This window comes from Paramisgurnus dabryanus, chromosome 19, assembly GCF_030506205.2.
Source record: "Paramisgurnus dabryanus chromosome 19, PD_genome_1.1, whole genome shotgun sequence".
NCBI lineage: Eukaryota > Metazoa > Chordata > Actinopteri > Cypriniformes > Cobitidae > Paramisgurnus > Paramisgurnus dabryanus.
Window position 1 is genome coordinate 2021638 of NC_133355.1, and position 121896 is coordinate 2143533.

The following is a 121896-nucleotide window of genomic DNA, read 5'->3' on the forward strand; positions in this document are numbered from 1 at the left end:
GGGGGGACTCCTGGTGTAGCCTATCACAGTAGGAGTACTGAGGAGGATGAGCGCCGCGTGAGAAGTGTAGCAGGAGAAAACACTAGTTGAGACGAGAGTTGGAGAAAAATATGGATTTACTAGAGGCTGTTTACACTTGTCATTAACATGCGTTTTTATCGATCGGATCACAATGTTTTACGTCTTTTCTGACTTTTCTGACACAAGGTGAACAGTGCTATTTTTAGCCTTTCATTGAAAAACTAAAGCGGGTGATCTCCGCAGTTTCATTTTGCAAGCGTGTGAAAGTTGCGCGATCTTATTTCATCAATTGCGCTGAAAATTCAGAGAAAGCTCTAACATATACATGTAGAAAATACTGTGCAGCATGTTTACTTGCTTAACAAGCAGTGGACATAATATTAGTTTGCGTCCATATAAACTCATAATTACTCCCGCTGGCGTTCAAATGACAGCGGAGAGACTCGCCCACCGTCTTGACAGACCACCCCTCACAGTATTCAGCACAGAAGCGGTCGAAAGTGGACAAAAGAGACGGATTTAAATACCAGGTGTAAACGTGATATGTCTCTCTCGTCCACTTGTGATCTGATCAAAAACACATCTTAATACCAAGTGTAAACAGCCAAGTTTCAAAACCAAACGCTACAGCTGCAGTGTGGGAGTACTTTGGATTTAAACCTAATGACCGAGGTGAACCACTAAACCTGAACGAGCCGTTATGTCGCATTTGTGGTAAAAACGTAGCAGTTTGTAGTGGCAACACGACAAACATGCATATGCACCTAAAACGCAATCATCCTGTTATTTTGTTCATTTCTTGTGGATATTTAAAATGTCTTCCAGTTCCAGTATTACTTATTGTTTAGAAATAAAAGTTTATAGATCTTTGAAAAGGTGTATCTGCATTATTATAATGGCCCCGGAGCATCAATGTTATCGTCTATCGCGATAAATTCTGAGGCAATTTATCGTCTAGCAAAATTTGTTATCGCGACAGGCCTAAGTACCTCAAACAAAAATACTAGCAGATAAATCCAACCCAAATGTTTAATGTCATGATTATTACCATGGAGGTGCATTACTTTATATCCAGCTGTGATTTATCCATATTTTAAGTTAATAACGAGAGAAAGCAAACAATATGCAGCTTTCGGCTACCTTAACATATCCAACAAATCAAAATCTAAATTCAGTTTTTTTTGTTGTCATCACTGCAATATCTTTGTTATTTTGATTTGATAATCATTAAATGTTTCAACGGAAGCAAAAAAAATACAAGACTACACATATAAAATACATTTATGTAATAAATCTGAGTATTTCACAGAAGTATTTACTTAAATACTAATATATTTTTATTTATACATTTATTACATATGTACAGTCATTTTTTTATGGTTCAGTATTGTTGTTTTCTTATTTTTGTAATGCATTTCAGCACTGTTTCACTTTGAGTGTTATGTTTGTTTTTATCCAGTATCCATTTTAAAAACTATTGATCGATTAATCGGTTATTGGCAAGTAGGGATCAACTTAGTAGGTAAAATCCACTATCGGTCGAACTCTAGTGAAAACCTCTCCTGAAACTCTGTTTCTTATTTTTTCTTGCCATGTAAGATTGATTTCTTTCGCTATTATTTGTATACTTGGGTTTTGTTTACCTAGAAAGGCTGTATCTGTATGTCTTTGTAGATTATTTGTTGATGTTTACCTTTAGACAAACAGCTGTTTAAACATTGTTGTAGATAATGTATCCTTCTGATATCAGTAATAAAAACCATATTTTCATGCAGTAAAGCCGATGGCAATAATTACCACTTTTGATAGATGATGATAATAATACATTATAAATATGATTCTGTGCTGATGCGACACACTGAGTTGCACACCTGTGACAGCACATCACTTAAATGTTGCTTGGCAACCATAAACGACCCACAGTCACATCATGTTTACACCGGATGTGTGTGCACACGTCCAAAATAAATCAGTCCCATTTATAAGCCATGTATCTGTTTTATATGGAAGATCAAACTGTTTTCTGTCTGGTGTTAAATTTTGGTAAAAAAAATAGCAGAAGCTTGACTCGTTTATATTCCTACTTTTCAGATTTTATACATTGTGAGATTCCTTAAATGTTTCCTGCTTTCCTTTGGTCTGATGTGTGTTGTGTTTGTCTTTCAGGTTAAAATCTCCTCATACCAGATGAAGGAAGATGTTGGCCATGGATCAGGGTGTAGTGGAGGAGTGGCTGTCTGAGTTTAAGGTGTGTTGTCTTATTCATTGTCTTCATTGAATCCTTTTCATCATAAATTGTTTCACAAGCGTTTTTTCTGCTGTAGACTCTTCCAGAATCATCGATCTCCAATTATGCCACCACTCTAAAGGACAAAGCCTCTTTGGTTCCTGCGCTCTACAAAGTTATTCGGGAAAATTACAGTGATGTGAGTTGGTTTGTCTTCATGTGTTAATCTTTAAATTTACTCCAAAAATAGACAAAAACACCACAGCGTTATAATAAACTTTTTCATGTTCCAAGCTTTTCAACACCACACATCTGGGAAAACTATTCAATAAACATTATTCATCATTAATACCCACCTGGAATACATCTGGAATTTTTTTTTTGTATAGTTATATAGACTTGACTTGTATTTCCCATCTGTTCATATAAAATGATTTTTTTTTTTACATCAGTATTACTGAGGTCTTTTCATCTGTGTCACAGCTCAAGATGTATGTTTAGTGATGCACCAGTGTATTTGTGAGATATTTACAGCGCTGTGGTCTTTCAACATAATACAATACCGGTGAATGTTGTCATGACAGCCTCAGCATTACAATGAATGACGAAGGTGTTTTTCAGAAGACTGGGTGTGTTTGCTTCAGGCAAAACTGTCAGATTTTACAGCATTAATGTCAGTCATGTTTTACTAGAAAGAGCCTTGATGATGACATCATCGCAAGGAAATCACTTCATGAATGCAAACACAGCACAGATCAATAAAATGACTTTTTCATAAGCGTTCACATGAAGATGAATGTGTGTCATATAAAGCTGAATTTAAAGTTTCATGATTTTGTGTGTTGAAAGGTGCATTATGGGTTTAAATTTCTCAACAATCACATACCGTCACACACCTGTCTCACGAAATCTTAAAAGCTTTGTCTTTCTCATGGCCATAAGGTGAGAAAGATTTAAAAGAATAGCCATGCTGGTTTTATCTCCAAGCTCTTAGACGACATGAAATCCACCCTTTATACTTTCTTAAATGTATACATACATCCATGCATAAATACATACATACATACATGCATTCATACATACATTCATACATACTGGTTATTTATTTATATATATCTAACTCCAGCTTGCATCTTTGTCACTTTTTTCATCCTTGATGATTCAGTGTGCATCATTCTGAGGAAAACAAAAGGTTTGTAATATTTCATCAAAATGTAATAACCTTCAACCGAAACAACTTTTCTGTTCTGCTGATGTAATCGGGTCTGGAAGAAATATTAGCTAATAATAAGCTGTATACGCTTGTGCTCAGAAATATGGCACATAACAAAAAAACATAAATTTTTCCCAGCGGGCATACAGTATGAGATGATATCTGATAATACCTGACATAATGGTCTAATATAACCCCTTTCTTTGTATGTAACACTGAGGTCAGATGTAAACTTTTCCAAAGAAAGGGAAAGCATATCTTTAAGTTTTAATAAAGGTGTTTTTGACATCTCACATCAGGCTTTGACTTGCACTGTGATATTTATTTCACATCATCATCATCATCAATCCCAAAATGACAGATTTTTTGGTCAATAACGCCATGCCATACCTGCCTGATTTGTTTTGTCCTTTAATGCATAACTGCTTTATTTTATTGAATATTATTACAAATAATAAATTGAGGAATAAACATGTCTGTATGTTTGTTTTATTTTTCTCTTAGCTTTTGGAGCCCGTGTGTCATCAGTTGTTTGAGTTTTACCGAAGCGGTGAGCCGCGTCTTCAGCGTTTTACACTGCAGTTTCTCCCTGAGCTGGTGTGGAGTTACCTGTCGGTCACTGCCGCACGAGACCCTCACTGTAGCGGGTGTATAGAGGCTCTTCTGCTCGGCATCTATAACCTGGTTAGTGTCCTACAATTTGCACTTTTGAGAGAGAGTTTGTAAGGTTTGATGTACATGTGACAAGAATTATATTAAGTTTCATTCACTGTACAGATACCAAGCATTCAGAGCGATCCATTTAATAATTCAAACGATAGCGCTAAAGTTTAAACGTTTGGCTGTTAAGTATCTAGCACCAGTTTAGAGGTGCATTCAAGAAATATGCAACAGGTCATTTTCTCAACTACATTATACACTCACCTAAAGGATTATTAGGAACACCTGTTCAATTTCTCATTAATGCAATTATCTAATCAACCAATCACATGGCAGTTGCTTCAATGCATTTAGGGGTGTGGTCCTGGTCAAGACAATCTCCTGAACTCCAAACTGAATGTCAGAATGGGAAAGAAAGATGATTTAAGCAATTTTGAGCGTTGCATGGTTGTTGGTGCCAAAGGGTCTGAGTATTTCACAATCTGCTCAGTTACTTGGTTTTTCACGCACAACCATTTCTAGGGTTTACAAAGAATGATGTGAAAAGAGAAAAACATCCAGTATGCGGCAGTCCTGTGGGCGAAAATGCCTTGTTGATGCTAGAGGTCAGAGGAGAATGGGCCGACCGATTCAAGCTGATAGAAGAGCAACTTTGACTGAAAAAAACACTCGTTACAACCAAGGTATGCAGCAAAGCATTTGTGAAGCCACAACACACAACCTTGAAGCAGATGGGCTACAACAGCAGAAGACCCCACTGGGTACCACTCATCTCCACTACAAATAGGAAAAAGAGGCTACAATTTGCACAAGCTCACCAAAATTGGACAGTTGAAGACTGGAAAAATGTTGCCTGGTCTGATGAGTCTCGATTTCTGTTGAGACATTCAGATGGTAGAGTCAGAATTTGGTATAAACAGAATGAGAACATGGATCCATCATGCCTTGTTACCACTGTGCAGGTGGTGTAATGGTGTGGTGGATGTTTTCTTGGCACAATTTAGGCCCCTTAGTGCCAATTTGGCATTGCTTAAATGCCACTGCCTACCTGAGCATTGTTTCTGACCATGTCCATCCCTTTATGACCACCATCCTCTGATGGCTACATCCAGCAGGATAATTCACCATGTCACAAAGCTCGAATCATTTCTAATTGGTTTCTTGAAAATGACAATGAGTTCACTGTACTAAAATGGCCCCCACAGTCACCAGATCTCAACCCAATTGAGCATCTTTGGGATGTGGTGGAACGGGAAATTCGTGCCATGAATGTGCACCCCAAAAATCTCTTTAACTGCAAGATGCTATCCTATCAATATGGGCCAACATTTCTAAAGAATGCTTTCAGCACTTTGTTGAATCAATGCCACGTAGAATTAAGGCAGTTCTCAAACACCGTATTAGTATGGTGTTCCTAATAATCCTTTAGGTGAGTGTATTTCTGTGTAATTTTAACAAAATGCAGAGTTTTATCTCTCTGCATGGATCCATCAGAAATGAATTTTAATTTCTCAAGCAGGATATAAAATGGGATGCCCGGGGTGGCTGTACGTGTCGGAGGTCTTTCATGATTTACACCCCTTGGACCTGCCACCCCTCCCCACAATCACCATGAATAACAGAATAGGTCATCTGTCAGTCGGATACCATTTAGGTGTCAGAGGGCGTTTAAACGTCCCGACATTATCGACTGCGGGCCTTTGTATGGCCTGTGCATATTGATGTTTATCATTGTGAACTGTATCACCCGCTTGTTTGACATTACACCTGAAAAATATTGTTTTACCAGAACAGTTTCACGATTCTACTACAGTATATAAATTATGCTTCACACATGCACTTGAATACACGCAATGTTCACAGCTCATGAATAAAGGCGAGGATTAAAGCGTTGCAGCTCCACACATTTTGTACTTATTAACTACAACTTTGCAGTGTTAACAGTAGCTCAAGTTTGTTAAATGTAGGGTTGTCACGATTTTAGATTTTAATCACATGGTTATTGTGCCGTCAAGAGCTTGCAATCGATTGTATGTTAAACCGTCTCTGGATCATTTTTGCACTTAATTAAGTCACAAACCTTCTATGTAGATATCAGAGAACACTTAAACAGATGATTTTAATGCATTCTTTGGCACCTTTAACACAATATTGATATCGATGATCATTGTCAATCATGTTTTTAAATCTCTCTCTCTTTCAGGAAATAGTTGATAAAGATGGACAGAGTAAAGTGTTGTCATTTACCATCCCCTCGTTATCCAAACCGTCATTGTACCATGAGGTCAGTCCATCGATCACGCTGATTTTTTTGTGTCCGTATCTCACTGCGGCCGTTCATATAAACACAATCTCTCTCTCATCCCTCCATCAGCCTTCTTCTATTGGCTCTTTGGCCTTGACTGAAGGAGCCTTAGCCAATCACGGCTTGAGTCGAGTGGTTTATAGCGGTCCCCACCTCCAGCGAGAGACGTTTACAGCACAGAACAGGTGTGCAAGACATCAAATATTCATTCTGCTTTCTGTGCTGTACTTCAGGCATCAATTATTAATCAGAAAATTGCGCTTAAACAAGTTAAATTTTTGTGGCTATAGGAAGTCTGTACTGTATTATGTGTGTGTGTGTGTTGCAGGTTCGAGGTCCTGACGTTTCTGCTGTTGTGTTATAACGCTGCACTGAGTTACATGAGTACTTCATCTCTTCAGTCTCTCTGTCAGCTCAGCTCCAGGTTTGCAAAGACACACACTGAAACACAAACACTACGATGTTGCCATATATTCATGCACGGTGTCCTTTCAAATAAACTTTTCTCAAAAAATGTTAAAGCATGTCAGAATTATTGTGCATTACATAATAAATAAATAAATCTCTGAAGAGTGCACATAACGATGCTTCAAGTCCCTAAAACTGCCATATATAATAAATAAATAAAAACACTGTCATGAATAGAAAGAAAAGAGTCTGTAGTGTTTGTTTAATAATAAAAATCACTGAACGCAATCCGCCCAATCTTTCTCCTTGGACTCTGTTGTGATGTACACAGTTGAGATCTGGTTTCGTCGGGTCAGGTGTTTGTGTAGATAATGCTTCGCTTAATCTCAAATCCTCTCCGCTTCCAATCACCCTGATCCTCTTATACACTGAACCTGAAAGAGCCTCAGACCTGTGATTGGTCTTTTACCACAACCATTTAAGCTGCATGGTCCAACGAATGATGATTACATGACTGATGATCAGCTGATGTTTACAAACGAGCGAGCAAAGATCGCTTCCCTCAGCAGCCGGCAGCAGATTGAGCCGGTCAAAGGTCCGATCACAGAAACATGCAGCGACTTAAGGATGGGCATTATTATATTCAAATATTTGAGCAAATATTTAATATTATGAATATTTTAATTACTTTTTACGTATTATAATTAGGAAATATCCTCAGCACGCTTAACTTATATTCTGTCTTTTTGTTTCCTGTTTCAGGGTCTCCATCTGTGGGTATCCACGGCAACAGATGCGGCGGTATAAAGGCATCAGTACTCGTCTGATGGTCACGTCTGAGTTCCTCGTGCAGCTGATTACAGGGATTCATTTTGCTTTGTGAGTGATTTTGCTTTTGTGTTTACCTTTGTTTACACCAATCCAAGCGATCTTATCTTATTATCATATTTACAGAATTACTGCAGGGGGGCGTGGCCTCAACGCACCCCTTTTTTCTGTGAGATTTGTAGACATGACTGTGCTGAAATGAAACCGGTTAAAGCAGTTCTGTTTGCTAAAGGAGTTAATTTATTATGCCATTATTTACTCACCGTCATGTGTTTTCAAGTCTGCATGCTTTTATTTTGTCTTAAAGCTGGAAAATTTTCATATTAACAATTTGTGTCTGACAATTATAGTAGCAGCAATCATAGCTGTTCATAACAGACTGACGTTTAAGTGAAAAATCCTCCCATCTTCCATCATTTTTGAGTAGCGTGGAGCAGATTCAATCCAGTGGCATTTGGACCTGCGAGAACTTATAAGATTTAATGTCAAATCTGTCTGTCATCTGTCTGTCAGGTGTACTGGAGAAGCAGACCTGGCCTCCAAAGCTCTTGATGATGTTCTGTATCGAGCAAAGCTGGATCTCTTCCCAGAAGCTCTGCTGGTGGGTTTCAGATCCTTCAGGCTTGAGAAAGATTACAGAAATCCTGCTAAAGCTTTGCCGATTACAAACATTCCTAAATTGTTTCTCTAATCCCATTACAATAGCATTGTGTTACAGGAACACTTGGCTTCATTTGCATGTTAGCATTTCTTTTTTTCTTTTCTATTTTTAGGTGGGAAACGCCATCAAATCGTCTCTTCACGGTGCTTCTTTGAAGTCTAATAAGGAAGGTTCTCGATCCATCCAGGTGGAAATCACACCCACGGCCTCTCGGATCTCACGGAACGCCGTCACCAGTCTGTCTATCCGAGGACATCGCTGGAAACGTCACGGTGAGCGTCCACAGCTGTGGAAGATAAACGGTTGTGCTCGATTTGGAGGCGTAGATTGTTGCCGTGGTGACGCGCACTTCCTAAACCATCAGATTGTGACGGGCTTTTCCCAGGAAGTGATTCCATTCTGGAATGTTATTCAATGACATTTCAGTCAGCTAATTATAGTAATAACACATTGGGCTCTCGGGGTTTCTCTTTTGCTGACGTGGATCAGGTTGTCGTTCACTGCTGTGTGACACTTAATAGTCGATATCTCGCAGCATCTGACTAATTACTGCTCATGGTTTCAGCTGCAGCACTAATGAAGGGTTTTCTGTTACTGAGCTACAATTAAGCAGTAAACACAGTGATTAGCGTTAGTCGGGGCAGACAGTAGGGTTTCTATCGCTCTTTAGTCTTTTAACCATAAATGTATTAAATTGAAAATGGAGATGGAGTCATGCACACTGGTTGAGGAAAGCTGTGCTGTTAAATTATCTCCCAACAAGGAATAAAACTTTGCTGCAGTGCATTTCAAGACAGATGTGAGACATATCTACAGAGCCAAATATATTGGATGTATGACCAATAAACCAGAGTGGCTCATAGCAACTTCCTGGTAACCACTAGCAACCACATATTAAAGTCCTGGAAACTACCAAGAACACCCTGCCAGCTGCATAGCAACATCATAGCAACCACCTAGAACATGCTAACTACCACATAGCAATCCTAGTAATTGCATAGCTACTTCCAGGCATCCACCCAGAACCTTTCAATTATCACATAGCAACGCCCTATCAACATCTCAGCATTGTAAAGGTATCCACTCTAAATCCCTAGAAACCACATAGCAACACCCTAGCCACTGCATAGCAATGTCCAGGCATTTACTCTGAACCTCTAGCACCCACATAGTAACACCTTAGCAACTGTAAAGTGATGTCCATGGATCCACCCTGAACTCCTAGCAACAACACAGCAACGCCCTAGCAACTGTATAGCGATGTCCAGGCATCCACCTTGAATCCATAGCAACACCTTTGCAACTGCAAAGCAATGTCCAGAAACCCTAGAAAATGCATAGCAACTGCACAGCAATGTCCAGGCATCCACCTTGACCCCCTAGAACCCACATAGTAATGCCCTAGCAACTGTACAGTGATGTCTATAGATCCATCTTGTACCCCTAGCAACCACATAGCAACAGCCTAGCAACTGCACAGCGATGTCCAGGCATTTACCCTGAACCTCTAGCACCCACATAGTAACCCCTTAGCAACTGTACAGTGATGTCCATGGATCCACCCTGAACTCCTAGCAACAACACAGCAACGCCCTAGCAACTGCATAGCGATGTCCAGGCATCCACCTTGAATCCATAGCAACACCCTAGCAACTGCACAGCAATGTCCAGAAACCCTAGAAAATGCATAGCAACTGCACAGCAATGTCCAGGCATCCACCCTGACCCCTTAGCACCCACATAGTAATGCCCTAGCAACTGTACTGTGATGTCTATAGATCCATCTCGAACCCCTAGCAACCACATAGCAATGCCCTAGCAACTGCACAGTGATGTCCAGGCATCCACCCTGAACCCATAGCGACACCCTAGGAACTGCACAGCAATGTCCAGAACCTCTAGCAAACACATAGCAACGCTCTAGCAACTGCACAGGGATGTCCCGGTATGCACCCCGAACTCCTAGAAACCACTTAGCAACACCCTAGTAACTGTACAGTGATGTCCATAGATCCATCCCGAATCCCTAGCAACCACATAGCAACACACAAGCAACTGCATAGCGATGATCAGGTATACACCCTGAACTCAGAGCAATGCCCTAGCAACTTCACAGTGATGTCCAGGCATCCACCCCTAGCAACTAGCAATCGCACAGTGATGTCCATAGATCTACCCCGAACCCCTAGCAACCACATAGCAACACCCTAGTGACTGCACAGCAATGTCCAGAACCCTTTAGCAAACACACAGCAATGCCCTAGCAACTACACAGTGATGTCCAGGCATCCACCTCAAACCCCTAGCAACTGCACAGCGATGTCCATAGGTCCACCCCAAACCCCTAGCAACCACATGGCAACGCCCTAGCAACTGCATAGCGATGTCCAGAACCCTTTAGCAAACACACAGCAATGCCCTAGCAACTGCACAGGGATGTCCCGGCATGCACCCCGAACTCCTAGAAACCACATAGCAACATTCTGGCAACCTCCCAGAGCACTCCAGCAGCATCACAGTGTGATGTTTTTGTGTATGTACAGTATGAAATCCAAATGTATGTTTTTGCAAGGCAAGCGTCATTTACATTTGAAACATGATAATACCCGTTTTAGGGTTTGTTATCGTTTCAACATCTGTGTCCATTTTCATCTGCTGTTTTTTATCATTTTGTATTATTATTATTAGTAGTAGTATTGTTACGTATTGATTTTAGTTGTGAAATGTTTCATATGTTTTATTTTGTGTGTTTCATCAAGCATCATGCATGTATCATTGTGTTTGTGTGCGTGTCTCTCGTATGTGTGTGTGTAGAGTCACTGGAGGAGAGTGTAGACTCCCCTGACTCCTGCCCGACGGGTCCCATCCCTGAGATTAGTGTAACGGGGGTCAGCGGGGAGCGTTTGGTCAACGGAGAGGCCCTTCGCAGCAGGATGGAGGGGGAGGGCTCCACTGAATTAGGGGCCGACCCTAGAGGTCAAGAGGTCAGGAGGCAGAAGTCTGTGCGGAGGCATCTTGAAGACGGGACGCCCTCCGCGGGGCGGGTTCACTTCTAGAACCCCTCCCACCCTCCTCTCGCACGCCCCTCCCTCTCCCTTTGGGCCCAGAGGTATTTTGTGTGGGGCGGAGCTGTGCAGGTTTTAAATAAACATTAATTATTAATTAATTTGATTTTCAGGCAATGAAACCAAGCCGTTAACAATTAAACTGACCCCTTTTCCAACGAAATGATGCTGGTGATCGGCCAGGAAGGATCTGCAAAGCATTTTGAGAGTTTGCATAGCTAACCAGTACTAGATTTGGCTTAAACACCAGCAACATTGTGATGGGAAAGGGGTTTGACAATAAAGCACATAACATTTAGCCTTTTTAAGGCTCTTCAAAGAATCATGCTCATTTATTTATCTCTCCTTCTGTCTTTCATTCCTGCCTGCATCTTTTTTCATCCAATCAAAGCATTTAAACTCTCTCTAAAACTAACCCGATTGGAAACACTCAAAATCCTTCTTTCAGAAAAGCGACTGTGAAACCTGTCTTTCCCAACACTTATCCACTGGGTTGCTAAGGGAAACCGCATCCTTGTACAGTATGAGCTTGTGTAATGAGACAGATTGGCAAGCAGTAACGAGTCTGATAATCAGAACACACAAGAATATTCAGTCCTTCCAGAAAAACGCAGTGTTTTTTTGTGCTTAATGCAGGCAAAATTTTTGATCTTGCGGCTCGTTTTCTTAAAGGATTAGTCCATTTTCTTAAAAAAATCCAGATAATTTACTCACCACCATGTCATCCAAAATGTTGATGTCTTTCTTTGTTCAGTCGAGAAGAAATGATGTGTTTTGAGGAAAACATTCCAGGATTTTTCCTTTAATGGACCCCAACACTTAACAGTTTTAATGTAGTTTAAAATCGCAGTTTCAAAGGACACTAAACGATCTCAAACGAGGCATAAGGGTCTTATCTAGTGAAAGGATTGTCATTTTTGACAAGAAAAATAAAAAATATGCACTTTTAAACCACAACTTCTCGTCTTCCTCCGGTCCTGTGACTCGCCAGCGCGACCTTACATAATTGCGTAAGGACGTAGGAAGGTCACTTGTTACATATATGAAACGCACATTTGCGGACCATTTTAAACAATAAACTGACACAAAGACATTAATTAGTATCATTCGACATACAACAACATTGGACTGGTCCTCTTTCTTCACACTTGTAAACACTGGGGCGTAGTTTCGCATACGTCATCCGTGACCTCTTGATGTGATGACGTATTGCGTGAGGTCGCACTGGCGCGTCACAGGACCAGAGATAGACAAGAAGTTGTGGTTTAAAAGGGCATATTTTTTATTTTTCTTGTCAAAAATGACAATCGTTTGGCTAGATAAGACCCTTAAGCCTCATTTGGGATCATTTAGAGTCCTTTGAAACTGCAATTTTAAACTGCATTAAAACTGTTAAGTGTTGGGGTCCATTGAAATGAGAAAAATCCTGGAATGTTTTCCTCAAAAAACATAATTTCTTCTTGACTGAACACAGAAAGACATCAACATTTTGGATGACATGGTGGTGAGTAAATTATCTGGATTTTTTTTTAAAGAAAATGGACTAATCCTTTAAAAAATGCGATGGAATATGCGGGATATTTATGCAATTTTATGCGATAAAATTGCGTGAACTTGCAAAAACTGTTTGCAGCTTTTCAATGATGTTCACGTCACATAATCACATCACTTCAAAACGTTCCCATGAAAACAGGGGACATGGCTGCACTTGCGTGAAGTAAATGCGATCGCATAATCGCGTTTTTCTGTAGCGACTGAATAATAATCCAAATAATCCTGATAATTATGACAGATAAAAAGCCTTGATATCTCCTTCAAATGTATAACCTAAAATGAAATGAATTCATAAAAATGAATAATACGATTTGACGATCTGATCTGCTTGCCAGTCTCTTGTCTGATCTTCAGTCTGTTCTTGGTTTTAGTCTTTATTTTGTGATGATGCACAATTTCCTCCTCACTATCAACAAGCTAACAGCTTCTTCCCCTAAACCTCTTGAACAACTGCTGTCCTTAAAGAGATCCTTTTCAAGACCACTGCACTGTTGTGTTTTCTTTCTGTTCTGTTATTTTTTTTGCTTTTTTTATTGTAAAAATATTTGATCAGATGAAGATTAGTTATAGTTTAAGATTTGAATCACTTCACATGTAAAAAGTCATGCTTATCAACAAATCTTTCTTTTACAGACGCTGTGGATTTGGGTTCCCCGGATGAGCTGACTGAAATCGCTGAGGTGGACGAGGGCATTTGTACTCAGGCGTCCGGCGGGCAGAGCAGCCCACCTGCAATAGTTGTCAGCCACATTGCCGTAACGGCGGCGGCGAGTAGCGGCGGAGCCGGAAAACTGGCAGGAGGGCTGCGTCGTCTGACGGGCCGATCCAGCAAGGACAAAGAGAAAGACAAGGATAACGCCACAGGCCTGGATCAGCTCTCTCAAAAGCAGGCCGCTGTACGAGCAATGAGCGAAAACTTAGACCTCCTGTCGCTCAAACGACTGACGTTGACGGCTAGCCAATCGGTGCCCAAGAGCGGCTCGCTCAGCCTGTCGCGCACCGCCAGCGCCGTCTTCTCGCGCTCTTTCGAGCAGGTCAGCAACGCTCTTGGCGTCGCTACGGGGTCGTCCAGTCGCGCTCAGAGCCCCACCTCAAATCACGTTTCTGAGGGTCTCCTTCAAGAGGAAGGCGTGACCTATCCGGAACACCTAAGCCCCGCCCATCAGTATCGGCAGCGTTCGCCCACTATTAGTATCCATGTGACCTCTGACCTGTGATCTCCGAACCTTTTCCCATAAGCTGTGTTTTACCACACAAAGGACGGATCACGTTTGTTTCTACACTAGATTTTTCAAATCGTCCCAAATTTGAGGCAAATACAGACCTGGCACTTCTGCCCCTTTGTGGCACAAAACTACAGCACCTTAAATGAAGTTTCTCCTGTGGTTTGTCAGTTGTGTATAAGTACCAAAGTAATGTATTTCTGTTTTTTTAATCTTTCTCCCAAATTAGTTTTTCAAGGTGTCCATGAAGTTAACATGGTGTTTCTGTTGGTACTAAAGTTTACATGTGTGTGAGTCTGAATATGAGCTGTACTGTATATTTTTAATGCTGTATCTGTGTGTGTTTGGGAATAAGATTTACAGACGATGATCAAATGATAATTTTCAAACATGTTAAATGTGGTAATACGATAATCTGTGTGTATGGGATTTGTGTGTGTTTGCACTTAAGATCTTCTCAAATTGTGAAATGGATAATGTGACCCCCCCCATTTCCCAGCATGCACTGGGTTTGAACTGAAGCCATCACTTCACACTGTTTTGGAAATCTGGGTACCCGCAAAACTCGAACAGAAAGTCTGGTGAAATTAAATTGCAAATAAAAGTAGTTACTGTTTACATCATCATTTATGTGGTATTTCAACAGCAATATTATACAACGAGCAGTATGTGAGCATTTATTAAAGCCATACTAAAAGATTTAATGACACATGAGAAAGTTGAGTAACTGTGTGGTGATTTAATGGGTATTAAACTCAAAGTTCACCCACAAAATCTAATTTCTGCCATAATTTATTCCCCTTTATGTCATTCAAAACCTCTATATGACTCTTTCTGCCGTGAAACACAAAATATATATTTTGTGCTCTCTGGAGTAAATAAAAAGTGTAGAATGACATGAAGGTGGGTAAATAAAATATTTTTTATTTATGGGTGAACTCGTGTGTCATAATGATGTCATGCTTTGAAAATGCACAGTACAGATGATAGAGAGACCCATTAAACAGTGTGATATGACAGAAATCATTCCTTAACATAAAGTGAGATACAGCTTTGTTTAGTACCAGCATAATTTGTAATGGATTTATCTTGGAAAATTGTATTAGTACAGTGTTCTAATACAGCACTGTCTATCCGGTTTTATTCCTTGTTTAAAAAAAATGTAAAATGTGCTTTTATTTGAAGTAAAACAACAATTGTGGTTGTGTCTGTATTCATACTATTTTCGCAATGTGAACATTTTATGATAAATTGTAAATATTATTGTACTAAAGTCATCAGAAAAATAACATGGTTACAGAAAATAAAGATTTCTATTTCAAGATGCCCGTAGCTTTTCTTGCATGACGATGCATTTAATAACATATTCTTGATATTGTTTAGATACAGAAAACTATCAATTTCAATGCATTTTAAAATTGCACACCAAATATACACAAAACAACTGTACATCATATTTTACAATCTTTAAGTATTTTTATAAAAGTCTTTGCATTAGATCAAACTAAACATTAAAGCGAGACCACATTATCTAATCTAATAAAGAATATATTAAAATATTTTGAAAATTGTTTACATATTTTAATATTAAAACGTATTAATTCTCCACACAACATCGTGATGTTCCCTCATATGTCCACTAGGTGCCGCTGTGGCACAATTTCGACATTGTCGCAAAACATCAACACTTTACGGCACTGTAGTACGGCATATCCTCTTTACGGCACACGAGTTTTTCCGTGTCCTTCACCGGCTGCACGTCTGATCCAGAGTAAATCTGTGGTTAAATCCGTATAAAATCATGTCGAAGCTGAGTAAAGAGACGAAGCAGCGGCTGCAGCAGGTGTTTCAGTGCGGTCAGTTCGTCATCCGCTGGGGTTTCATCCCGACAGTTCTGTATCTGGGTCAGTATTTACCTGCACGTGCTGATTCAAGCGCATTAACATTATTTATCACATATCACATTTATATTAGATGTGTTACTTGTGATTTACACATGAAACATATTTTGTGACATAACACTTGCTTGTACACAAGAGTCAAGGTTTTAGACACGCTAACGCACTTCATGTAGCAACTGCCAATCAAACATCAGCATCACTGATGACGGCTTTTGGGGGCGCGCAGTAATGGATAGTATCGTCTTGTCTGATATATTAATATATTATCATCTCCAGCATACACTGTTTTTTTTAAAAGTTATTGATATATTTTCCAACAACTTAATAGTAAACTCAATAAAATTATGAAAAAAGTTATGTTGTGATTTAACAAAATACATCGTTTTATCATCGTCGGTGACGTCACCCTTTGGCAAGAATTGTCAAAAATCATAATTTTTTTCAAGAAGCTTCTTAAAGTCTTATCTTTAGACGGTTTAAAAACAATATTGAAATAGTTTCCATCTATTCTGGACTTTATTTGGCTGCGGTTTCTTTATTATTCATCCATTTATTCATAACTTTTATATCAGATGCATTATATTGGCCACCATTAGTCATCCTGCACCACTTATGTTTATTGACATGAATTATGCAATCATCATTACGCGTGTGGATCTGTAAGGAAGTCTGGGATAAGTTATTACGGAAACTCCGTTTATGATGATTGAATGGGAGTGAATGTGAGGAACAAAACCACTTCCTGAAGCTGTGATTGTGACATTGAGATGACGTAATGAAGCATCTTTGATGGACATTCGTGCTAATGTTTTATTCTAGAGTTCATTGCGTTTGCATCACAAAGGTCATGGGTTTGATCACAGGAAAACACATACTGATGTATGCAGATTTCTTTGGATAAAAGCATCCGCCAAAATGTGAATAAGTGTCATCTCATTAAAGTCAGCAGATTTTTGGGAGATTAGGGACTCCTGATGTTTGACAGAAATTTGCCTGTCGTTTCATTTTCTTATCTAAGTGTTGAAGATGAATGAGATACAAAAAGTTGCAAAGTTGTAGGTTTCTTTGAGCTGATTCACAGTTCACAAAGGGTGAATGTGAGCGTTTCTGAAGGACCGATTAAACAATCAGTGAGTGCTTGCTGATCTATTAAACACCGTAGGTCTTGATGCCCAAGTCTGATGTGTTGAATGTTTTCACATCATTATCTCTTAAATTCCCTGTAAAGTGCAATGTGGAATAAATGTGTTCTGGATTTGTCACCCCACAGAAAAATTTGTATATTAACCACCCGGCCAAATTTGAATAATAAACAGGCAAATAAATAAAATAAGTTAGCAAAATCTTGGAAAAACACACAACATTCCCTGTGTAAGGGATCTCAGGTTTCGGAAGGAGAACAAAACTGCACTCGTTCCCGGGTTTCTGACACAATATGTCTGAGAGCGTTGCTAGAGTACGAATATATTGTATTGCAATATGGAGCGTTTAAGTATTAACACTAAATCAAAACTAAACAACAGATTTGTAAATGAAAAGGTTTAATTACAGTACTGACTTAAGGTTACAGTTGAAATGGTTACACTATTAATGCATGAAATGGTAAATAATACAAACAATTGACTGTTTCCAATGTATGTGAGATATTACCTGATAAGATAGAGAACAGAGAAAGAAAGTTTAGAAGAAAGAGATTCACACTTGAGAACTGAAATCTAGGCCTAATGGCCCGAACCCCAGAACTTAGGTGAAGAAAGAAAGGAAAGGGGAAAAGGCCAATGCAAAGGCAAAAGCTAAAATGCAAAGGCCCAGAGCTCATAAAACATTGACCTTTATCCCCTATTTCTTGACCATGTGACTAAACCTAACTTGATACATTCAAATTGACCAATCAGAAGATCACCTTTAACCCCCACTGTAACGGCTGTGACAATAGTCTTTGATCACTATCAGAACAGGAGGTTTTGGCAAGTTGAAACCAAGTATTAAATTCCTATATTTTTAATCTTACACCTGCTCTCAAGTGCTGGGGGCGTGTCCGCTGTCTGTGCTGAAACCACGCCCCCTCGTAGGAAATCTGCCATCTTTTTCAACTTTCAAATACAGCTACAACATTAATGGATGCTTGTGATTTTGTCAGGGGCGGAGCCATGCTCGGTGGCTCCAGTGTGTCATCGAGCCACCGTTTTAACTAGGGCTGGGCAAAAAAATCGATTTTCCGATTAATCGTTTTTTAAAACGTGGTCGATTCAGAATCGATTCTCAAAGAGCAGAATCGATTTTTTTTCCCCATATTTTTTTTGCAAACATTGAACGTAAGATTAACGTTAATCAAATGACTAGTCTTCTTCACTAGATGTCACCCTCTTTTTTGCCTTGCGCTATGTTTCCAAGGAGCCTGTCATTCTTTCATTCAGTGTTTAAAATTTTAGGGGGTTCATCGACGTTGATGCTACCTTCACATAAAAAGTAAGAGGTATGGAAGCATTTTAGATTTTGCAAGCAAGACGACAAGGTTAGTGTTGTGGCTTTTAATTTCTTTTTATTAAATACCAACTTGTAAACTTATGTTCACTGTTATTTTTTATTAATATAGTATTTGTATTAAATCTATATTCATTGAGTTAAATCAAGAATCGAGTATAAAAACCAACCCGAGAATCGGAATCGAAAATTGAATCGAGAATCGAAATCGAATCGATTTGATAGCTTGTGAATCGAAATTGAATTGATCTGGAACATCTGAATCGATACCCAGCCCTAGTTTTTACCCCGCCCAAATAATCTTGAACACAGAAATGTGGAAAAACTGATTAACGGTAAAACTCCACATTCAGTACTACATAGTTCACAGTGTTTGTAACATGATTCAGCAATACACTTCTAACATTTATAATGTGTGCAGAAACAAATAACTTAAAATATTCAGGGTTCCCTTGAAAGTTGGTGAATCTGGGGGGAAAAAATTCAAGGCCCTAGGAAGTTTTTGGAAAATATATATACATGGATACAGGTCATTAAAAGTGCTTGAATCTATTTTATGTTAGAAGTTTTATGGAAAAAAATCTAGACTTTAAGCACACATGCTAAACTGTTCACTTTAAATGCTTATATCTTCTGTATGTGAATGTTTGACACATGAAAACGTCTCGGGTTACGTATGTAACTGTTGTTCCCTGAGAAGGGAATGAGACGCTGCGTCTCCCTTGCCATACTTCCTGCGTCCCTGTAACGCCGTCTTTGGCAATATTTCAGATAGCGATATACTTCCTGGCTCCCACGTCCCCCTGTCTTTGTCATTAAGCCTCACCATTGGTTGAATTTGATATACACATTCAGACGCACTTACCCCTGGAGGCGTCCCCAAAGTGTCACCACAGTGACGCAGCGCGAGTTCCCTCGAAAGGGAACTGTAACAATGTATCTTAAAAGGTAATACGATGTAACCTTGCTCTCACTTGAAATGTGTCCACACATTTAGTCCTTGAATTTGAGGGTATTGGACCTGGAAAGGTCCTTGAATTTGGAGTTAACTAAGGTGGGGGAACCCTGAATATTTAATCGTAGAATGTTGCCATTCACAATCACAGTCAGGTTGTTCCGTAGGGAAAAGAAAACAAGTTAAGGGAAAAAGCAGGTGTAAGACAATTTCCTAAATAAGATAGCACCTCCCCAAAGGACACTGCATGGGGGCAAAGTGAGTGCGCGGGAAAAGCCACTCTCCACGATTCACAGTGGACTTCCCACTGAGAAACATTTGGGTTTCAAAGACACACCTTTAGGGTGTCATACATTTGTATTCTTTTCTCTAAAAGCAAACTGTATATGAAATGCTACATGCACAAAGAATCTAAAATTTGTATCTTATTTGTTTTCTATTGAAATGTCTCATCGCAAGTGGTTACAATGGTCTCATATAACAACAGAATTCAATGTTAAAGTATATGTGAAACTTCATTCAATGTTGATAGACACCTCCCATTCTAAGCATAAACCAATCACCCACTGTATAGAGATTAAGGACAGCCCTTAGTTCTACAACAACCAATCACCCACTGTATGTATATTAGGTAACACCCCTGGGCTTACAAGAACCAATCAGTATATCATATCACAATGCTTTGTTCTCTGGATATTTAAGGAAAATGTCAAAAGATTCAGGCGGGACTTTCAATATCGAGAAATGCACCCCCATGATGCTGTCCTGGCACAGCATCATGTATTTTATTTTACTTTGAGAAATCTGTAACCAGATATTCATCATTTGCCAGGTATGCATTATTCTCATTTGTTTCCTCGTATTTGAATTGGAATGTAAATTGGCTTCTGAATTATGTTTTTCCTACCTGGTTAATAAATTGTTATGTTTGATTTTATTCTGTGTTGCTCGGTAAATGTTGACACTGCAAGTAATATCGTTGTATCCGTAGTTACCGTAAGGACTGAAATCAGGCTAGGATCGGCCCAATCCCAGTTAGATAGTGAATAATACATCAGCTGAGGATTTGAGAGATACGACTAGCAATTGGCGTTAGTTTAAGTGTACTTAGAAGCGTGGAGGCTGTGTTTCCGTTTAGAGTAACATTTCTGATTACTCTAAATAGGGTCAGCCTCAACCTCTGTTTATTTCAATGTTATTCTATTCATTAATCTTGATTAGAAATAATAATTGTAATAATTAAGTGTCACCTCTAAGGGGACTAAATAAAGTATGTTTAAAGTTGAGCACGCAGAAAGCGGCCGCTTAAGCGTATAGTCCAACCTCTGGCAGCGACCAACACTGATTCGCTTACGACCGTTGACCAGTATATTAATTATGAGGCCCGTACTAGGATCATGTGCGACTGTGAGAACCGAATGAACGAGTGTAATACCAGAGCTTTATCAGAATAAATAAACAAACATACATCTAAATTTTGTAAGCTTTAAAAGTAATAATCAATCAAATTTGTAATATAATATAAACTAAATCTTTGTCTTTGGAGTCAGATTAGAGATAAATATACCTAAATTACGTAACGCCAAAACGTCATCTGCAAAGCGCCTGAAAAGACCGAACGCGCTATCAATCCTTCCCATGCGGTTTGGACTTCGCCATTGGGCCAAACGGATGGATGGGGGCACATAAATTTCACCCCCTTACACAGGATATTATTGACTCCTCAGCTTAAGATGTTTGTTCTTGTGTTGCGTAATAAATCTGCATGACTCAGCTATGACGTCCGATTTCCTCGACATCTCTCTTAGATGATGTTTTGATTAAATAAGTTCAGCCTTCAGTGAAAGGGGAAGAATTGCATCAGTTTGATCTCCGGTCTCTTTGAGGTTTGACCCGTCCCATCACGTGACTTCTGTTTGGAGTCACTTCCTGTGTGTCCTGCAACGCAGGACTTTTCTGTCTCTCGACTCTCATCTGGATCAGCGATACCCACAGAATGGCCAGGAAACGGATATGAGGAAAGAGGGTTTTATGATGCCAGTCTTATTATTGATGCTTTTCTCCGTCAGTTCTTGAGAATGAGGAATCAGGATTGTTCAGTGGGAAATAGAGGTGATGCTGTCCAAAACATGATGCAACAAGGCTTAAAATATGAATACTGTAAGATCTGATTCTGTTCTGTTGATCAGATGTATTGCACATTTTTTCGATGTGGTTTTTTCCAGTAACACACGAGTTGCTCGAGGTAATGCAGATAATATCTCAAATATTTTCAGATTAGTAAGCACGGCTGATATCTGGCTGTTTTAAGATCATTGGTCCTTGAATGATTCACGGAAGGTTTTTAAATATATTAAAATAATAAAGTTTTGACAGCCTTTCCCTTGCATAATGTATAGGGATGCACCCATGCCAAATTTCTGTGCCGATTCCGCTATTCATACTTAGAATGACGTTATTTTTCTTTTAAGTTCTTGTTTCAATTATGTTGTGAAATCCTAGAAGTGCTAGAAGTGTACAAACTACACAAAATGCAAAATGATCACACAGTTTGAGTTCTGATGTGTTTTTGGGTTGCCATGATATAACCTGTCCTGATCATTGGCCAATAGTTGGGTGGTGCTTTTATCTGCCGATACGATTATAGGCCGATATATATATATACCAATACGGTGTAGATATAGTGAGTGTTTGGGTCAATATGTTTTACTCTTACTGTATTTCATAATTATATCATCAATCATATCATAACTCATTATTATGCTTGCTTATTTATGGCAGGATTTAAACGAGGTGCTGATCCAGGAATGCCTGAACCCACGATTTTGAGGTAAATTAGTCAATTTTATACTTGTGATTTGTATTTTATCAAGTTAGACAAGATGTTAGTGATTTAAAGAGCTTCTTTTTCATCAGTTTGCTTTGGGGATGAAGACGCACCTGACAGCTAGACACCAAATCCAGAAAGCCCATCTTCAGTTTGAGGAGAAACAGTGGTTGATGTTTCATCGGTTTATCTCATCTGTGAACTCTAAACTTACCGGATGATCATTTTATGATGATGTAAATACTATACGGTCACTGGCACCGTTTCTTTGGAGTTTATTTTCTGGACTTTCATATGTCCAAAACATGTATCATCATGAGGAATTAATGAAATGTTGCTGAATCTACTTTTAGTTTCTGAAATTAAATAATTGTGAACAATGAATTGTGAACCATTGCACGTTCAGTTGTCTTGATAAAGAAAACATTACATACAATAATATTCAGGGTTCCCACGGGTCCTTCAAATCCTTAAAAGTTTGTGAACCTGGGGAAAATAATTCAAGGCGCTGGGAAGTTTTTGGAAAATATATATACATGGATACAGGTCATTAAAAGTGCTTGAATCTATTTTATGCAAGAAGTTTTCCGGAAAAAAATCCATATTATTCCCTGTGTAGTGTAGGATAATAACATAAAAATTCTAGACTTTTTAAGCACACGTGCTAAACTGTTTGCTTTAAATGTTTATATCTTCTGTATGTGAATGTTGATTCATACCAAAATGCTTTTTTGCATAGTTGTGTTTGACACATGAAAACCTCTCGGGTTACGTATGTAACTGTTGTTCCCTTGAGAAGGGAACGAGACGCTGTGTCTCCCTTGCCATACTTCCTGCGTCCCTGTAACGCCGTCTTTGGCAATATTTCAGATAGCGATATACTTCATGACTCCAGTGTCACCCTGTCTTTGTCGTTAAGCCTCACCATTGGTTGAATTTGATATACACATTCAGACGCACTTACCCCTGGAGGCGTCCCCAAAGTGTCACCGCAGTGACGCAGCGCGAGTTCCCTCGAAAGGGAACTGTAACAATGTATCTTAAAAGGTAACACGATGTAACCTTGCTCTCACTTGAAATGTGTCCCCACATTTAGTCATTGAATTTGAGGGTATTGGACCTGGAAAGTCCTTGAAAGGTCCTTGAATTTGAAGTTAACTAAGGTGTGGGAACCCTGAATATTTATTAGCACAGATTTTCAATTCTGTACAAATGAAATTTGCAGCAATGTGCAAATTATATGTTGACTTTTGGTCAGCTTTGTTCAGTTTACCCAGGTTACATTTACATGTCAAGATCAACAAACCAAGCCAAAGCTTTCTCTATCTTTTTTCTAGGGATGCACCGATAAATACGGATATACACTAATAATACATGGCCGATAACTACTATGAATCAAACAGCTGATATTATTTATGCTGGCTTTTGATCAGCAAGTCCTTATCAATCTTAAAATCACTGTTAGTTGGAGTTTTATTTAGATTTTTTTTCTCTCACACCTCTTTGTATAATTTCGTTTCGACAGCTTTCTAATATTTTCTTCTCTTTCTGTATCATGAAGACAACACTTTAAATGCAGCTCAGCTTTATTTGACACACAGTGTCATGAATGTCTTACAGTAGTAAATACTACATACATTCATACATTACCATCATTTAAAACCTGATACACAGTAAATAAAGATAAAAAACAAATATAAATATTTATAAATAGCATCAGATTTAGCATGATCAATACAAAAACATTACAATAAATATTAAGTTATCATCCCCTGATGTTCAGTAAATAACAAGCTCTCAAGTTTTATCAAAAGTTTGGAGTGAAATTACATCTGTTAGGATTCCGTCCACGTCTTTCAAGTTTTTTATCATTGACAAGTACAAATAAAAAAGATGATAATTGTACGTTTGATGAAAGATTCACCCAAATAAAATAAATAGATTAATTTAAAAATGCAAATGTTTCAAAAAATAAATCAAACACAATCAAATTGGACCCCTAAATAAATGGGTCTGTTTTTGTTAGTTTTTGTCTGAGATCCAATCAGTTTTAATTTTGTTCTTTGTCCGCTGACTGTGTCCAGCTTTAGATTTGCTAAGGTAAGGGATAGCTCTGCACGTATGGATCATCACATTTGTTAAGTTGAATAAGATCGAGTGTGTAACCGCCTTCTGTGTCCATGCAGACTTGGCATGCAGAGAACTTGAGATGTCTTCAACTTGCAAATCCTTTGACTGAAGCTAAAGAGAAATAGAAAGAAACGACTTATTGCACATTGCACGAAAATATCAAACCAGGAACATTTTCATAAACCTAAAATGTGATGATGTTACACATGCATGATAAGTTGGTAGTTATAGTTAGTCTTTTTAATGCACGACCATAACCATATGAATTCGGTTTTATCTTATCTAAACATCCATTACCTTAAACAAGAAAAAGTCTGATTAAATATTTAAGTACCAAAACATCTTACAATTCAAAAATGACAAAATTCATCACAGTACCCATTTGGATACGCAGCAGAGAGATGCATGATGTGTTTACCTGGCTATTTATGGACTCCAGCAATCGTTTCATCTCATGTTTGACATTATTCATCAGGGTTGGGGTCAGATTTTCCCTCTCGATGTAATTCAGATTCTCTTTGTACCACATCAGGATGTTGTAAATATGCCCCAGACACCTTTCCTAAAATACACAATAATTTAACAAGAGGTCTTCAGTAATGAAAAGTAGAAATGCACCGATATATCGGCCAATAATCGGTCGATATTTTTTCACATTATCGGCCGATAGTTTAAGACTGTATAAAAATGTCAAACATCACTAGTTTAATGGTCATTCATAAAGGAATAACATGCAGTCTGAAAATGATATTAGTCTGAATAATCGGTGGAAAAATGTAATATCGGTTCTTCTCTATAAATGAGAGTTCAAAAAACATGAAATGGACATAAACTTACCGTACTGAAGTTTTTGAGAAAACACCCATCAGATGCTTTAAAGACTGGAGTGTTGATTCTTTCATTCTCAAATAAACTCATATTCACCGTTTCTCCGAAATCTCGGATAAACTGGAATAACAATGCGAGTTAGTATAAGTCATTACAATATAATAACACATCAAATCGAACCTAAGGTTATCGGTACCTGTTCATCTCTCAGAGTTTTCACGTCATTTTGTAGTTGTTTGGCCATCCGGTGCCATCTCTCTGGTTCGGTCAGAGGAACAGGCACATTCACCTCCTGAACTTCATCTCCAGATATTTCAGGTAATTCACCCATACTGCTGAACAGAGGCACTGCATCCAGCTGACAGATCCACACTGACAGGACGGCAGAGAAATAAACATCTGCAGAGAGAAAGAGACACGGGTGTTTGCTCGTGAAGCTGTTGTGGAGAAGTTGTCCGTCTGCAGATGTAAGAGTAAAACCTCTTGCACTTACTCATAGCTGACGGCATCATCTCCTCTCCAACTTCCTGTGATGTCTTGAAGAAAACTGAACTCTACTGATCAGCTCGTCTCAAGTATTTGTGGTTTTTATACCGAGACTTCAGGAGTTTCCATTTCCCCCCTTTAAAGACGTTATTCGTCATTTAGGAAGAGGGAAAAAGCCTTGATTCGGATTTTCATACATGTTAATTTCCATTACATTGTCTTCCCCGCTATACTGGTACAACATCCTTTTAAAGTAGGGTAAATTCACCAAGTGTAAAGTACATTTAATCATATATCAACTAAATCAGTCATGTCTTTGCTGTTTTAATATTTTTCAGCAAGAGAAAAATGATATGCTTGATGAATAAAAAACAGTTTGACATTTGCATTCTGAAAACAAGAGGAAAAGTAAAAGTATGGAAGACTGGGGAAAATTATACGGTTGCGTTAATGACATTTCTGTATAGCAACTTATTAACTAACAAATGTAGTAGAAAAACAACAGATCCACACCACTACTTCTGCGTAATTGACTCAACTAATTGACAGAAAGTAGCATAATCAAAATAGTGCAAAGTTTAATTAGAAAACGAGTTAATTCTGTGAAAAAATAACTCCTTTTGGTCTTTTCTTTAGAAAGAGAGGAAGCAAATGATTGTTATAAAATATATTTGTTGCTTAATTTCTAAGTAAAATGGACCGTTCCAAACATAGCTCGGAGGAACAATGTCATTTGATTAAAAAGTTGATGACACACAAAGAAATGCAGCAAAACTTAGGATGCTTTGCTTAAATGCTTAAAATGGTAACAAAAACCCAAACCACATGAAACATAGATTCAGCCATTAGAAAGTTCAAAGATTATCTAAAATCATCTGCACCTTTGTTGAAATAAAGGCATCAGCACATAAACCAGCCCAAAGAAAATTGACATAACATTTTGTGCCTGATGAGAGTAAAATTGATATTTTGGGGTCTAATGGTTTTCGACAGAACCTCAGGAGACCCCCGGGTACCAAATCAAACCACAGTACACTGTAAAGACAGTTAAGCATGGTGGTGCTCATGGGATGCTTTCATACTACGATGTTGGGCATATTTATCGTATATAAGAGAACGTGTATACATCAGAATACTTGAAGAGATTAAGTTGCCCATGGCTTAAGAGGAAATGCCCCTGGTTGTGTTAACAACCCCAAACACATAAGCAAGAGGGCAAAATCTTGGTTCCAAAAAGGATTGAGGTTATGAGCTCAATGCCCTGATCTCAACCCCATTAAAAACTTGTGGGGTGACATTAAAAAAGTAGTTTTGGAAGCTAAAATTCTTTGCTGCCTTAAAATTGTTCAACTTTATTGGAAGAAGTCAACTTCATTTTAAGTTAAAACAATTCATCTCTTGTCAAAATAAAAAATAGTAAGTTGACATGACTTGTAAATCTGAGTTGATTCAACCAAAAATTTTAAGGCAGTAAAGAATTTTTTAAAGAAGTGTAATAATTGACATGAACTGTGGATCCTGAAGTCAATTGACTCGATGTGCCACACAGATGCACAGTTATGCTTATGCAATTAAATATTAGTAATTCAATAGTTTAAAGTCTTCAGTCTAAAGAGAAAAATGTTGACCCTGCTAATTTTTGAACAGATTAATATTTGTTTTCTTTGCTTACCTTTAAAAGAACAAGACAGATGTGATCAATTTTGTTCATGCTTAAGGAATTGAATGTTTTACTACATTTAAAAAAGGAAATAAAATCTATATATACAAGTTTTAATTTCTTTTAGTACCCTGCTATATTTAAACACAACTGTATTTCCTTCCTTATGAATCTCAACACTGTATATTTCGGTAAATTTGCATGTAATTCATCATCTAAAGGATTAAAAGACAACTGTGTGCTTTAAGAACCTTTATGTCAAAATGATGCGCTTTCCAAAATTTGACATTTCACCCTCGTGTACTTGAGATTTGATGTAGCACACACACACACACAGTTTCCTAATCTTAATAGTTTCTATTCAAATGAGATAAAAAGAATCAGATTTCACAAAGACGTAAAAAGGCGACTTCCTTCTTCTTTTCTAAATCATCCTTCCTGTAAATGTGCTCATTTTGCAATAAAAGCATTTAGTGGTGCTATGTTTTGTGAGGCTTCGAGTGGTCAGAAACCCCTCTCTAAAGACCAAAGATCAAAAGTCCAGATAATATGCATTTGGTTTGTAAAACAGAGGATTCCCCAACATAATTTAACTGTGGTGGTGTCAGATTGGTGCTATCTATATTATCTGAGGCGGTTAAGGAACTTTTGTAATTTGGCTTCAGCCACAGGGGAATAAAAATTAAGACCCTCACCTGATATGACAATTTTTTTTCAAGATGTTATATCTCAGGTGTCCCCAGAACATAGATCATATAACAATGTTGAAAGACCAGTTTTGGGGTGTGCAGGAAAAGTACTTTATTAGTTTTAAAAATATACACCGCTTTTAATAAAAATAAAGCACCTTACTACCAGTGTTGGGGGTAACGCATTACAAGTAACGTGCATTACGTAATAATATTACTTAGTAAAATAACGCATTACTTTTTAAATGTACACATTAATATTTAAGTTACATTTTTAAAAAAGCAATGCGAGTTACTTTTCGGTTTAATTAATTTGATTAAAAAACACAACATACTGAATTAAACTGGACAAAGTCACATAGAAATACGCACTATATGCATGCGTGCCTTAGCGGGAACAGTTTTGAGTCCAAAATGGAGATTGCAGACCAGAGCTTGATATTTTCGCAATGGAAATGTGCAATTGACATCATAAAAACAAGTGCAAAGCCTGAACGAGATCAAGCCTCAGCCAAGTAACTTAAGTAATGTAAGTATTACTTTCCATGAAAAGTAACTAAGTAACGCAATTAGTTACTTTTTTGGAAAGTAACTTGATATTTTGATGCATTACTTTTAAAAGTAACTTTCCCCAACACAAGATCTCTGAAAGCCAATGTTGACATTTAAAATCACCTAAACACGCCCCTACCCCAATAGAAAATGGACCTTCTTTTAATAGACCCGCCCCACACATACTGTATGCAACCTAGGCAACAATGTCAGTTAGTAGCCACGCCCCTTACTGCTGATTGGCTACAAGAGGGATTTGGTACTCTGCCCAACTCCTTTTTCCAAAGTTTTTTTCAAAAGTCACGCACCCCGCCTTTAATATCCTAATGATTTTTGGCATAAAAGAAAATCCATTATTGCAAAAGATAATCCAAAAAGGTTTAAAATAGACATTATGACTTAACTGTGGTCTTTTGATGTGGTCAAGTGATGTCATTTTGCTCAGACAACGCCAAAAGTTTTGGCTAGATCATTAAAGGGTGGTTGTGTACACACATGGGTGACACACAAATATGATCAAACAACATATGAAAGTGACTTTCTCTTATGAGGTGACCTTTACGGATTCCATTAAATGAATGAATGCTATTGCACAAATACTGTATCAAAATATTAAGCATTCACGTTTTAAGTTCATTTTGTAAAAAATTGGTTTGCTGATTTTCAATAATAAAAATGTTGTGACCCCCAACCACAAAACCAGTCATAAGTCTCACGGGTATATTTTTAACAAAAGCCAACAACAGTTTGTTCTCAGTTTGGACAGCTCTTACATTTATTTTAGTCTAATCCCTGTCTGGGAAACCGCCTCTTCAGGAAACTGCCCCTATGAGTGTTAATTAAACACTGGGGGTTTTGCTGTAGTATTTAGTGTGGTAAAGTGTGACCAGAAAGATTACACATTCACTAAAAATCAACTATAAAGGGCTTTTCACACTGGAAATGGTCCCTGCTGAAAAAACAGCATAGACAAGCATAACTCCCATTCTGGTCCATGCTGGTTTGCACAACATGCTAGTATGATCAGGATGGGATGCAGGTGCTGATATGCTGATGACCACCAGCTAAACCAGCACCAAACCAGCACAGGAATTATCCTGGTCTATGTTGGTGGTCACCAGCAAACCATCACCAAAACACAACATATGCTGGTCTTGTGTCTCTGGCGGGAGGTTGATTTACTCGCTCATAAGGCGGAGTCTGTGAGCAGTTATGAGTGAGGCGTAATCAATGTGACATCACATTGATAGGGGATCCCCAACAGCCTGTTTTGTGTGACTGTTGTGGTTTAAAGGAGAAGAAAAGATGGATTTGTATAATAAAAGGATGTTTCTGCACACACTGGCAGCTCATTTTCTGAAATTTTTTTAAAGGTTACGGGGGCTTTAAGGCGGATCTGAAAAAATTTCCCCTTATGAGGGCCAAACTTTATCATGCTGACATTAACCATACAAACTAAAATACAACTAGGCCACAAGCTCATGCTCATAAGTAAAGAACTGAATTGTCTTTAATAGGTCCTCTTAAAATGAACATGAACACAATAAAACCATTAATAAACTTTCTTTTGCAAATAAACATACTAATGAGTACAATCAGTTACCTAAATAAATACACAGGGGTCTAAATATAGTGTTTGGGCCACTGTATGTAGTAGTAAATTCTGTAGGGTTTTCCAGTAAAGTTGAGGCTTTATTTTGCACTTGATGTTTTTCATTGTTGAAATATGCACCCTTCCTTTTGCATTTTGATTTGGACCTTTTCAATACGCACCTCATTTTGAACTTTTTCGATTGATAATACTCAAATGATTATAAATGACATTGAAATACAGTATGTTTGCTGCATATACGCAATGAGTTTTTCTAGAAACCGCTTGAGTTTTTCTTGAAATCTAAACTTTCCTAATGGTTTATAATAAACAAAACCACATTGGGGCTTTTTTGGCAGGAGGTGTGAACTTTTGCTTTAGATTGTGTTGAGATATTATTCTGTTGAGTTTAAACATTAATTCCATGTTGGATGGGGTTTGTTTCTTTATATGACAGTTCTTATCAGTACATCTAAACGTTTATAGTAACATCATACTCGTAACTCGTACTGTTATTTCATATTTCATTGTTACAAATGGCTCATCTATATTTGAAGTTAATGTTTTAACATAATTTTTGCAGATGACACCTGCTTTAATTAATAGTACAGTATGTGTTGCAATAGCATTAGTACATTTTGAAATAAATGATATTGAAAAGATATACACTGTACAAAAATTTAGCATTTTTGTCAAATCAACATATATTTTCTTGTTACTTTAACTTAAAAAGTTAAGATAATAATTGCATTATTTATTAATATTCAATTTCATTGCATTCATTTTTTTTACAATGTAAATTATGATTTATTTTATATTTATCGACACAGTTCTTATAGCCTTATTAATTATGATAAAAATATTTGTGATTCTCTAAATTTTACTTAAGCACCAGTACACCAAGACGAGTAAAATATCACGACTAGGTACACCTTTTGCATGCACACCAAAGGACTTGGCAAATGAATGTGATTCTGATGAAATCCCTGTAACAAAACAGCAATGTGGTACAGAATTAAACAAAATGTGAGAGGTGTTTAAAACTGCCTGCCAGTATACTGGGTGATTAATACATCAAATATTCTGATCACCAGATGGTTCGGTCCCTGGGAAAGTCCACAGAAGTTTTAACTTTTTGACCAGACTGTCTGTCTAGAAACAAACCCATTTTAAGTATCCCATACGTCAAAAAAAAAAAAAAAAAACATTTCTTTGCCCCAAAGTATGTTTAAATATATGCTTAATACATTTATTATATTTAGTCTTCATATATTAGCATATATTTCAAAATGTATTTCGGCGGCAACAAATACTATTCTAATTTTACAATTTATATTTTTCCTGGACAAAATATAAAAGTTTGTATAAAATTCTAAATATATTTTTGTAAAAAAATTTTAACTTTTTCAAAACTGTTTACAGGTTTGTAACATAAAAAGTTTTTCTTTATATTCAATGCGATGTGAATATAAATGCTTTAAAATATATGTTTTATTTTTTTTATTAATTCTTAAATATTTGAAAATATATTTTTGCCATATGGGATGAGCTGACCTGCCTTGCATGCATTCTTTATCATGTTTAATGTTTAATATTTAAAGTAAAAACTATTATGATGAAAAAATTATTGTTCACTTCTTAGCATTCCTGAAAAAGGCTAAAAAAAATGCCTAAACAAATTTTAGTTTGTGAGTTGTTGTATTTGATGAAGTTTTCTGTTAAATAATGCAGTGTCCCTCCCACGTACACTGGAATTTTAAGCGGTTAAAATGACTAAAGAGATGACGCGTGCCCGGAAAATCAAAGATGGCGGCGCTCATTAAAGTGCACAGTTTCATCAAAACAAATAAATGTTTATAACTGGGTGAACATCTTACGAAACAGAAGATTGCACATAAAGCCTTCTCATAACACACAGTTTGTGTCACGACTCACGGTGAGTAAGAGAAAAGAACACATAAATTGAGAAACGCGCGTGTACAGTGAGAGTGAATCTTATTATGTGACGTCACCGGTTTAACGTTACTCAAATTTGGGTAAACCGCAGTGAAAGCAGTCCTGTTTATGCGACCGACAGCATTTTCTGCCTCAGGTGAAGGCGACAGAGATTTCTTTAAATGTAATTTCAGAGTGGGAAAATCCCCCCAAAACAAAAATTTGCCAAATCTTTATGACAAGTCTAGGGAGAGTTTCATTTCGGATATAGCGGCTTCCCTCAGTCTCTTACACCAATAGAGGGCATTAAATAGAGCTGCCTGCTGCATTAACATACTGTTAACAAATGAGATTTACCACAGTATCCCCACAAGTTTCAGTCAGCTTGACCAGCTAAAAATGGGAATCCTCTAAAACCAGCCTGATAAATTTACTGAAACCAGACTGGGAGACCAGCCAATCGTCTCTCTGTCTATTGAGTTATTTGCTTGTTTGAACAACAGACTTTATATTTACATTACATTCATACATTTTTTAATCCAAAAATAACTTACAGTGCATTTCAAGGTATAATTTTTTTTAATTAGTATATGTGTTCCCTATGTTCAAACTCTTGACCTTTTGCACTTCTATTGCAATGCTCTGCCACATGAACCCAGTGTTCAAATTGAGGGGGGCTGGGGTGGTCCCAGACCTCCTATAAGCATTGAGGGACCCCCTATAAAGCACAAAAATATAAATTAGGGGGGTCCCCTTGTTTTTTGGGTTTTTTTACATGAATTTTTGTGCTGCACTGTCACAAACCGATACTGTCCATTATTTTGCACAATTTCACAAAAAAGGAATTCAAGATTCTGTATGAAACTCAACTGTTTTCGGGAGACCACTTAGATGTAGGATTGGGTTAGGGGCTTTTAAAAATTGCTCTCAAACTATTAGGCTATTTTAGACTTTTTTGAAGGCAAATGGTTAGCTAGACCCCCATATTCTTGGGTAATTCAAACACTGATTGAACCGTTTGTTTATATTCTCCTAAACCCCTAATGACAGAGTCCAGACATTAGAAAAATATCAGTCTATACTTCTGTTTTACTATGAAAAAAAATGCTTTAAAAACTTAAACAGAGACATTGCATAGGTATTTAAACCACCAAATATTGACATCTGAAATTTCAGTATGGGTAAAAACTTGACTCTTCATAATAAGGTTGACATTTGCATGGGATTGCCCCATGAGTTCTCTAAAGTAACCACTGGATGGCAGTAAAACACAAATCCTTTTGTCCATGTCCATTTGAGTTTACACTTTGACAGTTTTTACTCCCACCACCAGAACATTTTTTTTTTTCAAAAGTACACACATTAAAAGTGAATGGGTAGTGATAGTGTTTTATTATTTTTTTATGTGCTATTAAAACTACAGAGCAAAACCATGTCAATCCCCAGAAGTCTAGTAAAATTTGCATGGGAAATGAAAACACCTAGTTATGCAATAAAGTTGCTAGAGCACATTTTAGTTCCCCAAAGAGCATTTCAGTCAAAATTTCTTAACTCTTGTGGGTTGTTCCCATTCACTACCCTTTCGGGTTGTTCGTGTGCAAAAAAGGCCACTGAATTTAACGGCTGTAAAAATTTATCAGATTAATTTTTTTTTCAATTTTTTTTTCATAAATCTGTTAATCAACCTCAGTACTGATCAAACATACCAAATGTTAACAACATTTCCATGATTTTAACTCTTTAATTGCCAAGTTCATAAGTGGTGTCACTGATTTGGGGAACAAACACAAATTGACTGATTTTCAATATAAAAAGTGATTGTGGACTGGATTTTTTACCCTTTTCACAGTCTTGGGCATGCCAAAGATTGGTAAAAACATTGGCTTTGGTGCATTTTTAGTTTTTGTGCAGCATCAGTTTTTATTCTTTTACACCCTCATTTACTGTTTTTGCCCCATTGACTTCCATTATAACAACAAGCCAGAAATTAAGCTCTGTTTTTTGCACAGGCCTACTAAAGGGTTAATGGTGCCACATGGTGATCAACAGTAAAAATGACAAATTTGACCTCTTAGCAAAAGGAAAAACCACCAACAATAAAGAATGCATGATAATAAGGTGTCATGGCTCTGCAATCAAAAAATGTTGTTTTAATGGAAGTACAAAATGGGGGCAAAAAAGCCACAAACAACTAATTAGGGAGAAAAAAACTGATACTGCACAAAAACTAAAAATGCATCAAAGCCAACGTTTTTCCCAATCTTTGACAAGCCCAAGACTGTGAAAAAGGTTTTAAAAAATCCAGTCCACAATCACTTTTTATATTGAAAATCTGTAATTTTGTGTGTTTTTTTCCATCAAATCATTGACACCACTTATGAACATGGCAATTAAAGAGTCAAAATAATGGAATTTTTTAAGCATTTGGTAGTTTTTATCAGTACTGAGGGCGATTAACAGATTTATGAAAAAAAAATTGGAAAAAAATATTCATCTGATACATTTTTACAGCCGTTTAATTTAGTGCCTTTTTTTGCCCACGGTATATTGTTGAGTTTTTGAAAAATTTCAAATAATTTTCTCAAAATATGTGTAAATATAAGATTTGTCACCGAAAATCATTCCATTTGCTGAAACACAGAGAAAGTTGTGGCCAAATTAAGACATAAAAAAACCAAAAATGGCCTCAACAACCCACAAGGGTTAAAATAACCATTTCTTACTTCTTATGCCCAAGACAACCAAACAGATTAACTTTTAGCAAACCTTTATATCCTTTAGTTTGTTTAAAGAGTTTCTGTCTGTGTGTAGGCGGGTTTTTCCGGTTACTGGAGATGGAAAGGATTATTCATTTATTTTACAGAATCAATTTTTGGTGAACTCAGTGACCCTGGTTGTATGAAGTATACTGTAAACTAGAAAATTTTTGTAAATTTCTTATAAAAGTGGCATCATACATGTGGGGTCATATGAGGTCAAATCCTTTTAGGTTTTTAGTGTATACTGTATTAAAAAACAATTTATAAATATTTTACCTTAAAAACACATATTGTCTTGTTAATATTGTTTTGCAAAATCTAATAATAATATGCATTTGATAAAGTAATGGATATGCATGATAGGGGAGAGAGGTGCACAACCTAACGCTTTTCGGTTTTGGCTTTACCATTCACAAATATTTAAGTTAGATTAATCTAACATCTCTGCTACAAATAAATATTTAAAAGTTTGTTTGTGAGACCTACCGTTATTGTACAATTACACCGTAAGTGAAAGGACACAAACGTTACATGGGCTGTAACACCTGCAAGAAAATTTAGTTTCAACACAAATAATTCAATCAAATTCTGTCTATGTACTAAAAGTGGATATTGTTTATATATCTGCCTTTAATAGATAGATATCCACACATTCATCCATCCATCATCTTTCATAACCGTCCTTGTATTATGCAATAGAAATAGATTTTTTTTAATAAATTCCTTTATAAATTTTTGACATCCTTGTTATCTTGTACTTTTCTTCCAATACAGCTTGATGTCTCTTCAAAATGTGTCTAGCGAGTGAACTCTTCCTGATTATGCTTCCCAGAATTCCTCTGTGGGTTCCTTGTCATCCAACACCTGAAATTGGAGCATGTACAGTAGAGCCACACCCACAACTCACACATCACCCTTCAATGAACTCCACTGGAGGTGTTAGCTATACAGCGCACACGCGTGTCCTCCGGGCATTTGCTCTATTCAGCAATATAGAGGTGATCTTTCATTTTGACAGGCCATCAGATCTCATTTCATGTAAGATGTGGAGATACTGGTTTGCTGAGCACAAGTGTTCATTTGTTATGATTCTGTAAAACCAACAGACACATAAAGAGATGTAAGCTTTTGGTTTACTAGTCAGGGATTATAAGTCTCAAAATGCATGAGTTTTTCCAGAGCCGTACTCATCTGTGATTTCTTTTTAATGGTTGCGTTTGTGATAAAACTATAGCGAATACCCTACGTTAAAGAAGCATCAGATGTGATGGGATTAGAATCAGGATGACGCTGAGACGCACAAGCTGTTCTATAAACACAACAAACATAATGCATTAAATGTCCTAAGAAACCACAGACCTGAAAATCAGATCAGTCATATTGATTTGAACCTCTGAACATTGATGTTGATTTCACAATCATTCATTTATTCAGACAAGTGGGTCGTAGAAAAAAAACTGTGTCCTTTAAATGCTTGGAGTCACTCGGTGTGTCCTCCACTTTGAAATAGTACAATAGTTTTGAAGCTGCGTTAGCTGCACAATGCATCGATTTTACATTAAATTTTATTGCTAAAACACATTATTTTCCACATACTGTACATTTTTATGGCTCCAGATATCTCTGTCTTCCTGAAACGCATGGATTTTGTACAAAACTCATCGATGTGAAAAGCGCTGTGTCCCTGATTGGCCAGCTAATCTGTATGTTGTGATTGGCCTGAATACTTCACACGTCAGCCGAAAATGTGATGCTTGTTACCATGTTTGAAAGATTCGCTTGCAATGCTAAGTAAAGAATAAAAATTTCTGTTGAATTATACGAAAATAATGCACACCCTAGGTGCTAATGTGGCACGACGCGAAGCGGAGTGACGTTACACCACGGGTGTGCATTATTAAGATCTATTTGATAAGTTAGGTGTGCGGTTATCGAAAAATAATGCATACTTGTGGAACATTTATCAACCAATCAGAATACAGCATTCAACAGACCTGTGGTATAACAGGAGTTGACTTACAGGCTAATGTCCAATTTAAGTCGTGCGTAAGGTCTACGCCGTAGGTTAACCGTAGCTCCTGCGATGCCTGACGTGCACCTCGCCAGATTTTTAACAGCCCGCCAGTTCTACGCGGACCGCACGCGATGTGATTGGTCCACAAGAACCCCTCCCATCAGGTAAAAAAACTTATCCTAAACCTTTTGCATATCATTAATATAATACACACTTACACACCAAAGGAAATGAAAAATCGAGAATCGGACAATAGGTGCTCTTTAAATACATAAAACATTTGAAACATTCTAGGTTAAAGTCTAAGTTGTTGTTTTCTACTTTTTTTTACATTTTTAAAAACATTGTAATTGTGTAATTGTATAAAGTTTTAAGAGTCCCCTACAACAGGTTTAAATGCATACACAAAAACAAACGGTGCTATATAGCACCGCTCGTAATCATAGAAGAACCGTTTTTAGTGCCATATAGCACCGGGGAAGCACCTGTGAAGCACCTGTATAGAACCATATAGTGCTATGTAGAACCATATGTGGTGCTATATGGCCCCTATTTGGTTCTACACAGGTGCTTCACTGGTGCTATATGACACTAAAAACGGTTCTTCTATGATTACGAGCAAAGAACCAATTTTGGTGCTATACAGCACGGTTTACAAGGTCAAAAAACGCTGTTATTTTTTAAAAACGTACATTTATATATCACCTCATTTCTCGTGAATGCTGAAACGGTTCATTTGAAGCAGTTTAAAGATTTAGTCTGTCTAAACCCCTCCTTTTCGTGAGCCTTCACTGCTCTGATTGGCCAGCAGGCCCTGTTTGTCCTGATTGGTCTTTCTGCATACAACGCGCTTTGAAACGAAAACCCAATTGCTATTACATACATGCACAAATGTGACCGAATGATGCCGTGGCCTTTAAGCATGCGAGTATTTGTCGGACGATACTTCAAATATGGGCGGGGAGCAGTTGGTCAAATAAGATCTTTGCCTTCGTCCATTTGTGCTTTTCAGTACACCGTGACGTATGTTTTTCCACTGGTCACATATCACGTGATACAAATTCACAGGTCAAAGTTGACCAGACTTGAACTTTGGTACACAGCGAACTGTGAAATATCATCACAAGAGCTTGTGTTTCTGGTGGAAGAAGTCAAGAGGAGGTCAGACTAGACTGAAAAGACTAAAAAAAAATTACAGTAAAATTACAGTAACATGCTTTATTATTTCTCTGAGTTATAAGAACGACAGTTCATTGATATAAAACACGAGAGAGAGAGAGAGAGAGAGAGAGAGAGAGAGAGAGAGAGACAGTGACTCACCGTGCATGTTGCCTTTGTTGTAAAAAGTGTTCACACAAACAGTTATTTCTTTCTCATTCTTTGTCGATTATTCTATAAAATTGCGTCTCTGCCGATTTATTGAGTATTCCACATGATACAAATGTAATCACCCTTTGGAAGTAAACATGACTTGAACCACACCCACTAGCTGAAGTATTTTAGGGCGGGCCGGTGTAGACATCATTCGCTGTGAACCAGCCAAGGCAGGCATCATGCAAATGTGTTACTTAGTGACGTAGATCCGTAACAAAAAAAATATCTGAATTACTTATGACTCGTTGAGGCGATTCAGAGTCGACTCTTTATTTTGGAATACATCATCTTTAGTTTTCGTGCACTTTTAGATGAACGACGATGCAGACGGTTTACATTGATGGACAGTAGGGCTGCAAGAAAGTGGCAGCCGGGGACTTCTTTTTCGAGGGTGCACGATTATTTTTTTTCTCTCTGCACTAAATGGCAGTGCCGTGGTTGGATAGTGGACTTGAATTTTTGTCTTATATGAAGTTTTAAACGTAGGTTCGGGAGGAGCCTAAACATTCAGTCAATCATCCTGAGAGCCTATTTAAGCGAGTCTTCACGCCAGTGACGATTCATCTGGCATCCCTCCTCCTCCTCAAATCTTCTTCATTATTTTGCTCATTCCTCCCTCTGCACAGTCTTAACATGGGGGGGTTCAGCAAGCCAAGTATAATTTACCATCATTTAACGCGCAGATGAACTAGTGAAACATTTAAAAATGTGTCTCTCAGTTTTACCTGTATGGGTGGGTCCTGGATTGAAAAACTTTGGGATACCATGATGTATAGGTTTTTAACTACACAGTATGATTATTTCGTTCTGCATTATATATTCAAAATATTATCACAGAAGTACTGGGAGAATAGTTTACAGTTAAACACTAATGTTAACCATCTAGAAGAACACTTTCTTTCATCCAGTAATAAGCATATATTTATTAGTAAGTCATTGAATCTTTCAGATAAAAAAAATAATAATTCTAACCAATTGAAATTTTTTTTTAAGAGATTGCAGCAATTCATATTTTGTCTCAGGTAAAATCTATGTTATTTAGTTTGGTTTACATTCAGAATCATGGGAGAATTGTGATCTTCATTTAAAAACATACAAATTTACATTTTTCCAGAATTGTGCATCCGTAATGGACAGCTACGTTACATACTGCAATAAGTGTCATTTTGGAAAATCCATCAGGTGCATTTTAAAAATAAAAAATGTATACAAATGCAATAAACACGGCAAAATAAACAAAATGCCAAAAAGGAAATTGTCGAAATTGTAAAAAAATGTGCCACTGAGATACTAATATGAACGCTTTAGGGCGGTTTCCCAGACAGAGATTAAGTCTAGTCCCAGACTAAAGTGCATGTTTGAGCTGCCTTAATTTAAAAACATCTTACGCTGCCATATCTTAACATTTATCAGTGCCGTTGTTTTGTCTTAAGATGTATATCAGTAATGTTTTTTTCCCTGTTTTTTGACAGTGTAGTAGGACATGTGGTCTTTACTGTGGTCTGGTCATTAAGAGGTTAAATCTTTTTAAGTGTCTCATTGATCGAGACCAGCTGTGAAAAATCGTTTTTGGCTGGACTGTCTTTCAGGAATACATGGTAAAATGATGAAAAAGACCATTTTCATTTGCCAAATAAGTAAATTGCTGAAAATTATATTGATTATGGCAACAGGCTGATCATTTTTGAGGGCAAAGGTTCAGATTGAAGCAAAGGGACACTGTCAAATTAAAGATGTGAAATAATGTCTGTGTTCATCCCTTCAATAAAGACAATATTTGACCCACTTACAATTTTTTAGCTTGCAGATTGCCCAAAGCACCCATACAAGTGTGTGTGTACTATGTATTAGGTCGAATATGTCTGTACTTGTTTTTTAGCGTTATATGAACAGAAATCTATGCTATTTCCTTATTTCCAGTATTCGCGCGTCTGTTTATCCAAAAATGTGAGAAAAATGTTTATATACATTGCATTTTATTATTTAAATATGTTATACGTTTCATTTGTATCCATTTATTTCAAAGTATTAACAAAAGTCTGTATGTCTGTACTTGTTTGTGTGCGCGTGTGTGTGTGTGTGTGTGTGTCTGTGTGTGTGCGCGCTCGCGCGCGTTTGATCACTGGGTGGAGCTGTGCGCGGCGCGGCAGCTGCAGGTCTCGCGTCTCTTCGCTCGGTTCTCTCGCTCGGTTCATTGCGGTGTCGGACGGGATGTCGCCGCAGCGGCCGTGTGTGTGATAAGGATGGTGATGATGATGGAGGAGTCAGACAGCATCCCCTGCAGCGCGGAGGACGGACTCCTGTCCAGTTGGAGATGGAACCGAACCGCCCGGGATCAGGTCCAGATCAAGCAGAAGATCCGAGATCTGCCCGGTTTATTAAAACACGGACTCAACCTGCGCAAAAAGACCGTAAGTGATCAATGCGTTTTCATTGTAATTTACAGTCATTACAGTGAATTAACACACCTGACATGACGGACAAATCGAATTGACACTGCTTTGAAACGCATTCGGTGGATTTCATAATGTCAGTGATTATGAAGCTCTAATGTCTTTTTCAGTCGTCGTATCTAAGGCAACAGAGATCCACGCACACACACACGCATATAAACACACACTTGCACACACTCGACTTCTTCATGTGCAGGAACGAAATTATTTTAAGGTTATTATTTTCAAATTCAAAAAGACAATGCAATGATTGTCTTACGAAAACCATGGTAACCATAGATTTGGCTTTTACAAGTAATATAATATTTGGTCTTTATAAATATATATATATATATATATATATATATAGAGAGAGAGAGAGAGAGAGAGAGAGAGAGAGAGAGAGAGAGAGAGAGAGAATATTGTTGTTTTTTGTGCTTCTTTCTTGTAATAATCCCTGTGTTAGCTCACAATCTTACAACAGTAAGTTTAACTGTGTTATGTCAGTAGAAAATAAGATTACAGTGGTATTTCTTTGTAATTGTTTTCAAATCGACTGTTGTGTGCTATGATGAAACTCAGTACAGTAAGCATTTACAAAAAAATAAAGTTATTTTAAATCCGGCACAATGATATAACCACAGTATTCTTTAGAGCTCTATGTAAATGCATTGGTACATGGAAATCAAGACACGTGATAATTATACAGTGCTATAGTATATGTCAAAGTACCATGCTACTGTATTACCATCCGATTCCATCACTGTACCATTGTATGAGCATAACAACATTAATAAGAGTTACTGTAAGCAAAGATGTGATGCATCAGTATATGAAGAGTTCAGATGCAAAAGCCTCTTAAGTGCGTCTGACATGTAAATTAGCTTTGTTTAGGCAGACTCTTATGTTTAGGTTCAGTAATTTCTCTTAAATGACAATTAACATGTTATTAGTCAATAACTGTTTGAAATGCCTTATTTTCACAAATGTCACTTTAGTAATTTCATTGGTATTTAAGAACTTTGACTGTCTTTCGCTGCAGAACCCTCTAAGTCAGGGGTGTCAAACTCATTTTAGGCTGAGGGCCGGATGGTAAATAATGCCACGAAGTGCGGGCCGGTAACGTTAATACTAAAAATGTGGATATTTTGTTGTTGTTTGCTTGCTAAGTTGTTAGCACTTTTAGAACACAGACAGCAAATCATTACCAGAAGAAATACATAAACAAACTTACAAATTACTAATTCTGCGGTTTAACAACTGATATAATGTAATAAATCTACCTGTTAATGCAACGAACTTTGGAAACTGTCGTCTTCGCTCTCAAGGCAGAGAGTGGACAAAGAGATGCAGCGGAGCGAGCGGGAAAACACGAAGTGGATTACCTGAATCAGTGGATCTTTAGCGGAGCGGTAACAATAAAACGGCAAGATTTTTGGGCACCGTGTTTAGTCTGTTCCGCGTTTTGCTGGTTCCGCAAGTCTCTCATATTAAAAACAAACTACACACCCGCCTGAAAGGGTTTTTAAAATATGTATTTAATATTTAATAAAACTGCATAAATCATCATGCGGGCCGGATCGGACACCTTTGCGGGCCGTATCCGGCCCGCGGGCCGCATGTTTGACACCCCTGCTCTAAGTGCATGGCATAAAAGCAAAAATTTTCACTGTAGGTCCACTTCTTTCGACAAGACATTTGCAAAAGCAAATAGAAAAACTGCAAATGATGAATTTAAAATGCACAAATGGAGAATCTAAAGCACAGATTAGGGAATGCTGTGATGCATGTGGCTGCCACGGGTTGTATTCAAGTCCAAGCACTCGTAAGGGACTCAAGTTTAAATGTCGTCTACGGACGTATCACATTCGTCTTCTGTGCACTTTGTGGACTTTGCTGAAAAATGTACGCGGATTCTGCCAACTAACCGGTATTTCTGAATGGCCTGAGACCGGGATTCGGTGAATTTGAAGCAATGTTTTCAGTGTTTTGGTTGTTTAAAGTGCCAGCACAGGTTTTTCATGAAGTGACACAAAGTTTTCACTGGAGAAATTATTTTCAACCATGATCTGTATGCCATTCTATATTGCTATGGCTGTGTCTCAATCCGCTCCCTAGCTTACTTCACATTGGGACGCTGTTCACTTACGTTCCCTTTGACGTGGCTGCGTAAGCGTGTTGAGATAATTCACAGCTGTTTTTCATCAATATCCGGCAAATCCAACATTTCTTTGACTTCATTTTTAAACACGTGTTAAAGTTTATTGTGAAAAACACTTACATTATTCTCTTAAATATCCGTGCATAAATTTGGAGGAATTTTAGGAATATTCCAGTGCACTAGGATTTAGAGATTAAGACAGCCATTAAAATGGCATATCGGTGGAGTGACTCAATCTTTAGAGGATGGAAGAAATAAATTGTTTTGTTGGTTTGTGCATTTATTTATTTTTAATATGGAATAAAATTTTATTATTTTTCACAGCAAGGTTGTGTGCCCAGCAATGTTGCTCTTGAATCGTAATTGCTTTTTGGAGATGTTTTTTGTTTAGAGACTTCACAGCATAAATATCATGTAGTTCTTGAGGGTTTCTTGTGTTTTGTGCTGAAGAGGTTTTGACTGTCAGGGTTCTGAGGAACAGAATGTTTGGTTCAGGCTCATTTGACTCGATTCAAGCACCCCAGCGTGATTAGAGAATTAAAATATAAAAGCCTCATTAGTACTAAATGAGAAGCAGAAATTGCACTCGTGACATTTGTTTCTTTGTTTGCTGCCTTGAGAGCAGTCAATGGAAAATATAAAAAAAATGATACAACCTAACAACTTTATTTTCTGATATAAACATGCATTTTCTGTAAAGGATATGCATTGTGAAAAACAAATAAATGTGAATTAAATGAACATAACGCTGTAACATAGATTCACAAGCAAATTACAAAAATATTACAAAAACTCATGGTTAGGTAAAACATGACAAAGTCAACTGTTGGGTGTAAATGTCCATATTTGATCCAACCATCGGTTAAAACAACTTAGTCTGTATGATGCTAAATCCTTTTCAGTTTATATGATGCTGTTGGAAATTTTTATTTTATTTTATATGTTCAATGTCATTTTAAATCATTTTAAGACCAAAATAGAGCTTTATACTCTTTAGCTGTATGTCCACACACATTTGTGTCCATCTCTGATGGAATTTAAGGAAAAACATCTTGAACAATGATATAAAGTAGTCAACATAAATAAAATATATCCGAGAACTCCATTAAGTCTTCCGGCGAGCAATAAAATGTTTCTCTGTGAAGAGCCAGCATCATCCCCACATCCACATCTTTAAATGCATCCAGGAAATGTGTTTCCAAAGGCCATATGTGACATCTCATATGGAATTCTCTGGAATTCCCTGATGGAGAAGCCACATGTAATGACATTGGCCTCATGCTGCTAAGTGGATGTGTGTGTGCGCCTCTGGATGTAATGAAATCGTAACGAGAAAGACGTGACTTGTTTGATGTCTCCATCTTGCAGTGCGCTCATCCAAAGCGACAGATTTATCCGCAAGCCATGCAAGAGAGATGCGTGTGTGTGTGTGTGAGCACTAATCTCAAAGTAATCCATTTCTGACACATAATAACACACAAACTCACTGCACTCCAGACAGTGTGCACTATATAGTGACATCAGGATGCTTTCTGTCACTATCATTCTTCTTTTCCTTTTCATTTGTTTTATTTCCTCCTTCCACTTTTTCTTTTTCATATCCTGTTAGTGTATGAATTTGTAAATCCTTATCACCTCTCTTTCCCTATCTCTGTCTCTCTTTCTCTCCAGCTGTGTTTCCATTACAGATTTGTGCAAAACTTTAGCGTTATTTTGTAAATGTTGATTAAATACAATTGCGATATGATGGTCCATTAACTGATGACATGCGATTTGTTTTTCATCACGTCGACTGATGTTGGTAGGCAGTGTTGGGGATAATGCATTATAAGTAACTTGCATTACGTTATTATATTACTTTTTTGAAGTAATAAGGTAAAGTAATGCATTACTTTATAAATGTACACATTAATATTTGAGTTACTTTAAAAAAAAAGTAATGCAAGTTACTTTTCAGTTTAATTAATTCAATTAAAAAAATGCATACGCCCCTGAGCCGTTCGAGTCAGAAACAGAGATGGCAGACCAGAGCTTGACATTTTTGCAATGAAAATATGCAATTTCTGAATGCAGATCTTTAGTCTTAAAAACATCTGCAAGGCCTGAAAGAGATCAAGCCTCAGCCAAGTAAGAAAAAGTAACGCAAAGTATTTTAAAAGTAAAGTAAGTTTTACTTTCCATAAAAAGTAACTAAGTAACGCAATTAGTTACTTTTTTGGGAAGTAACTTAATATGCATTACTTTTAAAAGTAACTTTCCCCAACACTGTTGATAGGTTTACCAATATCACATCTATCGCACTATTTTTAACATAAAAGACGTTAAAAGAGTATTATCCAAACATTAATGCCAAGAAAAGCCTATAGCTGTTTCTTGGAGGTCATAGTACATTATTTAAAAATTTAAATATATGTAGGAGTGTTATCCAAACATTATTGGCAAGGAAAGATTACTATACTCAGGAGCAGACACGTTATGAGGTGTTTCTAGGTTTTGGTTCATACTGCGTCATCTTCAAATAATAATTATGTGATTTACTTACATCAGATGACCTGGCAATGCGAGTTTCCATTGCCATTTTGCGAATACACCTTTTTCGAATTGCCTGAAAAATCATGTGAGCGTAAAAACTTTTTTGCGATTATATTCAAAATTGATGTGTTTCCATTGGCTGTATTTTTAATTCGCAATGTCTGTTTGTGCAATTTAAAGGGTAATGGAAACACAGCTAGTGTCTCATTTTTCAGATTTGCACATTAATGCATTTGGCAGATTTAAATTTTTTTTTGTGACTAGTCAGATCACAAAACAATAACTTTAGGTATCATACATGTCAAACGGTACAGAATACTTACAGTTAATGGCTGGATGAATGATGATGAGAAAATTGTTTAAGGTCATTTTAAAGATTAATGTGCCGAAGAATGAAAAGTGTGATTTCACTGAAAATTCTTTTAAGATGCATTTTTGTTAAAATCCCTTTGCTTTTACTTATCTGTTCTCCTCCATTTCCTATCTGACCCAAACCGAGTTCAGCTCCATGATCTCCAACATCAGCCTACACCAAATCAATACACTTAATCTTACACACACACAGCAGTCAAAACAAACCATATATACAGGCCTGCAGAGATCACTGGAGAGAGATGAGTGTTTGCTGATAGTCGTCTGTCTGGTAGACCTGGATGACAGATCACATCAAACCATTGCAGTCTGATATAATCACAAACATTCCCTGGAATTCAAACGTCTGGACGTCTTCATGTTAAAATTGATAATAGATTGGTCACGATGGTTGTCTGAGGACACCTGATCTGGGTGTTATGTGTTATTTTTGTAATAGGAAGGGTGTTTTCAGACCTGTAGATCGATTGCTTGGTTCTGAAACCAGGGGTTAAATGGCTACAATGTTGCAATTTCATATTGGTTCGGTTTGCATTCACAAGGCAATATTTCGAAACAAACTAGAATTTGTTAAAACCAGTCACGTGTGAGTAAACTCTCCTTTAATTGGTCATCAGGTATGTTCATGGTTAACTCTTTCCCCGCCATTGACGAGTTAACTTGTAAACTAAGAGAAAACGCTTCCCTGTCATTAATCCCTCTCACACATACAGTCTTTACTGGTAATTTACTGGTTAATTGCAGTTAACAGATCATGTGTGAACAGAACCTTTCCGGTAAATCAGTGCTCCCAATTTACCAGTAATTTACCGGTAAGCGCTATGTGTGAACGAAAAATATAGGATTACCGGCATTTAGAACGGACGACGTCAGACCGCGCTGACAGCTTCGGGCCAATCATAATGTTTTAATACAGATGACGCGTTTACCACCGCACTGTTTACGGACATTTCCACACACATGCTTCTTGAAAGTCGAGCACACCTGAAGTTTACGTCCACATTTCTTCACAAAAGTTGTTTAAAACAGCTTACCACCTACTTGCAGAATTGCCTACGTCCTTTAGCCCGCCCTCTGTGAAGCCTAAAGTGCAAACAGTACTGTTGTTTAAAACACATTTTCGGTTTGACGTCGTCTCATTCAATGTTGTTTGGTCATGAGCAACTTCGCGACTGTTTACCACAGACGTGAAAACAACAAAATACGGACCGTAGATATGAACGACGTGGATTGTTTACAAATACAACACTGAGCTTGCCGCGCGCCACAGGTACTTCTGCTTTCTCAATGAATTTACTGGTATTTTGATACTGATGTGTGAATGATGTCTTACTGGGAAAAAGACGGAACGTCACTGCATGTGTGAACAGCACATTTTTGTATTTACTGGTAAATTCATTCTGGTAAATTCATGGTAATTTACCAGAATTACTGTGTGAAAGAGGCTAATGACAAGTTTTTCCGGCAATCCGTATTTCTGCTATTATCCACCAGGTGGCGCTCTTACCCAACTTATAAAACTCCAGATAATTTACTCACCACCATGTCATCCAAAATTTTGATGTCTTTCTTTGTTCAGTCGGGAAGAAATTTTTTTTTTTTTTTGAGGAAAACATTACAGGATTTTTCTCATTTTAATGGACTTTAATGGACCCCAACACTTAACAGTTTTATTGCAGTTTCAAATTGCAGTTTCAAAGGACTCTAAATGATCCCAAAAGATTGTCATTTTTGGCAAGAAAATAAAAAAATATGCACTTTTAAACCACTACTTCTCGTCTTTCTCTGGTTGTGTGACGCGCCAGTGCGACCTCACGTAAGACGTCATCACGTCAAGAGGTCACTGATGACGTATGCGAAACTACGCCTCAGTGTTTACAAGTGTGGATAAAGAGGAACGTTCTGATGTTGTTGTATGTGGAATGATACTTATTAATGTCTTTGTGTCAGTTTATTGTTTAAAATGGTCCACAAGTGTGCGTTTTATATATGCAACACATGACCTTTCCATGTCATTACGCAATTATGTGAGGTCGCACTGGCTCGTCACAGGATCGGAGAAAGACGAGAAGTTGTGGTTTAAAAGTGCATATTTTTTATTTTTCTTGCCAAAAATGACAATCGTTTCGCTTATGCCTAATTTGGGATCATTTAGAGTCCTTTGAAACTGCAATTTTTAACTGCATTAAAACTGTTAAGTGTTGGGGTCCATTAAAGTCCATTAAAATATGAAAAATCCTGGAATGTTTTCCTCAAAAAACATACTTTCTTCTTTACTGAACAAAGAAAGACATCAACATTTTGGATGACATGGTGGTGAGTAAATTATCTGGAAGTGTGAAACGCCCATTATACCGAACCGCACCAGAGTTTGTTTGCAACGGGCCGTGACCAACTCACTAAGGCGGTTGTTTTGGTGCCGATCTGGCGCGATTGCCATGTTCACATATACCTAAACGAACTGAACCAAGAGAGTAAAGACACCAGGTTCCAAAACAAAGGCTCAGGTCTGAAAAAAACACTCTAAAGTAGTTTCTATCCCATTTTTAAGCTATTTATAGGTTGACTTAAAGAAAATAGTATAAACGTCCTTTGGTGCCTTTAAAATGTTGCAACACTCTCAGTTTTAAACATTTCACCGCATTTAAATCCATTCAGCAGATTTTCACCTCGTATGGGTCTGCCAGACAGTGAACAGATTGCACATTGAACGTGACTACAATAAAGATAAAGAATAAATGCGAATGTGACTTCTAAACTATACAGTTATGCAATATTATAGTGTTTTTCTCTTGTATAATAAGGCAAAGTGTGATAAAAATAAGACTGAATGAATGAATGTAGGTCAAAACATCTGATCTGAGGTCTTATTGTTATAATGAATCCTCCGTTCAGCCCTGTCCACTTAAAATGATGAGATTTTCTACCTAACAAGCTTTGCTCTCATTTAACGCCGCTTTACACGAGCACAGAGATTTATACTGTACAATCTTTTCAGACATGGTACAATGGTAATATCATGTTGTTTGGGCATGTACCCTGTTTCTCTCTGTATGTATAGTTGGTGTTTGTTGACCTGTTTTCTCATGGATTTCTAACCTGTTTCTCTTTTTTTATAATTGTGCAGCAGTCACCTGATACCGTCCCAGGACCCAGCACGGGTGTCACACCCAGACCTAAGGTAACAAACTGCACCCTACAACTGTTACGAAAGAGCCTAGTGCTGTTTCCCATAGTCCTTAGTGTTTGGAGTTCATCCCAGAGGAAAGAAGAATTGCACATCGCTCAGTTGTTGTTCCTTGACAACAATGAGATTAATTGGAGACATATTGAGCATTTCTCAATACAACTCAAACATTTCATACTTGAGCTGTGCCATCCACACATTTATTTAATAACTTTGTACGTCTCATTTGTGCCTGTCTTTATTTCTCTAAAGTAATATTAGGAGAAGCCGTTGAAACGTAACTGATAACTCAATGAAATGTAAAGTGTTCCTCTGGTCTTGTATCTCCTCTCGTCTCATTAGAGTCCCTCAAGCTCTTTTAATCCAGACATGAGCTCCGTGAAGTGTTTTAATCGCTCCTGAGTGACGCTGATACGAGTGTGTATATATATGAAGATATATCAGATAACACGATCAAACTAATAAAAGAGACAAAGTCAAGAGCTCTGGAGGCTCTCTACAGAGTTTCTGTTTGATACGGCATCACAAATAGTCGAGATAATGATGAATGGAGATTAATATCTACTGTAGGACGAGACAATAGCCTCGTTCACACTGCATATAAATTTGGTTGTCACTTTACATTTTTATGCTTAATCCTGTTCTGTACAAACACACTACAGTCATTTTGTACAACCCTAGCAAGTCCCGCAACTCTGCACAGTGTGTACATAACTGAACTGAACAACTAGTTGTTGATGTTTTTGCTTACTAGTGTTGCCAGATCTTGCACGAAAAAACAAGAAAAATCCAATAATACACCGAAAATAAATCCAAATGCTTTATCTCAATGATCAATATATTGATATCCTTACTTTAATAACATAAAAAACGTGATCTAAAAGCCATAAATGCGTAAGCGCCACAACGGTATGTAAGTACGAGGACCTGGCAACACTGCAAGACAGCCTCACAAATGCATACAACACACAACGTCAAGACGAAGGTTATTTGCAAAACATAACGCTGTGATATTATTTTGGTCACACAGCGGGTTTTTCCCTCCACAGACGCACGTCGGCAAACTAGGGAATGAACTTGCGCTCCCTGGGCGGTTCAGCGCAAAAAAAGAGGCTTGTTCTGGCGCAAACCATCCCTGATGCTATTTTGCAGTTTCAAAAAACAATTGCACCACTGACCAGAAAAAAAAAGTTTAAAGTCAGTGGCGCGTTGCGCGTTGTTCATTATGATATTTTAAGGGCGCATGCTTGACCATAATGTCTAATCTACACAGATGCAACAGTTATTTTTGCAAATCATAAATTGTTACACTTAAAAATATTAATACACGAGATAAGGGGAATCATAGTGGTGGGCATTGTGGTGATAGTTTTTATTTATTGTGTGGCTGCGTTAAAAAATTCTCATGCAAATAACGATTAAAATATTTTCATAAGTTTGTTGTGTGGCTGTATTACGTTTATTTTATGTAAATAATAATTAAAATGTTTCCATAAGAAACCTTAATGTATGTGAACTTGATTTGTAAGTTTTTTTTGGGGTTGGACTGCTTGAACGTGGGTCTCCTCGGCTGTAAACCGCTCCTGGCGTGCGCCTGGTAAATCCGTCATAATAATAGCAAGCCGCCATGGAACTTGCGCACTTGCGTTTAAAGGGAATGTTGGATGACGTTCTGATTGGTTTATTTGACGTTACGCCCAAACCACACCTATGAATAATGAACCTACTTCAGACCAACCCCTTATTGATTTGCGCCTGGCGCAAGAGTTATTTCTCCCGCCAGGAAAATAGCAACAGCGCCCAAGATCCGCCCACAAAGTCACTTGCGTTTTGCGCTTCGCACTTGCGTTTCAGATCGTTAAAATGGGGCCCATTGAGTTTTTGGTGTTATTAAAGTACAGAGGAGCCGTCACGATATTTTAGTCTTTTAAGGTGAAGCATTTGGATTTATTTCAGTTTATTGCAACATGATCTCAAGGCAAGTCGTTTTATAGTCATGAAAAAGTTTATTAATTTATTTGTGTCCATGGCACAAAATTCAGCTTTTTTCGTGCCTTGAGCACTAATATCTTTTTCTTGTCACTCAGCACGAATTTCTATAAATAATTTTTCATGTCCGTAAACTTAAATGTTAAAACTATTCTAGCCTGGAGTTGGGGTTAGAGTTGGGGTTTCGGTTAGGATGTCTTGGGAGAAGAGATGTGTCATTTCCATGATGAACGCTTAAATACTTTAACATTAACTAGTTGTTTAGTTAACTTTTTCTATACACTGTGAAGTATTAATTTGGCAGTATGGTGTGGTTATTGTCACTCCTGTAAATTACAGAATTGCAGGATTTAACACTTAAAGGGGAAGTGACAACTGCTGCAGTGTGTACAGGGCCTAAGTGCATGAATATAACAATGTGCGGACATTGTTAGATATTTTTTATTTTAATGCGCAATTTATAATTTAACCGATCCGTTTTCTTACATCAAATTTAACGTAAAGCATTGTGCGAGTTATTCGGTGGGTCAAATGTCACGTTCTGATGTCATGACCTGATGTGAGGAGGCGTCTATGTGAAGGTTTCGCTATAGATTTTTATAAAACATGATCAATAATCCTGAAGGTGCTTTTGAGGCAATCGGTGAGCTATAGATTAACCGACCAGAGAGAGAAAGAGAGAAGGAAGTGTGATATAAATAAACAGATATGCAAATTTAGGTTGACACAGCAGAAAAACAAACACCTATGGGAGGTGATGTCATTGCTTTATGTCTGTGAGGAGTGAATGTGGTTACACCTGCTGTATGTATCTAAAAGGGAATATATCATTGATTATGTCATATATCATATATTTGATATCTGGGAACCACATGCTCATTTTCTTGTATTTGAGGCGTGGTTTATGAATGCCCAGAGTCGTTTATTAAGCGCTACGAATGTCTATCAAATGCGTCTGTATAGCTCATAGCCAATCGTTTCAATTATACAGAGCAACATGAATTCAAACGTAAACAACTTTTATTGTACGTGCACACAGCTGAAAGCTATGCAACTAAACCGGTAGCTGTACTGTATATTGATATTGTAAAGCAACACAACTTAGTGGCACTGTGAAAACCACAGTACAGGCATAATGACGATATCATATTAATAAATAACACTTAACATTTATAAGTTAAATGGACTTCATCGACGACGATGCCTAGCAGGTAGGTCCTATAAAACTCTGTGGCTATCATGTCTTGCCATGAAATTGTTTAACGCCAAAAGTTGCTCTTTTTTAATAAACTTGCGTTCAAAACTATTTAACCTCTCGACGCGCACTAGCTCACGGACGGAAAGACGTCAGTTTTTTTTAATGCTGCTAACAATATATATATAGCCTACTGTGTACAAACAACAATAATAATAACACTACTATACATCGTTTAAAAGGTCTAAGGGTTTAGCATCAGTGTATGGTGTCCGTTTTGAGATTAAATTGCTCTATTATCATAAAAATAGTATTTTATTACAGAAGTCCAGATAACAACATGCATAATATAAACTGACTCCTTACCTTTGTGCTGGTATAAGGAACGCGAATCGAATCCAGTCTGTTTCAGATGTGTGAATAACCCATAAAAACTCTCCAACAAAGTACATCCAATGACCATTTTTGTCCACAAATGCGTATAATCCGTGAAATATGGATATATTTTCCATTGTTTACATCAGATTTCAGATGCACGTCTTGTAATAGATTAAAATATACAATCTGAGGACTATTTACATCGTAACACTTGTATATGAGATTACACTCGCGTTCAAAACCAGCGCTCAAACTTGATTGTACAAGTAGGCGGGAGTATAATACATAATATCCAAACAGCGCTGTCAAATATCGTGACGTCATCTGACTCGCGCGTTCCTCCAATGACTTCATGGAAAATATTGATAGACAGAACGTGTAGCCAATTAGAACACGAATTCAACGATCTTTGTGTGAAGCTTTATTTCCTGGTGTGGATACGGCATTTTATACGCTTATATAAGGATAAACAATAAAAAGAATGAACGTGTATGCATGTAAACAAAAGACTTTTATTTTGTGGCTGACTGGCACTTAGAAAAGGCACTAGTCTTACAAAAACTCTTGCAAGAACCTCATTTTTGGGTCTATTGACTTCAAACGTGAAATATAACTTCTTTAGACTTGTGGCTTTGGCCTCATTGCATTTCTAGGTTTCACACATATATTTATCATTAAGATTTTTAGTGTTAAAAAAGATGTAATGCAAAACATTTTTTATTACAATGTACTTCAGCCTCTCTAACTTTTTAAATTTTTATCTTAAAATAATTTTGAAACATGGAAAACAAAGCTCAAAGTGTCTTCTATCTAATGATACCGCAGTTATTTTTATACTATAAATGGTTTAGTAAAAACAGCCCTTTTAGTGAAAGTAGGTATTTTCATGGTTTCGGGCCAGAATGGGGGTGCTTTTCAAGACGTTAAAACACTATCTAAGGCTGCATCAAAAAGTAACTTCGCGTCTGCTGCCGTGTTTTGGTTTACAAAACAAAACTGCTTCGGTGTGTCGCATAGACAGCGTTATCGTCTTGCTACCCCCTCCTCGTTCTGTGATTGGTTCCATATTCAAGGCGAAAAATTGGTCCATGGTTTCCATGCTAGACTTGCAGCGTGAATAAATTTGCGCGCAAGGCAGCATGGGGAAACCCAGGCTATATTTTTCAGCAAATTTAAACTTCATTTAATCTCACTTGCTTTCTATGAGAAGCAATTCAGATTACATTTGTTGTATTTTTATGCATTCACACATCATAATGTTAACTCTGTTATTTCTCTCATGTACAGACGTGCTCACAGAGTTTTCCCTGTGCTGGACGTGCGCTGAGAAATGCTTTTCTCTCTCATGGGCCATATCCGGCAAAAGACAAGATTCACCTCGCCCGGATTATCAGGTAAACGTGTCCATGAATGTGCGATGAATTTAACTTTGTGTGTTTGTCAAAATCAAGATCAATGTGCCTTCAGTGAAAGTGTTAATGTGTGTTAGTCTGGTGTGTGTTTGTGTGTGTGTTAGTCTGACTCATGAGCTGTCACTTAGCATTGTGTCAGATGGCCGCTGTCCAGGCTTCACTTTGATTGGATAAAAATGTCCTATCTGAAGGTGGAGTGTGAATATGTGACATCTGAACACAGTATTACACTTCAGCACACATACACGTCCACTAGATGATCCTAATAAAAGATGTGTGTTTGTGCAGGAGGAGTTATGTCGGTGTGGAGTTGGTGCAGTGGCTCCTGGAACAGTGCGTTTCAGTTCAGTGCCGGATAATGGCGTCACGTGTCTGGCAGGTGCTCCTGGAGCTGGGAATCCTACACTCGGGTAAAACACAAACACACACACGTCCATGCATACTATCTCACACAAACACACATACGTATACACCCATGCATATGCACGCACACACAAATGCACACACATTTCTGGAGGTTGGCATAAAGGCAATTCAGTGCTTGTGCAGCATCCTTTATACTTAGTATGCAGTATCCATACTGTGCACAATATTTACATTTTGTATACTCGGTACGTATAATATCTAGGTTGCCAAAGCATGCATTTTCAATGTAACAAATTAACTGTAATGTTAGTCACAATGTTAACATCGCATTTGAGAGACTGTGGCATGGATGGGACATGGATGGTGGTCCCTATATTTTTAAATCTGCATCCTTTCACACATCAACCGTGTCTCTCCTCTGCAGTGGACCAGCGGGTGGTGTTTGAAGACTCAAACACGTACTATCAGTTCTCATTTGAAGAATGTGAAGCTCAAGGCTGTGAATTCAGAAATGAGGAGGAATGGCAAAATGGAGTTCGTCTTCTGCTTCAGATCGTACCCTACGTCCAGTTCAGGGTCGTCAGTCCGTGAGTACAAACGCACACACGCATGAGTTCGGTGGCTGCGTTTGAAATGATCTACTACTATACCGCTGTACTATTTCTGGAGCGCGCTGTATATATAAGAGACTTGCTGTATAGAAAAACCAGATGATCATTTGTCAAAGCGTGCATTATACAACCGGAGCAGACTGCAATGCAATACTTCAATGTGACACCAGATGCAGTTCATTAGGATTGATTCTTGATTCTGTGTTTGATCAGACTGCTAACACAACTAATTTACAGATGCAAAAAACCTTGAATATTCAAATATCACTCAAATTGAATAATTAAATATATAAGGTCATGTGACAAAAATTTGCCATGCTATTGCTATTGGTTTAAAAATGGATTGTTGCAGGATGTTTCACATGCTATATCATTTCTTGGGATTCTAGTCTACACAGCTGATTTGGTTACAGCTCTTTCGCTTCCTTAGTTGTGGATTGATCCCCTATAGGGGCATACATTTGTATGTTAGTTATATTGGTTTGCATATACAGACCTATAGAAAGCATGACCTTCATGACATCAGCTGAGATAAAACTTATTTCAGTGGCGGAGCAGATTTAAAAGATTATAAAGATAAACATGTTTTAATTTTTTTGAAAAATCATGCACAGTAAGAGCAAGAGTGTGTTTTTAAGAAAATAAATACAGAAGCACCTCGATGTGGTGTTTCTGTGGACCTGCTGGGAGTTTGGAGATTTCAGCGGGCTGTTTTGTTAGCGGTGAAGGGCGGACTCGATATCGCAGCGAGATGTGAAGCGCTAGATTAAATTCGAACAGACAGTTGATGTCATTTTCGGGAAGGTGAACATGGGATGGCGTTCCGTGTCCGCGCTTTTCCTCCTGACAGAATTGGAAGTGACACAGCTCGGCCCCAATACACCAGACGGCGGGTCGCTCGATTCCGTTCGGCTTCACCGAGCTGCGGTTCGACCTCAATCAGCCAGAATCTCTTTACCTCCAGGTTTCATCTCACACACGCAGGAGAGACGAGAGATGTTTTACGGCAGAAATGAGATCCTGCCAATTAAACCGTACCGCGGTAATATGTACTGCAATTTACAGTAAATGAGATGATTGAATCTGTGATAAAGAAATCCAGAGATCAGCACTTTCTGCTACACCACAAACCAAACAGTCAGTAGGGATGTAGAAGAGAAACATAAGGTTTTTGTGAAAGTAATACAAGAAAATTGGTTGTTTGTATTGATTGCTGTTAGGTCTGACAATTCCCATTTGATGTGTTGGACTTGCAGTTTTATTAAAGTTTTTTTCTGCCAATTTACCATTCATTATAGAAAACTGTATGCAAAATATGTGCCAAAACAAAGTATTTCATTTTTAAGGTGATTGTAAGGAAAATCTGCATTTTCCCTGTCAAATAAAAAAAATGCAATTGATGATTTGACATTTCATTTTCACTACAATCTCGAGGCAAGACTGTTAATATTAAAATTAAAATTATAAGGTAAATGTGAACATGAAACTTCACATACAGTTTTTTTTATTAATGCACATGCAATAATACACTGTCAGAAATAAAGGTACAAAACTGTACCTTTTGGGTAGATTACCGTACCTTAAGGACCCTACATTGTTAGAAAAAAGTCAAAATATGTACCCTAACTGGGGCAGCACCCTTTAAAAAGGTAATTGTATGGACCATTAGGTACAGATATGTACCGGTAAAATAAGCTCTACTATACTAATATACTAATAAGCTCTCTTTGGTCCCCGAATGTACTTTTGAGGTACTTAAATAAAATCCTTATGTGCAAAGCTGTACTTTTTGAAAGGGTACAGCCCCAGTGACAGAAAAGGTTTCGTACCTTTGTAGTCAACTTCTATGCAAATTCTATGTTAATTAGTGGGTGGAGTTTACTTGTTGTGTTGCCAACTTTATACATTTAGTGACTATTAAACCCCTGTAGCGATGTGTTTTACAAAAAAGTGACTAACAACAAATGTAGCTACTGTTTGAGGAACCTTAGCGTCACATTACCGTACACATTCTGTGCTGCCTGTACCGCGCCATAAGTGCCATATTTACCTTTCCCAGTGAAATAAAAAAATAAAACCTGATTTATTTTATTATAGAACATTGTATGCTAAATATGTGCCAATATTGAAAATTAAATTATTTGATTTTAATTTTTAAGGTGATTATAATGCATCTTTCTTTGGTGATTTAATATTTTATTTTCATAAAAAATTGGCAGAAGAAACTTTCCATACAGTTTATGCTAGCAATCAATTTCATATTATCTTGCTCTGTTTCTGATAAAGAAAGTGACAAGCTTGTCAAGTATGCAATGCATACTCGAAATGTGTAACCTAACCCTAAACAAATAAATAGTCACAACCCGCTGGCCATGAGACTCGAACCGGCAACTCTCGGGTTACAAGCTAGACTCTCTTTGTACAGTATGTTTTTCACTCGTTGGCTAATCCGTATGAATTTGCACAAAGTGAATCGTATAAAAATGTACGATTATCATAAAAACAATAATGAAATCCCGTCCATAACCCCAATGTCTCAGGGGCGAAAGCAAATTGTACCATAACGTACAAATGTGGACGTACGTATTTGGCAATCGTATAAAAATGTACGATTATCATAACAAAACAATAATGAAATCCCAACCCATAACCCGAACGTCTTAGGGGCGAAATTCTACCAAACGTACGAATGTGGTCGTACGAATTAGCCACCTCGTAAAATATATACGAACTGGCATGAAAAACATACAATTATCATAAAAACAATAATGAAACCCCGCCCATAACCCCAACGTCACAGGGGCGAATGCAAATTATACCAAAATGTACGAATATGGTTGTACGAATTAGCCACCTTGTAAAAGACGTACAAAATGGCATGAGATTGCGTTATTGTACCAATACTTTGTCTCAATAACAGTTTTTCTTCTCTTGTTAGTTTAATCAGGAAATTTGTATGTATTTTATTAGTTGGCTCTTTGGTATGAATTTGCACGAAGATAATTTGTTTAAAAACGTACGATTATCATAAAAACAATAATGAAACCCCACCCCTAAACTCAACATCTCAGCGGCGAATGCAAATTGCACCAAAACGTACGAATTTGGTCGTACGAATTAGCCACCTCGTAAAATACGTACGAATTGCCATGAGATTGCATTGGTGTATCAATACTTTTTCTCAATAACAGTTTTTCTCTTGTTCGTTTAATAAAGAAATTTGTATGTATTTTACTAGTTAGCTAGTTCGTATTAATTTACACAAAGTGAATTGTATAAAAATGTACGATTATAAAAAATAAGAATGAAACCTCGCCCATAACCCCAACGTCTCAGCTAATTTGACCAAAACATACACTGTAACGAATTTGCCTGTAGATTTTACAGTAAGTACCTGGCAAAAAAGTTGCCAGTAAAATCTTGTAAAGTCTTGTGAATTTGCTTTTAATAACTGTCAAAATTAATTACAGTATAATACTGGATTTCGTTTACAGGTTATTGTTGTTCATAAATTACAGCAAAGTATTAGGTTTTTAAATTAAAACACTACTTTATTGTAATTTAGTATACAACATTATCTTGTATTCTTTTCAAATTACAGATATTACCTGGCAACTAGAGTTGCCAGGTAATATCTGTAAATTCCTCACAATACAATATATTATTGTAGAATGTTTTTACAACAACATATTGTGTTTTGAAATAATTACATCTTTTTGCTGCCAACTCGAGTTGCCAGCAAAAATCTGTAAATATTTTACAATACATTATGTTGTTGTAAAAAATAAATAGTTAATTTTGTTCTTTACATTTGTATCTTTGCTGATGCCTATTGTAAAGTGTTTTAAATAAGACCAGGCCTGCTTTCAATCCAAACATCATTGGATAAGATTCTCTTTAACTGTTAAATAAAACAATAGTCCAAGATACAAAATCATGAAATTTTATTATTAAAACGAAATACAGTGTTACAATACTGTACATTTTCAGAAGGTCTTTTTTTAACAGCATATTCTATTTATTTTCTTAACATTCATTGAAATTCAGAAAACATTTAGAACCATGTCCATTCATATTGTGAGGAAGTCGCTTGAGACTTACAATTGAAGCCATTCAAAATCTATCAGCCGCTTGAGTAGAGAGGAGACGTGAGGGTTAATGCACTTGTTTTTTTTCTCCTGTACCTTCCTGCTTTTTTGGCTAACCACCTTTGCTGTCTTGGTCCCACTGGAGGGGTTCAGTCCAATGAAGCATCTGAAATCACAAAATCACATGAAAATAAACTTTATGAAAAAGTGCCTTAACTGCTCTACAAGAGAGTGCAAAACACATTAGGCTGTGCAAATCAAGCTGATTTGCCCTTTTCAGCCTAAGTGCAGAAAAACTGCAACAGAAAAATTAAGCTGGTAATTATTATTCATTTAATTTCAGTTGTGCTGTCCAGGCAAGCTAAACCAGGAAGTGGCTCTGCAATGCAATGACTATAGTGAAATATAGGGTCATAACAGTTAAAGGGATGATTTGGATTTCTAGTCACAAAATTGCATCAGTTATGGTTAGGTTAGTTGCATTAACATAACCTCAAGCAGCAGGTCCTCTGGTTGAAAATTTCCCGACTATCCCCTGGTTCAAGGGACAACAAAACATAAAACAAACCACAACAATATAACATTTTAGTATTCATAACATAATACACCATATTAAGTGTATTAAGCGGCTTTATAATGCTTTCAGACTTGAAAAACATTCTAGATACGAGGCTCCACTACGTAGTTATACTGTCAGTCTGTAATGAACAAAATTGTTCCAATGTAGGGAGTGGTCAGAGGGCACCCTAAAGCAGGAAAATAAATGTGCTCTGTTGAGGAACACAAGACATGTCTTTGGTAAAATGTAAAAAGTTTGCTGCTGTTGGGCTGGTCCATCCAAAGATCTACAATTAAAGGACTTATAGCACAGGGCTATGTCCATGCAACTACATCACTACGGTTGATAACATGTAGGCCTACAGCCTTGTGAAAAAACTCCAAAAGAACTAATCCTATGACTCCGAATCCTATGGTTTTCATAACAAAGTCTCATTCATACCCCAATGAAACCATGAATAAATGAATGATCGTCAAAGGTCATGCAAATCTCTCTCTTTTTTTTTTTTTAAACATCTAAGTAGGTGTGTAAGATATGTTTATGTATCAGTATATGTATGTAGGTGTGTGTATATGTGTGTGTATACAGTATATGCATACAGATCCTTTTTTGTGTGTTTGCTTTGAGCATCACTGTGCCATAGTGGGGAGGGTGAGGGCTGGGTGGGCATATGAAATCATGCAAAACTGTAAAATTAACGTTCATCTGGGATTTCTTGTGAATGCCATTTAACCAAAAAAAGCAAGTTTGCAGTTTATTTACCTAAATGCTCAGTTACCCCAATGCAGAACTACTTTTCAAAATATATAATCAAATAAATCTTTATTGTCAATGTTTGAATGTTACAATGAATTGGTTTTGCAATGATATAAAGCATTTGGGTAAATAACTGCTAACTTAACCCAATATATCAACTAAAAAATCATGTTAGGGATTTCCTGTAAGTACACTTAAAGCAAAATAAAATCTCTGTTACTCATAACAGCACACTTTACAAAATAATGATAAACCGCATTGTACTTCAAGCACATAGTTACCTTTGAATAATCTCCAGTGTGCAAGATGCTTGCTCCTGGTACACCAGATTAAAGTTGTAGTAGCTAGAAAACAAAGCTGCCATTCCAGCCACGAAGTTGGGATGTGGAGGCACAACCACCCAATGCTCAGCATCCAAACGCTTGCTGTGAGCAATTCACCTAAGCATAAACAAATGGTTTACATGCAAAAAATCTGTTTGCCTTTCACATAGACATATCCACATTAAACTAATGTGTGTCCTTCATAGCCTCTGTCTTTGCAATGCTTTACAACTCATTACAAAACATAGACTACCTAAGACAATTAGAGTCAGGAAGCTGTAGTGTTTCTTTCAACGTCTGTTGCTGTTGCCAACACCTAAAAGACAAAGAAAAATGGATTCAAATGTACAGTAATTTTTCATACCAATATCATTTTTGAAAGCTTGACTGTTATTCTTTGTTGATCATACATTGTTGTAATATGCTTATGAGTTGCAAATGTATGAAAATAATAAGGCTTGATGACATACAGCCTGCATATGCGACCTCCGGAGGTTGCAGCCTTCGGTTGAGAAACGGACGTTCTCTCTATTCAAAGTTGCGAAAAAGTATCAATCTGCGCTACCAGTACATCGTCAGAACGCGTTTTCAGCGCGGAAACATTATAACCCCAAAAAGGTTTCTCACTTGTTGTTTTATGAGTGGAAGTGCTCAGTGTTCGAATTATGTCAAAGCTTATGGGGGGTCCCCTAGCTAAGCCCCACCCCCCGGCCAAGCTCCACCCCCCTCATTATAGGGTCGCTGTGATTTCACAACGTAAGATGTGATCGTCCTTGATCAACAATCATCTGATCCTGGTTTTAATCAAAGAAACCCCAAATTACCCTTAACTCAAACTCTAAAAAAAGTTTACCCCTCAAATTAGTGTGAAACACTGGCAAGGGCAGAACTTTTAAACAGAATAGGGGTGAAATGGGGTGGACGCATTCTTAAATTAGATAATTTTACTATATAGTAGTGGTTAAATGGATGATTACATTGCGTTTTTTGAGTCATAGATTGAATAATTTTCGGATCAGCAAAACTGGAAATTATGAGCATATAAAAATAGAAAAGAACAAAGTTACAAATAAAGCAAGATCTAACAGTAGTATTTAGGTACATAAATAGAATCAAATGAATAATAACACTGTCTTCTTCACTGTATAAATTACATATAATTAATCTTTTTAAAGATACATAATTTTAAAGATAGTTATCATGCCACCAGGTTGAAGGTTGCTGTCCCCAGCACTCCACAGCAGCCCCATTCGCGTAATTTGCGGGTGGTATACGTCCCCACCGCTTTATGACCTAGTTGATTGTGCCCCAACTTCCGACCACGAAGTAATTCTTGCGTTCATAATCATAATTAGGGTCCATATTCATTTAAAACGCATGGACAACGTATGACGCGCCGCCGCCTTCTGCTTTTCAAAGCGGTCGCCTGTGAACACGAGTTTTGTTTTAGACGCGTCTATTTGAGTGCACTTGCTGCACGTTTAGATTTAAAATAAACTTGAGCGCAACTTGATACCTTGATAAAAGGTAAACGTAAAAAAAAGGTAAAAATCTACCGGTAAGTTATATATGTAACAATGATTAATCTATTAATAGTTATTCTTCATCTATTTCATGCAAACGCTAGGGGAAAATATATAGGGGAAAACATTTGTTCCTTTTCAGCAGTTGATAACTTGATAAAAGGTAAATGTCGTATTTTTTATATCTACCGGTAAGTTATATATGTAACATTGATTAATCTATTAATAGTTATTCTTCATCTATTTCATGCAAACGCTAGGGGAAAAACTCTAGGGGAAAACATTTGATCCTTTTCTGCAGTTTTTGAATAAGTTTAATTGAATAATATTAAAATACCTTATGGTAGGGCTGCATGATTATGGCAAAATCATAACTGTTTTTAGACTATTTGCATTGAATTGGAAACAATATTTTTGGAAAATATATTAATTGCAAGGCTGGAAAGAATAGTGCACTGAGGATTTAATTATATTATTTTAATATAGTCAGTGGTGAACTAAAGTGGGCCGGTCTAAGACATGAAACTCCAGGGCTGAAAATGAGTCCCACTTCGGCCCTGCATGTTACATTTTTCCAAGGTTTAAAAAAACACATGCAAAAGATACTTTCTACAAATAATTATTTATTTCTGAAAGATGCGTAGTTGAGCGATAGGCTAAGCATTAAAGAGACTATCATTTATTATCATTTAAGCGTGATTTCTTCTGCTTTCCTAATAAAATATTTTGTGTGACTGGGTTGACCAGCCGTCAGTCTGAGTGGATAGCTTTGCCACTGTTATGAAATAATTGTTTGAGAAGATTTTTAAAAAAAAACCTTAAACCTAAAGATTACTAAAGATTCTTACCGCAACTGAGGTAAAAAATACTCCACACGCAGATAGATCTCGTCTGTCAATTCCTCCAGAAAAAAGCATGAGGCGCACTTGCGAGTTTCTTTATTTCGGACAGAAGTCATTTGAATTATTTTATTGCGAAATTGGGAAAAATAATGGATAGTATCGCTTTGTGACACGCAAAATGAGGATTTTAAATTTATGCAGTATTTTAATTTTAATAAAAACCAGGGGACCCCCCTAATTTATATTTTTGTGCTTTATGGGGGGTCCCTTAAGGCTTATAGGAGGTCCGGGACCCCCCCAGACCCCCTTCAATTCGAACACTGGAAGTGCTACAGAGAAACACGCAGATATGCCCTGATCCCCTGGGTCCTCCGGGGCTCGGCTCGAGCAGCCACCGAAACGGCCAACACATACGCACAGTTGCTTTACATTTACATTACATGTCGCGTCTGAAACCACGCGGAAAACGTGACCGCGCCGCTTTTCTCCTCTTCAAAGCGCGTGGGCGCTTCAGAGCTTCTTTCGTTGCTAAGTAAGCATGACGCTGCCACCGGCGGAGAAAGAATTTGGCGCCTATGAACACGCACGTTTGTTAAAAACTCTATATCTGATCCTCGTTTACATTTTTATATTTCAAAATATATGTATGCATGTATAAGACCTATATGCATCAATGTGCACGTGCACATACGCGCATGCACGCACCCTGCTTGCATGCCTGAGTGACGTTAACCCACATACATTGAAGTCCAATATAAATATGAAAAGGGTTAACATTACAGTTATACCATTTACTTTATTTTAACCACTAAACTGCTTCACCTGGGATTGCTTGTTCAAAATTTCTTTATTAACTTTATTGTGGGGCTTATACACGGTAAACTTAGGTTATTTCAACCAACATTAACAATTATAATAGCAATTTATAATAGTATACTTACATATTGTGGATGAGTGGCGTGGCAATGTGACTGCTCCTCTGCAATCCGACATAAAATGGCGTCAAGCTGCCTCGTGCAACGCATTCAACAGTGAATAACTGTAATACTGCATCATTTACAGGCAAGCGCAAATATACCTGTAATTTATTGTGGGGAAAAAGCTGTCAACTTCTGTAATAGTTTTTTGACCCACAATGCATTGCAATGTACAGCTAAACTTTGTAAAATTACAGAACAAGAAGTAACTGTAAAATTTAGCTGTAGAAATTACAGAAATTTGTTACAGTGTACGAATGTATAAAATATGTACAAATTGGCAAGAGATTGTTTTGGTGTACCAATACTTTGTTTCAATAACACTTTTCCTTCTCTTGTTAGTTTAATAAAGAAATGCTAAATGTGATTAATGTCACTGGCAGAGAGTGTCATGTTTGTGCATGTAGTGCAAAGTAATAAAAAAATAACACAACTGCGTTAAACAACATTTAAGAAAAAACATAATGTGACCGTTGTTCTGAGGCAATAAGCATTAAACCATGTCATCATCTTCATGACAGAACATGAAAAACAACCCTGGGAAGTTAAGCATAACCCTTAGAAATGATCATCAAACCAATAATACAGATGTAGTTTTCAGCAGACATCATATAGATCCTATGCATTTACATATAGGAATTTAGCAGACGCTTTTATCCAAAGATCCAACAATACAATAAACACTGTGTAAATATTAATTCAGATATTTCTTTCATTGATTTGCGTTGTGTTGGTCCTCACTGTTTCTTTAACAGAATAGAGAAACCCTGAAGCTAAAGGAGCTGACGGCTTTTATCCAAGATTGTCTGAATACATCCTCACTTATAACACACACAAACACAAGCCGCTCTTCACTGTTCATTTGCATATGATTTAAATATGATCTTCAGCACTGGTGAAACTAGTAATGGCACTATGGGCTGAATGAGCTCAGATTTGCGTATGTGTGTGTCGACATTTGCCTGACTGTGTTTCTGGTTTACTGTGTCTGTGAATTGCTCTCTCTATAGAAGGCATGTCACGAAATTGCCGCCATTACCCATCATCCTCTGTTTATCGTGAAGATAGAGATGTAGACAGAGAGATGAAAGCGTGTCAGTCTGTGTGATGAATGATCTGACAGTAAAAGAAACTCTGGCCCACTTCTCAAACTCACTGGCCCAGTTTAATCTCTGATGTTTTGCTGGTTTCCAGTTAGCAGTGCGGCCCAGATTATAGCAGTCACTGGCTTCAAAACAAAAAGAGGAGTGATTCTGTTATTTATATAGGCTTTACAGTCTCAAAATCTGTTTATGGAGAACATGTAAATTCTGCGAGAGCGTCAGACAAGCATCTGTTTACTGAGGATTTTTTAAACCCAAAAACCAAAACATTACATTTATCCAAGATTATTTAAAACATTTAGCATATCGTAAAACCAATGAACCAATAAGATCTTATTGCAGTGTTCCTGTATCTCAGTGGTAGAGCATTGCATTAGCAGCGCAAAATGTTGTGGCTTCAATCCCAGTGAGCACACATAATGAGAAAAATTATACCTTGTAATGCACATGTCACTTTGGATAAATTCATCTGACAAATACTTAAATGTAATGTAATCGAAAGCTACACTCAATTCAAATTAGGTGTTTTAAAATAATAATTAACTATAAAAAAGAAGAGTTGATCTGTATGATATATGATTAAAGTTTGTATATGGGCAGCCAAAGTTGTAATGCAGTACACTACCAATAGAGGGCAGTAAACTGCTGAGGGTTTGTTTGGTGTTCATTGGCACTGTCCACAAAGTGTGAATTTACTGTACAGATTCACCTAGAGATTTCTCTTTACAAGCCATTTGAGAATAAATAATAGACTTGTTATGTGCCTTTTGAATATCAACTTTCTCTTCAATGTTTCTGAAATAAAAGTAGACGCACATAAGACAACTGTTGTGATTCAGTAAGAGCGTATAGATATGAAAGTAACATATCTTAGATCCTTTGATCTTGGGTAAATTTGATTAGAAATATCTAGTTAATTATTTCGTATCCTGGTGAAAGTGACGTTACAACCAATGTATAACCCATCCTCGGGGTAGTGACGCAGCTAGCAGTGGTTTCAGGTGCGTTCCTCAAGGGCATCTCAGAGGCAACCTGTCGGCCGTGAGACTCAAACCGGCAACTCTCGAGTTACAAGCACAACTTTCTAACCATTAGGCCACAACTGCTCAAGACTTGGCAAATCTGAGCATGTGAGGAGACATATATGAGTGTTATTCAAATGAAATATGTGTCTATGTTTGTAAAATCCAGGCTAAAGTCGCATAATCGAAGTTTGATTTCACTCATTGATATCACATTGATGTCAATCTTTGACATGACCTCAGTAATCATAGGCAAGGCAAGGCAAGTTTATTTGAATAGCACATTTTATACACAGAGGTCATTCAAAGTGCTTTACATAGAAATGAGAAAACAATAAGAGAAAAAAAGTATTTTTCTTTTTCACTGTTTTAATGTGTGAAAAAGAATAAAACATGAATAAAAGTATAAAACAGTTAAAAATAAGAATAAAAACAAGAGAAATAAAAATGGAACGGAAATAGTGCATATAAAATAAAGCGCAATCAGTTCGGACGTAAAAATATCTTATATTTTCACAGAATGTTCTGTACATTGATTTTAACCCTTTAGAAAATGGATGATTTTATATAAAAAACAGTAAATAAAAAAAAAAATTACTTTAACAGGTAGAGTCACAAATCTGACCGTGGGTTCACACCAGTCGCGTTTGAGGTGTCAAATTCGCGTCTAGTTTGCCGCTTGAACATTTTGGGTTTACTCGCTTCATTCGCGCGTGAAATTCTAGTTATGGGAGGGGCTTCTGCGACTCGCTTACTGTAATCATGTCACTACTAAAGCAAGCTCCTGATTGGTTAACACGACGCGTTTTTCCGTCAAAGTTCAAATTTTTTAACTCGCTCGTTTCCCGCGGCAATACTCAATTTGTGCCATTAGCATGAACTAGGCGCGTGAATGAGGTGGAATCGCATCGCGCTAAACGCCTAATTCGCGCCACAAGACTTCCAGACGCGCGTCAATGCATCTTTACATTGATTTAACATTGAAATCACTCGCGCTTGACGCCTCTACCACGGCTGGTCTGAACGCTGCATGAGAAGGAGGAGACTCAAGTGTCCAAGTGTCCCACAATTAGGATTGCATAACGATTAATCGCAACTAATCATTTGCAGAGTAAAAGTTTTTTGTTTACATCATATATGTGTGTGTGTGTGTATTGTGTATAATAATTATGTATATAAACACACATGCATTTATAATTTTAATAAATATATATTAAGTATTCATATTTATATTAATTATATGTAAAAATGTATACACACGTAAATGTTTCTAAAATATATAAATGCATGTGTGTTCTTATATATACGTAATTATTATACACAGTACACACAGATATATGATGTAAGCTTTTATTTTGCAAACATTTAGTTGTGATTAATCGTAATGCACTGTACTCAGTACTCTTACATTTCTGATGAAGATTAACTTTAAGCTGTCTGATCAAAAATTGAATTATTGAATTCAATGAGTTATTGAATTATTACAAGGTGCAATGTAAATGTTTTTTTGTGGAGAGGATTTCTGTACACTGGTTTTTAAATTCTATGTTGTTACACAACCCAATCTTTATGCAAGTCTTGTTATGGTCACAAAATATTTGATGAATTTATTCATGTTCAAGCACATTTTCAGCTTTTTATGCCATTGAGCACAAATGTCTTTTCCGTGTCATTCAGCATGAATTTCTATAAATAGTTTTTCGTGTCCGTTGCACGACTTTCTTTTTCGTGTCATTTTATGTATTGTTTTCTCATTGCTTTTCCATATTTTTAAATCATTGTCACTTGGGGTTGGAGTTAGATTTGGAGTTCGGGTTGGGATGTACTTTTATGTATTTACTTTTAGGTACATGTTTTTCTTGCGATTTGAAAGTCATTCCAACCCCAAGCGGCTAGCCACAATGGTAAAAAATAGCAAAACACTATAAGAAAACAATACATGAAATGAAACGAAAAAGAAAGTCGTGCAACGGACACGAAAAAGACATTCGTGCTCAATGGTACGGAAAAAAACCTGAAATTTGTGTCCATGAACACGAAATAAATTAATAAAATATTTTGTGACTATAAAACAACTTGCCTTTAGACTGGGTTTTGTCCCATGCTAGTCTTTTACTTCAAACACAACATCTGTTTCATCAGGTCCCGTGGGTCTTTCTGTATCAGTGTCATGTACAGTATAAAACTCACAAAAGAGATCATTCATTGTCACTTCAAAGATGTTTTTATCATGTGTGTGTGTGTGTGTGTGTGTATGTGTGTGGGCTCTCTCTTACAGACCAGAGGAAGACCCTGATAGAAAGCGAGATATCTGCAGTGAGATACTTCAGATGAAAGCTCTAGAGAGACTCACGTCTACAGTAAGTTTGTGTATGTGTGTTAGGCCAGTGACCCATGTGTCAGATCTGTCTCCATGTCCTCTGGTGTGTGTAAAGATCCACTCCAACCTGACAGAATATAATCCATCACATGGCACCGGTGGACAGAGACACAATCTGTTTAACTTACAGTTTCCTCACTGTCAAACATACTGGAGAAGTGCGATGGAGGAAGAGAATGAAATCATAAACTCCTGAATATGTAAAGGGTTAAGATACATTTTTCTCTTTATGCTCAGCTATATAATATTACATGGAGGTCTTCTCGGGTCCAAAGAAATGTACCCGACAGTAATGTCCCGATTCACTTTTTACTTGAACCCAACATGCATAAATTATTATTTTTTAAAGAAAGACCCGAGAAAATGAGACCTGAGTCCGACCCAAATAGTGGCATTTTTTTACCCGAATGTAAACCGCACCGACGTGTGTGCAATCTGCGGTCCCACACGCACCAGTCAGACACAAAGAAACCCCAGTGGCCTCGGAACCAATTTGGCCCGCTGCTCCATTTATATTCCTTTGCTATCTAACACAAAGGAAACGTTAAAATGTACGTGTAAAATTGATTGACAGGTTTGTCGCAACGAAAGCCAGCCAAATGATGTCGCAAGTGTCTTGGCAAACAGAGGAGAGGTTGGAAAAGGACTCGATGCACACACGCAAGATAGTTGGGGTTTTCTCGGGTCAATTTACGGCAGGACTCTCCTGTGAAAGAGATTTTGAATCTCAGACAGATTTTCCTGATTAAATAAAGGTCAAATAAAATAAAATAAATTTACGCGTGCTGCACTTTCGCATATCACTTGCCTTCAATAGGATTAACAAATACTGTAATAAAAACTTTTGCAATTGTTTACATGTCAGTTTATGTGTAAATATGCTGCTCTTGTTGCATTTACACAGCGGGTATAACCAGCAGATGTCCTTAACATGCTGCGTTTCGCATATTTCTAAAAAGTTTGTGTAATCTAATATCTTACCTTTAGCATATCCAATGTAGTAGAATAAAAAGCATTATGTAGTGAATTTCACAGCAACTGCTTCAGCGCTGGATACCTGAGGTCATTTTATGTTATGGACCTCAGCATGAGCTTCTCCACCGAGTCATCAGTCATTTCAAATACACGTGCACTTGAAATTCAAATAGATTTAATTGTCTGTCAAAGAAATCGCTCAGAAAGTGATCTCATATTTTTTTATTGAAACTTTATGGTCATGGTTATGGTGTGAACTCTGCTATTCTCTTTAATATAAAACTATTTTAAAACTATATTTTTTATAGTTATTGTAATAATGTGACTGTCCCTTAAGTCATTGAAATTCATCAGTCAGAATGGGTTATGTACTGTACTTTATCCCATAATACTAAAAATATTTAAAATTTCTGCTTTGCAAAACACGCTGGTAGTTTCATTTAGTCTTAATGTTTACGGCATTAATGTTTTTTAAAAAAAGAGGAAAATCTGCACAGCTGTCATCTGATATCCCACAAGTCTCTTTTTATTTAATTGATTTAAGAGTTAATTCCCTGCTTTCTTTTAATTTTCTTAACTACTCTGGGTTGAATGTCCTCTGGAGATCTTTATACAGGCATCATGTGATTTAATTTCTGTGTATTGTAAATAAACAATAAACATCCTACTACACACAGACTTCAGTCACATACAGTATACACTATATTAACTCTTTCATGCCAGCGTTTTAAAAAAGCACCAGCATTTTTTATAATTTTCACAAAAATTTGATGACTTCCAGAAAATGTTCTTCTTTAAAAATATAAACATAAAAAGTTTCATCATTTGTTCTCTTTTTATCACCTCTCAAATATGGGTAGGTTTCTTCAAAATACCAAATTTTGAGCAAAAAAAGCATTTTTGTAAAGGGAGGTCAGATTCAGAGCGATGATCAAAACATGCACACAGAGTTTAAACTGTTTGATCTAAGTTATTGCATCCGGGTTTTATAAATTGAGTAAGAGCGCCATCTGGTGGATAATAGCTGAAATACGGATTGCTGGAAAAACTCGTCATTGGCAGGGAAAAGTTTTCTCTTAATTGACGATTTAACTGTAACATATTGTACGATATTACCACGGTGCGATTTGTGCAAAAATCAGAGGGGGGATCTTTTTCAAATATTTTTATTTATAAAAATAAATTATGAACCACAGATTTGTATAGATTTTTCGGGGTATTAAGCTATGTCTTGTAATTTTTAAAATTAAATATTTATAGAAATTTAACCAGTCATACTCGCACCCGCCCTGAACGAGATTCAAACCGCTCTGGTCTGGCGAGAGTCGGACGCTCTAACAAGGAGGCTAAAGGCCATGAGCCTACGAGACATCAGACTAAAAAAATAGTAAATGAGGGGATACATTTTGTCCCACCTGTGATAAAAAAAGTTCATCAAAAGCAGGGATATAAAGACCAGGGGGTATAATCCATTACTGTATATATGGCTATTAATATTAAAACTAGGTAAGACATTTAACATTGTAAAAAAATAACAGATTATTTCACAAAATAGTAGAATTGTCCATGAAATATTTATTAGACGGATGATACATAAATGTGATTTGAATTTTATTTTTTAGTCTTTAACAAAAAAAATACATTTTCTTTTACTCAGGTGCAAAATGAACTTGCAGCTGCTCTCGCAAGAAAAGCCAAAAAAACAAGTAAGATGTTTTAATAAAAGTATTTCTGTAAATGTAAACAATGTTTTTTTGTGCCAGAAACATAATTTTATAATTAAATCCTAAAGACTTTCATTTTATATTGTATAATCTGCCTTTATAGTGGCTTTGAACATTTACTGTATGTCATGTGGCGGTCAGATGCATGATTTTAATTCAGTCTAGCGATGTTGTGAAGGTTTTTGGTGCTGACTCTCAATAAATGTTCTTAAATGTATGCATTTTTTTATATTTATGATAAGACTTGACCATAATGTAGTCAAGTAGACCATCATTGCTATACATTAGAATATATTCATGTTTTTCCTATTAATGGTTTGTGTGCTTGTGTTGTATTGGTAACTCTAGTGTCTGAAGATGAAAGCTCAGAGGCATCAGACAGTGCTTCACTCGACCCACCGAAACCCACCGAAGACAAAAGCAAGGTAAACACACACAAATACTGTACAGTATATACACAAAAAAATTACATCTTCATGCAACAACTTTAAGTTCACTTTAAGCCTACAGTCCGGGTCAGGCAGGTTTTGAGCGTCATATGATTTTTATTCTGTGAGTTCTGCATCATCGACTAAAGTAAGTCAGCAAGTTTTTCTTTTATATCACACAAAAAGGTCAAAACACTTTTGCACGTTAATACCCAGAGAGACGGGGAAATGGCATGTGGGCAGTCAAGGTCTCTCTGCATCTTCTTTAAATGAGCCAGAATAAAACTCTTAATGGTGTTGTGTAACAGATTAAGAACAGCATGTTGTTGTGCAGGAGGAAGTTGTATGCCAGGGACTGGAAATTATGTTCGCTTTAAATGTTTATATCTTCTGTATGCGAATGTTGATTCATACCAAAATGTTTTTTTGCATAATTGTGTTTGACACATGAAAACGTCGCTGGTTACGTATGTAACTGTTGTTCCCTTAGAAGGGAACGAGACGCTGCGTCTCCCTTGCCATACTTCCTGCGTCCCTGTAACGCCGTCTTTGGCAATATTTCAGATAGCGATATACTTCCTGGCTCTCGCGTCACCCTGTCTTTGTCATTAATCCTCACCATTGGTTGAATTTGATATACACATTCAGACGCACTTACCCCTGGAGGCGTCCCCAAAGTGTCACCGCAGTGACGCAGCGCGAGTTCCCTCGAAAGGGAACTGTAACAATGTATCTTAAAAGGTAACACGATGTAACCTTGCTCTCACTTGAAATGTGTCCCCACATTTAGTTCTTGAATTTGAGGGTATTGGACCTGGAAAGTCCTTGAAAGGTCCTTGAATTTAAAGTTTACTAAGGTGTGGGAACCCTGTCACTTAAAGTCAATGAGAGAGAGAGAGAGAGAGAGAGAGAGAGAGAGAGAGAGAGTTTAGTGAAGCAGTACAAGATCAGATTAGTTCTCATCTGTGGTTAACATCCACCCAGAGACTGGACGATCATTACCCGTTTATTATGGTGAAGGTAATAACAGCCCTTCCCCGTCTCTCTCTCTTTCTCTCATTTCTCTCTCAGCATAGAATATAATAAATAATATTAAATTATTAATCTAAAACTTCTCCTAAAAACAGGAGTGCAATGTGATACACTGTGATTTTAGTGATCGCTGGTGTTAATGGGATTATGGGTTTGTTAAAATCGCTAACATCAAGTTTGATGAAGTAATAACCGTTATCAGGTTGTAAATGTTAAATTACTGTCAGTCACCCCTGTTTAAATGTAATAGGGGTTCATCCCGCTGATGTAGTGTGTGTGTGTTTGGTCACATGATCTTCCTAAATGAATATTTCAGTGTAACTGGGTTTATCATGACATATTCATGAGCTAATTCATGTGCGTTTTCCTCTGTGGTGTTATGGATGGCAGTCCAGCACGTATCTAAATATTTTTGTAATGTTTCGTTTTTGCTGGTCTTCTCCGGTTCTGTGTGTTAGGGGTATTGTGAGATTGTTGGTTGGGAAACCCTTTGTGCCAATCCAAACACAGCACTGAGTAAATAAACAGAAAGCGGGCAGTCGGACTCTGATGATAACCCACAGACCCTCCTGATACTAAGAGCCATGTGTGTGCCAATGTTTGTGTGTCTTATTGTGTTTCTTTCTTTATCTGCTTTTCATTGATGCAGATGTGTGTTTAAGGATTAATATTGTAAAAGTTCAAAACATTAATGAGCATTAAAAGTCAACAAATCTTTAATGATATCATAATAGTATTTTTCTAAGCTTTAGATGCTATCATTCTTGACTTCCCGTCTCATTGTGGGCGGAGCCACATAGACACACCCCTTTTTTCAAACACACACACACACACACACACATTTAGAGTTTTATACAGAGGAAACACATGCAGGTGGACTGTGCCAGAGTTTGAAGGATAAGATGAGAATGAATGAGAGATCAGACTTTCACACACAATAATCTGGGAACGCGTCTGTTGATGTCTGACTTTGTGTGATGTCGTGGGGTTGTGGATTGAAGTATTTGTTCTCTTTGCCTCCGGTTCTTCAGCAGGCGGGCGTCTGTGCTCTTCGAGCCCCAGATGAGTTCTCGCGGCTGGAGATGGTCCAGCGGTTGGCCAAGGATGGGTATCGTTTTCTTCAGAACCAGAACTACAGGCTACCAGATCGCTCTGTACAGGTGAGAGTTCAGAGAGATGTGAGAGAAAACACATCCATCATATTAACTAATATTTGTTTGCTTATCATACACACCCATATAACAGTTTAAGAACCCTAAAGAGTTTTGGATAAGAAGTGTTTCTTTGCTGGACTGAACTATTGTAAAAGGTTTAAGTGCACGTTTTGGTAAAGGTGATAAATGAGTCGTTCCTTCACATCTGTCGTGTCACGAGTACACACTTGAGCGTCTTCTGTAAATCATAGTGTAACCTGAACCTTATTCATTGTTGTTAGCGTGGCTGGACGTGTTTCAACACAGTCTGGTTGGTCTTTGAAGATTCAGCTTTGTTTGTGATCCCTCTCTCTTTCTTTCTGTTTGATGTGAGCATCTCAGGAGCATTCAGGGAGTTCTCATTTTCTCTGAAGAGATTAAACATTTCTCATGACTGATGTCTTTCATAAAATGCACTCATTTCTGTGTGGATTACTCCTCAGAGAAGTTAGACACTGATTTATACTGTTCATACATGTCTGCAACAGGCTTAAAGATTCATTTTTGGTTGTGAAACAACAAAATAGTGTGTGCACACCAAATGCAAATGTAATTATAGTAGATGACATACAAAGTAAAGTCCCACATGTTTGTATAGCACTTTTTACAATGTTTTTTTTTACTTCAGTGCAGCTTTACAAGAAAGCCAAGATTTTTTTTTAAATACAGAAAATTGTAAGTTATAATTATATCATATAAGATATTTATATATAATTATTTTTCAGTATAATGCAATAAAGCAAATAGATGCAAACCCGCGATACTCGACTCAGTGGTGTCTTCTGCGCAATTTGAAAAGTTTAAATGTAAAGGTATAGCAGAAGATTTTCCAGAATTTTAGAAAAGGACCGCCGTCTCCACTTGCTCCCAAGAGTGAACGCCTATTAACATGTGCACGAAAGGTCGAAAGCCGATGGTGTAGTGGGCAGCACTCCGACATATGGTACAAACGCACTTCCTGCAACCCGAGTTCGTATCCCGGCTCGAGGTCCTTTGCCGATCCCATACCCATCTTTCCACCCTCTACTTTCCTGTCGTCTCTTAAACTACTGTTTGTCAATAAAGGCAAAAATGTTGTTTTATGCACAAAATCACTTAAATTTGATATTTTTGGTCTAAAAACTAGACTTATCTTCTTGGGTCGTTTTGCTCATCAAGAAAAAGCATCCTAATTTAAGAATTTTTAGATATTTTTACTGAAAACAAAACAAAAATACTAAGAATTTTTTTTCTTGAAAATCATTTTTTGCAGTGTAGCATCGCTTAGCTTACATCAACTTTTACTAGCAGTGATTTTAAATGGATTTCTCCAAATAGCATGACAAACTTTACCTGTTGAGTAGAAACTTTGGAAACGTTGGGAAACCCAACACTGTAAAAAAATTATTCCGTAGAAATTACAATGTTATTGCAGCTGGGTTGCCGGTAATTTACCGTAGATTTAAATTTATGTTATTTACTGGCAAGAGTTTGTTCAAAGTTAAATAAATTTTAAATATTAACAACTCTTTATCTTTACAGAATAAAACTATACAATAACAGCCTCATGCAAAGCATTCTGGGAATCAGAAATCATCATCAACCTTTTTCTGTTTTTTGCTTCAGATTTTGTTTCCCAGAATGTTTTGCTTGATGCTGTTTTTTAGTTTTACTCTGTAAAGACAAATGTTGCCAAAAACTTTGAACAAAATGTTGCCAGTAAATAACATAAATTTAGCGAACCTAGGGACGAGCCCGTACAACAGCCTTATGTAAATATATCATCAGAATGATTGACAACTAGGATGACCAATAGTCTTGATGATGCACCCGGAAAAAGAAAATCCTGCACTATACCTTTAAATGTAAAATTTGCATGATAAGTTGTTGCGCAAGACAATCAACAAAGAGCTTATTGACACGTCCAGTTGTATCAGGAGGAATTTAGGAGAGCAGTTTCATATATAGTAGAATATATTTATTTATAATTATTTTTGCAGTATAATGCAACAAAGCGAATATATGCAAACCTATGATACTCGACTCAAACTTGTCTTTTCCACAATTTGAAAAGTTTCAACATGAGTGTAAAATTTGCATGACGCGTTGTTGCACAACTCAATTACCAAAGGGCTTATTGAAGCGTCCGTTGTATAAAAAAAATTTAAGAGAGCAATGTTTTTGTTTGAACAAGTGATACTAGAAGCAAGTAATCCCGCAAGAAATATAAAGCGAGTAACGCGATTCGTTTTTGGTGTGCACCACCTTAATCCTGTTGGTTATGGTTAACTGCTGCATTAGTTTAGGCTTTTTTGTAAAAAAAAATGTCATGTGATGTAAGTTTATTGCATAGCATCTTGACCCTTAACCCTAAACCATCCATAAAAATCACACAGTTGATCACAGGTTGAGGAAGACCAATCTCACTGTCATTTTCATTTATGTATTTGCCAGACGCTTTTATCCAAGTGACTTACAGTACAGTACACGTGCTCAACAGGAACTATCAGGAAGGACCAACAGGTGTCATTCATCTGTCTGTGATATTGTGCAGTTGTCATGGTGACAGACAGTGTTGCCAAGGTGATTACCTTGCAGTTTGCTCACTTGAAACCGCCTCCACCTGTTTGCAAAAATTTTCATCACTTGTGTTGCCACAATCCACACTGCAGTTTATTCAAAGGTCATGGGTTTGAATCCCAGACACATGCTGATACAGTGTATTCAAAGTATACGTTTTAATTTGCTTTGGATGAAAGCATCTGCCAAATGCTTTAATGTAAAGTAACAATGTAACACAAATAGTTAACAATAAATCTATTAAACACATTACTCCTACAAGTAGTGACCTTGCTGTTCTGCAGACAGTGATAAAGTTCTGCTGATACTTCAGACCCCAGAGCACTGACGCAATACATCCAATGTTTAAGTTGGATAAAGATGTTGCATTGTTTCTTTTCTCCGTTCATGGCCATGTGGCTTTATCCCAGACCCCAGAGAGGCCTTACGTAAGTTAGGGTCATATCTAAAGACGGACTCCAGCGGTTCAATCTGAGAGAGTTCTGAACAAATTGTAATTCCCAGATGCCTGACGGATTAAAGATTCATCCATCCATCTTATTCCTAAAAAGATTCTTTCGCAGCTTTTGTAATAAAATTTTCTGTTATGTAATAGGATTCATTTTGTGTATCCAGTACATAGATCTAGGGATGTGCACGTCATGTGAACATAGGTTCGCCTCTGTTTTCTTGACAAGCAAAATGACCCTTCAAAATAAGTTTAGTAAACAAAAATATAAAATGTAAGCGAATTTGTGCTAAAAGGGGTCATAGCATGAAAATGTTAGCATTGCCACTTTGTAGGTTTGAGCAAAAATGAAAACATTTTCATGCAATGGCCCCTTTAAACAAGCAAAAAAAATCTGCCAATGGGGTATGCAAATTTTTCTTTCATTTTTCCTGAATTAATTGAAATAAATGTAAAAAAGAAAAAAAATCCTACCACATTTGCAGATTTTTTGCATTTTTTTTACATTTGTAATTAAAACAAGACACGTAAGAAAGTCATTTTTTGCAGTGTACTTCCAGGAACACAAAAGTTTCTGCTCAACTTTCTGGCATAATTAAGGAAGCAGTGTGCACACACGCACACACACACGCACACACACACACACATTGGATTTGTGTGCAGAAGCACAGGAAGGGAACGTTCAGTGCTTCCTGTTCTAACTCCATTAAAAACACTCCCCTTCCTTTTTGCTGACCGGTTTACATCAGGATCTTTCTGGATTTGTGGACTCCACCCAGTGAGAAAGAACAGCGACCCTTAACTCTCAGCACAGGGCCGGACAGGTGGAGACCACACACTTCTGCTCTGTTGACCCCTGATAACCGATCATTAGTAATGCAGTCTAAACCGGTATACTGATGTACTCAAAGTCAACTTAAACCTATTCATGCATTACTTTTTCTTAGCAAAGATTTAGCAAAGATTTTCATTCTTTCGAATACACTGCAAAAAGACGTTCTTACTTCTAAGAATTTTAAAATTGATTTACATTTACTTGATAAGCAAAGTGACTTAAGATTTTAAGTCTTGTTTACTGAAATGTAAGAAGATAAGGCTTAAAACAAGTAAAAATATCTACCAGTGGAAAAACAAACTTAAATTGAGTTTATTGAATTAAGTTGAAACTGGAATTAAGTTTATTTTTCTTACCCCACTGGCAGAAATGTTTATGAAGTTTATAAGTATAAACCTCTTGATTTTCATCATTTATATCTATAAACAAGACTTAATATCTTAGGCCACTTTGCTTACCAAGTAAATGTATCTCAATTTAAAAATGTTTAGATATTAAAAAACAAGACAAAAATACTTACAGCGAATGGGGTAAGAAATGTTTTATTTGAACAAATTTAAGTGATTTTGTGCATACAACAAGCAAAAAAATAAACACAAAAATTAAAACACAACATAAACACAAAATTCAAGAAAAATTAGCTTACCCTATTGGCAGGTTTTTTTTGCTTGTTTTATGCACAAAGTCACTTAAATGTGATATTTTTGCTCTAAAAACTAGACTTATTTTCTTGGGTCGTTTTGCTCATCAAGAAAAAGCATCTTAATTTAAGAATTTTTAGATATTTCTACTGAAAACAAGACAAAAATACTAAGATTTTTTTTTTCTTGAAAATAATTTTTTGCAGTGAATAAAGTGTTAAATTTAAAAAAAAAATACTATTTCATTTAAATAAGAATGCCACTGTAGAAATGTTGTAGCGGTCTCAAGACCACATTTTAAAGGTCTTGGTCTCGTCTTGTAATCGACCGCATTTTTACTCGGTCTCGACAAAGAGGTCTCAGAATTTTATTTCAAGACCACAACTAATGGAACATCACAAATTTATTTTTTTATCATTAATTTTATGCAGTTTATTCAGGTTTGGCATGTGATGTTGGCATTGTTTAGCATTGTTTAAGTTTCTCCCAATGAAAATTTTTCTAATTTTATTACTAAAAACACCTGCATTGTGTGGCAAGCCATGGAAAGACAGTTCAGAATATATGGTTAAGTTGATTTCAGCTCTTCACGGCACATTCACACGGAGCGTAAGCGTTGACGCTTAACGGAAGGCTTGTCTGAAATGTGGCCAACAGCCAATCACTGTGGCCGCAACACAAGCTCCGGTCTTTCATAAACGTAATTGGCTGGCTCTGCCTAGGTTATTTGCATAAGGTGATATGATTGGCTGACGCACGCGTTGCCGCTTGAAAAGTTGAGAAATGTTCAAGTTCTGCCGCGAGCAACGGCACTGATGCGGCGCCGACGGATCCACAATTCAGTTCGCCAACGCTTGACGTCACCCATTAAAAGTGAATGGGAAGCGTCAACACTTGAATGCGCCGTCGGTTTTTATTCACTTTTATTTGCTTATAAACAAAGATAAATTCCCACATATCTGCAATGCCTTTGATTATTTTATCAACTTATTTGATGGCATACACACACACACACACACACAGACTAGAAGTGCCTAATATTCCACATTTTATCATAAGTGTTTTAATGCAGTGACTTGCGCTGGTCTTGACTTTGTCTCGGCCTGTCTTGGTCTTGGTCATGACTTGGTCTCGGTTTAGGTGGTCTTGACTACAACACTACACTGTAGTATTATGGTGCATTCACTGTAATGTTTAGGTTTATCAGTGCAAAGGTTTGGATGTCTGGTTGGAGGTCAGGTGATGATCTCATATCCTGGAGAGCAGAGATTGGGGTTTTCCAGTCTCACTGGAGGATGATGAAGAAGAATCAGATGGTCCGGTTCGGTCTAGTGTGGTCTGTCTGCTGCAGTGGTTTATGGTCTGATGTAATCTGGTTTAGTTTGTGGTGTTTTCTGTGCGTCGGTCTCTTCTGTGGTCACATTTATCTGTACTATTATAACAGACTGTTGAACTGTATGACTTGAATGTTATCCATGGTGACCAATTTACCTCATAGGTGTGCTGTTTCTATTCATTGTCTAAAAATGAAATAACTCAAATTGATATTTCATGTTCATTACGTTGTATGACTTCTAATCAGATTTATCATCATATGGTCTTTATAAGTTTATTTTTTATTCTTATCAAACACAAAGTAATTTTTCCTCGTTGTTTCCTCTGTTGCATAATGCGGTCAGCTGAACAATCAACTGCAGATTGTGATAATGATTTTTTGTGAGCCGATGGGCTTCTGTCAGGGTCAGTTTTGTAATTGACGTTGATACATGACAGATGATCCGTGTTCACAATGAGTTTTGTGTTTTTACAGAAGCGCTCACTGGCACATGAACTCTCTTGAGAGACTTGTGTTGATATTGGAAGAGTTGGAGTAAAATATGGTGGCTGCAGATAAAACATCACTAACATTTTTCCCAGCATCATCTGGGGGTTTGTATTAATAGAGGTGTTTTTTCAGTGGCATTACATAACTACTGTAAGATCTCATTGATGTTTACACTGCGCCGATGTTTATAAACATCTTTGCTGGGCGGAGATGTGTAGACTCGATCTGATAACCAAATTTGTTTTGGAACGTTCAGGAGTTTTGGGGAATGTTTGTTCCGGACTGAGTAATTTGTGATATTTTTAGGATGTTTGGGAGTTTTTTTTGGACTGTGAACTCTTTTTGGACATTGTGAAGTAGTTCTTCCGCTGTTGTATCCGAGTTTACCCCGAGTGTCGGCCTGTCCTAGACAACATCTGTCTGTTTGTCTGTCTGCTTGTCTGCACACAATCCATTTGTTTCCTGTCCCGTCTGCTGATTGACAGCTGACTCCTGCTGTGTCCCAGCATCCTTCAGTCTCTGTGTTAAATGACCAATCATTGCTCAGGGTCTGTCTGAGACTGACATTGACTGAAGGTTATTCAGGGATGAAGGTGTCTCTGAATATAAATTTCAATATAATGCAGATCATGTCAGCATGGTTGGGTTATAACAAACCAGCATTTGGGTAATTTTTCACCCAGTCGTGTGTTCTGTCCTAAATTTCCTTTTTCCCACCTTTAGTAGTACACCAGCATATAGATTGTAGCTCAAAGATAATAGACATGGACTAAAATCTAAACTATTTGTAAGTGCTGTGATTGGATGAATCGCTTGAAGTCCTGCAGTCTGTAACCTGTCTGACTCCGCCCACTGCTCCAGACAGACTGCACGCAGCATGGGCGGAGCTTCTGATCTCATTCACCTGTAAAGGTGATCATTAGTGAGTGAATGAGTCATATGATGTCTCATAAGACGCATGCAGACCAGGAAACATCTGCTTTGTAACAGTAGTGTGTTAATGCTATGACTCAAACAGCATACATCCTCACTAATGATACGAGTATTTTTCAACACCTGGTCTGAACTTATTACTATATTTACTTGATGTCAGTAATAGAAAATATATGTTTTATAATATATGTGTCATGTCTGCTCTTGCATGCCATGTTTAGTCTATATTCACGTGTATAACTGTACACCGGAAACATGTCTTGGTTTCATTTTCTGTTTTGTTAAATCAGTCACATGAGTTTTGTTTATATGTTTGTTTAAATGTAACTGCAGGTGGAAGTCTAAAATCAAAACAGAGACACATTTAGCTTTCAAATAAAATGACGTCTGATGTGGTGTCTTTGTGTACCTCTGACTCGTGTACGAGGGCTTTTGTGTGTTGTGATATTCACACCTGTGTGCTAGGAGCAGGGGTGTGCGTGCGTGTGTGTCCTTTATATATCAGATATCCTTAATCCTTTCCTTGCCTTTCATCTATTTTCAAACACTGCAGAATCGCACATGCACATGCACACACACACACACACACACACACACACACACACACACACACACACACACACACACACACACACACACACACAATAACCTTACAGCAATATAACAGTGCAGTGTTTTTTTTTTTTGTTAGACAGCCCCGTTATAAAGTGTTAGTTTTAAATGATTTATGTTGCCAATTCAATTGTAATTTAGCAAGAATAAAGTATTATTGATTTTTAGAAATAATATTTAAATGGCAGAAACTGTAATAAATATTTTTATTTTTTTAGTCATGTTTAATTTTGGGTGTGTTTAAATACCACATTACCTTACTACACACTATTTCAGCAGTATGCATAGTGCACATGTTATGCACACTGCATTGAATCCTATATGCAGTTCTTTGCATTCTGAAATGTTTTTTTTCTTTATAATTGTGCATACAAAAATTTAAATTAATAATAAATGTTCTTTGAAATACGTCCCTTCTCCATTTGTTGGGTATTGTTGCTTCTGGTTTGTGCCTTTTAATTCACAGAAATCCTTATAAAAATTAAACTGGGAATTGAATCCTGCATACAAAATAATGTCAAAATGTCCATCTTTGCCTGTATGTACGTAAATTATCCAAAAGTTTGGACACATTACGTTTTTTTTTTTTTTTTTTGAAAGAGGTCTCTTATGCTCATCATATTAGAATGATTTCTGAAGGATTGTTGATCAAATAAATCCATGTTTGATGAGCGTGAATATTAGGATTCTTCAAAATTTGTATTACCTTGCATACATCATGTCTGCTTTTGACCAAACAAAATTTTTATTTGTGTTTGTATATGCTATATACATTTCTCAATATAATTCCTGTAAAGTTTCCAATTTGGAATATTTCCAAAATTCCCCAGATTAAGTTCCGATGGAAAGCGTCCGGACATTTACCGTAAATTTACCGGAAACTTTCCGCCCCTTTGTAACCGACAACCCTGATATTTTTTATGTCTGGACTCATCGAGGGATTAGGATAATATAATGGATATAGTTTAGTATATTGGTAATAAATGCATTCTCTTGAAATTACAATTCAAGTTTTGGATGGAAATGTCAGATCCATATAACACTGGAATTGCTCATATGTATTCACTTAAAGCAACACTAAAGAGTTTTTTTTACCTTAAAATAACTTTTCCAAAAAAGTTTCATCCACTTGAAACAGCTTTGCAGCCCTCTATCGGCCAAAACCGAACTAAAGAAGTTTCCAACCGTTGGGTCGCGGTCCTGTAGTTCAAGTGAAAACTACAAAAACGTCCTTTATGGCAGACATCCAATCAGAGCCAGCTATGCTGCAGTAGGCTAAATTATTTACGACAGTGATATTTTGTTAATATTGTGTTATTGTATGTTTCTCGTTTTATGTATAATGCTTTGGCAATATTGTAAGTGACACAATCATGCCAATAAAGTTCTTTAAATTGAAAAATTTAAATTGATAATGGACAATTCCGCTTCTAACCTGTAGGGGGAGCAAAGAGCAAAAACTCTTTAGTGTTGCTTTAAGACATAGGATGATTATTGTGCCCCCTAAGGCGACTACTAGTACTGCAAGAAGAGAAACCGATCCTCCCATCCGCTGGTGTGTCACTGTATTGAGAGAGAGAGAGAGAGAGAGAGAGAGAGAGATTTCAAGCTTGCCTGTTAAATGTGTAATGAACATGCAAGTAGAAACTTGTCTGGTTATGTTGAAATTAAACTGAGGATATCAGAAAAACGTGCAATGATAAACTGGATTGGTTTTAACTGCAACCTACAATAAACATTTGTTTAAGTTGTGTGTTTTAAGTCGCTTCCAAAAGACGAGTTTGTGTAATGACATGTTTGTGTGTTTGTGGCTGAATGGTTTAGCATTTAGCTTTATCATTTAAGCAGTTTGGAGCACTTGTGAATATATTATGTTTGCATTGACATGCATTCTTCTATTACAGAAAAACAGCGTTTGTAGTTTACCAAAACAATCTCACTTCTGTCATTATTATTTACACTATGAATAAAGTTGTCAAGGGTCAAAAACACCACACAAATGACCTTTTTATCATAATACTTCAGAAGATAGTTTGATAATATATATAGTTCATGAATCATATGGACTTTAGGGTGTTTGTGGTTTGTTTTTGATGCTGGACAGTTGTGGTTACTGTCATTGTATTGTTGAATAATTTTGTACTGTTAATTAAAAGAACACATTGTTCAAGACACACTGTACAAAGCCTATTACGTACAATACATAATAGAAATTGGGTGTGCTTTTCATATTTGATGTAAAATCGGATCGTATGCGTTCCCGCAGGGTCCGGGTGAAGGTGTGGTGCGAGTCTGTCTAAAGGAGAGAGGTCAGGACGTGTTAGTTCTTCAGAGAGTCCCGGCAGATCCAGCTTCTCCACAAACCGCAGCGATCAAAGACGAGGACAGCGATAAAAGGTGAGCAAACCCCGCCCCTTTTAATTATATTGCTTTAAGCGCTGTCCTGCTGCCAATGAGTGTCTCTCTCTCGCTCTCTCTCTCTCTCTTTCTCTTTCTGTCACATTCCACATGTTCGTTTCCTCAAACACTATCAGCAGGGCTTACAGAGAGAGCAAACTAAAATTTGTAAGTTGGTTTGAGGTATTTGTTGTGTAGTTTGTGTGTCTGGGATTTATCCAGCACACGGGGAGACGATCTTCCTGCACTCCAGGAACGGACACTCGGCACCGGGCATGACCGGGCAGCGTGTGTGCGACTGCTGGAGGTTCTGGAATGGCTGGGTCTGTAAAACTAAGACCCGTCCCGTTAGTGCAAGAAGAAGAGGATGATGAAGATTGGGAATTTAGCAGCAGTCCAGAGGACAATGATGAAATCTGCACCTTTAATATTCCAAATTTTCCTTTCATTGATGAGGAAGAGGATGATGATGGTTATGTTATGGATGGACAGCGGTGGAGTAACTCTTGTTCCTCCGCTGAGGATGATTACCCATCAGATTCTTCTTCATCTGCTGTGTCCGACAGGTACGTCGTGGTGTCCGGGACGCCCCATAAAATCCTGGAGCATCTTCTGAGTGATCTTCGTCTGGATGAGCACCAGGGGGCAGCGGAGGGGAAAGAGGCAGGTGAGTGTCCCAGACCACCATGGAGAACCTCACCGAGTTAATCTTCTGTGTTATTTGTGTGGTTGTGTTGTTGAGACTTAAATACTAAATGAATAATGTTAAGCACATTATTTTAGTGAGAGGTATATAATTTATTAAAATGTCTGTAATATGTTAAATGACAACACATGAGAGTAGTTTAATTTAGGTAAGATGTGGAGTGTGGTGTAGTTTTGTGTAATTTTTGTGGTCAGTTGTGAGGTTAGATGACATTCACACCATTCCACCTCTTAATCACTGAAGTATGTGGCGTGTTTCAACAACACTGACTGGAATGCTTTGCGTTTAAGTGTCGAGTTGTCTTTTTGTTTCTCTTCTCGGGTTTGCTGCCCACAGGCATCTTTACTCGCTCAAGTTCCTTGATGCATGAGGAGGAATCTTCAGATTTGTTTGTTTTGCATAACAAACAGATTGATTTGTGTTGACTATCTGTCGGTTTCTTTCGTCATGTAATCATGAAGTAGACTCGTGTGTAGATTTTCTGAATGTTAGCCATGGGTTACTGATGTCAAGTTCTTGGAAAAGTCTTTCCTCGAGACATACGATAATATACGTGACCCTGCCTGTTAAAACTTGGCTGAAGCCATTTTTGTTTATTTACGTTTTTTACATACAATAATTCTATATAATGTAAAGAACATTGGTAAAAGGCTCTCAATCGTTTAAGATATTTAATATTGATTAATTGCATGATTGTCATGAGTTAACTCGTGATTAATCGCAACTAATCGCACATTTTTATCTGTTCTATATTTACCTTCATTTACCAATTTTTAAGATTTTATACTCTAATGAACATGGGCATGGACAAATATGGATGCTTTATGCAAATGTATGTTTATTATTAGTGAAAGAGACAGCAAAAATGATATTGAAATCACTTCATCCATACTTCAAAATCGCTGGTTAAACTAATAGAACAATATCAATTATGTTCAACTTTTTTCTTTCTTTTATTGTTTGATTGACATTGAGACCAGACAGCTTTAAGATCTACTGTAAGGATCTAATATAATCTTACATATTAGATTTTTCACCCTACAGTAAATAAAACATTCACTTAAGACAAAACCGATTATATCTGCGTAAATTGTTGTCAAAACAGATATTTTAAAAACTGTAATTCTGTCATATATTTGGGTCGCGCACATGTGTGCATGCTTCAGTTTCTCAAGTCAGCACGAGAAAGATTGTTTTTACGTCTTGATGCTATTAATAACTCTTTAAACATCACTCAAGTCTCGAACTTTATCTCTCTTAATAACTATTTTAACATCAAGTCCTGCACTTTTTTTCTAATTCCTGCATGTTTTAAAAGCGAAACCAAAATCTCAGACGCGCAAGTGGATGGACATGCATCATATGTATTAGTTAAGCATTTAGGAAGGTATACCTCTCAGAAAACATACAAATAAAGATCATTTTTGACGTTTGATGATTATATGTGTTGTCTAAGGCTGCGTCTCAATTTATCCAACAATGGGCTAGGCCAAGGGTCAAACTAAAATAAAATTAGTGTTGTTAAAATGAATTTGCATGAAACGTGAAAAGTAAACATGACCTTGATATCTTTTAATACTGATCGAGTAAGGCCCCATCAAAGATTTGATGAATTTTGGTCTCAGAAAATCATTAGTTTTTAAGAAATGTAAGAGTTTCTGCAGTTTTCAGTGACAACGAGTTTTGTAAAACTGGTTTATTTTCATGATGTGCATGTACAAAAAGCAGAAAAACATTGAAATCATTGTACTGGGTGCTGCCTGTCACATTCAGACTCAGGATTCATCACACACCAGCATCCAAAATTTCGCCAAAAATGTAACAACGCGTCCATTGTATGCGGACTGTAAGCGCTGTGATTGGTTCACTAGAACATCTTCCGTTAGGTAAAAAAAATCTGTGTCGCATTTCTCCATAGGCATTTCCGCTTGCAATGGTAAAAACAAAGATGGGCCGAGTTAATGAGTGATAACTCAAACTGCAACAAAATCTTGCATTGCTACTGTGGGTTATACACGTCAATACTGCCTACTAGCTGTTTGCATGTGTAATTGCACATCAACGCGGATGACAACGCAAAAGTATATTTGAAAACCGCTGCGTAGCCCACTCCGTCAAGGCTGTGCCGCAGGACCTACGCAAAACTATAATGATAAAAGTTTAAAATAAAGGTTTAAGTATAATATATAGAAGCTGTAGTTTTAATCTGTCATTTACAGCAATAATCACAAATTTACGTATTTTGGCCATTTTTATGGTCGTGACCATAAAATCTCAAAATTAGATTATGCCTTTAGCCAGGGTTTCACAGGTGGGCTTACATATTAAAAAAGTAGCAGAGGATGAGGTGCTGAATTGTTGTTTGTTATGAACCAATCATATTGGAGTATTTTTATAATATTGCAGTATATAAGATTGTTATTTCTCAGTTCAAACATATGTAGAGTTTACAATGTGTGGATTCACATACTGTAACTGTGTAGGTGTGCAAGGTGAGGAAGGATAAAAGAAGGTAATTATTTTTCCTTGTGTACGTAATTTAATGTTCTGGTTCCTTGCCTTTGTTTAATGTATAACACACCCATAGGCGATGCGAGTTAACCCCACATTGCAGAGCATTCTGGGTAATTACCGATGTGCTGCCAGCTGTAGAGCTTCAGGATTTGAACGCCCATCACGTTAACAAGAAGAGAGAGATTATTTCAATGGTGTTTGCTGAGGCAAGCATCACTATTAAACTGTAGGTTTATACTAAGAGCTGTATTATACTGTACTGTAAAAGTAAGGTGCTTCACTAAAACAAACATTGTTTGTAACATTTACTGCTTTCTACAGTACATCATTTAAAGAACATTCTGTGAAAATATAACCTTGATATTTTTAATATTGACTGAGTAAGATCATGTGAAAGATTGAAATCAATGAGGGAAATCAAACTTTGATGCTCCAAATTTCATCATTAGATTATAACACTTTAACCTGGCTTATACAGGCACGGTCACATGTACATTTCCAAATGAGGTTTAGATGCAAAAACCTCTTATGTTTAGGTTCCTCTTATGTTATGATGTCCAAGACAAATTTCTCAGAAATGAGACAATAAATAATTAAGTAAGTAAGGTTCAGTAATTTCACTTTAATGCCAATGAAAATGTTAATGTCAGTCAAACATTTCACAAATGTTTCTTTAGTCATTTTATTAGTATTTAACAAATTTAACTGTCTTTCACTGCAAAACCCTCTAAGTGCTTGCAAAAATCTCCACTTCTAAAAAAAGTCTCCAGTCAATCTTCACTGTCGTTTCTTAATAAAGATTAAAGTCACAAAAAAATCTGCCAATATTCGGTAAAACTCTAACCAGGTAAAAACTCTTGCAGCTTGACATTGAAAATTGAAATCCAACATACTGTATGCGTTCATACAATTCTTGTTTCTGTGCACTAAGGACTTTGGTGAAAAATCAAGGTGCTTTTTCACAGATTCTTCCAACAAAGCGATATTTCTGAATGACCTGAGGCCGGGATTAAGCTAATTTGAAGCAAAAGTATTACACAAATAATTTGTGCCAAGAGCATTTGGTTAATATTATTATCACATTTTTGACAGAGGTAGCACTTAGCAGCTTTTGCATCTGAACTTTTTATCCTTTTCCTCGTCAATTAAGAGAAAACACTTTTTATGGAGTTTTTATGGCAATCCCTATTTCTGCTATTATCCACTAGGTGGCGCGCTTACACAACTTATAAAACACTTTAGCAGCCACTGGTCCAAAAAACACTAAAAACTCTGTGTATATTTTGATCATCGCTCTGAATCTGATCTCTAACAAAAGTCTTAAAATGTAATTATTTCAGCTTTTTGCTCAAAATTTTGTAATTTTGAAGAAACCTACCCATATTTGAGAGGTGATAAAAAGAAAACAAATTAAGTAAGGGATAATGTAGAGGCAGCCGGTAGTTATTGGGAAATAAGCCCCGACAGTGTGATCAGGACCCGACGCGAAGCGGAGGGTCTTGTATCACACTGAAGGGGCTTATTTCCCGATAACTACCGGCTGACTCTATATTATCCCGCTTATTACACGGCTACTTGCCACATAATAAAAAAACTGGACATGAATATGAATTTGAAACATTTTATTGGCATATTTGTTTTAAATTAACATTTTTATCCTTCCGCGAAACTTTGCACAGATGCATAAAATGATCGTAATACCTTATTAAGATCCTCTGCTTCATACTTGTCTGTCTCCATTTTTTTCTCTTTTAGCCAGTCTTTGAGAAGTTTAAATGCCCATTCTGTATTTTTTGTGTGTTGGCTTCGTAGCTGTCATGCTCTATTTTGTCAAGTTCAGTCTCAGTAAGCTGTCTGTGTCTTGTCGTGGTTGTCGAGTGTTTGTCACAAGATGGCGCCAAACAGACAGTAATCTTTATTGATCTTTATTGGCGCGGAGCGATTTTACTCGTGCAAGTAGTACCGGCTATGCGTTATTATTTTGGAGCGGTTATTATTTGAAAAGAACGAACCTGCAAATGTCTCAACTGACCAATCAGAATCAAGCATTCCAGAGAGCCGTGTAATAAGAAAGGATAAAATGTTTTTTGTTTGTTTGTTTGTTTGTTTGTTTGTTTGAAGGCAGTTCATTCATTTGATATATTGTATTTACCGCATATATTTAAAAAAGAAAATTTTCTGGAAGGCATTAAACTTTTGTGAAAATCATAAAAAATGCTGGCACTGGCAACTTTTTATAAAAACGCTATACGAGTCGGTGACAAAAACGGTTTGGCTAGATGATAAATTCAAAAATCTTTTTAAAAGATTTGTTTTAAAAGCATGCATTGGGTATATTTCAATGCACATAGTGTATTTATGTTGATTTTATGCAATAAAAAATTACAATTGCACCATTTTTATGAAAGTTAAGACTGAATGGACCTGAAAATGTCAAATGCTGTAAAATATTAAATATTTTATCCACCTTGATGGCATTTAAGCATAATCATCAAAAAAATATATATTTTTAAAATATCACATGAAAATGCATTTTATTAGTTATTACTAAATGTAAATTGTAATGCATTTTGTAATATTTGTCTAGACATATGCTGAAAACAGCTCTGTTTATATTTTTAGGAATAAAAACACACCAATTGAGACCGGTTACACCACATTGACATTTTTGCAATTATCCCTCAAAAATTCTTTCAAAATGAAATAAAACCAGAAATTTACGACAAAAAAGAAAATGTATGCAAATAAACTGCAAATTTATTTATACATTTTAACCCTTTTACATTTAATTGAACCATACGGACACTAAATAATTAACGTCATGTCATTGACCCACATATGTTAAATATTCTTTGATATTAACTCTGATAATCAAGTAAGATTTTGTTACACACAGAGGGATCTGATCTTACCATTATCAGATCAGTCTGAGATTATATGAAAAGACATTTTCATGCTTGAAACCAATACTTGTCCAGACACACATCTGCTAAACACACTTACACTTATCCTAATCTCCAGATGTCATGTCGTGGGTGTGTCGGGGTAATTTGCGGTGGTCTCTCATTACTTCAGATGCTGCCACTGAGCCGACTATTGTTTTCAAACGTTACTCTACACCAGATTAAACCGGTAACGGTAATGACGTGGGACATCAAGTGGTGCGTCTGTTCTGTGGGCGTAGCTGTCAACATGAAATATTAAGAATGACTTCACCAACTTCAATGCCAAACCTCTTAACAAAAGCACTTGTTTGATGTGAGGTGAATATTGTGGTGATAATTGTTAAGTGATTATACAGAAGAGATTGTGTTTCCTGAGGGAAATGAGGCGGCGATATTGAAAGATCAGTGATTTTTTTAGCACAGAGGTGTAAATGAAGCATTAGGAGTAGGATTTAAATTGATTTAGCTTTCAGTGAGATTATTTGGGTGTTAGATGAGTCACACGCTGATGTTTAATAGTTACGGTTGGAGGTTTGTTCATCTATGAGCCGATACTCGCACTAATATAATCCATTCAGTGTTGATGAATCTCATTAAATATGCCCTTCAGGAGAGATTTCTGCATGTCTTAGCGTGTGGTATTATCTACTGATGTTTCATTAGGTTTTACTGTGTTTGTCTTACAGAAATGCTTCTGGACGACTTCCTGTTGACTTATCTGGTCTTCATGTCCACCAGTGAACTCTGTCAAGCCCTGCTGGGACAATATCCTTTAACAATTCAGCATAAACACACAGAGAAATACAACACTGATGTGGGTTCAGAGATGTTATCTGCACTTTCCTTGAATTTTTGGGGTTTACTTTTGGGAAAATTTGTGGAATTGAACAGAACCGATTTAAATTTTTTTAAAGAGCACCAATTATGCTAATAAATTGGCACGTTAGCACGTTATTGCAATATCCCATAGTACATACATGTTATTAAAACTTGAACTAATGCATTGTGAGTCTTATAAATTGCTTACATACCTCACCGATTTCCCACTGTCTGGAAAACGCTCGGTTTAGTTCCTGTCTCCGCCTCCCAAAATGTCTAGTGTAATCGGATTGGTCAGATGACTACTCAACTGTTATTGGTCAGCTGGGTTCGGCTTGTGTTTGAAAGGTTACGCCCCTGACTACGCGTGGGTTGACACAGATTCTGACTGAGAGTCACAGCCTCAGAGGCATCGTAAACAAGCGTTATATTTCTCTATAAACGATGGTGTCTGTACTGCCTTACCACTTCGAGCTCGATCCAGAGAGTTCAGAAGGCCGTTACGATATGAACGATCTCCGTCAATGAATGCGATTGGATTTAACTTTTTTAGGTGTCCTTAGTTCTGCCAGAATGCTAAACAAAGACGAAAATGTGTTGCAAAGACATCCAAAAGGTAATTATAACGTACTACATAACTATATGGAAACACCAAATGTAGCACATAGAAAGTATTTGTTGAAATGATTATAAAACGATTTCACTTGGTAATTTCTACATTATTTTACTCTAGTAAAATTTATTATAAGACTGCTTACATACTGTATTACTGTGCAAACTATATGGAAACACCAAATGTAGCACATATAAAGTATTTGTTGAAATGATTATAAAACGATTTCACTTGGTAATTTCTACATTATTTTACTATAGTAAACTTAATTATAAAATACTGCTTACATACTATTTTACTGTGCAAACTATATGGAAACACCAAATGTAGCACAAAAAAAGTATTAATTGAAATGAATGTTATTTCTACATTATTTTACTATGGTAAACTTTATTATGAAAGACTGTGCTATGTTTTTACTTACTAGGTTTTAAGGAGAATGCAACATGTTCCAGGGCCTCTTACCTGCGTGATTCATCATCCAGGTTTTGCACAAATTGTCTAAATCCCTACACACAGAACATTTATTGTACCGACTATAAGCCTTTGAGGCGCAGGACTAGAGTAAGTTTTATTACATTTTTAAACCAATAACACTAAAGTATCATTATAGTAACAAAGTACCCAAAAGAACAAAAGATGTAACTTTAAAGAAAATATAAAAGTCAGTCAAAAGTTTATTTATTACAAATATATATTTAAATGTTAAACAATATACAAATAAACATACTTTAGTAACCATATTGTGCTCTTCTTTCAAAAATTGTTCAATTCACTTCTTACAGCTATCTATTCAGATAAATGGCATATCAAAGCTTTGTCAGCTGGTGCTATTTAAGATGACACTATAAGGTTATCATCCTGTCGTGTGTTGTTCTCCAGATACGCTTGGAGCTTCCTGATCAGATCGGTCACAATTTTGGCTTTCGACGACCCCTGCACTGAAGATGGCATGCAATCACGTCCTCCTTTGAAGGTCTCTCAAACTGTGATGCCAGGTCCATTGGAATCGGGGTTTCCTTCAGCTTATCTTCAAATACCTCAGCAAACACAAGCCTGATCACATCCTCCACATAACTGTAGAAATATTGCGGTCAATAAATCTTTTGTTTTGATCATTTATTTCCCTGCTTCATACATTAAGTTTTTAATTATGAATGTATTTGAAATAAAACATTACTGCTTACGGTATGTCATTTGTGTGTTTTGGGAACATAGCCTTGTACTTTCCCTCTCCTGCTTTTGTTACGGCTTGGTGACATTGTAATGGATGGCTGCAAAGTACAACCTGTAAAAATATAAGCAAGCATAAATTTATTGTAAAAGTAAATACTACTTTATTTAACACAGTTACTAAAATACTTAAATACCTGCATAGCATTCCAATAAATGAGAAAATAAATTTTTTTTTGCTGCAAATCTGAAATCTCAGGCTACGGACGGCAAAGGCATCCACTGATGATGGTGATGGAAACATTGTGAAACGATGCTACTGCCTGGGTTCCTATGATTATGCAGAGAAAAAAAACTTTGTCATCATCAGTTATACATTTAAGACTGGTAGTGGTTTCACTAGCTAAATACATCATATGTGTTACATACCTTTGCTCCTCATATGCCAGTCTGACTCCTTGTACTGTGTGTTATGATGTTGCATGTTTGCATACAGTGTAGAAGGATGTGTCCAGCTGCGAATCTAAGATATAGACAAATAAAACAAACATGTATTCAGTCAAAAAGAAATATTATAACAATAGAGTACAACGACTATAAATCGTTAGACTATTCATTAAAACGTAAATGTATTACATATTACATGGCCCAACATTAGCAACACACATTACGTGTTTACTTCGTTTCAAAATCTAAGAAAGCTTCAAGTAAAAACAACAGTAAAATACATATAACTTTAAACAAATCATCTGTACTTAGAGTTTCTTGAGTTTGATCATGAGAACAAACTTTACCGGTAACAGTTTAGCTGGTAACTTAGCAAGTTTGTAAACATGTCTTAACCAACATCGATAAAAAAACGATAGTCTGCATAATTCAACATACACGTGTGTAAATATGGTACGTTGTTTATGAAATACAGTATTACAACACAAAACAGTTCGCTTGCAAGCTTAGCTCTACACGCACATTATGTTAATCTCCGGTTACCGGTTACGTAATGTACAGTAAAAGGCAAATAATAAACATGAATACTTACAGCCTGTGATCCAGAAGTGCACAGTAATCCAACTTTCAGGAGGAGACGTCCAGCTTCGGTTCATGAGAAGCAGTTATTGTGAAAACTCCGTGAACAACTTCTGACTGGATTTTTCCGGAACCGTATTAAACATGATGTCCTCTGTGTAAGTCCATAAAGTGCTATTTTGCCCTCGCATCTAAAGAGATAGCGTCTACTCGAGAGATTTAATCGCTTAAACGATGAAACAAGAGTTTGCAAACAGAGTAAAAGCAGGGACTCACAACCTCCGCCATTTTAGCTCTCTTCTGACTCGGCGCTCCCCACCCTCGTCTTTGAGGGCGTACCCAAGCAAAGCAGAGAGGGCTGAACTATGATAATGTTGGTCTTATCTACGTCACTAATCCCAGGAAGTAAACTGTTGCCTACAATCCGAGTGTTTTTTGTAGTCCTCGAACGTTACAGACGATAACTCGCGTCATCGTTTTCTTTGAGGTATGTACTTTTTGAATATCGTTAGCATGTACTAATACACAATTACACACAAAATGATGTTTAAAAACGTGTATCCCATAATAGGTGCTCTTTAAAGTAGCTTACTGAATATATTTTGTTAGTTGCAGGAAGAATAACCCAGTTAATTCAGATTATTTAAAATATGAAATAAACAAATGCTGATGAAGTAAGGCATGCACAGAACTATAAGAATGGTGGGCGTCCTAATTCTGTGGAAATCTGCGGTTGTTTCTGTTGAATTTAGATTCACCAAAATCTTTTTAAGACAAAACATTAGTTTGTTAAAAAAATGATAAGAAGTTTATTAATCAAATATTTACTTATATTTATTCAAATAAAATTATAGGCTTTGATTATTTACACCTGCTTTAGTGCTGGGAAAAGACTAATTGTGATTAATCGCATACAAAATAAAATAAATTTTTTGCATAATATATGTGTGTGTACTGTGTGTAATTATTATGTATATTTAACCACACAAACATACATATATGAATTTCAGAATTTTTTTATTTATTTATATATATATATATATATATATATATATATATATATATATATATATATATATATATATATATATATATATATATATATATATTACATTAATACATCATATAGAATATATAAAAAATAAATATATATGTATATGTGTGTGTATTTATATATACATAATAGGGCTGCACGATTTGGGTAATTTTTCCCATTGCGGTTATTGATGCTAAAATTGCGATTATACTAAATGGTATCATGAGTCAACTTGATGGGTTTTAAGAAAAATCCACACACAGTTTAGCTAAAATTTGTATTTGTAAAACTAGAAATGTTTTCGTATTGCCACGTGATGTAGCAACTGCTCAGTGTCAGTAATCCTAAATCTAAAATACCGCCATACAACAGACATAGAGTTTTTTTTAGCTAACAGATCACTGTCAACCTCCTCTGCATCCATCTTCGCTCTGGTATAAGTGACGACGCACCCCACACACGTGCATGCCACACATGCACTGCCTTTTTTGTTCATTTTTCTTTCTTTTTTTAAACAGCAAGGAAAATCATCAAACTGTTATCAGAAAGTTTGTGTTAACAAGTCCACACATTTATTTATTAAATATAATTGCAACATTTTGCTGTCATATAATTGCACAGGCTGACATCGCGATTGCGATGCGATTAATTGTGCAGCACTAATACATAATAATTACTTTTATTTTGTATGCGATTAATCGCAATTAATCTTTGCCCAGCACTACCTGCTTATTAGTATTGATTCATTGATGTTGATTCACTGGTTTTGATTCATTAAAGTCAACTAATTAGTGCTGATTTATTGATGTTGATTCATTGATGTTAATTCACTGGTTTTGATTCATTTAATCATTTTATTAGTATTGATTCTTTGATGTTGATTCACTCATGATGTTGATTAACTGATGTCGATTCATTAGTATTGATTCAATGATGTTGATTCACTGGTTTTGATTCATTGAAGTCAATTGATTAGTGTTGATTTATTGATGTTGATTCATTGAATCAATTTATTAGTATTGATTCATTGATGTTGATACTCATGATGTTGATTAACTGATGTCGTTTCATTAGTTTTGATTCTTGTTGCTGATTCACTGGTTTTGATTTATTAGTGTTGAATTATTGATGTTAATTCATTGTTATTGATTTACTGGTTTTGATTCATTGAGGTGGATTCATTAGTGTTGATTTATTGATGTCAATTCATTGATGTTGATTCATTAGTTTTGATTCATTTAATCAATTTATTAGTATTGATTTATTGATGTTGATTCATTGAATCAATTTATTAGTATTGATTCATTGATGTTGATTTACTCATGATGTTGATTAACTGATGTCGATTCATTAGTTTTGATTCTTGTTGCTGATTCACTGGTTTTGATTTATTAGTGTTGAATTATTGATGTTAATTCATTGTTGTTGATTTACTGGTTTTGATTCATTGAGGTGGATTCATTAGTGTTGATTTATTGATGTCAATTCATTGATGTTGATTTATTAGTTTTGATTCATTTAATCAATTGATTAGTATTGATTTATTGATGTTGGTTCACTCATGATGTTGATTAACTGATGTCGATTCATTAGTTTTGATTCTTGTTGCTGATTCACTGGTTTTGATTCATTAGTGTTGAATTATTGATGTTAATTCATTGTTGTTGATTTACTGGTTTTGATTCATCGAGGTGGATTCATTAGTGTTGATTTATTGATGTCAATTCATTGATGTTGATTCGTTAGTTTTGATTCATTTAATCAATTTATTAGTATTGATTTATTGATGTTGATTCACTCATGATGTTGATTAACTGATGTCGATTCATTAGTTTTGATTCTTGTTGCTGATTCACTGGTTTTGATTCATTAGTGTTGAATTATTGATGTTAATTCATTGTTGTTGATTTACTGGTTTTGATTCATTGAGGTGGATTCATTAGTGTTGATTTATTGATGTCAATCATTGATGTTGATTCATTAGTTTTGATTCATTTAATCAATTTATTAGTATTGATTTATTGATGTTGATTCACTCATGATGTTGATAAACTGATGTTGATTCATTAGTATTGAACCAATGATGTTGATTCACTGGTTTTGATTCATTTAATCAATTTATTAGTATTGATTTATTGATGTTGATTCATTGAATCATTTTATTAGTATTGATTCATTGATGTTGATTTACTCATAATGTTGATTAACTTATGTCGATTCATTAGTTTTGATTCTTGTTGCTGATTCACTGGTTTTGATTCATTAGTGTTGAATTATTGATGTTAATTCATTGTTGTTGATTTACTGGTTTTGATTCATCGAGGTGGATTCATTAGTGTTGATTTATTGATGTCAATTCATTGATGTTGATTCGTTAGTTTTGATTCATTTAATCAATTTATTAGTATTGATTTATTGATGTTGATTCACTCATGATGTTGATTAACTGATGTCGATTCATTAGTTTTGATTCTTGTTGCTGATTCACTGGTTTTGATTCATTAGTGTTGAATTATTGATGTTAATTCATTGTTGTTGATTTACTGGTTTTGATTCATTGAGGTGGATTCATTAGTGTTGATTTATTGATGTCAATCATTGATGTTGATTCATTAGTTTTGATTCATTTAATCAATTTATTAGTATTGATTTATTGATGTTGATTCACTCATGATGTTGATAAACTGATGTTGATTCATTAGTATTGAACCAATGATGTTGATTCACTGGTTTTGATTCATTTAATCAATTTATTAGTATTGATTTATTGATGTTGATTCATTGAATCATTTTATTAGTATTGATTCATTGATGTTGATTTACTCATAATGTTGATTAACTTATGTCGATTCATTAGTTTTGATTCTTGTTGCTGATTCACTGGTTTTGATTCATTAGTGTTGAATTATTGATGTTAATTCATTGTTGTTTATATACTGGTTTTGATTCATTGAGGTGGATTCATTAGTATTGATTTATTGATGTCAATTCATTGATGTTGATTCATTAGTTTTGATTCATTTAATCAATTTATTAGTATTGATTCATTGATGTTGATTCACTCATGATGTTGATAAACTGATGTCGATTCATTAGTTTTGATTCATTGTTGTTGATTTACTGGTTTTGATTCATTGAGGTGGATTCATTAGTGTTGATTTATTGATGTCAATTCATTGATGTTGATTCATTAGTTTTGATTCATTTAATCAATTTATTAGTATTGATTTATTGATGTTGATTCATTGAATCAATTTATTAGTATTGATTCATTGATGTTGATTTACTCATGATGTTGATTAACTGATGTCGATTCATTAGTTTTGATTCTTGTTGCTGATTCACTGGTTTTGATTTATTAGTGTTGAATTATTGATGTTAATACATTGTTGTTGATTTACTGGTTTTGATTCATTGAGGTGGATTCATTAGTGTTGATTTATTGATGTCAATTCATTGATGTTGATTTATTAGTTTTGATTCATTTAATCAATTGATTAGTATTGATTTATTGATGTTGGTTCACTCATGATGTTGATTAACTGATGTCGATTCATTAGTTTTGATTCTTGTTGCTGATTCACTGGTTTTGATTCATTAGTGTTGAATTATTGATGTTAATTCATTGTTGTTGATTTACTGGTTTTGATTCATCGAGGTGGATTCATTAGTGTTGATTTATTGATGTCAATTCATTGATGTTGATTCGTTAGTTTTGATTCATTTAATCAATTTATTAGTATTGATTTATTGATGTTGATTCACTCATGATGTTGATTAACTGATGTCGATTCATTAGTTTTGATTCTTGTTGCTGATTCACTGGTTTTGATTCATTAGTGTTGAATTATTGATGTTAATTCATTGTTGTTGATTTACTGGTTTTGATTCATTGAGGTGGATTCATTAGTGTTGATTTATTGATGTCAATCATTGATGTTGATTCATTAGTTTTGATTCATTTAATCAATTTATTAGTATTGATTTATTGATGTTGATTCACTCATGATGTTGATAAACTGATGTTGATTCATTAGTATTGAACCAATGATGTTGATTCACTGGTTTTGATTCATTTAATCAATTTATTAGTATTGATTTATTGATGTTGATTCATTGAATCATTTTATTAGTATTGATTCATTGATGTTGATTTACTCATAATGTTGATTAACTTATGTCGATTCATTAGTTTTGATTCTTGTTGCTGATTCACTGGTTTTGATTCATTAGTGTTGAATTATTGATGTTAATTCATTGTTGTTTATATACTGGTTTTGATTCATTGAGGTGGATTCATTAGTATTGATTTATTGATGTCAATTCATTGATGTTGATTCATTAGTTTTGATTCATTTAATCAATTTATTAGTATTGATTCATTGATGTTGATTCACTCATGATGTTGATAAACTGATGTCGATTCATTAGTTTTGATTCATTGTTGTTGATTTACTGGTTTTGATTCATTGAGGTGGATTCACTGATGTTGATTCATTGTTGTTATTGGTCTTTAACCTGGTCTCACCTACTCTACAAAGCGTTGTCGTGGTAAGGAGGAAGGAAAGGAGGCTCTCTATAGGAAGAGGAAGGTATTGCACCTGGTGTCTCAGTGGAGTTCTCTCTATAAAGACTTCCTGAGAGAGGAGGAGAACGTCAAGCTCTTCATGAAGGTAATAACGTTTTGATAACCTGATATATGAAGAGCTGTCTTAATGGAAACTGTACATACAGTAGTGTGGAAGATTATTCAGACATGCCTCATTTTTTTCTCTTATGTAGATGTTTTAAAGTCTCTCCCTAAAGAACAGATACACACACAAACACAAACACACTACACATTCTTGTCTTGTCCTTACCTGCCTTTCTCCCTCACATCCACGCTCGCCCGTTGTTTCCATGACAACCGCAGCATCACTGCAGTGATGAGGCTGTTTTATGCTCACGGTATACATCATCACATGGACCGTTTCCCAGGTGATAGTTGCCTAGTAACAGTGGCTGATGAAAGCGGGTCGTGACGGATCAGACACGCTCTGAAGCGACATCTCGCGCTTTAGTGGCTAAATTACGCAGCGTTCAGATTCCATCAAACCTTACAGCGCCCTTGAGAATAATACTCACCGCGGCCGTTGAGTGTTTCTGTCAGACAGACTGTTGATGTTGTTTTACACACACAGACAGTAAATGCATGTTTTAACAAACCCCTTTTGTGTACAGACATTACCTGTTATTTAACAGCGTGCATGCAAGGTCATGTTTCTGTGATAAAACAAACACAAGTGACCTCCACTTGGGGTTTTTTGGCACCTGAGATGCTTCATAAATTAAAAGATAGAAATGATTAAAATATATATGATCTAAGATCTCAAGTTTGCATCTGAGTTCCCCATACGTCTTTATTCCCGCAGACGCTGTATCGATATGTGTTGGAAGATGTTTACGAGTTTCCCATGCTGGAAAAGGACCTGAAGGAATTCCAGAAACTTCTGCGGCGTAGACAGTGAGTGATAACATCTTTATTGTAACCTTCACAAAAAAACACATACATTTCACCTGTTTTTTATATGTAATCACCCCAACCCCAAAATGTGAAATTCACTTTTTTTATGAAGGACTACTTGCAAAACAGGCACACAAACACAGAGACAGAAAGCCTTGAGGATGGATCATGCATGTGAATATGGGATGAATTTCACCCAAATGTATTGAGGTCACGGATCCAAAAATAATATGCGTGAAAAAGTAATAATAAGTGCAAATCAGAACTTTAAACGCATTTAAAATAATATTGCACAAAACTGGAAAACGAATGCAAATTTATCCAAATCGCATAGAAAATGATGTTTATACAAATTTTTTTCTTCTCTCCAACTTCTTTCTACTCATATTTAATTTTTTTGTATGCTTGTGCTGTTTTTCCCTTGCTTTTATTTCCGCATTCTATGCTTGCTTTTCCAAAAGTTGCAGTTAGAGTTTCATGCAAATCAGGGCGGACTTTAGTGTCCCCATTGGTCAACTAGTTTTAGATTGACAGCTCCTCCTTTAGCCAATCAGTCGAAGAGGGAATTGACTCATTTTACTGTAATTTTTTATATGTTTAAAGTTATGATTCATGCTTATTATTTTTTCATTCACAATTATTATTTTTTGGTCCATGACCTCAATACATTTGGAGTGAAATTTATCCCTTTGGCACGGAAACGTTTCCGTTCATCCGGGGAGACTTCTGGATTCTTTGTGTCCTGCAGGGCTTTGGCAAACAAGTGATTTTCATAATTCAACTGAATGAGATGACATGCCTGAGGTGTAATTATGATTGCTGTGAGGGGCGGGAAAACATCCATTCTGAAAGATATGATTGGCTAGTGAAGTGGTATATGGTCAGACAGCCAGGGGCTGATGGGTAATTGGGTGCATCCATATGTGAAACGAGGAAAATGATCGGAAGTGCCGTCGTGCTGATGTTGGTGATGAGCTTTATTACTTCGTAATGATTCAGTGGCGAGAAAACTGAACTTTTGCCAGACTCTCCTGCTTTTAAAGTTCAATTGGCTCCTCTAAAGTTTTAGATATAAAACACTAGCTGCATTTCCATTAAAGATTTTAACAAAACTTTAGCGTTATTTTCAATTCAATTCAATTTTATTTATATAGCGCTTTTCACAATTGTTAATTGTTGCAAAGCAGCTTTACATGAGTAGATGTAGAGGAGAACATAGAAAATCAATACATAGTATAAGAAGTAGAATATAGCGGCTAAGGATAAAAAAACCGTGTAAGCGAGCATATTAATAATGTAACGTATACAGTAAAGTGCTAAGTTAAGCCAAAGTTGGCTGACTCTCCCTGGGACTAAAAAACCCCCTAGGAGAAAACCCAATGGGAAAAAATCCTAGAAGGACAAAAAACCCTAGGGAGAGATTAATATTTATATTTATAATATATAGACACGGTAGGGATAGGAAGCGTGTAAGCGGATTAAACTGGTTCAGCCGGTGGCCGTTGGTCGCGCATCGGTTGGGCATCACGTTGAAGGACAGCCAGTTGATTAGTGGTGCGATGACCTTCACAGCAACAGGAACTGGGTCTGTTTGTCTCATTGTCCTCAGAGTCGAGGACGAGACAGGGAGACAAAAACAGAATTCTATTAGCGTAGGGGCCGTTCGCATGTAATGCAAGTGTCATACATTATAGTGGTTTAATTCAGCTCGGTTCCAGACAGGCTAACTATTGCGGCAAGAGTAAATTACCCGTATGAGGTATGTGAGTGCTTTGTTCTAGACAAAATAACTACTGCGGGAAAAGTACATTTACTGGACATTCTATGTGATTGCTTTGTTAAAGAAGAATGTCTTAAGTTTAGATTTAAATTGATCGACTGTGTCTGATACTCGAACATTATTTGGTAAATCATTCCAGAGCTTAGGGGCTAAGTAGGAAAAGGATCTACCACCTTTAGACACTTTTGATATTCTAGGGATAATTAAGTAACCCAAATTTTGTGATCGCAGTTTACGTGGTGGATTGTATTCTGATAGTAGTTCTTTTATATACGAGGGCGCTAGGCCATTTAAGGCTTTGTAGGTGATTAGTAATATTTTAAATTGTATGCGATATTTAACTGGTAGCCAGTGTAAAGATGCCAGAATTGGACTAATGTGGTCATACTTTTTAGATCGAGTAAGCACTCTTGCGGCGGCGTTTTGAACCAGCTGTAGCTTGTTTACCTGATTTGCATGGCATCCCCCGAGTAACGAGTTACAATAGTCTAATCTAGAGGTCATAAAAGCATGGATAAGCTTTTCTGCATCTGATGCAGACAGCATATGGCGTATTTTTGAGATATTTCTGAGATGGAAAAATGCTGTGCGGCAGACGTTGGAGATATGACTATCGAAAGATAGATTGCTGTCGAACATTACATCTAAATTCTTAACCGTGGAAGATGGCACCACCGTGCAGCCATCTATGGGCAACTTGTAATCTGACATATTATGTTTGGAGCGATTTGGTTCAATAATAAGTATCTCTGTCTTATTGGAGTTTAGCATAAGAAAGTTATGTGCCATCCAGTCCCTAATATCACTAATGCAGTCTGTTAGCTTAGCAAACTGGTGGGTTTCGCTAGGATGTGACGAGATGTAAAGCTGGGTATCATCTAGGGCTGGACCAGAAAATTCGAATATTCGAATATTCGTTCCGTGGGTTGACATTCGATTTTCAGTTTTGAGATTCGAATATATATGTATAAATATTTTTCAGCGTTAATGCAGAGCTTTTGCCAAGCAGGAAGTGCGCTTCACGCTCCCGCTCTGTAGGTGGCGCAGAGAGACCAACATCCATAGTCAACAGCCACCAAACGCCACCAGTGGAAGAGATCGCCTCGAACGGAAAGCGCACTTCCTGCTTTGGCATTCACGCTAATAGTGTTGTAAATAACGTTCAGTTTCTTGCAAAAACTGATTGATTTGCTTCACAAGACGTCAATATGTCACACAGAGTTATGGGGGATTACTGGATATATTGGATATATATGCTTTAGCTCTTAAAGGGTGCGGATCGGTTGACTTGACTTGCATGACGGAGCACTGGGGTTTCTGCAAAATATCTTCTTTATTGTTCTGCTGATGAAAAAACATATTGATGGTGTAAGTGTTATAATAAATAAACTTGATTTTGAAAGTATGCTACCGTTTTATTACAGTTTGTTGAACTTCGTTCATTTATTTTCGTTGTTTTATTTAAATAGCCTACCCTTCGTTGTCAGTAATTACTGTGCTGCTAATTTCTGATACGGGAATGTTTATTTGTTAGAAAAATGTTAGGCTACCTTATTAAAAGTATTGCTCTTGTGTTTTGTTTCACTAATGCTGTTCTCGCAGGACGCGTGACAGGCACGCCGCTTCCAGCTTGCGCTGTTCTGTAGTATTTTTAAAGTTTATTTCTTAAAGTTTATTCTAAACGTGTCACATGTCCGTATTGCATGAAAAAAAGGCACTACACTCCCTTGAGTCCGCAGCAACACATCCGCCACATAATAAAACTGTAGATAAACAGACACACACACACACACACACAGAGATTCCTGCCTTTATTAAAGAGAAAAATATGTTCAGCCCCTCCTTCCGAAGCTTCGAATATTCGATTTTATTTCTACTAGAGCTTCGAAGCTCAAAAAATGGTATTCGGAACAGCCCTAGTATCATCCGCATAGCAGTGAAAACTTATGTTATGTTTCCTGATAATGTCTCCTAGAGGTAACATATATAACGAGAATAGGATAGGGCCTAGAACTGATCCCTGAGGTACGCCGTATTTAACGGGGGAGTGATGTGACTCTTCCTCATTTACATAAACATAGTGATATCGATTGGTTAGATACGATCTAAACCAGGCTAACGCCTGACCACTGATGCCAACGTAGTTTTCTAGTCTATTGAGTAGGATTCTGTGATCTATTGTGTCAAAGGCTGCACTAAGGTCTAGTAATATAAGGATTGAGATTTCACCACGATCGGATGTTAATAGGAGGTCATTTGTAACTCTAAGCAGCGCTGTCTCTGTGCTATGGTGGGGCCTGAATCCTGATTGGAACTTTTCATATGTATTATTATTCGCTATGAATGTGCGTAGCTGGCTTGCCACTATTTTTTCTAATATTTTAGAAAGAAAAGGTAGATTTGAGATTGGTCTAAAGTAGGGCTGGGCGATATGACTCAAAAAATTATCGAGAAAATGTTTTCCATATCAGTCGATATCGATAATTATCATGATCAATAACAAATCTTTACTCCTGTCAAATTTAAAGGCAGATTTTTGCTCCTGAATGAAAATTGTAAAAACCAGACAGTTAATAATGGTTTTAAACTACTTTTTATTCAGAACATGACAAATACAAAAACTAAAATCTTGTTTTAATGCATCTGTATTAAATGTAAATCTATTTGTTATGAAATCAACACTTTCTGACACAAAAGCAGCAGACTACTGTCCCTTTAAGACCCAAGACAGACTGCTTTAAGTTTCAATATACTGAGTAACAGCTGTTTATGTTCACTTAAACAAGAAAGAAAACTTAGTTCAGTGATCACGCGTGTGTTATACATATACGAGCTATACACGCTGATAAATGGATGTCAAGGGTGTCACTTTGCTGTGGGAGCGCACATACCCAAACACTATATTCACTGCAGTGGTGGATCTGCTGCTTTTCCTCAGTTTCCTGAATTTGTGAATGTCCTGTAAATATACTTTTAAAGCTGGGCGGACGTGTGCGTGCGCAAGGCGGACGCTGAATGAAAGTAAAGTATACTGCACGCACCTGTGTCTGCTGTGTTTGACGAACCCTGTTTGCGCGTCCAACATTACACACAAGAAAATGTTTCCGCGCATTTGGATTCCGTGATTCCGTCCGCGTTATCCGCATCGCGAAAATCATAGGTCTCTACTAATAAATAAATAACTTGCCTCATCTTCCACTCCTTCAAGTCTGACTGTCACTGTGATTGTAAACCAAGAGCGCGTGCCGCATCCGGAAGTGCTCGCGCAACATTACGCACAGTGCTTAAACATAATCGATCACTTATCGAACTGTCCTTATCGTTTTATCGAAAAAGTTTATATCGGTAAAATTATCGTTATCGAATTATCGCCCAGCCCTAGTCTAAAGTTATTAAGATCTCCCTGGTCAAGGTTTGGTTTTTTAATGAGAGGTCTAATAACTGCTAGTTTGAAAGCTGTTGGAACGTATCCTAATTCTAGCGATGAGTTAAAGATATTTAGTACCGTGTCGGACACTACATGAAATACCTCTTTTAGTAATTTTGTGGGAATGGGGTCTAATATACAGGACGATGATTTAGATGACGTTACTAATGTAGAGAGCTCTTTTATTGTAGTAGGTTTAAATGACTCAAGATGTTCGTATGATAATCTAGTGGTCAATGTACTATTGGGTAGAGTGGTGGCTGCTTGCGTAGTTTCTATGTTTTCCCTAATAGAAATAATTTTGTTAGTAAAGAAGTTCATGAAGTCGTTACTATTGTGTTGGAATTTACTATTGGTTTCTGTTTGTTCTTTGTTTCTAGTCAGTTTCGCAACTGTGCTAAAGAGGAAACGAGGGTTGTTATGATTTTCTTTAATAAGCGTACTGAGATAGGTAGATCTGGCGGTTTTAATAGCCTGTCTGTAGTGTTGAACACTCTCTTTCCATGCTGAACGCCATACCTCTAACTTTGTGTTTCGGTAGTTTCTTTCCATTTTTCTAGCTACTTTTTTAAGGGCTGCAGTATGATGGTCATACCATGGAGCTGGCGTTTTTCCTTTGATTCTCTTTTTTCGTATGGGAGCAACGGCATCCATCGTGCTAGAGCAAACGTTGTTCAGGTTTTCTATTATAATATCCAGATCTTCACGGTTATCTGCTACATGTTTCATTTGAGACAGGTCTGGAAGAGTGCTAATAAAGCTATCTTTAGTGGTGGAAATTATTGTTCTGGCTAATCTGTAGCATGTTGTAGACTGAACGGTCCTATCTAGAAGTATTGTGTATGACACAAGGCAATGGTCTGAAACGGCATCGCTCTGGGGTGATATTTCGATGTCATTAATATTGAGTCCGAGTGACAGAATTAAGTCTAATGTGTGCTTACGAGTATGCGTGGGTCCAGACACGTTTTGTTTAATACCGAGAGAATTTAGAACATCCATAAACGCACGTCCTAATGCATCTTTTGAGTTATCCACATGGATGTTAAAATCACCAACGATAAGAGCTTTGTCTACAGTGACTGTAAGCTCAGATAGGAAGTCTGCTATTTCTTTAAGAAAATCTGTGTGGTGGCCCGGAGGCCTATATATGGTAGCTAAAATGAACGAAAGCTGTTTGTTGTTACGATCAGTTATTTCCATGTTTAACAGTATATTTTCAAACAAATTAAATTTTAGTTCTGATTTATGGTTTACTTTGAACATTTTGTTGTATATTGTAGCTACACCACCCCCTCTTCCTTTTAGGCGAGGAACGTGTTTATAATAATAGTCTTGTGGGGTGGATTCGTTTAAACTGATGTAATGGTCTGCTTTAAGCCAGGTCTCTGTTAAACAGAGTGCATCTAAGTTTTGGTCAGTAATTATTTCATTGATAATAGGTTCTTTATTGGTAAGCGATCTAATGTTAAGAAGGCCGAATTTTAACATTTGAGTTTCATCTTTTAATGTATTGTGTTCTAATTTTATGTTAATAAGATTTGTACGAGACGAGGTAGACGGTGCTCTGTATTTATTTGTTCGAGGAACAGACACAGTCGAGATGTGTTGGTACTCTGGTAAAAAAGGCTCTATGTGCTGGGATATATGTGATCTTGACATGTCAAGGCAGCTAACAGACTGATGGGTAAGCCGATCTGTCTGTTTCCTGACCTGGGCCCTGGATAGTCAGACTATATCAAAAGTAAGACTATTGGTCAGATTTCTAGAGAGTATAGCACTACCTTCCGGAGACGGATGGAGGCCATCTCTCTTTAGCAGGTCAGGTCTTCCCCGGAAATGCTTCCAATTGTCTATAAACCCTACGTTATGCTGAGGGCACCACTTTGACATCCAGCCATGAAGAGACACTAATCTACTGTAAGTTTCATCCCCCCGGTAGGCGGGGAGGGGACCAGAGCAAATTACATTGTCTGACATTGTTTTTGCAATTTCACACACCTCTTTAATAGTATCTTTGGTGATCTCCGACTGGCGGAGTCTGGTGTCATTCGTGCCGGCGTGAATAACAATCTTAGAAAACTTACGTTTAGCATTAGCCAGCACTTTTAATTTGGATCTAATGTCAGACGCTCTGGCTCCCGGTATACAATCGACTATGGTGGCTGGTGCCTCAATGTCAACGTTCCTGAGTATAGAATCTCCAATAACCAGGGCACTTTTAACAGACATCTCAGCCGGTGTATTGCTGAGTGGAGAAAATCTGTTTGATATTAAAACAGGAGCGTGATTTGGGTGCCGAATGTGACTATGCCGCCTGACAGTCACCCAGTTAGTCAGCCGCCTTGACTCTGAAGTCGGAACCGAGCCATGTGTATTACGCTTAACACTAGGCGCACCCGAAACAGTGTTTGTAACAATAACATTAGCGGTCTTACTGTCCTCAACTAGCGTTCGGATGCGCGCTTCTAGTTCAGCAACCTTCTCCGTCAGCCTTACTACTTCAATACACTTAGCACATGTAAACCCCTCTATGCTGACGGAAGAAGCTAAACTGTACATGTGGCAAGTAGTGCAGGTTACAATGACAAGCGGAGTCTTACCGTTGTCATGCTGGGCGATGGCGTCTCCGTTCGCCTGAACGCGGTCCGTGAAGCTGCATCGAGACGGTTGCTGGCTCGCAGTACGCCTCGGCCGCCTACGAGTGTCTGTGGTCAGGGTGATGTGAGGCATGCTGACTCTGCGAAGGCCGGGCAGCACCTCCTTCACAGCTTCCCGATCTGGTGTGGACAGATCAGAAAAGCATACCTCGGATGAATCCGCCATTAGATCGCCAAAGAAGGCAGGTTTAAGTAAACAGACGGTAAGAAATGCTAGAGGGCTATATGCTAAAACTGGGTGTTACAAGTGATAAAATCGTTTCGCTTAGTAATACAATTCAGTAATTGTCAAGGTAAAGTATTCCTAAGATAAACTAATAAGTTATATTATATAGATAGGAATAAGATAGTGAAAAAATAGGATTTAGCTGATAAGCTCAACGGAGCTTCGGGCTTGCGACTCCTCTCTTCGTCTTTCTCTCAGCGTCTCTGACGGAGACATTTTCTAAATGTCGACAAAAACTATTGCGAATTAAAGGTGTTTCCATTTAGTCATGCAACTAAAACTTAATTTTGTTGTCTCACGATAAGCCATTTCAAAAACCATTGCGCGGGGGTTTGTTCGACTTCATACAATCCTATGTTGACCTTCATGCGGATGACATCAAAATACAACAAGAGAGACCTGAAAGCATACAATACAGTCAATCTCCTGAATCGCTCTCACAGTTATTTTTATGTTATGCACTTGTCGTTTCTTGTAATGCCAGATGAAGTCGATAAAACATACCATAATTTAAAGAATGATCATGTGACCTTTATGCACGTCACGTGTCTGTAAATGCGAAGAAACTGTTTCCACTCTTATTTTTTTGCAGCTTGTGATATTTTTTTTCAAATTGCCTGAAAAAACCATCTCACCCGAGTGTAAAAACTTTATGCAAAATTGATTTGGTGCATTATCAATTTGCTATTTTAGTTTGGCTTTTTTACCGGAAGCCAACCAGATTTCTGGCCTGATTTCTTATGCACAGCAACTTTGTGTGGGTTAAAGGTGCAGTGTGTAATTTTTAGTAGGATCTCTTGACAGAAATGCTAAATAATATACAAAACTATATTATCAGGGGTGTATAAAGACCTTTCATAATGAACCGTTATGTGTTTATTACAGGGACGTGCACAGACATTTTGAGGGGCAGGGGCTCAAGTGAAATAAAGGGCACCTTTCTTAATTATGTATTTTTTCTTTTTTCTTAAACAAAGGGTATATATATATTAACACAATTCTGACTTCTTTTTTTAAAAAATTATTAAAAAAGTTAATTAATTTTATCTTCCTCAAACTCACGCAATTGTTTCATTTTCAAAAGATGTCTACAAAATAATCAGTTCACACAGACACCATGGTCTCCTTAGTATTCTAGGTTTATAGAGCAGCAAAGGAAGCCATTACACAATGTGCATGTTTTGAAAACATTAAATTACACATTAATTACAAATTTGTTAAAAATTTGGTTACACATGTCAGAAACAACAAATATAGATTAGGCCTATTTTATTTGTATTTTATATTTTACTTTTTTGTGATGTCAGTGAAAATTCTGAACAAGTAAAATAACCATCAGATTTCTTCCCAATCTACTCCAGCACTCCAGTATAACACATTATACTTATTTAACAGACATTACAAAAAACGCAAACAAAAAAGCTTACTACTGCAGTTAGCAATTATTTTATTGTTTGTGCTTTCTTATTTTATGAGCAGTCTGTTTAAACTACATACAGTATACTGTTACAAGTTTGCAACTCTTCAGGTTAATATGGGATTGTCGTGGAAAACAATGTCCCTGAATCAATATGTGTAACAACTTGTCCCATATTTTGTGCATGAAACTGTTAATATAAGAATGCTTTCTTCCTCACACACTTACCGGTAGCTGCCTGCATAATCATGCACATGATCGCGTCTCATTCAGGCTGAGCTTTGCGCATGAAGCCCGAATGATGCAGCACGAGTGTAGACAAACCAATCATAAAGCAAAGTAAGTTAGAAAGGCGGGACTAAGGAAAGGTAAAGCCAATCATATTAGCGATGTGAATTTTGGAGGCGGGACTCATCTGTTAACCGTTTGTGTGCCACAAATAGCGCTGTTTTTCTTTATATAAGAGTTTAAATCTCATTTAAATGATTCCTGAATAAATTCATGTTAAATTAAATAAGCAACAAGTAAAAAACACAAGAAACAGACAGACATCAGTTGTTATATGAATAAACATCATATAATTATTATTTTTTTTAAAGCACCCAAGAAAAAAAGGGCACTTTCTCTCCAGGAATAAAAAGGGCAGGTGCTCAAGCCCCCTTTGATGTCTATGTGTGCACGTGCCTGGTTTATTACCTTAGAACGAGACCTTTTTATCTTCATACACCGAGGGTCCCCTTACATGAAAGTCGCCATTTTGTGCCGCCATTTTTCTACAGAAGCCCTTAACTGACAAATTTTTTTACGAAGTTGTCTCCGACGATGACATGTTTGTCCGGTGGTGCTACCGTAGCTTCTCTATGTGTTTTTAAAAGCGAGGGGTGAGCAGTAGACTAAGCAACCTCACCACTAGACTAAAATTTACACACTGCACCTTTAAACTAAAGGATGAAATGATGAGGCAAACAAACATTTGAGTTGATGTTTTCTGTTGACAATGAATGATTAAATGAGCACAAAAATCTCACGATCGAGACTGACAGAGGTGTTGAATAATCCTGTGATGTCTGTCTGACACTTCACTTCTGTCCCAGCGTCTGTGAATGTCATCATATTGTGTTTCTAACTTCAGTCTCTCTTTCTCCTCAGTACAATGGATGACTATTCACCACAGAAGAAGGTGAGAAATTAAATAAAATCTCATCATATTTTTTCTCAATGTTTCTCATGTTCGTATCACTGGTCATCAAATGTAATGGGTATTCAGTGGCAAATCCAGCTATTTATAAAGGAGGTACAATATAATACTAAAATGTGACCCTGTCTATTAAATCTAGACTAAAGTCTCATAATCCAGGGGTTTTCAAACTTTTTTGTCAGCCGAACCTCCTGTACCTAAATGGTTTACTTAAAATACCCACTGAGATTTAAAGTAAATATTTAAATGATGTATTAGGACATTTGCATATTTAACTTTATTGATTTATTTTTCATCCATTTTAAAGTTTTTATCAGTATTTACATAGTTATTGTTATTATAAGTTATATACTTATATTATATTTTCAGTGTAATGTTCACATGACATGCAGGTTAAACAAATAAAATATATCTTTTTTTAGTAAGTGTTTTTATATATATATATATATATTAAAATCATTTATGCGTTTATTTAGTAAATGATTAATCACAACAACAAGTTTTCTTTAATATTGACTGTATTTCCTCACAGAACAAAACTCTTTACCATCAGCTGAGTCTAAAGGAGAGCAGTGTTCAGCTCCGAACTCCTCCTGTCGAGAGTAAAGACGGTAAAACTCCAGTCCACCTCTTCACATGCATTTAAAGTGTATACACTGCAAAAAAAATATACTTTCTTTCTTAGTATTTTTGTTTTGTTTTCAGTAAAAATATCTAAAAATTCTTAAATCAAGATGCTTTATCTTGGTGAGCAAAACGACCCAAGAAAATAAGTCGATCCCTAAGAAATAAGATCCCTTTATAATAAAGAAAATTCCAATGTTGATGTTGGGGTGAAATATGACCTAGAGATATTAATACATTTGTTAAATATCTCTGTCTTTCAGTGATGTGTCGTGTGTATGTGAGTTCAGACTCATATCTCAGTATGAGAGTTAAACCTGCATTGATAGCTCAAGAACTTCTGCACATCGTCGCTCAGCGCATGGATAAATGTGAAGATGACCTGATACTGGTGGCCCAGACGTACAGCGGAGGTTAGTGCTCACACACACACACACACACACACACACACACAGATTGTGTACAGATGACCTGAAATGTTGTTTCTCTCCTGTAGAGAAGCGAGTCCTTCAGGCTCATGACAGTATTTATTCAGACTCTCTGGGGACTCAAGGTCGACTGACCGCCTGCCGCAGGGATCTCACTGAGATTCTGGTATGATCAGTTTTCTATAAACCTGCCCAGTGTGATCTGATCTAAGAGAATTGTTTTATTCAGGTATCAGTGTGGTGTCTTATCAATCACAGCACAAGAAACACTAATGCATGACCACCTGCTCATGAAACATACAATCACTCTTCCAAAACCCTTAAAAAACTAAAACCCTTAACTGGCGCAAAATATATATTTTATGCATAAAATTAAAAAAATTCATGCCAGAAATGCTAAAAAATTTAAGGCATAAGTCTGAACTAGATGTGATCCAAATTTCAAGGTAAAATCACAAAAAAATTGGTTTGTCTTACACTTTTAGTGGTTTTACCAACAACGGCCACTAGGTGTCATTGGTTTGCTGCATACTTTTGTCACAAATGAATAAATTACTGTCACTGCATTATTATTACTGCTAAAAGGTTTTAAAATATGAAAACTACATACTTGGAGCTTTTGACAGGATATAGTGTTATGAATAAATAACAATTAATATGAATTCCTATGGGGGTTCATGAAATAAAAAAAACTGTCATTAAATTATTTCCATCATCAGATGACCTTAAAATATGAAAACTGCAATCTGAGAGCTTTTCAATGATATAGGCTATAGTTTGACATGTTTTTAGGTTTAGAGTAGGGTTTTAGTGTTATAAATATGTAAAAACAAATTTGGTCCACCTCTGGCTCGGTGACATTTAAGAAACTGACTTTCTCTGAATCATAATTTTGTCTAAAAATGGTGATGAAATATTAAAACTACTCTTAGAGCTTTCAAACTATATATCGTTTGTCATGATTGGATAAGAATTCACATGTAAAACAATGAAGTAAACGTAGGCGTCCCACTGGCGGGACAGTGACATTTAGGATTTAAATGTTTTGAGGGACACTCTTTTCACAAATGAATCAATTACTCTCCCTACATAATTTATTTTATAAAACACTGTAGACTCTTAGACCTTTGCAATGATATGTAGGTTGTCATGATAGATTAAAATGTACATGCAAAATATTGAAGTAAATTCAGGTGTCCCACTCATGGGATAGCACGTAGTGTATATACTGTACATGCATGAGACTGAATGTGTCTGACATCATCACTGATGTAATAAAGTGCACGCTACTTTTCTTTCTCTCAGCCTCCTTTGACTGAATGTTCAGATTTGGGTCAGAAGCCCAACAGACTGTTGGGTATCAACACATGGGACGTGGCTGTAGCTCTCACCAACTTTGACTGGAATCTCTTTAACTCCATCCACGAGGTAAAGCTCCTTACATACACAGCACAAGTGATATTCCTGGTGTTATCATCTGTGACATCACTTCCTGTCGGTCTCTATCTCTCCGCAGCAAGAGTTGATCTTCTACACGTTCAGTCGTCAGGCGAGCAGCGGACACACGGTGGCGCTGGAGTTTCTTCTGCAGCGCTGTAATGAAGTTCAGCAGTGGGTGATGTCTGAAGTTTTGCTCTGTCCATCACTGGGAAAAAGAGTTCAACTGCTGAAGAAGTTCATCAAGATCGCTGCTCAGTGAGTCGCAACATCACCTCATGAAACGATATATTTACAATTATGCATTTAGCATGTAAAGGGATTTATAAATGAGAGAGTTTGAATCATATTTGTAGCCATAAAGATCTCCGTATTTAAGGGGTGTGGCCTCTTGAGTGACAGGTGCTGTTACTACCGTCATGCTAGGTGGGCGTGGATTCACTAGGCACCTCAGCTTCACCCACTTTTCACCTCTTTGCCCATTTTTGGGTATCTAGGAGTGATGCACGGGGACGTGCTGCCAAGATGGCACACACGACACACACTTTACAACATTGTTTCTGACTTTTATTAACACAGGCGCATTCCAGTACTGATCCCGGGAGTGTTACTAGGTCTTCATTTCCGGATCGATCCTGGGATCAATTCTAATGCTGCGTTCACACCAGCCGCATCTGGAGATCTTGCGGCGCGAATGAGGCGTTTAGCAGGGCGCGGTAAACGCGATTCGCCTCGGCGCAAATTAACCTCTCGACGCGCACTAGCTCGCGGACGGAAGGACGTCAGTTTTTTTTAATGCTGCTAACAATATATAAATAGCCTACTGTGTACAAACAACAATAATAATAACACTACTATACATCGTTTAAAAGGTCTAAGGGTTTAGCATCAGTGTATGGTGTCCGTTTTGAGATTAAATTGCTCTAGTATCATAAATATAGTATTTTATTACAGAAGTCCAGATAACAACATGCATAATATAAACTGACTCCTTACCTTTGTGCTGGTATAAGGAACGCGAATCGAATCCAGTCTGTTTCAGATGTGTGAATAACCCATAAAAACTCTCCAACAAAGTACATCCAATGACCATTTTTGTCCACAAATGCGTATAATCCGTGAAATATGGATATATTTTCCATTGTTTACATCAGATTTCAGATGCACGTCTTGTAATAGATTATAATATACAATCTGAGGACTATTTACATCGTAACACTTGTATATGAGAGCACACTCGCATTCAAAACCAGCGCTCAAACTTGATTGTACAAGTAGGCGGGAGTATAATACATAATATCCAAACAGCGCTGTCAAATATCGTGACGTCATCTGACTCGCGCGTTCCTCCAATGACTTCATGGAAAATATTGATAGACAGAACGTGTAGCCAATTAGAACACGAATTCAACGATCTTTGTGTGAAGCTTTATTTCCTGGTGTGGATACGGCATTTTATACGCTTATATAAGGATAAACAATAAAAAGAACGAACGTGTATGCATGTAAACAAAAGACTTTTATTTTGTGGCTGACTGGCACTTAGAAAAGGCACTAGTCTTACAAAAACTCTTGCAAGAACCTCATTTTTGGGTCTATTGACTTCAAACGTGAAATATAACTTCTTTAGACTTGTGGCTTTGGCCTCATTGCATTTATAGGTTTCACACATATATTTATCATTAAGATTTTTAGTGTTAAAAAAGATGTTATGCAAAAAATTTTTTATTACAATGTACTTCAGCCTCTCTAACTTTTTACATTTTTATCTTAAAATAATTTTGAAACATGGAAAACGAAGCTCAAAGTGTCTTCTATCTAATGATACCACAGTTATGCTTATACTATAAATGGTTTAGTAAAAACAGCCCTTTTAGTGAAAGTAGGTATTTTCATGGTTTCAGGCCAGAATGGGGGTGCTTTTCAAGAGGTTAAGCGTTGACGCAGGAAATGCGCGAGTTAAAATGTTTTTACTTTGGTGGAAAAAACGCAGCGCGTTAACCAATCAGGAGCTTGCTCTAGTAGTGACATGATTTCAGGAAGCGAGCGGAGTCGCAGAAGCCCCTTCCCATGACGCGAATTTCCGCGTGAATGTCTCGATGACTACAATTTTACCCGCGGCTTTCACGCGCGAGTAAACTTAAAATGTTAAAGCAGCAAACTAGACGTGGTAGACGCGAATTTGACGCCTCAAACGTGGCTGGTGTGAACCCACGCTAAGGCGTGTTTGTGTTCACACAGAAAGCAATTTTCTGGGATTGTGTGAAAGAGGTTTGGCTGCAAGACAAAGATTTCATTGTGTGTGTCTCTGTTTGTGTTGTCCTACAGTTGTAAAGCGCAGAGGAATCTGAACTCATCATTCGCTGTCATCATGGGTCTGAACACAGCAGCCGTCAGTCGTCTTAACCAGACGTGGGAGGTAAAAACAGTTTTCTATTTATTTAATCTGCTGATTCAGATAAAACTTCAGATTCAAATGAATTAGATTTGATTTATTACTTTAAAGTTTGTGAGATGGTGTGAGACAGATGATGTGCTTAAACTCTTTGTTTTGACTTTTTAGTATGTAAAACAGGATAGAAATAAACTTTAATCTAAAATATTCTTTCATGATAATCTTTCCTCAATTGCTACTGTATGTTGACATGCAACCAAATAATCTGTTTGTAATCATATTGGTGTCTCAATCAGATTAAAAAGCTTTTATGTAAACACCTTAATCGGATGCAGTTGATCAGATGCAAATTTGGATCGTATTGAAAGAGGTGGTGTAGTCCGATCTGTGATCCGATCATAAGGAGAAAAGTGTGCATGTAAACGCGTGAATCGTAGTATTTTCTCAATCAGATGCAAAAATATCTTGTGCACATGCACAGAAGAATTGTGCTTAAGTTCACATCTTATATTTACCTCTCATTTACGTATGACATGATTCTCGTCACAGAAACATGCAATAGAGGCAATGGCAGCATGCATTATTAAGTGAATGGGGTCCCGCGCTGTACATTCTGCAGCGTTCATGTCTTTCATAACATTACATAAAGAAATAAAATAGTGTTGTGCCTTTCAAAAAGTTTGTTTTCTTTGCCTATATTTGAACAACTTTTTCCAACTCAATTTTGACTTTGTACATTTATCCAGAAATAAAGCTTCAACAAAAGATGCTGTGCACTGCGTTGCCAAGTCCTCTGCTTTTTTGCAGGCTTCAGATTTGGGCTACCTTTAAAACTGTTTCAGAGAGTTAATATTTTTCTGTGGGTTAAAGATGAAAGGATTTCATTGATTAATTATTGGTATTTGGGCTGTGATTATTAGTCACTGGGATGCTTTTTGGCTAGTTTTGAATGTCCATTGGGATGGTTTTGATACGAGAATCTGGCAACCCTGGGTATGCTCTTGCGTATACTTTTGGTTGGGATTATATATGTAAATAACATTTTAATCAAATTGCAATGTTTAGGATGCATGTAAATTGTATTGTTGTAGCCTGCAATCAGATTAAATTCAGTCGGATTGACACATTTTGTACATATAATCAAAGCCAGTATCTCTCTGTCTCTCTCTCTCTCTTATCTACAGAAAGTTCCTGGAAAGTTCAAGAAGCTTTTATCTGAGCTTGAGCTGTTGACGGTACGAAACCCATTTACTTTAATGTTATATCTTTACATTTCTGTTGCTATGAGTTTATTTTATGAAACCTTACCAGGTACATGGAAAAATCATTGCGTAATGGAAAATAAATTTGCCATAAAATAGCAGCACTATGACTTATTGAAGCTTATTGCTTTATTATCATAACATAAAGCACACTGAAAAAAATAGTTCACAGTAAAACCAAAAGTGTGTATATTAAGAATGCTGACTTTATTAAATATACATCTAAAGTGTAGTAAAGTAAAAACATTGGACTTTTTCTTCACCCTGTTCTTCAGGATCCATCCATGAATCACAAGGCCTACAGAGATGCCTTTAAGAAAATGAAGCCCCCTAAAATACCCTTCATGCCCCTGCTGCTTAAAGGTGAGACACCGCCCACTTCCTGTCCCATAATCCAAATATCTTAGGTGTGTTTGACTTCATGCGGCACCTCAAGAACCGACAGACGGAGAAGTTCTCTCGTGGTTCTTTGATGTCATCCACCCGTCTGTTCTTGTGGCGCTGTATAAAGTCGAGCGCACCCAATAATGATGCTACTACTAACTCAATTTATAAATATAATTACTTATTTTTACTAGCAATATATGTTTTTTAGATAGTTAAATTGTGGATAAATAATGTTTCTTACACTAAACTAAAAGGATTTCTAACAACATAAGTTTTTTGTTTATTATGTGATGATTTTGTTTTTCAGATATCACCTTCATTCATGAGGGAAACAAAACATTTCACGATAATCTTGTCAATTTTGAGAAACTGGTAAGTTTTTTTTTTGTAAATATTACAGTCTCATCTAGATGAAATGATGTCTGTGAGGAAATATTGAAGTGTGTTTGTGTTTCTCTGTAGCACATGATCGCAGACACGGTCAGACTCATTCGACACTGTCAGACCGATCAAACAGGTCAGTCTCTATCCTCCTATTTGACAAAACATGACACACTGTTGTCCAATCACACACAGGTATCACGCTACAGTTTGTACTGATATTAAAAACAGTATAAATTTAAATATACACTATAAAAATACTAAACTACATTTACGGCTAAGTTTACACGACAACATTGTAAGTTTTTATAAATATAACGTATACACATCAACGCTGTCAAAAAATCTGCGTATACGCCAATCCTAAAAACGACTAAATATGCTGTATTACATGTGCCAGGCCAGTAGATGGTGATGTTACTTTGTAAATATCAAGATAGTAAAAACCTCAAGCAACTATTTTTAGATGGACAATGAGGTAGATTTCTTAGTGACCCTGACTATAAAGTGGCAAAAATGTGTAGACTTTGTTGGAGAAGCGTTAATAAACTAAAATAACACAAATTATTTTTAGTAGAACAAACGCAATCCTATAGGATGCCATTGTTGTTTTAAGTGTAAAGTATGCAAGCACATGACATCACCATTTTTACAGATTTGTGTTTATGTCATTTACACGTAAACGTATTCTTCTTGTATTATTGCATCCCTATGATAAATCGCTTTATTGTTTCCTAATCTTTGTAAGTCACTTTGGATAAAATGTAAGCAATAACACCTTAATGTAAATGTAAGCAATAACACCATTGCATTCAAAAACGTGCACTTTGAAACCCATTTTCAAAAGTTTCCATTTTCACTGCACAAAAATGTTGTTGTTGCCGTTTTGGTTGAAACACTGTCGTGTAAACAGCCCAAATTCTCTAATAGATTGGTCTCTAAATGATGTTTTTTTTATAATATCGGTACATAATGTTGCATATGTATTAATGGGTTATTGGTGTACTGTAGTACTCATCCTAGTAAGCTCATTGCTTATGTAAAGTATTTTAGTAACAGTTCTCATTTAGTTCATTAAAGGTGATGAAGTGAACTCACATAGATTTTTCCCTGTAGGAAATGAAGTTTCCCAGTGTGAGAGTCCTGATGTGAGATCCAGTGTGCATTATCTTCACATCATTGACAATCAGCAGACGCTCTTTGAACTTTCTCACAGACTCGAGCCGAGAGTCTAACCTGATGGACATTAAACACAGGTTCAGCTGTTAACACATAAAACACTTTGACCGGACAGACACAGATTCAACGCTCTTAGCACTGACTGAATGTGATTTGTGTTGTATTTGTGCTCCACCAGAGGGCGACACTTTCACAGCCAAATACATAACAACACAATACTTTAGCTTGTTAAAGGACACAGGTTGTACCTTTTTTGATGTTAAATTGTTTATTATCTTAATGTTGGTTGATATAAGACTTTTCCTGTCCACATAATACAGGAAAGGTGTAAACTCTTACAGCATTGTTTTGTTGAAATGCAATCGTCAATGTTATTGATCTTGGCTTTTAACTTTTAGCAGAACTCTGTGCTGATGTTTATGTGTGAATTTAATATTTCAGACAGTCAGGGCTGGGCGATATAACAAATTTATTAAGTTATTTATTTACATTTTTAAGCCTTTTGGTAATGTATCTTGATATTTAAGTGAGTGATTTTTTTTTCAAAACAATCAAGATGTGTGTTTTTTCACTACATAAACACAAAAATGATATTTAAGCATTTTGCATTTATTTCACCAATGCAACAATGCAAAAAAGCAATGTTTTTTATATACTTTCACAAGAACATTAATATAATATTATATAATATAATGCCACACAGAGACATCTGTACAGATTTGTAAATCATGACACAAAGTCTAAGTACACACCAAACGCGAATTCAACGATTTGCATACAAACATACAAAGTCAATGCAAAGACGCAAATAGACGCAAACTCGCGAATGCGAATTGCAAGGCAAGATTGCCGTAAAAACACGCACTCTTTTTGTTCAAATATTCAACTCGAGGGAAAAATGTGCATAACACAAAGTTAAATCTCGCGAGTAATATAGAGTGAGTAACGCGATGCTTCACGTTTTGTGTGTATGCAGCACACCCAATGCAAATTCAACGATTACATACAACGTCAATGCAAAGATGTGAATAGACGCGAACTCATGCAGGGCGATGCAAAGCACGAATCGGGTGACGTGATTGCCGCAAAAACATGCGCTGTTCGCCTAAAATGCGTCTTTGCGCAAGTTAAAAAATATTCAATTTAAGCATCAAATTTGCTTTACACAATTTAAATCCCGCGAGTAATCTACAGCGAGGAACACGATGCTTCGCATTTAGTGTGTATGCAGCATAATGGGGCATTCACACCAAATGCGAATTCAACGATTTGCGCGACTAGTTTACATACGAAGGCAATGCAAAGACACAAACTTGCATGGGGCGATGCAAATGGCGTGAATCGGACAGCGCGATTGCTCAAACGATTGTCTTCGCGCAAGTGGAAAAATTAAATGAAAAATTAGCATGACACAAAGTTAAATTCCACGAGTAATCTAGAGCGAGTAATGCGTTGCTTCGCGTTTTGTGTGTACGCAGCACACCAAATGCAAATTTAACAAGTTACACAAGTAGATTACATACAAAGTCAATGCAAAGACATGAATAGACTCGAACTTGCGCAGGGTGATGTGAATGACGCAAAATGGGTGCTAGATTGCTGCAAAAACATGCACTGTTTGCCCCAAACACGTTATTGCACAAGTTAAAAATATTAAATTTAGGCGAAAAATTTGCATTACACAATTTAAATCCCGTGAGTAATCGACAGCGAGGAACACGGTGCTTCACGTTTTATGCTGCATACACACCACATGCGAATTCAACGATTTGTGAAAGTAGATTACATACAAGTCAATGCAAAGACATGAATAAACTCGAACTTCCGCAGGGTGATGCGAATTCGGTGCCGAGATTGCCGCAAAAACATGCGCTGTTCTCCTCAAATGCGTCTTTGCGCAAGTTTAAAAATTCAATTTTAGCAAAAAATTTGCATAACACAATTCAAATCCTGCAAGTAATCTACAGCGAGGAACACGATGCTTTACGTTTGTTGTGTATGCAGCATAATTGGGCATACACACCAAATGCGAATTCAACGTTTTGCGCTACTAGATTACATGCAAAGGCATTGCAAAGACGCGAACTTGCGTGGGGCGATGCGAAAGACGTGAATCGGGGCGGCGTGATTTCTGCAAAAACACTCACTATTTGCCTTAAACAAGTCTTCGCGCAAGTTGCAAATATTAAAGGAATAGTCTACTTATTTTCAATATTAAAATATGTTATTACCTTAACTAAGAACTGTTGAATCATCCCTCTATCATCTGTGTGTGTGCACGTAAGCGCTGGAGCGCGCTGCGACGCTACGATAGCATTTAGCTTAGCCCCATTCATTCAATGCTGCCATTTAGAGATAAAGTTAGAAGTAACCAAACACATCAACGTTTTTCCTATTTAAGACGAGTAGTTATACGAGCAAGTTTGGTGGTACAAAATAAAACGTAGCGCTTTTCTAAGCGGATTTAAAAGAGGAACTATATTTTATGGCGTAATAGCACTTTTGGGAGTACTTCGACTCGCCTGAAAAGTCCGCTCCCCTTCTCACTCTCATAATGGGAGAGGGAGGGTGTTACTGCGCCAAGTCGAAGTACTCCCAAA

General features: G+C 36.8%; 4 protein-coding genes and 2 long non-coding RNA genes across 8 annotated transcripts in view; 3 read left to right on the forward strand and 3 right to left on the reverse strand.

Annotated features, from left to right (window-relative positions):
* The window catches only part of hycc1 (hyccin PI4KA lipid kinase complex subunit 1), a 32064-nt gene extending 16577 nt beyond the window's left edge, over nucleotides 1-15487 (forward strand). For 2 of the 3 annotated variants that reach the window (XM_065284654.1, XM_065284659.2), the window contains exons 2-11: nucleotides 2188-2269; nucleotides 2346-2447; nucleotides 3966-4145; nucleotides 6325-6405; nucleotides 6496-6611; nucleotides 6755-6850; nucleotides 7597-7713; nucleotides 8176-8263; nucleotides 8436-8595; nucleotides 13576-15487. In XM_065284654.1, coding sequence (XP_065140726.1) covers nucleotides 2219-2269; nucleotides 2346-2447; nucleotides 3966-4145; nucleotides 6325-6405; nucleotides 6496-6611; nucleotides 6755-6850; nucleotides 7597-7713; nucleotides 8176-8263; nucleotides 8436-8595; nucleotides 13576-14159 — 1575 coding nt within the window. In that variant the 5' untranslated portion in view covers nucleotides 2188-2218 and the 3' untranslated portion in view covers nucleotides 14160-15487. Of the gene's footprint in view, nucleotides 1-2187; nucleotides 2270-2345; nucleotides 2448-3965; nucleotides 4146-6324; nucleotides 6406-6495; nucleotides 6612-6754; nucleotides 6851-7596; nucleotides 7714-8175; nucleotides 8264-8435; nucleotides 8596-11137; nucleotides 11433-13575 lie in introns of all 3 variants that reach the window. The other variant, XR_010543728.2, reaches the window with a different exon arrangement.
* Nucleotides 15488-15856: 369 nt separating this feature from the next.
* Nucleotides 15857-22716, forward strand: tomm7 (translocase of outer mitochondrial membrane 7 homolog (yeast)). Its single transcript, XM_065284645.2, has 3 exons — nucleotides 15857-16069; nucleotides 22287-22335; nucleotides 22422-22716. The coding sequence occupies exons 1-3, from the start codon at nucleotides 15967-15969 to the stop codon at nucleotides 22435-22437; spliced, it is 168 nt and encodes a 55-aa protein (XP_065140717.1). The 5' UTR covers nucleotides 15857-15966; the 3' UTR covers nucleotides 22438-22716.
* Nucleotides 22717-22851: 135 nt separating this feature from the next.
* On the reverse strand, nucleotides 22852-27172 carry il6 (interleukin 6 (interferon, beta 2)). Its single transcript, XM_065284638.2, has 5 exons — nucleotides 25784-27172; nucleotides 25487-25689; nucleotides 25300-25410; nucleotides 24881-25024; nucleotides 22852-24573 (listed from the first exon to the last, which is right to left on the reverse strand). Exons 1-5 carry the CDS (start codon nucleotides 25800-25802, stop codon nucleotides 24355-24357), a joined length of 696 nt encoding a protein of 231 aa, XP_065140710.1. The 5' UTR covers nucleotides 25803-27172; the 3' UTR covers nucleotides 22852-24354.
* A 13239-nt stretch (nucleotides 27173-40411) lies between these two features.
* rapgef5a (Rap guanine nucleotide exchange factor (GEF) 5a) lies at nucleotides 40412-121527 on the forward strand. Its single transcript, XM_065284634.2, has 26 exons — nucleotides 40412-40761; nucleotides 48975-49028; nucleotides 53884-53990; nucleotides 54297-54418; nucleotides 54799-54961; nucleotides 68457-68538; nucleotides 71191-71239; nucleotides 71606-71682; nucleotides 73749-73877; nucleotides 84030-84160; nucleotides 84727-84827; nucleotides 91012-91090; nucleotides 99521-99665; nucleotides 100404-100495; nucleotides 111155-111185; nucleotides 111736-111814; nucleotides 112091-112240; nucleotides 112324-112421; nucleotides 113561-113683; nucleotides 113772-113950; nucleotides 116021-116111; nucleotides 117272-117322; nucleotides 117625-117712; nucleotides 118044-118108; nucleotides 118199-118253; nucleotides 119234-121527. Exons 1-26 carry the CDS (start codon nucleotides 40594-40596, stop codon nucleotides 119350-119352), a joined length of 2628 nt encoding a protein of 875 aa, XP_065140706.1. The 5' UTR covers nucleotides 40412-40593; the 3' UTR covers nucleotides 119353-121527.
* LOC135774500 (uncharacterized) lies at nucleotides 58790-64242 on the reverse strand. Its single transcript, XR_010543711.2, has 4 exons — nucleotides 64018-64242; nucleotides 60965-61027; nucleotides 60670-60828; nucleotides 58790-59239 (listed from the first exon to the last, which is right to left on the reverse strand). It is a non-coding gene; the product is annotated as an uncharacterized lncRNA (long non-coding RNA).
* On the reverse strand, nucleotides 92309-94541 carry LOC135771413 (uncharacterized). Its single transcript, XR_010542903.2, has 5 exons — nucleotides 93970-94541; nucleotides 93360-93453; nucleotides 93128-93261; nucleotides 92945-93045; nucleotides 92309-92834 (listed from the first exon to the last, which is right to left on the reverse strand). It is a non-coding gene; the product is annotated as an uncharacterized lncRNA (long non-coding RNA).
* Nucleotides 121528-121896: the final 369 nt, after the last annotated feature.

What these genes read in the sequence shown, in the direction of transcription:
- tomm7 (XM_065284645.2), top strand. Translation starts at nt 15,967, where the DNA reads ATGTCGAAGCTGAGTAAAGAGACGAAGCAGCGGCTGCAGCAGGTGTTT. An exon ending in CCCGACAGTTCTGTATCTGG is followed by an intron (nt 16,070 to 22,286) that starts GTCAGTATTTAC and finishes TATTTATGGCAG; the next exon opens with GATTTAAACGAGGTGCTGAT.
- il6 (XM_065284638.2), bottom strand. An exon ending in TTCTCAAAAACTTCAGTACG is followed by an intron (nt 25,025 to 25,299) that starts GTAAGTTTATGT and finishes TGTGTATTTTAG; the next exon opens with GAAAGGTGTCTGGGGCATAT. An exon ending in TGGAGTCCATAAATAGCCAG is followed by an intron (nt 24,574 to 24,880) that starts GTAAACACATCA and finishes ATTTCTCTTTAG; the next exon opens with CTTCAGTCAAAGGATTTGCA.
- rapgef5a (XM_065284634.2), top strand. Translation starts at nt 40,594, where the DNA reads ATGGTGATGATGATGGAGGAGTCAGACAGCATCCCCTGCAGCGCGGAG. An exon ending in CAGTTCAGGGTCGTCAGTCC is followed by an intron (nt 54,962 to 68,456) that starts GTGAGTACAAAC and finishes TCTCTCTTACAG; the next exon opens with ACCAGAGGAAGACCCTGATA. An exon ending in TCCTGTCGAGAGTAAAGACG is followed by an intron (nt 111,815 to 112,090) that starts GTAAAACTCCAG and finishes TCTGTCTTTCAG; the next exon opens with TGATGTGTCGTGTGTATGTG.